Below are 144,179 nucleotides of genomic sequence, written 5' to 3'. Positions count from 1 at the left end.
TTTGTTCCTTTTTCTGAAGTTTTGTTTTTGTCTGTTTTCTTTCAAAACCTGGCATATATGGAAATGTTTTGTATGACTGCTCATGTATAGCTTATACAGGATTGCTTGAGTTCTTCAAGGGGGGAAGGGAGGGAGGAGGAGAATTTGGAACACAAAGTTTTTTTAAAAACTTGATGTCAAAATTTGTATTTACATGTAATTTGGGAAAAATAAAGTTCTAAATGAAAAATAAAACTGGACAAATGGAAAAAAAGGTAGAAAAATTCACTGAAGAAAATAATTTCTTAAAAATTAGAATTGGCAATTGGAAGCTAATGACTCCATGAGACTTCAAGGAAAAATACAACAAAACAAAAAGAAGAAAAAAAAAGAAACTCTGAAACTTCTCACTAGAAAAAGAACTGACCTGGGAAAAGAATCCAGGAGAAATCATTTAAAAATTATTGGACAAAAAAAATCGTTGGACTACGTGAAAGCCACCATCAACAAAAGAAGTTGGACAACCTCTTTCAAGAAATTATCAAGGAAAACTGCCCTGACAGAACCAGAGGGCAAAACTGAATTTAAAAGAATCTAGCAATCACCATCTGAAAGAAATATTCAAAGGAAAATTCCCAGAAATATCATAACCAAATTCCAGAGCTCCCAGGTCAAGGAGAAAATAATATAAGCCACCAGAAAGAAATAGACAAATATCACAGAACCACAATCAGGACTACACAGGATTTAGCAGCTTCTACATTAAAGAACCAAAGGGCTGTGACTATGACATTCTGGAAGGCAAAAGAGTTAGGAATACAACCAAGAATCACCTACCCTGAAAAACTGAGTATCATCCTTTGGGGGTAGGGGATGGGGAGAATGGACATTTAACAAAATATAGTATCACTCTTTGCAGATGATATGATGATATACTTAGATAATCCTAGAGAATCAACCAAAAAATAGCTGAAATAATGAATAACTTTAGCAAACCTGCAGGATACAAAATAAACCCACATAAATCATCAGCTTTGCTATAAATTAACAACATTCAGGAGAAAGAAATAGAAAGAGAAATTCAATTTAAAATAATTGAAGATAACATAAAGTACTTGGGAGTCTACCTACCAAGACAAACCCAGAAACTATATGAACATAATTACAAAACACATTTCATACAGATAAAGTCAGATCTAGAAAATTGGAAAAATATTTTCCTTGGGTAGGCCAAGCCAACAACAACAAAAAAAGACAATTCTACCAAAATTAATCTATTTATTCATCACCATATAATCGAACTACCAAAACCCTATTCTACAGAGTCAGAAAAAATGAAAATAAAATTCATCTGGAAGAACAAAAGATCAAGAATGTCACAGGAATCAATGAAAAAAGTGAAGGGGGGCGGCTAGGTGGCACAGTGGATAAAGCACCAGCCCTGGATTCAGGAGGACCTGAGTTCAAATCCGGCCTCAGACACTTGACACTTACTAGCTGTGTGACCCTGAGCAAGTCAATTGTCCTGCAAAAAAAAAAAAGTGAAGGAAGGTAGCCAAGTTGTAACAGATCTCAAACTATATTGTTAAAGCAGCAATTATTGGTACAGAAGAGTTCCAGGGAACTCATGATAGAAGAGGATCTCCAAATCCAGGGGGGAAAAAAAAAAAGAAGTATAGATGCTGAGTGAACCATACTATTTCTTTTGTTTTTGGTACTGATGTTTTTCTATTTTGAGGTTTTTCATTATTGCTCCGATTTTTCTTTTATAACATGACTAATGCAGAAATATGTTTAATGTTATTATGTATATATATAAAACCTCTACAGATTACCTGCTGTCTAGGGGAGGGGGGACAGAGGGGAGGGAGGGAGAAAAGTCTGAAATTGGAAAGCTTGTAAAAACAAAAGTTGAGAACTATCTTTACATGTAATGGGAAAAAAATAAAATACTTTATTAATAAAAAAGCAGCAATTATCAAAATAATTTGGTACTGCTAAAAATAGAGTTCTGAATCAATGGAATAGGTTAGATACATGAGACATCATAGTAAATGACCATAGTAATCTTGTGTTTGATTAACCAAAATATCTAAGATTTTGGAACAAAAACTCTCTATTTGACAAAAATTGATAAGAAAACTAGAAAACAGCATGGAAGAAACTAGTTATACCCTCAAAACCATACACCAAAGGAAAAATGGATATATGATTTGTACATAAAGGTTGATGCCATCAGCAAATTAGGAGATCATGGAATAGTTTACCTATCAGATCTATGGAGAAGGGAAGAATTTAAGACCAAACAAGATATAGAGCATTATGAAATGTAAAACAGATCATTTTGATTACGTAGTATTAAAAAGTTTTTATACAAACAAAACCAATGCAACAAAAATTAGAAGAAAAGCAGAAAACTGGGGGGAATTTCACAGCAGGTATCTAACAAAGGTCTGATTTCTCAAATACATAGAGAATTGAGCCAAATTTGTAAGAATACAAATCATTCCCCCATTTATAAATGGTCAAAGGATATGAACAGGCAATGTTTGAACAAAGTCATCCCTAGTCATATAAAAATGCTCTAAATGTCTATGGATTAGAGAAATGCAAATTAAAACAAATATGAGATACCACCTCTCACCAATCAAATTGGCTAATATGACAAAAAAGGAAAATGATAAATGATAAATGTTGTAGGAAAACTGGGACACTAATGCATTCTTAGTGGACTTGTGAATGATCTGACCATTCTGAAGAGCAATTTGGAACTATGCCCAAAGGGCTATAAAACTGTTCCTACCCTCTCTTCCAGCAATACCACTGCTAAGTCTATACTCCAAAAATGGAAAATGACCTATTTGTATAAAAACATTTATAGCAGCATTTTTTGTGGTAGCTAAGAATTGGAAATCAAGGGGATGCACATCAATAGGGAAATGGCTTAACAAGTTATGGCATATGATTGTCAAGGAATATTATGGTGCTATAAGAAATGACAAGCAGGATGATTTCAGAAAAACACAAAAAGACATACACTACCTGATAAAATGTGAAACAAGGAGAACCACGAGAACACTGTACATAGTAACAGCAATATAGTGTGCTGAAGAATTGTGAATGACTTGGCTATCTACAATTTTGAGGCTTTCCATCCCACTTCAAAGATCATCATTCTTCATTTGAAAAAACTAAAGCCAAGTAAGATTTTAGCTGTTTAGCCTTCTCAGCCACCCTTATTCATAGTCCTCACCAAGCTCTTCCTTGACTCATCACTTGCTTGCCTCCAAATCACGTCTGTTTGGTTGTGTTTTGTTTATATATATATATATATATATATATATACACACACATAAATAGTATTGCTGAACCTTTAATTACATAAAAAGATAGTTTTCAACAAATATTTTTTCTGAAATTTTGGCTTTCAAATGTTCTCCTTCCTTCCCTCCCCTTTCTTCAACAAGATAGCAAGAAATCTAAAAGAGATTATACACGTTAAACACATTTCCACATTAGTCATGTTGTGAAAGAAACAGCAAAAGAAAAAAAAACACGAAAAAACCAATCACAAAGTGAAAATACCATGCTTCAATATGCATTCAGACTCCATCTGTTCTTTCTCTGGATGTGAGTAGCATTTGCCATCATGAATCCTTTGGAACGGTCTTAGATCACTGTACTGTTAAGAAGAGCTAAATCTATCATAATTGATCATCACACAATGTTAGTGTTACTATGTACAATGTTCTCCTGGTTCTGCTCACTTCATTCAGCATGACTTCATGTGTCTTTCCAGGCTTTTCTGAGATCCACCTTGCTTATCATTTCTTGTAAACAATAGTATTCCATTCCATTCATATACCACAACTTTTTCAGCCATTCCGCAATTGATGGCATTCCCTCAGTTTCCAATTCTTTGCCATCACAAAAAGAGCAGCGATAAATATTTTTGTACATGTAGGTTATTTCCCCTTTTTTATTATCCCTTTGGGATACAGACCTAGTAGTGGTACTGTTGGATCACAGGGGGTGTACAGTTTTACTGCCCTTTGGGCACAGTTCCAAATTGTTCTCCAGAATGGCTAAATCAGTTCACAACTCCACCAACGATGTAGTGATATTCCAATTTTCCCACATCTTCTCCAACCTTTTTCATTTTCCAATTTTGTCATATTAGCCAATCTGATAGGTGGTAAAGGTAACACAGAGTTGTTTTAATTTGTGTTTCTCTAATCAATAGTCATTTAGAACACTTTTTCATGACTATAGCTTCAATTTCTTCATCTGAGAACTGCCTGTTCATATTCTTTGACCAATTAGCCATTTGAGAATGACATGTATTCTTATCTATTTGACTCAGATCTCCATATATTTGGGAAATGAGTCCTTTATCTGGAACACTTGCTATAAAAATTATTTCCCAGATTTCTGCTTTAATTCTAAGCTTGGTTGTGTTGATTTTGTTGGTGCAAAAATTTTTTGATTTAATGTATTCAAAATCATCCATTTTACATTTTGTAATGATCTCTAGCTCTTGTTTGGGCATTAATCCTTCCCTTCTCCATACATCTGATAGGCAAACTATTTCTTGCTCTTCTAATTTGCGTACGGTACCATCCTTTATGTCTAAATTATCGACCCATTTTGACCTTATCTTGCTATATGGTAGGAGATAACAGTAGATTTTGTCAAAGAGAGAAGCTAGAGTCTTTGAGTTGATCAAACAATAGATTACTATAGTCACTGACTATTGTGTCTTATATAACTAATCTATGCCACTGTTCTGTTACTCTATTTTTTAGCCAGTAACAAATAGTTGTGAAGACTGCCACTTTATAATATAGTTTTAGATCAGCAAGGCCACCTTCCTTTGTATTTTTCTCATTAATTCCTTTGATATTTTGAACTTTTATCCTTCCAGAGAATTTCATTATTTTTTCCAGTTCTATAAAACAATTTCTTTGGTACTTTGGTTGGTATGGTACTGAATAAGTCAATTAATTTAGGCAGAGTTGTCATTTTTATTATATTAGCTCAGCCTACCCAAGAACAACTGATATTTTTCCAATTCTTTAGCTTTTACTTTATTTGTATAAAAAGTGTTTTGTAATTCTGTTCTGATAATTCATGAGTTTGTCTTGGCAGGTAGACTTTCAATTATTTTATACCATCTACAGTTACTTTAAATAGAATTTCTCTGTCTCTTGCTGCTGGGCATTTTTCTTCATATATATTGTGGCTGATGATTTATGTGGGTTTATTTTATACCCTGCTACTTTGCTAAATGTCTTAATTATTTCAAGTAGTTTTATAGTTGATTCTCAAGGATTCTCTAAGTATACCATCATATCATCTGTAAGGAGCAATAGCTTTGTTCCTTGAATAACTATTCTAATTCCTCTAATTTTTCTTCTTTTCTTGCTAAAGCTAATATTTCTAATATAATAACGAATAACCATGATAATGGACATCCTTGTTTCACCCCTGATCCGATTGGGGTAATGTTTGCTGACAGTTTTAGACAGACACTACTTATCATTTTAAGGAAAGCTCCATTCATTCCCATTTTCTCTAGTGTTTTTAATAAGGGTGCTCTATTTCATAAAAAGTTTTTCTGCAAATAATGAGAAAATCCTATTTCTCTACATTTTCTTGTTAATATGATTAATTGTGCTAATAATTTTCCCAATATTGAACCTGCTCTGAATTCCTTTTATAAAAACAACCCAGTTTAGTGTATGATCTTTGTGATACATTGTTGGAATCTCTGGCTAATATTTTCTCTAAAATTTTTGTCTTAATATTCATTAGAGAAATTGGTTTTGTTATTTTCTTTCCCTGTTTATGCTATCCCTGGATTTTGTTACCAAAACCTACTTTGTGTCAAAGAAAAAAATTGGTTGGATACCTTTATCCATTTTTTTTTTTTCAAATCATTCATAGGGTATTGGAATCAAATGTCCTTTAAAAGTTTAGTAGTGGGGGCAGCTAGGTGGCACAGTGGACAAGGCACCAGCCCTGGATTCAGAAGGACCTGAGTTCAAATCTGGCCTCAGGAACTTGACACTTACTAGCTGTGTGACCCTGGGCAAGTCACTTAACCCTCATTGCCCTGCCCCCCCACCCCTCCCCCCACAAAAAAAGAATCAACTAAATAACAAGTTGAAACAATAAAGTTTACCAAAGTTGTAGGATATAAAATAGACCCACATAAATTATTTACTATTTCTATATATTACCAAAAAACCTAGCATCAAGAAACAGAATGAGAAATTCTATTTAAAATGCCTGCAGACACCATAAAATACTGGGGAGTCTCTCTGCCCAGACATACCCAGGAACTAGATGAATATAATTTAAAAAGACTTCTCACAAAAACAAGGGCAGATGTAAACAACTAGAGAAATATTTAGTGCTCAAGGGTAAGCAGACAACTCTACCTAAATTAACTTATTCAGTGCCACACCAATCAAATTACCAATTAATTTTTTTCTGTACACCTAGGAAAAATAATAAAATTTATCAGGAAGAACAAGAGGCTAACAATATCAAGGGAATAATTTGTTTTAAAATGCAGAAAGGCGGGGCACCTAGGTGGCACAGTGGATATGGCACTGGCCCTGGATTCAGGAGGACTTGAGTTCAAATCCAGCCTCAGACACTTGACACTTAACCCTCACTGCCCACCAAAAAAGACCTAGATAGGTAAATAGATGGATAGATAAAAATCAAAATCAAAATGCAGAAAGGCAATCTAACAGTATCAGATTTTAAACTATATTAAAAAGCAATAATCATCAAAACGATCTGCTGAGGGCAAAGGAATACAGTAGTTGATTAGTGGAGTAGTTTAGGTAGAAAAGATCCAGAAATAAATGACCATAATAATCTAGTGGTTCAAAAATCCAAGGATCCAAGCTTTAGGGGGAAGAACTCACTATTTGATAAACAGCTGGGAAAACTGCAAAGAAGTCTGCAAAAACTAGGCATACACCAACATCTGACAAGGTAAACCGAGACAAGGTCAAAATGGGTACATGAATTAAACATGAATGATGATATCATGAGCAAAGTAGGAAGAATTTACTTGTCATGTCTATGGATAAGGGAAGACCCTGTGACCAAACAAAAGACTAGGAAAATCACAGGATAATATGCATAATTTTGATTACATGAAGTTTAAGTTTTGCAAAAACAAAACCAATGCAACAAAATAAAAAGGCAAGGAGGAAAATAGAAAAAGGTTTTACAACAAAATTCTCTAATGAAGGCCTCAAGTCTCAAATATATGGGAAACTCAGCCAAATTTATAAAGCCATTCCCCAATTTAAAATAAAATAGCTCAAAGGATATGAAAAAGCACTTTTCAAAAGAAAAAATTAAAACTATCAATTGTCCAATAAAAATACTCTAAAGCACTAAGAGAAGTGCAAATTACAACTGAAACACACCATTTCATAATACTCAGATTAGCTAAAAGGGGGTGTCAGAAACACCTGGAAAATCTTGTATGAACTGAGGCAAAGAAAACTGAGCAGAACCAGGAGAACATTCTGTACAGTGACAGCAATACTGTAACAGTGATCAGCTGTGAAAGACTCAACCACTCTGATCCAGACAAAGATCCATGAAAATTCCAAAGGATTCATGATGAAAAATGAAGAGAACTGAGGAACTCTTCCTGCAGATTAAAGCATTTTTTCCCCTTTGCAACATGGCTAATATGGAAATGTTTTGCATGACTTCCCATGCATAATGTGGACCCTATTGCTTGCATTCTCAGTGGGTGGTGGAGGGGCTGGAGGGAGGGAAAGAATTTAGAACCCCAAATTGTTAAATGTCTTAAAAATCAAAGTAAAGATAAGGTAATTTCTTTGTAAAGGGAGGATAAATAGGTGACTTCTGTATTATCTTTTAACCCTAAATAGATGATTCTGTGATACCCACAGTTTCTAGGGTCGTCTACCACAAAGAAATGTATCCAATGGTCTTTAAAGTGACAGATATCTCAGGAAAGCAGCAGTTCCCACTCACCTTTCCAGGCATGGTTGTCAGGAGCACAGGAGCCATTCCCTTGCGCAGTGAAAGCACCTACTGGGGAAGAGCAGAGGCCACAAGAGGCCAAGGTTCTGCAGAGGAAAGGAGAATCATGAGAAGCCCAGCTCAAGCTCTCTGGGTCCCCTACTCAGAGGCTAGAAATTCTTACTTCTCCACTGGGAGGGGGGCGGGGCGGGCCTGGGGCGGGGGGCCGGGACAGAGGGGTGAAGGAGCAGCAGGAAACACTCCTTTCTCTGCTGGAGGTTCGTGGTCTTTGGGAGACCATCCCCTTAGAGAGAAACCAGGAGGACAGACAGACAGAGGGCCCTGATGGCTCGGCCAGCAGAGGAGGCTTCCTGGAAGAAGTGGTACCCAGGAGGCGATCTGCAGCGAGAGGAGGATGCTGCGAGGGAGGGACAAGGCGACAGGGAAGTCTGGGCACCGACACAGAGGTGACACTTTCAGGAAAGGGAGCGCCCGGGTCACCAGCAGCATCACAGGAGGCTTCCCGGAGGAGGTGACAGCCAGGAGGATGCGGGGAGGAGGAGAAGCCCTAGTGAAAGCGGGGCCAGGACCAGACATGGAGCAGGAATGGAAGGACTGAGACCTGACTGGGCTCTGGAGTCCAGGGCTGTCTGAGGCCGGACAGGAATCCAGCTTTGCCTCCACAGCCCGCCGGCCCGCCCCCAGCCCTGGACCGCCCTCGGGCTGTGGGGTGCCCCTCAAGGGCTTCCTTCCTTCTCTGGGGGACGCTCCCCCGTTCTTTCCGTGCTGCCCAATGAGACCCCGATGCTCCGACCCCGCCGCACCCCGGCAGTCAGCCTCCAGGTGCGCAGGCACCACTGTTGGATCCCACTGACTCTACTCCCACGGAAGATGAAAGCACCACGAATAACCATTGAAAAGACTGAAAGAAGGCAGGCGGAAGTGATGTAAAGGCCAGGCCATACTCTGGAAAAAGCTCCCGAGGTGAACAAGGCCTTGTGGGAATCGTGGTCCCGAGGCTTCTGCTTCTGCTGCGCATGCTATAAAGTTGGCCCCGCCCGCTCCTGGAATGCAGGCATACCCCGCCCCTCCCAGCCTTGTCTGGCTCAGTAAGCAAACTCTGCCCTGAGCTTGGCATAACAACAATCCTTTGTCCTCACCCTCTGGATGAACTCTTTTGCAGTGAAATTGCAGAATTGGTGGGCCCTGAGATCAGGTACCATGTCACTAGGAAAACTTGCCTCATTGTTGTTCTTATCCCCCACTACTGCTATTACATCTCACTGCTTTATTCTTTATTGAGCCACAACTATATGCATCAAGGATTATATAAGATTGAAAAGTTTTTGCACAAACAAAAGCAATGCAAGAAAAATTACAAGGAAATCAGAAAATTGGGAAAGAATTTTTCCAACAAGTACCTTTGATAAAGGCCCCAGTTCTCAAATATATAGAAAACGGAGTCATTTCTAAAAACATAAGTCATTCCCCAATTGATAAATGGCCATAGACAGGTAGTTTTCTGACAAAGAAATCAAAGCCATATATAGTTATATGAAAAAATTCTCTAAATCAATATAGATCAGAGAAATGCAAATTAAAACAATTCTGAGGTACCACCTCACACCTATCAGGGTGGCAAAGATAAGAAAAAAAGGAAAATGTTATACGTTGGAAGGAATGTGGGAAAACTGGGACACTAATGCACTGATGGTAGAGTTCTGAACTGATCCAGCCATTCTGGAGAGCAAATAGGAACTATGCCAAAAGGGCTATAAAACCACGCATACCTTTTGATCCAGCAATACCACTGTTAGGTCTATATCCCAAAGAAATTTTTTAAAAAGGGAAAAGGACCTATTTGTACAAAAATATTTATAGCAGCTCTTTTTTGCAATGGTTAAGAATTGGAAATCAGGGGCAGCTAGATGGTGCAGTGGCAAAGCACCGGCCCTGGATTCAGGAGTACCTGAGTTCAAATCCAGCCTCAGACACTTGACACTTACTAGCTGTGTGACCCTGGGCAAGTCACTTAACTCTCACTGCCCTGCAAAACAAACAAACAAACAAAAAAGAATTGGAAATCAAAGGAATGCCCATCAATTGGGGGATGGCTAAACACACTATGTGATATGATTGTACTGAAATATTATTGTGCTAAAAGAAATAACAAGCTGGATGATTTCAGAAAAATGTGGAAAAATTTATATGAATTGATATATAGTAAAGTAAACAGAACCACGAGAATGTTGTACACAGTAACAACAATATTGTTTGATGAAAAACCGTGGAGGACTTAGTTATTCTCAGGAATGCAATGATCTACAATAATCCCAAAGGACTAATGATGAAGCATACTATGTGCCTCCAAAGAAAGTACTGATATTGATTGATACAGACAGAAGCATGTTATTTTTCATTTTCCATCTTTCATTTTTTCTTTTATTTGAATATTCTTATACAAAAAAACTGCTCTGGAAATGTTTTATATAATTGCATATGCATAAACTATATTTGATTGCTCACTGTCTCAGGGAGGAGGAAAGGAATGGAAGGAGAGAAAATTTGGAACTCAAAACTTTAAATAAAAATGTTCTTGAAATTTTAAAAACCAAATAGAGGGGGCAGCTAGATGGCACAGTGGATAAAGCACCAGCCCTGGATTCAGGAGGGCCTGAGCTCAAATCTGGCCTCAGACACTTGACACTAGCTGTGTGACCCTGGGCAAGTCACTTAACCCTCATTACCTTGCCAAAAAAAAAACCCCAACAACCACAATAAATAGAATTGAATGCAAAAAAAAAAAAAAGGCTTAGCCTCTTTCTCTTAGGTATCCTCACTCCTAGAGTAGACCCTGGCACACATGTTTAGTTTTCTTCCTCTAACATAATAAAGAAGTCTTTTTGCCTGTAGCCTCTTGTTTCAAGTTTCATGAATATTACCTTTATATTGTAAGAATTGATTGTGATTTGGGGGACCCCATCTTTGGCTAAAATTGGAAAGCCTCAGGTGCACCCCACCTCCCTCCACCCAGCTGGGGTATGCATGGGAAATTTGAGGCCTGGCTCCCTCCTCCAAGTGAGGTGTGGAAATTTATTTTGATTTGGGGACCCTACCTTTGGGCTGAGATTAGAAAACCTTAGGCCCTCAGGGTCTCTTCTGTGTGGGAGGTGCTGGTGCCCCTCCCCCTCCACTTCAGCTGAGCCAAAAAGCCCCGGGGGTTGTACAAGAGGCAAGGTCAGACAGCTGGGGGGAAAAAGCCCCCAGCTCCCTCCACCCTGAGCAGATCTATCTAAGAGATCCCGGTCGTGTCCAGGCCAGGCTCTGTGTAGCCTATGCTGAGGCATCCCCCCAGCCCAGCTGCAGCCCTGGCTGGTGAATTAGCTTGGTCTGTGTAGACACAAAAAGTCCCGAGATTTGAGGGGACAGAAGAAAGATATATCTAGACCTGGGAGTTAGACAGAAAGGGGGACTGACAAGATTAGAAGAACAGAGAGGAGGACTGACAAGATTTTTTTTTTTGCGGGGGGCAATGGGGGTTAAGTGACTTGCCCAGGGTCACACAGCCAGTAAGTGTCAAGTGTCTGAGTAGGATTTGAACTCAGGTCCTCCTGAATCCAGGGCCGGTGCTTTATCCACTGCGCCACCTAGCTGCCCCCCAACTGACAAGATTTTAAGGGAATGGAGGACGCAGGAGAAGGCCAAAGGACTAGAGCAAGAGGCAGATGTACAGAGTTTGGGAGAGGCCAGAAGATTAAGAGAACAGGACACTGGAGCACTAGGAGAATGGAAGGAGAGGTCAGTGAGAGAGAAGCACAGGGGTTCAGCTGTGGCAGTAAGGAGAGGAAAGTGAGAAGCAGTGGGATTTACAAAGTGAAAGGGGCTCGGAGTCAGAAAGTAGCTGAGCGGGGAAAGTGGCACATACCCTAAGGCAAGAGGCGGCAACAGCCCTTATGGTATTAAAAGGTTACAGGCCCCCAGTCAGGTTGTACATTTTATTTCCCTGTATTCATAATTTTAAATTGTATCTCATAAATAAACTCTTCTTTGATTATTTAGTTAAGAGGCTTCTTAATCTTTTGCTTATCAATTTGGGGAGTGGAGCAGTGTGGTGGAACTTTATAAATGGCCCACATTAAATTAATAGCAGTCAGATAGCCAGATAGTCCACAGTCCCAGGTTAAGCACCCCAGTCAGATTAGTTCCCCCAAATTAGGCCAATAAGTTAAAATATTTCTACATTCATATGGCACCCCAGATGGGACTTATGGCCCAATTATAATTTTTCTAAATGTATAATTTTTCATATAATCATAATTTTTTATAAGTCCTATTATATAATTTTCCAGACTAGATTAGCTAATAATTAATTTTTTTACAGAGGGTATGCAAGAAAACCCCATGCCCTGGCCAGCCTTGGGCACCACCCCTAGGGGTGCCATTAAATTAGCTTGGGGTATGTGGTTGGTCAGCCCTGGTTTCCTGTGAGAGAAGGGTTTTTTTATTCTGGGGGTAGAGAAGATGGGGGAAGAGAGAAGGAGGAGGAGGAGAAGGAGGAGGAAGAGAAGAAGGAGAGAGCAAGAGCGAGAGGGAGAGAGAGTTCACAGCAGCAGGAGAGAAAGTTAAACAGGGATGCACAGGGGGATAGATAGAGTTAAACACGAAGCAGCTGAGACTGGTGGGCAACTTTAAAGGTTGTATTTCCTGCTTGTCTTTGTCCTTATTTCTAAATTTGTTCCCATCAATAAAATACTGGGGTTTTTGTTGTTTTGTTTTTTGAAAAGAGGCTTTTTAATCTCATTTCTTATCAGTCTGGTAGAAACAATTGGGGAAGGCACAGTGTAGAAGAGAGGAGGCTTGGGACCTAGAAGTCCCCCGTTGTTTTTGAGTCCCAATATTGCAGCTAGCCTCCCAATTAACTCTTCCCATATTAAATTTGGCCCTTATAGATTGGGGGCCCATACAGGGATTAATGAACCTGGGGGATATTAAAAAAAAAAACTTAAAATATTTAAGATATATTTTAGTTGGAAAGATAGTGTTCAGTTGGTGGGAGTGAGCAGAGGAGGTGTGGTGGGAATGCTTGTGACCCATTTAAGAGACAATGAACTCTTTTGGCTAAAGGAACAAGATAAATCAGGGGGTACACAAAAAGCCCTGGCCATACTTCCTCCCCTCCTACTGAAGCATGGATAGCCAATATCTTTTAAGCTTGAGGAGATCAAAGGACTAGAAAGTGAAGTGATTCTGTTCCATCACCCATTAAGGACACCACCTACCCCTGAGTCTGAATGTTCTTCCATGATGTGACAGAGGAACATCCTATGTCATGAGCCATAGAAATAATCTCAGCAGCTGAAGTTCAGCTTTTCCTCCAAAGGCCACCCTGCTTTGCATGCTCCCTTTGCCCACCTCTGTCCTGTTTCTGGTGCTCAAAGCCCATATTAATCAGCTTGTCTCTCCCAACCCCAAGAATCTGTACTGGGGAAGCATGAAGAGGGAGTCAGCAGCTCAGCTCCTCTGCCTCCTACTATGGCTCCCAAGTAAGGAAGGAGAACACACAGTGGTCATGGGATCACAAACATGATTTTATTCTCATTTTTATATCATCCAAATTCACATCATTCAAGCTCACAAATGAGCTTTGTTCTCATTTTTGTTAAATTTATTAAATTAAGTGTTCTCCTTTGCGTGTACAATATTTAGAGCCAAGTAGTTATCAGTGCCACTGTTTTTTCTTGAAAGCCAATGAGTTTGGGTAACATTTATTTTCTTTCTCATTTTTGATGCCAGGAGAGAGATTATGGTGACTCAGTGTCATCTTCTTGTCTCTGTCTCCAGGGAAAGAATCACTGTATCCCACAGGGCCAGTCAGGGAGTAAGAACCTAGCTACTTAAGTGGGTAGGGTACCAACAGAATCCAGGAAGGGCCCCCAGGCAGCAGCAGCCTGGCCTCTGGCTTCCAGGCCAGGTTCTGTGGTCATGGTCTGGGACAGATTTCTCCCTCAATCAGCAGGGTGGACGCTGGTTACTACTGTCAGCAGTGTGGTCTATACCCTCCCACAGTGCTCCATCATTGTACATAGACCTTCCCAGGCAGTTTCAGCTCAGGGGTGCAGCTGCTTCCTCTTGGGTCCCCAGGAAAAGGAGTCACTGCTGCCTGTTCTGCACTGAGTTTAGCTGGTGGCCCCTCATAACACTAATGCATTGTTGGTGGACATGTGAACTAGTCCAACCATTCTAGAGAATAATTAGGAACTATGTCCAAAGGGCTACACAAATGTGCACACCCTTTGACTCAGCAACACCACTACCAGGTCTGATCCCAGAGACATCCAAGAAAAGGGAAAAGGATCTATTTGTGCAAAAATACTTACAGCATCTACTTCCTCCAGGATCTGCCAGGGAAGAGAAGCCACTGTTCTGAGTTCTGTCCTGAGCTCTGATAGAAGCCCCTCATCCCACCATGCCATAGAAAGCTCATTTATTGGGATAATCTCATCATCCCATAAAATCTCATCAGTTTTAGGACTCCCCTGAATAACTACCCCAAACTCTCTGATTGGAGGGTAGAGCCCTGAACTCCAATTCTCTATTTAAGAAGACAGCCTGACTCAGACAGTGCTTCATTTCTCAGCTGGGGGTACTACTTTGGGAATTCCCTGACTTGAGTTCTCCACCATGTCCCTGAATAGGGTAGCCTTCCCCATGGACTCCTGCTTTTTAGCTTCTTTTTGTTTTGTCTTCTATTAGATTGGAGAACAATGAGGTGGTGCACTGGATAGAGCACTGCCTTAGAGCCAGGAAGACCTGAGTTCAAATCCAGCCTCAGATATTAACTGTGGGACCCTGGGCAAAACACTTAAGCTTGTTTACTTCAGTTTCCCAATTTGTAAAATGAGCTGGAGAAGGAAGTGGAAAACCACTCCAGTATCTCTGCCAAAAAAAAAAAGAACCCAAATGGGACAGAAAGTCCCAGACACAACTAAAAAATGGCAAATGAGTAAACAACAATATTAGACTGAAAACTCTTTGAAGTCAGGGACTGTCTTCTTCATTTTTTTCTTGATTTCAGTGTCCACCATCCTATCAGAGTCCATTGTGTTAAGATAATGGAATTTGGGAGACGCCCAGGGGTCTGACTTGATTGACTTAGCAGTGTTTGAATTGGGTGTGAATTTAGAGCTACTGGGTGCCCATTTAGAGGTGATTAGATCTTGAATTTGAATTTGGCCAGCCCTGAGAAGGAGTGTTCTCAGAAGCTGTGGACTGCTGCATCAGCAGGAGACTGCTCTCAGCCAATCAACTTGAAGAGCCTCCCATTTCTGGGAGGAGGACACGAAGTGGGAAGCACTTGCTGGAGGAGGGCTTCTCTCTTTTTGGTTGAGGCACTGGCTTGGTGGCAGGACTTCATGTGGGTGGTTAGGAAGGCTAGGATTTCCATGCTGGAAATTCTGAATTCTGGCTCTGGATTCTGGGTATGGTATTTGTTCCCAATCTTTCTCTCTCTTTACTACCTTGTATCTTTTGATAAACCCTTAAAAGCCTAAATTCTTGGTGAATTTATCAGTGATTTTAGCCAGTTTCCTCCAAAACTGGGGGAACAGATTAGAACCCACATTTAGATTTTTTAAACAACACACCATCCTCCCTTGCAATTCATACTTCACATTCTACAACTAAGGTAGTGCAGAGAAGTAAAATTGTAATGTGGGGAATTCAGGGAATTTGGGATTTGCAAATATTGAGAATTTACTTGAAATACTCTAACCTGCACGTCCATAGTAACATTGGAGGAGGTGAGCATTAGTTGGTTTTCCGAAGAATGACAATGGCTGAACCAAAGATGGTGTCCCAGACAAGCAAGGGTCCACACGGCATCACAGATAACAGCCACAGGCTAATTCTGTATGATCCGAAAGATGGTAAAATAGTCACTTTTGGCAAATGTCCTCAATCCCAAGACTGGAAAATTTGTGCTAATTACAAGGAAATTGTAGATGATCACAAAATCTAAACAGAGGAATCTGCTAGGGGAGGTACATCCTATGAATTTGTAACAATTGGAGTGATGCCACCTGCTGGAGAGTTACTATAGGAAAGCTCCACCATGAGAAGGCATCTGAGGGCAAGCCATGTGGCTTTTCCTTGGCGTCAGGAAGTGATGTTTGCTCATGGGTACTGTCTATCAAAGCTACCAGCCAATTAGCTTGGAGCTGTGTGTGCGTGTGGATGGGATGTTCCCAGTTTCACGGGAGGCTTGTGGGATGAAGAAGGGGCGAGGCTTGACCAGTATCATGCTCCAGACTGTACTCTTTTAAAGATTTCCTGTGTCCAGAGTTCTTCCAGCTCAACAGGACTCCAGGATGAAATATAATGCCTAATGGAAGGCCTACTCCATTCTTTCCACAAGGTGATCAGAAATGGAGACTGGGGGACAGAGCCAAGATGGCGGAGGAAAGATATTAAACACACATAGCTCCTGACACAATTGCCCCGAAAACAGCAATAAAACAACCCCATGGAGCAACAAAACCCACAAAAAGACAGGATGAGATTATTTTCCAGCCAAAGACAGTTTAGAGGGGGCCACGCTGGGCTGTGAGAAGAGTCCAATGCCACGATTGTGGAAACACAGTTCCCAGGAAGGCTGAGCCAGAGAAATATATCCCTGAGTCTCCAAATCAGCTGCAGCACGAGCGTCTTCTGGAACTAAGCTTATGGTCGGATGACAGGGCTAAATGGCTGGTGGGGACGGGGACGGGGAGGGGTGGGGGGTGGGGGGGGAATACAGGGGTGTCTGCAGGACCTAAGGAGGATTTCAGCTACCTCACCCCAGCAGGGAACCAGGAAGAAATTGTGAGGCCAAGAGAATGGCCATTGGCAAGAGCTGAGGTTGGATTCTCTTGGTTTAATTCCTCCTCCTCCTCCCCCATAGCACCAGATGGCCAGGCTATGCCATCTCATTCCATGCCTGACTTCTATTCCCCCTCCTATATGCCTGATGCCATGGACATCTCAATCCCATGCGTCTCATTAAGCCTGACTCACTTTCCCCTCCACATACTGCATTGGTTGTCTGCAGAACCACAAAGTTTGGCACCACTCATTTCTCTTCTCTGTTCTTTTATAGTAACTCCGTAATTATCTCAGGTGTCATGATAAACATGATGTTGAATTTGGCCTTGGCATCTATTAACAGTTATATTAGATTCTTTACTTTTTTCATAATAGCATGAAGTTAATTAGACACGTGATGGCAAAAAAGTGATGAAATTAAGATATAAATCCTTTTCTTAATGAATATCACAATTGTCTTAGTCATGTATTAAAGAAGGTTATACTAGTATAACTGATGCAGTCTTTTGCAAGTAACTTAAGGAGACATCACTTTTGTTAAGTGAAATTAATCTGACAACTTTTATATTACACCTTCTCAATTTATTCTCCAGAGGGGGGAATGTAATATTAAATTTTAGAAAATGTTTCCATTTTTGTTTTGATTATATCTGTTTCATATGTAACAACTGGACAATACATAAAAGATTCTGAATTTCTTTAGACATATGTTTTTGAGAACTCTCATGGTTTGATTTGGTTATTGGCAAAGCTATTTAAAGTTGTGTTAAGATTGACTTTGTAGGAAATCTTCCAGCAGCATGGAGAACCAGGCAATCCCCAGTGTTCTGCCAATACCTGATTCCAAATTCCATCCACACCTGACAGACTTTACAACCACACCTGAGACCATACCCAGAATCCAGAGCCAGAATTCAGAGCTATACACAGATGACATCCCAAGAACCATCTGAGATAAGACTTTCAAAGACTTAAATTGACATTTTCCTGTTTTCCTTTTCCCATTGCATACACTATTTGTAATATCCACCTCCTAAAGGGGACTGAACGCTTTAGTTTTTGTCAATGCATCTCCTTCTGTTCATTTCACTTTGCATCAGTTCATGTATATTTTAAGTCTTTCCAGCTTTTTCTGAGACCATTCTGCTTATCATTTCTTATAGCACAATAGTATTCCATCACAATCATGTACAATTTGTTTAGCCATTCCCCAAATGGTGGGCATCCCCTCATTTCCAATTCTTTGCTACCACTAAAAGCACTGCTATAATTTTTTTTTTTTACATACAGGTCCTTTCTCTTTTTGTTTCTTATTTCTTTGGAACACAGACCTAGTAGTAGTATTACTTGGTCAAAGGGTATGCAGGAATACAATCAGAAATCTTGGGCTTTTTCTCTCTTCTGCAAAAAGACCCAAGTGTCATTATTCAATAATCTGGTCCATGTCATGGGTAATTTCAATTTTTTTTCAGCATTCAAAAAATATTTTGACCTTCTTTTTAAAATGCTGAGTTCCAAATTCTCTCATTCCATTTCCTCCCACTCCACTGAGAAAGCAAGCAATATATCAATTATATATCTGAAATCATGCAAAACAAAGTTCTCTCTTAGTCATGCTGCAAAAAAGAAAAACAAACACAATGAAAAATTATACTTCATTTTACAATGAGTTCATCAATTCTCTTTCTGGAGGTGGAAAGCAGTTTTCATCATGAGTCCTTTGGAATTGTCTTAGAACATTATCTTTATCAGAGTAGTAAAGTCATTCACAGTTGATCAACATCTAGGCTCTCCTCACTTCCCTCTACATCCATTCATGTAGGTCTTCCCAGGTTTTTCTGACCGATTATCCCCCCTCATGATTTCTTATGTTGTTCAGTAATTCAGTTGTGTGTCACTGGCCATGGCACCACTATGTGGTTTTCTTGGGAAAGACACTGGCCTGGTTTACTCATTTCCTTTTTCAGTGGATTGAGGCAAACAGAGGTTAAGTGATTTGCTGAGGGACACACAGCTAATAAGTGACTGAAGCCAGATTTGAACTTAGATCTTCCTAACTCCACACTCAGTGAACTATCCTGCGAGGCATCTAATGTTTCTTATAGTGTAACAATATTCCATCAGAATCATATGTCACAATTTGTTTAGCCACTCCCCTTTTGATGTATATACCCTCAACTTTTAATTAATTCTTTTCCATCACAAGAAGAGCTTCTATAAAGATTTGTGTACATATAGGTCCTTTTCCTTTTTCTTTGAGCTCTTTGGGATACAGAGCTAGTAGGGGTATTACTGGATCAAAGAAGAGGCATGGTTTTATAGCTCTTTGGGCATAGTTTCAAATTGTTCTCTGGAATAGTTGAACAAGTTATAAACTGCACTAGTGTCTCTATTTTTTTTATATCTCCTCCATTAAATTATGAGGTGGGATCTCAGAATTATTTTCATTTGTATTCTTCTAATCAATAGTGATTTAGAGCATTTTTATATGACAATTGATACCTTTAATTTCTTCTTCTGAAAACTTCCTGTTCACATCCCTTGACCACAATGAGAATCTCAACCATCTTTTCATATGTGTCACTAATTAGATAATATGGAAAGCTAAGTTGCACAGTGGATAGAGTGCCAGCCCTGGAGTCAAGAAGAAATGACTTCAAATCCAGCCTCAGACATTTATTAGCTGTGTAACTGGGTCAAATCATTTAACCCTGCTTAACTCAGTTCCACATCTGGGAAATGAACTAAAGAAGGAAATGGCAAACCACCCCAGCATCACTGCCAAGAAAATACCAAAAGGGGGTCACAAAGAGTTGGCCACAGTGAAAAATGAATAAACAATAGCAAACTAGACAAGACATTTGACTACCTTAAGATAGTCATGGTTATTCATACCATTTACCTGCACTTAACTGAATTTCTTCATTTGACATTGAAAGCACTGGGCAGAAGTCATATTCCATCAACCTCTGCCACAGACCCTTGCAATGCTTTAATTAATGAGATTCCAAATCTTTATGGCTCACAGTGGCTATCCTGATGAATTTGAGCAGAAGTAGCACCAAGAAAATCAGGAACATAGCTCAGATCTTATCTCCTCAAGCACAGTCAACAGTTATGTAGCACACATCAGGCTCACCTGATTCCCAAGAGGTAATTTATGTCTTGCATGTCATATGTCCAGGGATCAATGTTAATGCTAAAGCTTTCCCAATACCACCAGCCACTTAGTGTCCTCTACCTAGCCAGCATAACCTCTTGTTCCCTGAAAGCCCATGGAAGGATAACATTAACCTTTGTCCCCTTAGCGTTCTCTGCAGAAATAAGGGGTAAACTCTTTCTCCCATTGTGGCTAAATAAGGACTCTCTGAACTTCATCTAGGGACTCAGAATCATAGTCTACTTGGCTAGGGGATCTTCCCACACTCCTACATTCATAATCTCTCTAGTGTGAATTCTCTGATGGAAATAAGGCAGAGTCCTCAGGTTAAAGGCCTTCCATCATGCATTACACTCGTAAGATTTCTCTCCAGAATAAATGCTCTGATACTGAGTTAAATTCTACATTCAAGCAAAAGGCCATCCTTCATACAGTACACTCATAAGGTTTCCCTCCAGTATGAATTCTTTGATGTCGGATAAGTTCTGAGTTGTAGGGAAAAGCCTTCCCACACTCCTTACATTCATAAAGAATCTCTCCATTATGAATTCTCTGATGGATATAAAGGTGTGTCCTCTGTCTAAAGAACTTCCCACATTCACTACATTCATAAGGTTTCTCTCCAGTATGAATTCTCTCGTGTACAGTAAGTTGTGTCCTACTCCTGAAGGCCTTCACACATACAGTACATTTATATGGTTTCTCTCCAGTGTGAATTCTCTGGTGTTGAATAAGATCTGAGTGGTAGGGGAAAGCTTTTCCACACTCCTTACACTCATAAAGAATGTCCCTGGTATGAAGTCTCTGATGCATATATAGGTGTGTCCTCTGTCTAAAGAACTTCCCACATTCACTACATTCGTAAGGTTTTTCTCCAGTATGAATTCTCTGATGGACAGTAAGTTGTGTCTTACTCCTAAAAGCCTTTGCACATACAGTACAATCAAAAGGTTTCTCTACAGTATGAATTCCTTGATGTCGAATAAGATCTGATTTATAAAGGAAAGCCTTCCCACACTCCTTACATTGATAAAGAATGTCCCCAGTATGAATTCTCTGGTGCAGGTTAAGATGCACCTTCCTCTTGAAGGCCTTTCCACATTCACTACATTCATAAGGTTTTTCTCCAGTATGAATTCTTTCATGTTTAATAAGATGTGAGTTTCTATGGAAGGCCTTTCCACATTCCTTACATTCATAAAGAATCTCTACAGGATGAATTCTCTGATGCACAGTAAGTTGCATCTTACTCCTGAAGGCCTTCCCACATTCACTACATTCATAAAGTTTCTCGGCAATATGAATTCGCTGATGTTTGATAAGATCTGACTTGCAGAGGAAAGTCTTTCCACACTCCTTACATTCATAAAGAATCTCTCCAGGATGAATTCTCTGGTGCACAGTAAGTTGTGTCTTCCTCCTGAAGGCCTTTCCACATTCACTACATTCGTAAGGAATCTCACCAGTATGAATTCTCTGATGGACAGAAAGGTGTGTTCTCTGTCTAAAGGCTTTCCCACATTCACTACATTCATAAGGTTTCTCTCCAGTATGAATTCTCTGATGCACAGCAAGATTTGCATTCATGCTAAAGGCCTTACCACATACAGAACATTCATAAGGTTTCTCTCCAGTATGCATTCTTTGATGTCGAATAAGTTCCGAGTTGCAGTGGCAAGCCTTTCCACACTCCTTACAATCATAGAAAATCTCTCCAGTATGAATTCTTTGATGCACACTAAACTGTGTCTTACTCCTGAAGGCCTTTCCACATTCACTACATTCATAAGGTTTTTCTCCAGGAAATTCTTTAATGTCTGAAAAGAAAAATAGACAGCTGATTAATCCTGCTTTTTTCCCCTTTCCCAAGGTTCCTAGGTGCTTAAAGCTTTTAAGTCTATTAACTTGCCTTCTCACTTGAAAAGCCTACCCTCATTTGTCTTTCATTAAAGATCACAACTTTCCAGCCTCAGACACTTGACACTTAACTAGCTGTGTGACCTTAGACAAGTCACTTAACCCCAACTGCCTCACCAAACAAAAAAAACAAAGATCACAACTTATGTAATATAAAAGTATAATAATTCAAAGTTAACACAGATAAATGAATTAACTTAGGATGACTTAGGAGGGATGAGTAATTTCTTACACTACTGTAAATGGATCACATTTGAATGGAATAAGGAAATGAAAGACTATCCATAAAAAGTAGATGACTTTGAGAACTTACAAACACATCCTTACAATCTGGAGGGACAACAGGAAGTAAAACACAAGACAGAAAGAAAAGAGAGGATTGATAAGTTAAGAGTTAGGAGCAAAAGTAAAAAGAGACATGAAATAAACAGAATAAACAAGAAATATGAGGAAAGGCAGGGGGGAATATCAGACAACTTTTGCCATAAATTTCCTCTAAAAATCCATCATATCTACTTTGTAAGGAATTGATTCAAATTTGTAAGATATGATCCAATTCCAAAAAGGTAAGTGATCAAGACATATAAGTATTTTTCACAAGATTTGGGGGGGGGGGGGAGGAGGGGCAGGGCAATGAGAGTTAAGTGACTTGCCCAGGGGCACACAGCTAATAAGTATCAAGTGTCTGAGTCCGGATTTGAACTCAGGTCCTCCTGAATCCAGGGCCAGTGCTTTATCCACCATGCTACCTAGCTGCCCCAAGAAAAATTAATAACCACCTGAAACATTAATCAAACTCTGGTACTCAAAGAAGTAAAAATGAAAACTATTTGGAGATATCACCAAATAGCCATCAGATCAGCAAAAATACCTTAAAAAGGAGGCAGCTAGATGGCACAGTGGTTAAAGTACCGGCCCTGGATTCAGGAGTACCTGAGTTCAAATCCGGCTTCAGACACTTGACACTTACTAGCTGTGCGACCCTGGGCAAGTCACTTAACCCCCATTGCCTGCAAAAACAAAATAAACAAATAAATAAACCTTTAAAAATAATCAATTTTGGCAGTTATGTTGAAATTCCAATTCCTTAGATCCATTTTTACTTTTGGTAAGTATTTTGTAATTGTGTTCATATAGTTTCTGGGTGTGTCTTGACAGGCAGACTAAAGTATTTTATAGCAACTATGGTTATTTTCAATGAAATGTACCTTTCTATCTTATCCTTTTGGGTTTTGTTATTCAGCTGCTGCCACCAGTTTGTGTTTGTGTGTGTGTGTGTGTGTGTGTGTGTGTGTGTGTGTGTGTGTGTGTGTGTGGAAAGCAACATAGCAGTTTAAGCAAGAGCTACAAAACTGTTCATATCCTTTGATCCAACGCTCTCACTATTAGGTCTACCTCTTCAAAATGGTATTGAAAGGGGCAGCTAGGTGGCACAGTGGATAGAGCACCAGCCCTGGAGTCAGGAGTACCTGGGTTCAAATCCGGCCTCAGACACTTAACACTTACTAGCTGTGTGACCCTGGGCAAGTCACTTAACCCCAACTGCCTCACTAAAAACAAAAACAAAAAACAAAACAAAACAAAACAAAAATGTTATTGAAAGCAAACAAAGATCCCTCTGAGAATATATTCACAGCAGCTTCTTGTCAAATAGGAAAATACTGAAAAATTATAGGTCCAAAGATGGAATTATAGCTAAACGACTCCTGTGATATGAACATATTATTGTGCAAACACAACTTCAAAGAATAAAAAAGGGATGACATTTAAAATGATAGACTGAAGAAAGGGAAATTAGGTTATGATTAAATATTTTTTAAAGTAACAGCAGCAAAGCAACATTAATCATAAAAACAACACAGAACAAAATATCTAAAGGGAATTCAGAAATAAAAAGGGCATATTGTTAATATTTTAAGTAATGTGCTTATTTTAAAGGGGAGAATGAATTCATGCAAGTGAGGCAGGAGAATATCTGCTTAAGAATAAGACAATCTTCAATGAAGAGAAACAACTGTCCTGTACTGGGGCAAGAACTTTCTTTGAGAGTTGAGATGCATATGAGTAAAGACATGCACACACACACAAAAAACCTTATTTAATTAAAAAAATGAAGTTGTAAAAATCTCAGCTCTTCTCAACAGACCTGAAAAACTTTAGTAACATCATCTTGTCCCACATTTTACAAGAGCTTTGAAGCTAAAATGACCAACAGAGTTGTAATTTACAATGGCCCATCTGCTTGATTTCTACACAGTCACCTGGACAGCTGCTTCTTGGAATATCTGGCTCTGGCATCCAAGAGGCTTCCTTTTTTTCCAATCGGCAGATCACACCTGGTTTGGAAACTGCAAATCCTGTTCATTGAAAATGAAAAAGTATTAGGGAAAGTCATCTCAAAACTCATCATAAAACAGACATGAAATACTCTTTCCAACTGGTAGTAGAAAGGTGGGGGAATAAGGGTACAGAAAATGTTACGGACCTGGGGTATCTCAGAAGTTTTCTGGGGGAAATCAAGGAACCTTCTCCTTGAGAAGCTAAACCAAAGGACAGACACACCTATAGAGATAGGCCCATTGGGTGTGACTCCTGCCTTTGTGGCATAAGGGGGACTCAGATAGCTTGAGAGATGGGAGACGCCTCTTGCCCAACTTCCCCCAGCCACTACTAGTGGGGGAAGATCCTCCCCCAATAAGGGAACTTTCCGCAGTCAGATGATCACCCCATCAGACCACCATGGATTCTCTATAAAAGTATTTGGCCGTCTCCTGCTCAAGGAGATAGGTATCTCAGAGAGCCATGCCTCTGTGCCAAGCCTTTTTCCCATGAGAAGTCCAAGCACTTCTCTCTTGGTTTCCTTTCCCTAGCGCCTAAATAAAATATTATTTTATTCTAATTGGATTTGTGTGCAAGAAGTTGTCATTCTTTAAAGAAAAATTCCTAAGAAACCCCAACACCTCCAATCCCAACCCCACACCATTTCCCCCATAACACAATTATCTTATACCATCAAGGGCACTGTTCATGTCAGCTGATTTTGTCTGAAAATTTAAAAAATTTTTTTCAACCAGGTAGAGCCCAGGGAGCTGACTGGAGAAGTAGGCTTTTTTCTTTTAGTTTTTGTTTTTTAGTGGGAGAATGGGGGAGAGGGGGTCGAAGAGAACTGACATTTTAAAAAGAATCCATAAAACTTAATAAAAGAATTCCAAACTAAATCAAGCTCCTTTAGCTAAAATGGAGGCATGCTAGGAAGACCCCAAGGGTACTATAAAGGACCACTGAAGGATAGTCTACATTATGGGGAAAATACAGTCCATTTGACTCACTCCTTATTTAGTCAATGGGAAATAATATTTACACTAGGACTGAATAGAAAATCTTGGATTTGAAAGAATAGAGAGGGGAAGATATATTCTCAAGAATAACAAATGAAGTAGTCTAATTTACAGGCACACTAAGCAAAGACCTTTTCCATGAACCAGGTAGCACAAGTACTCTGTCTCTTAGGTACAAAAGGATTAGGAATATTTTCCTTTTGCATGCCAAAGAATAACTTAAAATCATGAAAGTCTCCAGAGTATATATCATGACACCAAAAGGGTGGCTGTTCTTACCTAAAGAGACCAAGTTCCTATAGTTCTCCAGCATCACTTCTCTGTACAGGGTTTTCTGAGATAGGTTCAAATGTGCCCACTCCTCCTGGGTGAATTCCACAGCCACATCCTGAAATGTCACTGATTCCTGAAACACCAAAAATATTTACATTTACTCAAATATAGCTCTGTTATGAAGTCTGAATATACACTCCTTGCCAGCAGGAATTCAGTAGGCCACTGAATTCATTTGCTCCTATATATCTGTGTGTACCTAATCTATTCCACTAGTTGATTATTCACTCTATTTCACATTCAGCACCAAACTGTTCTGATAATGATAGCTTTGAAGTTCTTGATCACTTCTTCCTCCAAATGACTTTTATTTTTTCTTCTAACTAATAAAGCAATTCTTTGGTATTTTGATATGTTTGGCACCGAATAAGTAAATTAAGGCAGCATTATAATTTTATTATACTAGCTCAGCCTAGCAATAAGCAATTAATATTTTTCCAATTCCTTAGATCTGTCTTTACTTTTGTTAAGTGTTTTGTAATTGTGTTCATATAGTTTCTGGGTGTGTCTTGACAGGGAGACTCAAGTATTTTATGGTTATTCTCAATGGAATGTACCTTTCCATCTTATCCCTTTGGGTTTTGTTATATCGTGTGTTTTATATATATATATAAGCATACATGCATGTTTGTGTGTATATGTGTGTGGAATAAATATGTATGAAATATATATTCATACAAATATAAAAATATCAGCATATATACATATATGTGCATTATGTATATGTATACACATATATACACACACATATACATATATGCTGTTAATTTATGTGGTTTATTTTGTATCCTGAAACTTAGAACTTAGGCTAAAGTTAATTGTTTTAACTAGGTTTTTAATTGGAATTCTCAAAGTATACCATCTCAAAATATGTCATCTGCAAAACATGATAGTTTTGGTTTTGTTTTCTTATTGCCTATGCTTATGCCTTCAATTTCTTTTTCATTTCTTATTGTCATAGCTAACATTTCTAGTACAATATGGAATGTTCATTGTGATAATGGACACCCTTACTTTACCCTTCATTTTAAAAGAAAGGCTTGGGGGCAGCTAGGTGGCACGATGGATAAAGCACTGGCCTTGGATTCAGGAGGATCTGAGTTCAAATCCGATCTCAGACACTTGACACTAGCTGTATGACCCTGGGCAAGTCACTTAACCCTCATTGCCCCACAAAAAAATTTTAAAGACTTACATTTTATTCCCATTACAATGTTTGTTCTTGGTTTTAGATTATTACTGTTGTTTAGTCATTCAATCCTGTCCAACTCTTCATGGCCCCATGGACCATAGCATACCAGGGCCTTCTAGCCTCCACTATCTTTCAGTCTGTCCAAGTTAATGTCTCTTGTTTCCATGACATCTATCCATCTTATTCTCTGTCATCCCCTTTTCCTTTTGCCTTCAATATTTCCCAACATCAGAGACTTCTCAAATGAATTCCATCTTCACATTATATGACAAAAGTACTTAAGCTTCAGTTTCAGTATCTGGCCTTCCAGTGAAGATCCTAAATTAATTTTTTTAACTATTGATTGATTTGATCTCCTTACTGTCCAAGGGACTCTCAAAAGTTTTCTCTAGCACCACAATTGGAAAACATCAGTTCTGCCGTGATCAGCTTCTCTTATGGTCCAACACTCACAGCTACACATTGTTACTGGAAAAACCATAGCTTTGACTGTATGGACCTTTGTTGTCAAGGTGATGTCTATGTTTTTTAGTATGCCATCAAGATTTGCCATCGCTTTACTTTTTTTTTTTTTTGGTGGGGCAATGATAGTTAAATGACTTTCCCAGGGTCACACAGCTAGTAAGTGTCAAATGTCTGAGGCAGGACTTGAACTCAGGTCCTCCTGAATCCAAGGCCAGTGCTTTATCCACTACATCACCTAGCTGCCCCCATCACTTTACTTTCTTTCTTTTTTTTTTTTTTTAGCGAGGCAATTGGGGTTAAGTGACTTGCCCAGGGTCACACAGCTAATAAGTGTTAAGTGTCTGAGGCCGGATTTGAACTCAGGTCCTCCTGACTCCAGGGCCAGTGCTTCACTTTACTTTCAAGGAGTGTCTTTTAATTTCCTGACTAAAGTCACCACCTGCAGTACTCTTTTAGCCCAAGAATATAAAACCTCGCCTTGCTTCTATTTCTTCTCCCTTTATTTTCTAGGAAGGAATGAGACCAGTTGCCATGATCTTGGTCACTCTTCTCTTGAGGCAATCAGGATTAAGTGATTTGCACAGCTAGGAAGTATCTGAATACAAATTTGAACTCAGGTCCTCCTGACTCCAAGTGCAGTGCTCTATCCACTTTGCCACCTAGCTGACCCTGATCTTAATTTTTGTCATGTCAAGCTTCAAGCCACCTTTTCCATTCTCCTCTTTTATCCTCCTCAAGAGACTTCCTAATTCCTCTCCACTTTCTACTAGCAGAGTGGAATTGTCTGCCTATCTGAGATTGTTGATATCTCTCCTGGCAACCTTAATTCCAGCTTTCAATTTATCCAGTCTGGCATTTTGCATGATGGATTATGAATATAAGTTAAATAAATAAGGAAACAGTATACACTCTTGTCATACTCCTTTTCCCATCTTAAACCATGTTCTAAGTCTTGCTTCTTGGCTCACATACAGATTCCTTCAGGAGATAAGATGATCTGGTCCTCCCTTCTCTTTGAGGACTTGCTACATTTTGTTGTGATGCTCACAAATGCTTTAATGTAGTCACTGAAGCAGAAGTTTATGTTTTTCTCAAAATCCCTTGCTTTCTCAATAATCCAGCAAATGTTGGCAATTTGGTCTCTAGTTCCTCTTCAAAAATCTGCCTGCTCGGGGGCAGCTAGGTGGTGCAGTGGATAGAGCATCGGCCCTGGATTCAGGACCTGAGTTCAAATCTGGCCTCAAACACTTAACACTTACTAGCTGTGTGACCCTGGACAAGTCACTTAACCCTAATTGCCTCACCAAAAAATTAAAAAAATATATATATATAACTCACATAACAAATACTCTTTTTCAACAACTCAAATGTGACTCTACATATGAACATCACCAGATGGTCAATATCAAATATGGCTGATTACATATACTTCAACCAAAGGTGGAGAAACTCTATGCTATAAATTAAGACAAAACCTAGAGCTGACTGTGGCTCGGATCATGAGTTTCTCATTGCAAAATTCAGACCTAGATAGTGAAAACCATCAGATTATAAAGGTATGGCTTAAATAACTTCTTTTCTTAATATGAAGTAGATCTGAGCTGCCCAACAGGGCTGGTGGCCCCTTTGAGAGGACTGGTGGGATGGCAGAGCATTGCCCCAGGAGAATCCATGAGACTTGACCAACTTGGGAGAAAGTGGGAAAGTAAAAATTCACAAGAGATGGTAATAAGGAAGGCTGAAGACCAGCTGTGATTTTCAACATGCCCTGTGGATGTTAGATCAGCTGATTCCATGGAATAAGGTCCTTCAAAGGAAGTCAGCCCATGATAGAAAGACAGGAGACTCCCAAAATGAAATTATAAGGACATAAAGGAAAACAACTTGCTTGAGGAAGAAAACCAAAAGTTGTCTGATGGATGCACAAACAACTTGTTAACTAGTGGTTAATTTGCAGGCAAGACTGGACAGGTCCCATCTTTTGATTTCTCCTGGAGCTGCAGACATAACTCAATGAGGAAGAGTAAATGCTCCAAGGACATCTTTTACAAGCTTCAATAGGAAACAGAGGGGCTCCCAGGGGACACTCCCAAACTACTGCCTCTTTATTAAGACCCACTGGAGCTGAAGAACTCCCAAGTCTCTGATGTGACTTCTCCAAGTCCTCTGACTTCTCTGGTATCCCAAGGTACAGATGTGCAAGAGGGAAATAACTCAGCTTCCACCAAAACCTGCTCCTGATTGGAACTACATTTGAAGTAGAAGCAAGAAACATTTACAACTGTCGTTTGGAGGATATGGCAATTTCCAGAAACCACATTGGACATATGAGATTTCAGTCTTCAAAAGGAAACAAAAGGGGGTAGCTAGGTGGCGTAGTGGATAGAGCACCAGCCCTGAATTCAGGAGGACCTGAGTTGAAATCTGGCCTCAGACACTTAACAATTACTAGCTGTGTGACCCTGGGCAAGTCACTTAACCCCAACTGCCTCGCCCAAAAAAAAAAAAAAAAGGAAACAAAACAAAAACAAACAAAACCCCATGAAAGTCCTCTTTCTTCTTCTGGGGAGTAGAGGAGAAAGAACCCTTAAACATGAGGCTCATGTGTCCCCTTTCTCCTTCCCCAGAAAGGTCCAATCATCCACAGCAAACACTTGCTTAAAATTTTATAAAATCAAGACTTTTCTGCAGCCAAAACCCCTTATAGAGGTGTAGATTAGGGGCAGCTAGGTGGCGCAGTGGATAGAGCAACAGCCCTGGAGTCAGGAGGACCTGAGTTCAAATCCGGCCTCAGACACTTAACACTTACAAGATGTGTGACCCTAGGCAAGTCACTTAACCCCAATTGCCCCCCCCCCACGCACACACACACAAAAGTGTAGATAACAAATAAGCATCATGTAAAAGTAATGTCAGTTTACCAAATGGGATGAAAAAAAATCAGAGGGAGATTTATGATGCTCATGTTAATGGGATACTTAAGACTTCACTTGCCAAGCTCTCTGAGGAACAAGGCATCCCTTGGCCCAAAGCCCTTCCACTAGCCCTTTTAGACCTCAGATCTAGACCATATGGCTCCCAAAAACTCAGTCCTTGTGAGACAGTAACAGGGCACCCCATGCCACTGTACCCTTAAGTGGGAAGCACAGCAGCCAAGGGGTACCACTACAATACTGTACTGGGTTAGCTCAAAAGGTCTCAGAAACTCACCAGCTTTTCTCAGTCTTCTTTAGGAATTCCAATCTGGACTCAGTCCCTGATCCAGCCTGGTGCCTGGGTTTACTGGAAAATGCCACCTCTGAAAACACTCCTTGGAGCCACGGCAGAAGGGCCCCTCTGAAGTCCTGCTAACTGCTCCCATGGTAGCCAAGCTGGGGGTGGAGTCCAGCATCCACTTTCTCATCTTCAGAGGACAGTCCCACCTACCTGGATTGTGGAACCCACTAGTGACCTGACCTTGAAAATTAAATGAGGTCTGGAGCAGCTAGGTGGCGCAGTGGATAGAGCACCGGCCCTGGAGTCAGGAGGACCTGAGTTCAAATCCGGCCTCAGACGTTTAACACTTACTAGCTGTGTGACCCTGGGCAAGTCACTTAACCCCAATTGCCTCACTAAAAAAAAAAAAAAATTAAATGAGGTCTGAAGCAGCTGACATCTGAGGGGGACAGCTGCTCCCAAGAAGCCCAGGCCAAGCAGCAGATGACAGCAGACGCAGAGCACTAACCCAAGATCCTGGCAGTGCGCTGAGATGTGCACTTATTCCCTCTATAGACTAAGTGTCTTCCTTCTTTCTTGTCACTTTCCTCACTGTGTCTTTCAGCAATCAGGATATCCGCGCGCCAGTGGTTTCTGGCCTTTTATATTCTCTCATTTATTTGCTGTTCTTATCTCAAACATGTTTGGTCATACGGTTAGTCTGGACTCCTCCCCCTTAGTCAACAGGTACAGGTCCCCACTGCTCCATCCACTAAAGAGTCCCACACAACAGTTCTCTAAGGTACTCAACTTAACCAACCGTTGGGCTTGCTATTCACAGTACCGACCTCTGCAGGCCCTCACACTGCCTTAGAAGCCTGGATCATGACTCCCATAGCAGGGGCCTACTTCATTATTCCCCTGAAGTGGGGGTGGGTGGGAGGGGCAGCAAAACGCCTTCTCCAACCAGGGGTAAGAGCACAACAGCCCCTCCCCCTGCAACTATGCATAGGGACATAAAAGATCATGATCCTGTATTAACAAGCCCAACTGCAGAATTTAGGGTCCCTAGCTCAGCAGATCCTTACCTGAGAGGCCCATTACATTCTGGAGTCTCCTTAGAAACTCAAGCCCCAATTTGCTTCATGCACCAGTGGAGACATGTGCCCTGACCTTGGCTCATTAAACCCCACACAATGTAATTCCACTTTAATTTTGAACTCTGTGGATTGCTCCCCTAGAGAGCTCACTGTGTGCCTTTGGTCAATTCTTGAGGCTCTGGTTACATTTACATGAGACAGGGAGCAGCTGGGTGACTCAGTGGATAAAGCACTGGCCCTGGATTCAGGAGGACCTGAATTCAAAAACGGCCTCAAACACTTGACACTAGCTGTGTGACCCTGGGCAAGTCACTTAACCCTCACTGCCCTGCCAAAAAAAAAGAAACACAAGACAGTGGGGTCTTACAATACCACTGATAATCCCTGAAGCAGATGGGAAGCTAAGACCTGTCCCAATAGGTCGGGCATCAGACCTTTGCCCAGAATCAAAGCAATTTTCACAGCATCCATTCCATTCCAGGGGTAGTGTGGGATTCACAGAATGAGCTCTTATTCCACAATACTAGCACAGATTACACCTGCCTTCAGCCTCTATAATCCCCAAGTCTCATTCACTGTCTTGGAATCACCATCTGACACCCACACTTTCCCAGCTGAATTACTCTCCCCCACTAGACTATTCTTCCTGTGGGGCTCTACTCTATACTGCAGACTCCCTCCTTTCTGGGAAGGTCTCTGCGCCCTTGTTAATATCCTGCCTAAGCCACCCCTATTTCCAGGGAATCACTCCATAGAGGTAACCCTTGGGTTAAAACTGCCCCTTCATGGACAGCAGAGGTTTGCTTTCCTGCCTGTAATAGCCCTGCTGGCTAACATCCTATCACTAACACTGCCGCCACTTTGGGCACATTGTACCCATCTATCAAGAACCTCTAAGTGGATCTGGCCACTGGCCTGGAGAACACCGGAAGGCTTATCACCAGCCTCCAAATGCAAGTTGATTCCTTTGCTCTCATGGTATTGCAAAACCACAGGGTGCTGGACACCCTGACTGCTGCATGTGCAGGGCACATGCCTACAACGTTGTTTAGATGTCAATCAATCCTCCCTTACAGAGGAGGATTCAGTGCCCTAAGCAAACAAGCAGAGGATTTATGGGGTAGAGGTCAAGATACCCTGTCAAGCTTCTCTTCTCTATCTCCCATCTCTGACTTCCTCCAGGCTGCCAGAAGGCCTTGGTAATGCCCTCCGCTCCATCCTCTTTGGTCTAATGTCACTTCTCCTTATCTGTCTGGTCATCTACCTTGGCACCCACTGCCTTGTAGCCTTGTTCTTTTCCCTCCTGTACCAACTCATGTTAATCATTCCCCGGCCTTTGACTGGAAGGAGGAAATGTCAGTGAGAATGAAGATGTTCATGTTAATGGATATGATATGTGTAATGATTTTACTTGTCACTTGTATTTGTTGGAGTTGCCATATTTTCCAGGAGACTTGACTCCAAGGCTGAGATGATCCGTTCTCCTCTGACATGCTTATATTCCCCCATGCTTGTAACTGCCAAGTGAACCAAGTCAGATGCCTTGTTCTTGTTCCTGTTACCCTACCCTGGTCGTGTACCCCACTGAGCAACCAAACGACTCAACAGTCTGAACGACCTACTCAACAACTCTAACCACCTAGAGAGTGATCATACAACACTCATCAATCCCGGAGACTGCTTACACAGCACCCAGGAAATTCTAGTTTTCAGGCTTGAAAACCCAGTACCTGCCATGAGTGAACAAGCCTCCCTTCTCTTTAGGAAAGTGGATTTCACTTGCAAACTGTTTTCCTCACCTAGACATTAAATCATTGTTTGATTCCTGACTCACCAGTCTTTGGGGTATTCTGTGCAGCTCTGGCCATACGCAGTGAGAGGCAGGTTCTAGTCTAATGGACGAAGAGAAGAAGGAAGTGAAGTGGGAATCAATTCACTCAGCTCCCCAAAGCAGCAGAACATTGACATCCAGTCCTAACAAACTACACCTTAAGTGGGTCGATACCTTACACGAGGCTCCAACTACTCGGTATCATATTCAGTTTGGGTTAGCAGTGCCTTTTGTGAGAAAATAACGGGGTTCTAGGGGACCCAGAGAGCCTTGCCTGACCTTTCTAACGGCCAGCCCAGAGTCAGGAGAATTTCAAAGGAAATGCAGTTGGACCTTGGGCTGTGAATAGAGGCAACAGAGGTTAAAACCACACCTCCCTGAAAGCCTTTCCCTCTGCGGGTCTGTCCTCTGGACTCTGACCTCAGCTCCAGACCACCCTCAAGTCCAGTAATCCAATCGATCTGAAGGAGGCTAGCCAATTAGTTTGGAGCAGGGTGTAAGGGCCACCTCTCCTCCAGACTGCAGGGAGCTTACGCTCTCTCACATGCTCTCTTGGCCTGGGACTCTGAAGGAAGCCAATGCACTTTGACTCTCCCCTTCTGAACTTTCTGAGCCACGTGCCCCCTCTTTACTAATATTTAATATGCTTTAATAAATGCTTAATGCCCCAAACTGGTGCTACAGCCTCTAATTTCTAAGTAACAATATATCAGAAATCCCAGCTAAGTGCCCTAATACTTGGGACAGAGACAGGCACCTCCATATAATTTCAAAAGACACACTTTCATCTGTTATTACTTCTCCAAACAGCCCCAAAGTTCCTCCTCCCTCTACCCACTCCAGCTTCCAACTCCCCTTTGGCCCCTCCTTCTATCTGAGAAAACTATAACTACTATTAGTCTCCGTATTAATAAGAGACCATAGATTCCCCATTCTCCTTTCACTCTTCATTTGGTAGGGAACAAGAATTTAAAACAAATTCAGAAACAACTGGTAAATGACTACTTATACGCTGCAGTAAGAGTCTATACAGATTCCATATTTAATAATGGCTACTTGGGAGGGCCAACCCAATCTCTTGCTTTCTCTTCCTCTGACCATTCCCAGAATGCTTGCTACTGATGATCAAATCCATTCTGCCTTCCCACCAATTATACTTTCTCCTTCATAACTCCCTCTTGTATGGGTAGAGAGCCTGGTCCGTGCTAACAGGGGATAGAAAGGAATTGTAAATGCCCAAAGCTGGTCTATCACTGCCATTACTTTGAACTTATTCTTCCTATTTATCTGTACTTATTTTCTTTATGTTTATTTTGTATGTAATGGTGGTAAACACATTCCATCTCAGGAAGTTTGGACAGCCTCTAAACCCTAATTATAGAATTTTTTATTTTAAATTTTACTTTTAGGGGCAGCTAGGTGGTGCAGTGGATAAAGCGCCGGCCCTGGATTCAAGAAGACCCAAGTTCAAAGCCGGCCTCAGACACGTAACACTTACTAGCTGTGTGACCCTGGGCAAGTCACTTAAATTTTACTTTTATTTTGGCAATTATTTTTCCTTCATCACTGAACAAAAAGGACTAGTAAAGTAACCCTTTTGTATCATATCACAACATCCAACAAAATAAACTTTCACATTGGTCACACCAGAAGTTTAAGTCCCTTTCTGTATTTAAGTCCGTCACCTCTGCAGAAAGAGATGAGCACCGGACTTACCTTCAGTCTCCTTGAATCGCCATTTACCTAGAACAATAATTTACAAGGGAGTTGTTCATCTCTGAGTGCAGGTAACCTCAACACAGGCCAAGATCAAAAGAGACAGAGGCAGTCTTTCTCCTTCCCTACAATGAACAAACTTCTATTCTTAAATCATAGGTCAGACCATATCATTTTGTTCCAGGGATTCAGTAGCTTTCTTACTGACTCTAGGATAAATTACTAACTCCTTTGCTAAAGCCCACTAGAGTGTGACTCAAGCCTATGTTTACAAGCTGATTACATATTGCTTGTCCTGCAAGAGGTGGGAAGATGCCTCAAAACCATTGAAGAGGGGCTGAAAGATAGCAGATCCAAAAACTGAGCCTATTGGGACACTCGTGATTGAGAAGATAGGAGTGCTGGAAAAACGGGTTTGTAAGTAGTGATTTGTAATCATTGCCAACTTTTCTTTCTTTGGGGGGGGGGGGGCAATGAGGGTTGAGTGATTTGCCCAGGGTCACACAGCTAGTAAGTGTCAAGTGTCTAAGGCTGAATTTGAACTCAGGTCCTCCTGAATCCAGAGCTGGTGCTTTATCCACTGTGCCACCTAGATGCCCCTACACTGCCGACTTTTTGAGAGGGAAAAGACCAGGTGACTCTCTTCCAGGATTGGTCAAGTAGCTGCAGAGCCAGCTTCTGTTAGTGTGCATTACTGTATCACAACACCTTCCATTGACCTGGAGCCCAAGCTTCGACCTCCACAAATTAATCCCCTTTGGACTTTATATCCATCTGACTAGAACTGGCAAAGAGATCACTGGGGATCAGGGAGACAGACATAAATCTTAGTCTTACTGAGAGGAAATGTGGCTTCAGAAAGACCCAAGGTTAGGAGTTCAATAATCCGCTCCATGTTGTAGGTAATTCCAAACTTATTTTGAACATTCTTTCTAATACTTTGAGTTCCAAAATTCTTGCCCTAGGCCCCCCTCCCCCAGCAAGGCAAGAAACAGATCAATTATACACATTGAAATCATACATAAAATTTTCAATACTAATGATGTGGTAAAAAAACACTAAGAAAAACAGAAAAAGTGAAAAACATTATACTAAAATTTACATTGAGTTCAGCAGTCTGCTCTCTGGAGGTGGACAGTATGTTTCATCGTGACTCTTTTGGAATTATCATGAGCAGAGTAGCTAAGTCTTTGAAAATTGATCCTCACTACAATACTGCTATTACTATGTACAGTGACCTCCTGGACACTTCCTTCTATAGCGATCCATATAGGTTTCATAGGTTTTTCTGAAACCATCCCCTTCATTAGATTGTTGTTATTGTTGTTGTTGTTTAGTGGTTCAATCACTGCCTGACTCTTCATGACCCCATTATGGGGGTTTTCTTGGCAAAGATAATGGAGTGTTTTTTGGCATTTCCCTCTCCAGTAAATTAAGGCAAAAAGAGCATAAGTGACCTGCCCAGAGTCTCAGAGATAAGTGTCTGAGGCCAGATTTGAACTCAGGTTTACTGACTCTAGGCACAGTGTTCTTTCTATATACTTAGCTATCTAGTTACCATCTATCATTTCTTTTTTTTTTAATTTATTTTTAAAGCTACTTTTCTTTTTTTCTTTTTTATTTGTGAGGTTATTGGGGTTAAGTGACTTGCCTAGGGTCACACAGCCAGTAAGTGTTAAGTGTCTGAGGCAGGATTTGAACTCAGGTCCTCCTGACTCCAGGGCCGGTGCTCTATCCACTGCGCTACCTAGCTGCGCCCCCATCTATCATTTCTTAGAGAAAACAGTTTTCCATTACAACCACAAACCACAATTTATCCAGGCATTCCCCAAATGATGAGCATCCCATCAATTTCCAATACTTTGCTACCACAAAAGAGGTGCATTTTTCTTTTATCTCTTTAGCAGACAGAACAAGTAGTGCTTTAGGTGGGTAAGAGGGAATGCACAGTTTTATAGCCCTTTATGAACAGTTCCAAATTATTCACCAGAATGTTTGGAGCAGTTGTGAACTATTCATTAGTGTCCTTATTTTTCCATATCCCCTCAAGAATCAGTCTTCTTCCTTATTTAAGACAGTAGCCAATCTGATAGGTGTAAGGTATATCAAATAGGTATATCAGAGTTGTTATCATTTGCATTTCTCTAGTCAACAGTGATTTAGAGCATTTTTTTTTTTGATATGACAATACTTGGCTTTGATTCCGTCTTCTGAATATTCCCTGTTCATATCTTTTGATCACAAGAATCGCATTCTTCTATTCATTTGTCACAAATTGGATGGTAAGACCTGTGACTACCTTAAAAGAGCAATACTCTGGACAGGGGAAGAATTTAGGACAAAAGAAGATATAGAAAGCACTACAAATGTAAAATAGATAATTTTGATTATATAAAATTAAAAAGTTTTTGCAAAAACAAAACTAATGTAACCAAAATAATAAGGAAAGCAGAAAACTGGCAAAGAATTTTTACAAGTACCACTCATAAAGGCCTCATTTCTCAAACATATAAAGAACTGAGACAAATTAATAAAAATATTAGTCATTCACCAATTGGTAAATGGTCAACAAATATAAAGTTTTCAATGAAATTGAAGTTATCTATAGTCATATGAAAAAATGCTCTAAATCACTATTGATCAGAAAAATGCAAATTAAAACAACTCTGAGGTAACACCTCACACCTATCAGAGTGACAAATATAACAAAAAAGGCAGGGAGGTGGAGCCAAGATGGCAGGCGGAGAGGAATCAGCAAGCTACCTGAGCTCTCCTTCTGTTCCCTCAAAAAGAACACTGAATCAAGCCTCTGGACGGATTCTGAAACTACAGAACCTGCAAAGAGACAGATAGACACAGTCTTCCAACTAGAGATAATTTAAAAGACTTCAGGAAAAGGTCGGTCTGATTCGAGCAAAAGGGAGGCGCAGGGCAGCAGCCCAGCGCCAAGGGGGTTGGGGCAAGTCAGCAAGAAGCTGCGGGCCACAGCCGAACAACTGAGGCCCCTGGAACCTGGCTCAAAAATCTGGTGGCCTAGGACAGTGGAAAAACCTACCTGTACCAGCCGAGAGGGCAAGTTGCCAGCTGTAGGGCCACGAACAGGACAGGCGCGACTAGGACAACTGATCTAGCACGCTCAGACAGGAAGTGCAGGGGGGTGAACTGCACACACTATAAAGGCCTCAGAGTAAAAAGCCGGTCACACAGCACCTATACCCCTGCACAAGAAGCCCAAAACAGGGACCCTGGTGCCCCCAGAGCAGACCTCAACTTAAAAAATAAATAAATAAGCTGCAATAATGAGTAAGAAGCAAAAAAGAGCCCTCTCCATTGAGAGCTTCTGTATCAATAGGGAAGAAGCCAACACAAACTCAGATGAGGACAATACCCTCAAATTGCCTACATGTGAAGCCTCATGAGGGAAGGTGAATTGATCTCAAGAACAAAAAGCCTTCCTGGAAGAGCTCAAAAAGGACTTTAAAAATCAATTGAGGGGCAGCTAGGTGGCACAGTGGATAGAGCACCGGCCCTGGAGTCAAGAGTACCTGGGTTCAAATCCGACCTCAGACACTTAACACTTACTAGCTGTGTGACCCTGGGCAAGTCACTTAACCCCAAATGCCTCGCTAAAAAAAAAAAAAAATCAATTGAGAGAGGTAGAAGAAAAAATGGGGAGAGAAATGAAAGCAAAACAAAAAAGGCAAATGCTGGATGTTGGAGGGGATGTGAGAAAACTGGGACACTAATCCACTGTTGGTGGAGTTGTGAACTGATCCAACCATTCTGAAGAAGAATTTGTAACTATGCCCAAAAGGGTATAAAACTGTGTATACCCTTAATCCAGCAATACCACTGCTGGGGTTATAACGCAAAGACATCCCAAAAAAGAGAAAAAGACCTATTTGTACAAAAATATTTATAGCAGCTCTTTTTGTGGTGGCTAAGAATCAGAAATCAAAGGAATGCCCATCAATTGGGGAATGGCTAAATAAGCTGTGGTATATGACTATAATGGAACATTATTGGGTTATAAGAAATAACAAGGAGGATGATTTCAAAAAGGCCTGGAAAAACTTTTATGAACTGATGTATAATGAAGCAAGCAGAACCAGGGGAACGTTGTGCACACTGACAGCAATATTGTTCAGCCAAGAACTATGAATGACTTAACTACTCTAAGCAATATAATGATCTAAGACAATCCTAAAGGACTAATGATGAAACATCCTATTTACCTTCAAAGAAAGAACTGATATTGATTGAACACAGACTGAAGCATGCTATTTTTCACTTTATTTCTTTCATGTTTGTCTTTTATTCAAGTTTTCTTGTGCAAAATGACTAATATGGTAATGTTTTACATGACTGCACATATATAATCTTTATCTGATTGCCTACTGCCTCAGGAAGAGGGATGGGGAGAGAGGGAAAGAGGGACAGAATTAAGAACTCAAAACCTTAAATCATATGGCATCAAGATCTGCCACAGGCTCTTGCTATACTTTTTAAAAAATCGTAACTCCAAATGAATATGAGCAGAAGCAGCACCAGCAACTTTAGGAATACAGCTCAGATTATGATACATTCCTCAAGCACAGTCAACAAGATGAATAAGAAAGATGAATTTACTCTACTGTAAATGGTTGACATTGGAATGGAATAAGGAAATGGAATACTTTCCATAAAAACTAGATGACTTTGAGAGTTTGCAAAAGTAGCCTTAGGGCAGCAGTTAGGTGGCACAGCAGATAGAGTGCTGAACCAAGAGTCAGGAAAATGCATCTTTCTCAAATCAAGTCAGGATTCAGACACTTAGCTGTGTGACCCTGGGCAGGTCATTTTATCATGTTTACCACAGTTTCTTCACTTGTAAAGTGACTTGGAGAAGGAAAATGGCAAACCACTCAATATTTCTGTCAAGAAAACCCCAAATTAAGTCATGTAGAGCTGGATACGACTCAAAAATGACTCAAAAACAACAAAATATAGCCTTACTTGTCTGTGGCATTAGAGAGTACCACCGACCTCTTTTACTAAATGATTAATTACCTAGAAAAAAATATCCTTACTATTTAAGGTGGAAATGGGAAGAAAAAATACTGAGCAGAAAGAAAAAGGAGAATTGATGAGTTTAGCATGAGGAGAGATAGAAAGAGACATGGAGTAAACAGAAGAAGAAAAAATATAAAGAAAAGGATCACATCAGACAATTGTTCCTATAAACTTCTGCTAAAAATCCAATATATCTACTGTGTAAGGAATTGATTAAATTTGTAAGAGTAAGATCCAATTACAAAAAGGTAAATGATGAAGATATACAGGTGTTCTTCACAAGATATATTATTAATAATTATGTAAAATGATACTGAAACTCTGGAAATCAAAGACGCAAAATTCATAACAATTTGGTGGTACCATCAAATAGTTATCAGAGTAGAAAAGATACTTAAAAATAACAAATTTTGGAAGTTATGCTTAAATAGGTATTTATTAAGCTGCTGTAGCCATTTTTCTGAAAAGCAACAAAGCAATTTAAACTGTAACTACAAAGCTGCATAACCTTAGAATCTCAAAATGTTACCGAAAGCAAACATTTCTCAAAAATATTCACCATAGCTTTTGGTGAAATAGCAAAATACTCAAAACCTATAAGTCCAATGATGGGGTTATGGCCAAATAAATGCTGTTATAAGAACATGTTACTGTGCCTTTATGAACATAAAGAAAAACAGGATGACATATAACATGACAGACTGACAGAAGGGGAATTAAGTCAGGATTAAATATTTTACAAAGTAGCACCAAAGAAACATAAGCATCAAGCAATAGAAAAGAAAGTATCAGAAAAAGCCAAAAGGCCACATCGTTAATATTTTAAATGATGATAAATATGTTAAGAGGGCAACTGAGGCAGGAGAATGCCTGCTTAAGATAATTTTCAATGAAGAGAACTGAAATACCTACCCCACAATGAGGCAACCACTTTCTTTGAAAGTGGAGCTACATGTGAGTAAAGAGATGCATGAAAAAGTAACTTCTTGCGTTTGAAAATGACACTTTAAAGTTTCAGCTCCCCTCAACAGGCCTGAGCTTTCATAAGACCACTTTGTTCAACATGTTAAAAGAGCTTTGACCTAAAATGACCCACAGAGCAATATTTTCCAATGAACCATTTCCTTGGTTTTTATGTAGTCACCTGGACAGCTGCTTTGTGGAATATCTGCCTCTGGCATCGAAGATGCTTCCTTTCTTTCCAACTTGTAGATCACATCTGGTTTGGAAACTGCAAATCCTGTTTGTTGAAAATGAAAAAGTGCTAGGGACAGTCACCTCAGAATTGAATCATAGAACAGAAAGATGAAATATTCCTCTCAACTCTTAGTAGAACGGTAGAAGGATATGGACACAAAATTTATCTTATATCTTCCAAGGTACCATGTTAGCTGATTTTGTCTGTGATTATTTTTTTTTTTCAACCAAGGAGTGCTCAATGGTCTAGATGGAAGGAGAGGTAGGGTTTTGTCTTGGGCTGTTTTTTTGTTTGTTTGTTTGTTTTGTTTTGTTTTTGCGGGGCAATGGGGGTTAAGTGACTTGCCCAGGGTCACACAGCTAGTAAGTGTCAAGTGTCTGAGGCCGCATTTGAACTCAGGTACTCCTGAATACAGGGCCGGTGCTTTATCCACTGCGCCACCTAGCTGCCCCATTGGGCTGTTTTTTATGTAGTGGGAATGGAAGTAGAGCCTGCATTTTTTAAAAAAAGAATACATAAAACTTAATCATAAGAATTCAAAACTAGTTCAAGCTCTCTTTGGAAAAAAAAAATCAGGCATGCTAGGAAGATGCGAGGGGCAGTACAAAGGACCAATGAAGACTATTCCATAATGTGGGAATGGGTTACAGGGTAGGACTTAGGAAAAATAGTTCATTTGACTCACTCTCTGCTTAGACAATGGGAATACTTCAAATATGATGATACCTCCACTAGGATTAAACAGAAAATCTTGTGTTTGAAGCAAAAGAAGGGGAAGATACATTCTCAAGGATAACAACAAATCAAGCATTCAGGCATACTAGGCAAAGACCTTTTTCCTGGAATCAGGTAGCACAAGTACTGTGTCTCCTGGATACAGGAATATCTTAAGTTAAGATCTTGAAAGTCAACATTCCATACATCAAGACCACAAAGGGCTAGTAGCTCTTCTTACCCAAAGAGAACAAGTTCCTATAGTTCTCCAGCATCACGTCCCTGCACAACTTTTTCTGAGATAGGTTCAAATGTAACCAGTCCTCCCAGGTGAATTCCACAGCCACATCCTGGAATGTCACTGATTCCTGAAACACCAAAAATATTTGTGCTTACCCAGGTAGAGCTCTGACTGTCATGAAGTTCGAATGTCAACTCCTAGTCACCAGAAATTGTTTCAGTCACTTCTCTGTAAGTCAGTGCAGTGATTGGTGTCTAAGAGGCACTTCAGAATTCCTCTCTTGGGAGCCTGGAAACTCCTTGAGGGCAGTGGCTTTTGCTTTTTGTTGTATCCTCAGCACTTAGCAGAGTAGATATTTAATAAAGTGCTGACTTTTGTTAGTGGATTCAATGATATCAATTTTAAGTGTCTTTTTGTCTATGTGGTTTTTTACGATACTTTTGCTCAATGCTCCTGGAACCATAAGGGCCAAGGTGAGCACAGGGGCCTACCATCTCCCCTTTCCAAGGCTGTGGAACAATGTTTTACAGCTGAAGAGGATGTTAAAGGGCCATTTTTCCCAATTCCTAGATTTACAACTGAAAGATACTTTGAAGTCCAACTTTCTCATTTTACAAATTATGGAAGTGAGAACCAGAGAGGGAAAATAACTTGCTGAAGGTCAAAAGGGAATAAATTGCAGACCTGCACTTTGAACCTGGGTTTTCTGAACTCCAAATCCAAAGAGATTTTCACTGTACCACACTGCCATATCCTTTCTCTATAGCCTAAACAAGGCCACAGGTGAGTTTATACACAAAAACATTTATAAGAACACTCTTTAGGGGCAGCAAAGAACTGGAAACAAGCTGAATTCTCACCAATGAAGAATGACTAAAAAAAATAACATATAGATACAATTGATTTAAATATTATAGTTTGAAATGACGACTCTGATGAATTCCAAAAAGCACTGAAAATGTGAATTAACTAATGCAGGGTGAAATAAGCAGAGCCAACAGAACATTATACAGAAAAACTACAAAGTAGTAAATGAAAAAAATGTTGCTGTTTCCAACAGCAGAGATGATAGACACCACTAGAGAAGAGAATGTTGTATGAATTATCAGGAAGAGTCACTATAGTTAGTATTTTTGTGTAACTGTGAGTTTTTTTGCTATAAAGGAAAGTGAGGGGAAAAAAACTTTTTCCAGAAATGACTGAGGTGAAATGGCAAAAAGCACTATAGAAGAAACATAAAATAGCCTTTTCTAATTGCTCACTAAGCAACTCATTTAAAAATGCATTCTAGGAATGTGTCAGAATTTGAAGTCACTGGCCTAAGCTTTGCAGAATCCACCCTCTCTTTTTTGAAACTTGGCACAAGTTCCATTTTCCAGTTCTGTGGCACCAAACCCATTCTCCAAGATCTTTCAGGGATACCTGATAATGAAAAGCAATCAAACACATGGTAAACTTCTTTCAGAAGAACTCCTCTTACTTTGGGTATCCATGTATTGTGGACAACTTTTGGAGTCACAATCCTACTTCAAAGAGAAAACTAAAGCCAAGGAAGATTTTACTTGTTCATCCCTTCTTATCGTCCTATCCAACCGAAACATGATCCTTACTATTCTTTGATCTCTTGCTTGCCTCCAAAATAGTTTTTAAAAGATCTTTATTGTAACATTTACCGCCAGAATCGGATCTTTTGGGACTCTGTTGTCTCCACTGCTTTTTCACAATGTTCTATTTCTTTTTATTCACCTTCAGTTAATGGTACTTAAATCCATTTTCATTATAATGAAAAATTGTGCTTCAAGTCAATCAACTATTAACAATGACAGCTGATCTTTTTGTGGTGGCTAAGAATCAAAGGAATGCCCATCAATTGGGGAATGGCTAAACAAGCTGTGGTATATGATTGTAATAGAATATTATTGTGCTATAAGAAATGACAAGCAGGATGATTTCAGAAAGGCCTGGAGGGGCAGCTAGATGGCGCAGTGGATAGAGCAACGGCCCTGGAGTCAGGAGTACCTGAGTTCAAATCCAGCCTCAGACACTTAACACTTACTAGCTGTGTGACCCTGGGCAAGTCACTTAACCCCAATTGCCTCACTAAAAAAAAAAGAAAAAAAGAAAGGCCTGGAAAGACTAGTATGAACTGATTGATCTGTAGTGAAGTGAGCACAACCAGAAGAACATTGTGCACAGAGACAGCAATATTTTTTGATGAAGAACTGTGAATGACTTAAGTATTCTCAGCAATACAATGATCCAAGACAATCCCAAAGGACTAATGATGAAGCGGACTATCCACCACCTAAGAAAGAACGGATATTAATTGAACACATACTGAAGCATGCTATTTTTCACTTTCATTTTTTCTCTTATTTGTTTTCTTATACAAAATGACTAATATGGTAATGTTTTTTATAACTGTACATGTATTACCTACAACTGATTGGTTACAACCTCAGGGAGGGGTGATAGGAGAGAGGGGAGGAAGGATAGAATTTGGACTACAAAACTTTAAATAAAAATGTTGGTTATTAAAAAAAACAATTACAGCAGAGACTCAATTACAAGCCTTCTGACTCTCAGTCTGCTGTTCTTTTCTTTATACTTTGCTGCCTCTTACTCTTTAATTTAATTCACTTTAAAGTAGTAATTCTCTAAAAAGCATATTTGAATTAAGCACTTGAGTATTAAACCCCTAGTATACATTAGATAAAAAGGTAGTACCTAACAGGGTACTAGGAGGGAGGACCACTCACAGCTAAAGGGAATCTACTCGTCCGTCCACCTTGAGTCCCAAGGAGAGGCACCTTTAAAAAAAATTATTTTCTAGCACTCCTCCTTCCCCCAATCCACTGGGAAAAAGTGATGAGCAAAATCCTTATAACAAGTATCTATATGCAAGCAAAACAAATTCCCACATTGGCCACATATGTCTCAAACTACACCCCACAAGTTGATTCCATCATTGTCAAAAGTTGGGTAACATGTCTCATCATAAATTCTCTTGAAAAATGGCAGGTTGGGGCAGCTAGGTGGCGCAGTGGATAGAGCAAGGGCCCTGGAGTCAGGAGGACCTGAGTTCAAATCTGGCCTCAGACACTTAACACTTACTAGCTGTGTGACCCTAGGCAAGTCACTTAACCCCAACTGCCTCACCAAAAAAAAAAAAGAAAGAAAGAAAGAAGGAAAAGAAAAATGGTAGGTCACTGTGATCAGAGTTCTTAAATCTTTCAAATTTCTCTTTTTCCATTCTATAATATTTTCCCCTATTACATAAAAAACAACTTTATTCATTTTTTAAAAAATTTTAAGTTCTAAGTTCCCTTCCCACCCTGCCTCATCAGTTCTTTCTCCAAAGGTGGATAGCATTCTTTCACCATAAATCTGGACGATTGTATTTCTGAGAATAGCTAAGTCATTCACATTTCACCATCATACAATATCACTATTACTATGTACAATGTTCTACTGGTTCAGTTCATTTCACTGTGCATCATTTCATGTAAGTCTTTCCCAGGTTTTGCTGAGAACATCCTGCTCATCATTTCTTATTGCACAATAGTATTCCATTGCAATCATATATTATAACTTGTTCAACTATTTCCCACTTGATGGGCATTCCCCCAATTTGCAATTCTTTGTTACCACAAAAAGATCTGCTATAAATATTTGTGTACACTTAGTTCCTTTTCATTTTTGTTATTCTCTTTGGGAGACAGACCTAATAGTGGTATTGCTAGTTCAAAAGATATGCAAAGTTTTATACCCCTGTGTTATTTAAATTATTAGGGGGCTAGGCTAGGTTTTCTAAAATATTGCTATTTAAAAATGAATGACTATTACACCCGTTTAGGCAGCATTTAACGTTAATTAACATTGATGTGGGATGAAATTAAAGTGATCAAATTGATCATGAGGCATCCCAAAGGAATTACAAGACTCAGTGACTCAGTTTCCCAAGTTTTATTGCAATACTGTGAGTGACCACAGGGAGAGCACCATGGAGGTATCTCAAATAGGGAGAAGAAAGATGATTATATTTATAGCAAAAAAGAAATTAATTATCTCCTCATTATCATAATCTCCACCTTGGGGAGGCACAGGGGAGGGTTTATCCTAATATGGAGTTCCTGGGGTCCTAAGCCAACCCCTGATGCAGGTACCTTTTTCCTTGGAGGTGTGTTTTGGGGGTTTACGTGTCAAAAGGTGAACCTATGGCCTTTTCTGCACATGTTCATAAAAACATGCTTAAACTTGTCAATCTCAGAGGCTCTCTGTGCTTATGGTATCTCTTTACTTAAGATCTGGTTTCTAGGTGTCCTGTCATCTAGGAATATGAATGGCTATTAATGGTCAACAGTCCCTAGTTACTGTCTCTGTTGATAGTAAGGGTTGATAAGGACTGGACCCTCTTGGTTACTGTAAAAACACAAACCTAAGTATCTCTGTTAACCCTTTGAGGTACTATTGATAGCTACTATTGATAGGTTATCTATTAACCCTTTTAGCCTTCTCCATCACTATTAAAATTAAAGTACTGGCCAAGTGGCATTTAACCCAAGCAGAAAAATCCCCAGAGACATTTTGTCTCTATATTACCTATACCAGCCTAAGAGGAGAGCACTCACCAACAGGGCAGCTCAGGGAGCCTAGAGTGCAAGCCAAGAATGGCACTGGCCTGGTGGTCAGGCTTCTTCCTCTTCTGATAGAGGCAGTTCCTTACACTCTGATAGAAGCTAATTGGCTAGCATCATTCAATTCCATTGGTTGATGGATGGTCCATATTAAAATTAGCTCCCCCTAAGAGGCAACAGAATTCAGATAGGTGTGGCTTAATGCCCTCAGTTCTCATACCCCTTGGGGCAGTTTTAAAGTGCACTCCAAAATGGTTGAATCAGTTCAAGACTCTACCAACAATGCATTAGTGTCTCACTTTTCCCACATCCTCTCCAACATTTGTTACTTTCATTTTGTCATGAGTACTCTATCCTAATCCTATTCCTTTTCACCTTCCTTTTATACACTGTCTTTCCTCATTAGCTTGTAAACTACTTCAGCACAGAGACTGTCTTTTTCTTATTGTGTCGCTACCACTTAGTATAGTACCCTGCACACAACAGGAGATTAATAAATGTTTATTGACTACTGATTGAGTTGCATGTGAAGTTAATATTTGTTTTTTCTTTTTTTATTGGTAAGTAATAGTAATACATTGACGGTAGAGCTGTGAATTAGCAGAGCCACTATAGGAAGTGATTTGAAATAATGACAAAAAACCACTCAACAGTGTATTCTTAAGCCTAGCCATAGCCCTATTAGAACTATGACAACACCACAAAAATTACCAACTATGATTCCAAAAAAGTGGAATCTGAGAGAAAACTAATAACAAATGTGTAAGTTTGGTTTTCTTGGGGCTTACTGGATATTAAGTATTGAGGCTTGCTTTCTTTACAGGAGGTGAGGGAAGGTGGTAGCATTTAAGAGGAAGGGAGCTAGAGATAGTATTGTCAGAAAGAAAACAAGGCTTATTAATGCATTTTTAAATTGCACAGAAGAGAACAAAAGGAAGTTCAAAAGGGAAACAGGACAGCTCTGAAAGTCACATGCTGAATTTCTATATACATGTTTTGAGTTTTGTGGTTTTTTTTAAAAGCTATACACAAGATTTTGGATCTTATATAAAATCCTCTTTTTCTGTTCTTTGTATATGGAAGTAGATTTTTTCCCAAGAAGTTTGTTAAACTCTCAGAACACAAAAGAAATTTTAAAAAATATAAACCTAAGAAGTTCATCCCTCTGCCCATGACCCCCCCCCCCAAAAGGACAGAGTAGCTCTCTAATTACAAATAAATCCCATGAAAATAAAAATGGTTCCAGTATAAGAACTTTGAGAATAGCTGGAAGAAAGTAATTTTCCACTTGGCTCTATTTCTGCCAGACCTTTTCCTCCCTGCCTCAGCTATCATCTCAACTTAGAACTCTCATTCTTTAAGAATTTCTTGGGGGCAGCTAGGTGGCACAGTGGATAAAGCACCGGCCCTGGATTCAGGAGTACCTGAGTTCAAATCCAGCCTCAGACACTTGACACTTACTAGCTGTGTGACCCTGGGCAAGTCACTTAACCCCAATTGCCTCACTAAAAAAAAAAAAAAGAATTTCTTACCCTATAACAACTCTCTGACACGCTGGCCTCCTTCTCCAATTGTTAAATTCCTTTTGGGGACTCCACTTTGGGAAAGGCTCAAGCCAGCCTTGATTCATTTCCCTCCCAGCTTGGCTTTTGACTTTCCAAGAGCAGCTAGGTAGCAGAGTAGATAGAGCACTGGCCCTGAAGTTGAGAGAACCTGAACTCAAATCCAGCCTCAGATACTTACTATCTGTGTGACCCTGGGTAAGTCACTTAACCTCAATTGCTTTAAATATCAGGAGCTATCTCCAGTCTTCCTGATATATATCTTGCCACTGGACCTAGATGGCTCTGGAGAAGAGAGTGAGGTTGATGACTCTGCACAACTCTCCCACACTTAACTCCCAATTCACTGCAAGTCATGACATCACTCCAATATCATGGTTCTCTCTCAGAATGCAGGACAAACAACTTTCCCAACTCATCATTCCCCTGTAAGAGTACCTTCCTCTCCCCTCACCTAGAATTTTTTCAGATCCCTTTTATACGCTGTCTTCCCCCTTGAAACTATAAGCTCCTTGAGGGGAGGAACTGTATTTCTGTTTGCTTATATCTGCTTGCTTATATGAATGTAGCACAGTGCCTGGCACATGCTAAATGCTTAATAAATATTTTCTTGCAGCCTGCTTGAAAGAAATGAAGCAAGAGATTTAAAAATTAAACTAGAACTGTTGAGGAGGAAAAAAAAATGTAAGGATAAAAAACTTAGAGTAGAAAGCATAAAGACTTACTGAAACAGTCTCCTTGAAAAACAGAATGGAGCAAACAGAACTCAATTATTCTATGAGACAACAGGACAAGTCAAAAGACTGAAAAAAGTCAAGGGAAAACAAGCCCAAGAGAAATACCATCAGAAATACTAGACTGTCTAAGAAACATAACTAAACAAAAAACCAGGACACTATATTAAAAATTATAAAACTTCCCAGATATATTAAAACCAGAAATCAAATAAAGAAGAAAGACTCTCCCTCTGTACTCATGAAATAAAAACCAAAAATTAAAAACCCACAGGAATATCAGCAAAAATTCAGAGTTTCAGGCCAGCTAGGTAGCTCAATGGATAAAGAACTGACCTTGGAGTCAGGAAGCCCTGAATTCAAATTCAGCCTCAGATAATTACTAACTGTATGACCCTGGCCAACTGCCTCTAAAAGCAAAAAAATAAGATAAAAGTAAATCCATAGCTTCCTAGGCAAAGAAAAATATAATTCAGCAATTAGCCTGAACGAAAGAGTTCAAACTACAAAGAAACTATTGTCTGTATCCCACAAGCTTCTGTTCCTATCTTACAACTGTTATAAGGAAAAAAAATCTAAGCAGATGATATTAGAAATGGTTCAAGATGGGGGCAGCTAGGTGGTACAGTGGATAAAGCACTGGCCCTGAATTCAGGAGGACCTGAGTTCAAATCCAGCCTCAGACATTTGACACTTACTAGCTTTGTGACCCTGGGCAAGTCACTTAACCCTCATTGCCCTGCCCCCCCCCAAAAAAAAACTAATTCTAATCCCATATTGAAAAAAATGTCAATCTTTAACAGAAGAGGACTTTCCAGAATTTATGATGAAAAGACCAGACCTAAAAGGAATACATGAAATGCAAAAACAAGAGAGAAGTGCAAGCGAGAAAGTCAAATACATTTAAGCCACTGAAAGAGGCTAAATGATGATAAAGTTCTTACATCGAAATAGTGGAGGAAAAGAAAGAAGTACCTCTTCAGAATCCCACTGACTTCAAGGATGAAAGACAGAGCAATGAAAGAAGTCATAAGATTTAAGATGGTCTACTGTTATAGTTGCTGTTTTCAGATTTATCTGTTTTAAATGAGGAAAGAAAAGAAAGGGAAAAGAAAGGGATGAAATGAGAAAGAAGGGGGAGGAAACAACTATTTCTGAGAATTCCCAGAAGGGCATATTATAAACATGAAGGAGAGGAAGGAAAAGAGCAACTCATTAACTTCATTCTTATCTGAAGAGCATAAAAGACAGACTTTATAAATGCAAAATAATGAGAGGGTTCAATAAAATTTTGTATCCATCAGTTGGATCCAAAAAAGCAGGAGTTGCAATCAAAGCAAAAATAAACATTAACAATGGAAACAAAGAAAGCATATTATACTGAAAGGAACCAATGATGAAAAACCAATATTAATATTAAATGTTTATGTTCCAAATATCTTAATAAATAAAAAAATGAGCATATGATAACTGACCATGTCAGTAACAAAAACAATGTAAATGAAATGTTTATATCAATAGCCACTGCTATTAAAAACCCTGAAGAACATAAAAAGAAATAGAGCTTTTTTATAAACAGTATCAATGAAAAAGCAAAAGCAAACTTTATCAGTAATGGGGACAAACAAGCCTTCCCATAAAGATCAAGGCTGACACAATGGTGGTCATTGTCAAAACTTTTATTCAATATTGTAATAGAACAGCTAACTATAGAAATGATAATACAAGTAAAAGAAATTCTATGAAAAAGAAAAAAAATCCTATCTTACTTTGCAGATGCCATGACGCTACACTTAAGGGAACCCTAGTAATCAACTAAAAAACTAGTTGAAACAATAAAAAACTTTAGGAAAGTGGCAGGATATAAGAGAAACCCACATAAACCATCAGCATTTCTATATATTACCAACAAAACCTAACAATTCCATTGAAAATAAAGATAGTGGGGACAGCTAGGTGGCGCAGTGGATAGAGCACGGGTCCTGGATCCAGGAGGACCTGAGTTCAAATCCGGCCTCAGACACTTAACACTTACTAGCTGCGTGACCCTGAGCAAGTCACTTGACCCCAATTTCCTCACCGAAAAAAGAAAAAAAGAAAATTAATAAAATAAAATAAAGACAGTAACTATAAAATAGATGGGAGGTCTACCTGGCCAGACTAACCAAGGAACTATATGGGTATAATTACAAAACACTTTTCATAAAAATAAAGACAGATCTAAACAACTGGAGAAGTATTAATTGCTCCTGAGTAAGCTGAGCCAGTATAATAAAAATAATAACTCTACCTAAATTAATATGTTTATTCATTGTCATATCAAACTACCACAGATATTTTTATAGAGTTAGGAAAAAAAATAAACAGGATAAACCTATAACGATAGGAATGATGCCACCTGCTGGAGACTTACTGTACAAAAAGCTCAGCCATGAGGTGAAGGTCTCTGAGGGCAGACCATGTTTTTTCTTTGGCATCAGGAAGTGATGATTGCTTGTGGGAGGAGGAAGCGGGAGCCTGGCGCTCTGACTCACTCTCTTCTCCTGTGGACTCTGGCTGAGAGCAGAGGTAGAAATGTGCTCTCTCTTTAATAGACAGATGAATGTAGGCCTTTCTCTCTCTCTTTACCAAATTCTTATTCTCCTTAATAAATGCTTAAAATTAAAAGCCTAACTCTTGTTAAAGCTTATAATTTATTGGCGACCACTCGTTAGATATTTTAGACAGAATAGCTAGAATTTTAGCCTTTTAACAAACCAAAGGTCAAGAATATGAAGGGAATCAAAGAAAAACAAATGAAAGAAAGGAACCTACCATAACAGATTTCAAATTATATTAAAAGGAATAATTATCAAAACGATCAGGAAAGGGTTAAGAAATTTAAGGGCTGATCGATGGAATATATTATATACACAATACACAGATATCATAAGCAGAATAATCTAGCATTTGATAAACCCAAAGATCCAAGCTTTTCAAGTAAGAAATCCTCATTTCACAAAAACTGCTGGGAAAACTGCAAAGCAGTCTGGCAAATATAAGGTACAGACCAACATGTCATATCATGTACCAAGTTAAGGTCAAAATGAGTACGTGATTTAGAAATACAAGGTGGTATCATAAGTAAATTACAGGAGCGTGGAAAAATCTGCCTGTTAGAGTTTTGGAAAAGAGAAGCATTTATGATGAAATAAGAGACAGAAAGGATCACACAAGGTACCTTGCATAATTTTGATTGTAAGAAATTTAGAAGTCTTTTTTTTTAAGCAAAATCAATGCAGCCAAAAAAAAAGGCAATGAGGAGAATGAAAAGTTTGCACAGCAAAGTTTCTCTGATAAAGGATTCATGTTTCAAATATGGAGGAAACAGCTTAAATATGTAAAAAATAAGATCCATTTACCAGTTGAAAAGTAGGCAAAAGATATAAACAGGCAGTTTTCAGAAGTTAAAGCCACCAACAATCCCATGGAAAAATACTCTACATCACTAATAATTTGAGAAATGCAAATTAAAGCAACTCAGAGCTACCACTTCACACCTATCAGATTGGCTAACATGACAGAAAAGGAAAAAGATAAATGCTGGAAGGGATGGGGAAAAATAGGGATACTAATGCACCATCGGTGGAGTTGTTCCAACCACTCTGGGAAAACAATTTGGAACCAGGACCAAAAGGCTGTAAAACACTGCATGCCCTTTGATCTAGCAACATCAAAGAAAAAGGGAAAGGACCCAAATGCACAAGACTATTTCCACCACCTTTCTTTGTGCTGGCAAAGAATTAGAAATTGAGTTCAGGTGAGGGAATCATTCCAAGATGGCAGGGAGAACTCCTAAGACTTTGGATCACTGCAGGAACTCATCCCTCCTGAAAGAGAGAGCAAAACTTGAGGGAATTCAGAGGATTAGAAGAACAAATGGTTGATGATGGAAATGTACTGAAGCACACTGGTGCCATCTTGTGGCTCAATTCTGGAGGTGGCTTAGTTTCTATTCAATTTTTGGTCTAGCTAGTCCAATTGCTGTCTTGTGAGAAAACGTTATTCAACTGTGGGAACTGGAAAATTTTATGGCACTGTTTGGCCCTATCTCTTCATGGCTGGGAAAATGGACAGCCTCTCCCTGCTGTTTAGAGCTCCTTCCACAAGCACTTGGTCAGATCCAAAGACTGATGTAAGGAGATCTCAAGGAATTCCTATATCTTACCTGAAAACTGGCTCCATAATGATCAATCAGGTATTGTTTCCATGTTGCTTTAACTGTTCACAAACACTTGGGGGAGTGGGACCTCTCTATTCCCGATTTCAGGGCAGTGCACCTTTCACTCTCCTCTTCCCACTAGGAAAGTCCCTAATCTTTTATCCAATTAGATATCAGATTACCTAAGGCTACAATGTTTCCTTTTAATTAGTTGACCTTATTTGATTGTTTTTAAAAATCTGTCTCCCACCAAATAGAGTCACAAAGAGTCAGACAAGACTGAAAAAAAAAACACATGACTGAAAAATACATTGTATTTACATACTTGAAGGTTTGCAAAGTGCTTAACAAACATCATTTCATTTTATCCCCAGATAGCCTTGGGAGGCATGATTATGTTGTGTTATGTTGTATTTCATCTAGTCTGTTAAATTAGTTATTGACCCCTCTGGTACTTCAACAAGTTTTTTTATATATGGGTCTTGGAAACCCTAGGCCTTAAGGAACCACATCAACAAAGTGTCCCTTTTATGGAAACTATGGAAGGTATACCTCTTCTATTTAAAAAAAAAAAAAGTCTGTCTCCCCTTGTAGGTCCAGCCAGGCCTTAAGTGAGGAGGTCTGGCCCTGGTTTCTTGAACAACTAACTGTTACACATGGCTTCATAAATTACTATGCTCAGGAAATCTAACCTTTGTTTCTTCAGTCATTTCATCTCTCACCCACCACAGATACCCATCAGCTGGGAAATGGCTGGATAGAGTGTGGGACATGAGTGTGAGGGAATACTACTGTGTACAAAGAAATGACAAGGGGGATAGTTTCAGTTCTGTGAACTGAGGCCAAGTGAAGTGAGCAGAATCAGGAGGACATTGTAGCCAAGAAGGCAATATGATAACAATGATCAACTGTGAAAGACTTGGTTGTTGGGATCAATACAATGATACACAAAAATCTCAAAGAACACATGATGAAAAATGAGGAGAGAAATGAACTCTGAAGGCACATAAGGAATTTTTTTCACTTTCTTTTATTTTAATGCTTTCCCCCCCCCCCCTCCAACATGGCTAATGTGGAACCGTTCTGCATAACTCCACACGCACACTGTTTATCTCGTGGCTTGCTGTGTCACAGGGTGGGTAAGGGTCTGGAGGGAGGGAAAGAATCTGGAACCCAAAATGTAAAAAGGAATATAAAAAAGAAAAAGGAATGTGACTTGGGGGCTGGGAGGGGGGGTTCTCCCTTATCTTTTAGCTCTCAATAGATGCTTCTCTGATGCCCAAATGTCCAGGGTCATGGTATATGAGGAAGAAACTATCCCACGGTCTCTGGGCACTCACCTTGCAGGGACGATCTGTCGGGGGGAAAGACTCCATGTTCTCTTCCTCGGGGCTCCCACCTCCTGGGGCAGGGCAGAGTCCACGAGAGGGAGGGGTTCTGGGGAAGAAAGGAGAACCATGAAGATGGCAGTGCCCGCTATTCCACAAGGAGGAGGGGCTGGCACCGGAGGATGGGGGCGGGAAAGGAGGAGAAGCAAACGGTCACTTCTCTTCTGGAGGGGCGCGGTCCGGAGGAGACAGAACGGAAGGACGGACAAAGGGAGGAGACTGCCCGGCTTCCCGGAGGAAGCGCGGGGTGCCGGCGGGGGGCACGAGGCCAGGCCGAAGGCTGGGCACGGAGACAAAGGGGTACAGCAGCATCAGCAGCATCGGGGGAGGCCCCGAGGAGGATGCTGGGAAGAGCTGGTGCCCGAGGCAAGGCGGCCCGAGGACCCGACACACAGGGCCCGGGGTCCGCAAGGTCGGGCCGGGGATGGGGGTCCCGTGGCAAGACCGAGTCTCCGGAGGGATACGAACCGGACCCCACCCCCCGCCCCTGCCCCTCCCTCCCCATCCCCCGCGGACACCTCCCCTCCTGCCCCACCCGCGCATCACTGTGAGCCCGGGCGTAGCTTCCCTCGCCCTCCGGCGGAAGCCCCTCGCCGTCTCCCCAACCTGCCCCTGGTGCTCCGGGGTCCCCCCGCACCTGGCTGCTGGCTAGGCCCGGCCCCGCTTTTGGTTGCCGCTCGGCCCCTCGCAAGTCGTCTGAGGACAGAGAAGGAGAAACGGGCAGCAAGAAGCACGCCACAGGATGGAACGGAAGTGACGTGCCAAGGAGGCTCGCCTCCTCCAACCTGGGCCTTGGAAAAAGCCCCTGGGACGGGCAAGGCCTTCTGGGAATCGTAGTCTGGAGACGGCGGCATCTTCTGCAGGTGCCCGATGCTGTGCAGAACCTCCCTGACGGCTCCGCCCCTCGAAGCACATCCTTACTGGGAGCCCCGCCCCCTCGTCTCCCCTGACCCGGCCCATCTATCTGCTGGCCACGGAGGACTAGGAATGCGAAAGAAGACACACACACAAAAAGCATGAAAATAAAGGACGCTTCCATATGCGTTTAGAGCTCATCACCTCTCTCTTGGCGGAGGTTGAGGCGGGCGGGGGGGGGGGGGGGGGGGGAGCCGAGATAACGTTTCTCATCATGGGGCGTTTGAAATGTGCTTCATTCGTTATGTCGTCAAATTATTTTCATATAGAAATTACATATATTCCCAAAGAGATAAAAACACAAAGGAAAAAGACTTCAATGTACAAAAAATCATTACAGCTGCTCTTTTAGTAGTGGCAAAGAATCGCACGTTGAGGGACTGTCCATCCCCTGAAGAATGGCTAACCTGGGAGTTTTCTATTGCATGTGGTGCACCACTAGTCGGCCATAAGAAATGACGAACCAGATGTCCTCAGAAAAAGCTGGAGAGACTTAGCCGAGCTGATGCAAAAGGAAATGAGCAGAAGGAAAAGAACATCGTACGCAGGAACACCAATCCTTGTGTGATGATCTGCTGTGAATAACTTAGCTATTCTCTGCCTCAAAGACCATACTGAAAGACTTGTGAGGAAAGGTGCTGTCTATCTCCAGAGAAAGAACCGGTGGAGCCTGAATGAGGATCGATGATGCTTTTTCTTTACTTTCTCTTTTTTTCTTGGGGGTTTTTGTCTGTGTTTTCTTTCACAAATTGAATTACATGGAAATGTGTTTTACATGACTGCATATGTATAACCTGTGACAAAGTGCTTCCCTTCTCAATGAGGGGATGGGGAGAGAGGGAGAGAATTTAGAAAATTCTGAAAAACAGAAAAGAATGTCAAACTTGTTTTTACATGTAATTAGGAGACAATAAAATATTAAATTAAAAAATATTATATTTAAAAAGAAATTTCATACATTAACACATATATTACACAGGGTTGAACCCAGCCTCAGACACTCACTAGATATGTGACCCTGGGCAAGTCATTTAATCATGTTTCCCTTCCTTCCCTTTAGGTAAAATGAGATGAAGGAAAAGACAAACAAGTCTTCCTGGTGCCATTGATTGAAAAAAACAAGTCAGCAAAGGAGGGAACAGTTTTTTTTGGGGAAAGCTAATGAGTTAAATTAAAAACATGCTAAATTTGAGCTGCTCTCAGGAAAAACAAGCAGAAGCACCAGAAATCATTTGGAAATGCAGTTATAGTACTTAGTAAAGAGAAGGACTGAAGACAGAGATTGGAGAATTATCTCTTCGTGTTCAGCTAGAGTAATTAGAATGAATTAAATCTGAAAAGAGCAATTTGCATTACTTTAAAGGAAAGAAAAAGGCTGAGGTGTTGGGGAATGCCTCCCAAAAGAAAACTTCACTATAAAAGAATTTATTTTTCCCCATTTATATGTAAAAAAATTTTTAACATTCTTTTTCCTCCCAAATTTTGAGTTACAAATTCTTTTCCTTCCTTCCTCCCCTCAACAACCACAATGAGGAGACAAGCAACTTGACAGAAATTATACATTTATATAATTATACATGTGTAGTCATGCAAAACATATTTCCCATAAGGCATGCTATAAAAGAAAACAAGAAAAATAAAGAAAATAAAGAAAAAGTATGCTTCAATCCCCATTCAGACTAAAAAAGTTCTTTCTCTGGAAATGGACAGTACTTTTCATCTTAAGTCCTTCAGAACTGTCTTGTATTTTTGAGAACAAAAAAATTATTCGCAGTAGATCATCATACAAGATTTCTGTTCCTGGGTACGATGTTCATCTTCTGTTCCTTTCAATTTGTATGAATTCATTTAAGTCTTTCCAGGTTTTTCTGAAACCATCCTGCTCATCACTTCTTTTAGCACAATTCTTCTATCACAATCATATTCAAAAACTTGTTCAGCCATTCCCTAATTGATGGACATCCCCTCAATTTCAAATTCTTTTCCACCACTAAAAGGGCTGCTATAAATATTTTTGTACATTAAGTCCTTTTATTTTTTATTTTTATCTCTTGGGGATATAGTCATAGTAGTTGTATTGTTTGGTCAAAGGGTATGTGCAGTGTAATAGCCCTTTGGGCATAGTTCCAAATTACTCTCCAGAATGCTATGTGTTGGACCATAAGAGATGCTGATCACTACAGAACTGATGTGTTCCAACTGAGGTGCTAGAGAAAACTTTTGAGAGTCCCTTGGACAGTAAGGAGATCAAATCAGGATATTCACTGGAAGGCCAGATACTGAAACTGAAGCTTAAGTGCTTTTGCCATATAATGTGATTATGGGATTCATTTGAGAAGTCCCTAATGTTGGGTAATACTGAAGGCAAAACGAAAAGGGTATGGCAGAGAATGACATGGATAGTGTTAATATGAATATATGGATCACCTGGGTGTGATGGAGGTACCTTCTAATCCAAAAGGAGTTTTATGAAACCCTGGATTAATAGGAGCAAAATGTCCTTCAACTGAACTCCAAACTTAACCCCTGATGATTGGTAATTAATTGGGGTTGTTTCGAGCTTAAAAATAATATATAGGGGGCAGTTAGTCGGCTCAGTGGATAAAGCACTGGCCCTGGTTTCAGGAGTTCTTGAGTTCAAATCCAGCCTCAGACACTTGACACTAGCTCTGTGACCCTGGGCAAGTCACTTAACCCTCATTACCCTGCCAAAAAGAAAAAAAAAGAAAAGAAAAAAGAATATATAAATTCCTAAGGTTTTAAGGTATTATGTGTTTCTAAAATTTTCTTGTAGTGTATAATTTGCTAAAACAATTGTATCAGCTATAATGAAAAAGCAATTTCTACCAGGGTAGACAAAGTGGAAGGTTGTTATTGCAATATTGAATTGTTTTGATCTGAATTTATTGGTATTAAGCAATAGTTAAATTAGTATAAGACATATTAGTGATCATTGGTAACTTATGAACTGTCTTATATCACCTTAATAGGAAATAGGAGACTACCTACCTATGATTGATATTTGAAATTAGAACATGTGTAGGAACACATCTAGAGTAGTTGGGTCATCTCAAAGATTTAAAGGAATTCTGAGGGCAGTACCCTCTGTGGTTGAGTGGGACACCTTCTAGTCTGTTCCCAGTATGCAATTTGGGATTGTTTACACTCATTTCAAGCATTGCTTATTATTGAACATCTCAAGGCAGATTCATCTGTGTAGTATTAACTCAGGGAAGAAAAGCATCAATTTAACATGGGTACAAGCATAGTTAATGCATGTTACAGAGGGTATGTGATCCTTGAGAAGTGAGTTCACTTTTAGTACTGATTATTGGAACTTGCTATTTAAGACATGGGATTATTCTGAGTCTGACTCCAGTTATGACCATCAAGGAATGTTAAGTCATATGACCCATGATGCCAGCAACCCTATGGGGTTTCTACATGTATGCACTACAGGTGGAGTTTTCTTGGGAAAGGCTGGGAGACCAACTGTTTGGCAAAGGCTGAGGTAGGCGTTTCCTGACTCAGTTTCCCCAAATATTAAACTCCCCCACCTGGCTGATTTTAAGCCTAGCACATTAAATTCTGCCTGGAGTTAACATGGAGTATTATTCCCTGAGAGCCTTGACTCTCTTCTTTTATGGCAAATTCCTATAATCATGTCACTTTGATGTAGGAGGCAAAAAAGGGTTAATAGAAAAACCTAAGGGGGCAGCTAGGTGGCTCAGTGGATAAAGCACTGGCCCTGGATTCAGGAGGACCTGAGTTCAAATCCGGCCTCAGACACTTGACCCTAGCTGTGTGACCCTGGGCAAGTTACTGAACCCTCATTGCCCCGCAAAAACAAAATAAAAATGATTCCTGAGTACTTTAAAAATAAATAAAATTTTTTAAAAGTTAAAAAAAAAATAGAAAAACCTAAGACCCAAGCTCTAATACAGATATTAGTTCTAAAAGGGAGTTAGATCCCAGTTAATGGATAACTTATGTTAGGCTCTCATACCCATAGTGATCAACATCCATTCCAGAATGGGTCAGGTCAAAATAACAATAAAGGAAAAAGACAACCTATAGAAATTCTAATGAAAAATGGAGATGTTTTGAAACTAGCCTTGGGAATCAGAGAGACATGCGCAGAAAAGGCCAAATTTGTCCCAGATTCACCTTATGACATGTAAACCCCCAAAACACACCTACACTGAAAAAGGTACCCGCCTCAGGGATTGGCGTAGGACACCCAGGAACTCCAAATTAGGATAAGCCTTCCTTTGTAACACCCCTAGGTGGAGAATAGTATAATGAGAAGGACAGGCCCTCCCATGTACCTCCCCAAGGAGGAGATTATTATAATGAGACTGATAATCAAATTATCCATACTATAAATATAACTGTCTTTCCTTTCCTTATTTGAGAGATACCTTTCCAATATTCTGGTTCTCTCCCTGTGGTCACCACCCACAGTATTGCAGTAAAACCTAGGAAACTGAGTCACTGAGTCTTGTAATTCTTTTGGGACGACTCACAATCAATTGGACCCCAAATTCCAGCCCACATCAACTTGATCAGCATGAACACAATACTGGCTGTTCATCCCTAGGTTAATACTATAATATCTGGGTGAGATGCAGGTATAAGACTCAAGCTATCTGATCTGGAAATTCTAGTCCCTTTCAGAATCTAAACAACTAACGCGCCTAGACATCTAGCTTTGCCATCTGTCTGTTACTGGTTAAGCATTTAAAACTGAATCAGAAATATCTCAAGCTTGTTTGAAGAAAAGAGTTTTATGCAACCAGTTTTCTTAGAAAGGCTAACATGGAAATTTTGTTACACTTATGGAGAGATCAACTTTAAGTTTATTACATAATGTAGAAATAACACCTGTCTGTGAAGCATGTCCCATAATACAAACATGGTTTATTATGGACAATTTATTTGACATGCACTGTTTTGAAATTAATTGCTTAAGTGTCATCCTAAGTCCTTTACTACAATTGAAGTTAACTTGTTAACTTTTATGTAAGTTCATTTGTAGTCATCTTCTTACAAAAATAATAATAAATAAATATTCTGTAACCTAAGTTTATGTGAGGATTAGATCTTAAACAATTGAGTAAGAATTTTTGGAGAAAAATTAAGGTCAAGTGGATATAAATGTAATTGAGAAAGATTTAAGAGTTCTGCTTTCTGGGGCAGCTAGGTGGCACAGTGGATAGAGCACCAGCCCTGGATTCAGGAGGACCTGAGTTCAAGTCCAGCCTCAGACACTTAACACTTATTACACTTACTAGCTGTGTGATCCTGGGCAAGTCACTTAACCCTAATTGCCTCACTAAAAAAAAAAGAGTTCTGCTTTCTAAAGTATTATGAAATATTTAGTCTGTATGTCTTATGTGTATCTCTTTGGCACGATATTAACAATGTTTGTGTCAGATACAATGTTAGATAAAGCTGTGAACAGTATGGGGCATTCGTGACATCTCTCACTGGACCTCACATCTCCTTGCACTCTCTAGACCAGGCCTTCCCCACTTCCCCCTTTCCCTGGCTGTGTGATTTCTTTGACCCCGCTCAGCTCGAAGAAGTTACAGAAGAAGAGATCATTGCCCTCTTTCCCTTAGCTAAAAAATGGGGAACATAGTAGCAGCCTGGTTGGCCTGAGTCCAGTTAGGGATGCTCTGGCCCTGAGCGGGGACACTCTGACCATGGAGAAATGCGGTTGATCAGTGTGAGGGAAAAATCCATCCTCTTCTCAATAATTCTCAGGAACTCAGCAGCGAGGTGACAAGGGCTTTATTTTCTTCTCATGAGAAGAAGGCACCCTAGTGTGCAGCTAGTGGGTGCCCAGAAAGGGGACTCGCAGGCCCTGTTTTGTACCCTAGTTCCTAAGGAGAATGGACCTTCCCCTTTTTCATCACTGGTCGGGGTTACAATCTATGAGCAAAAACTAGCTAATCAGAAGGCAGTATTCCCACCCCTCTTCCTTGTATGGGCATAACTCAGGAGTGGACCTTATACTTCCTTATATAGACAGAACTCTGGAGAGGACCTAATTGAGGCCAGGGCTCCTTGAACCATGTGACCTTGCTAACCTGAGGGGGAGGAGGGGATCTGAGACCTTTGTCCTACAAACAGGTCAGGGGAGTATGACTGACTGTTATATCCACATTGAGAGGAGACAACTACCCATTTCTCACACATGTCATTCTCTGCCATACCCTTTTCGTTTTGCCTTCAGTATTACCCAACATTAGGGACTTCTCAAATGAATCCCATAATCACATTATATGGCAAAAGCACTTAAGCTTCAGTTTCAGTATCTGGCCTTCCAGTGAATATCCTGATTTGATCTCCTTACTGTCCAAGGGACTCTCAAAAGTTTTCTCTAGCACCTCAGTTGGAACACATCAGTTCTGTAGTGATCAGCATCTCTTATGGTCCAACACATAGCATTCTGGAGAGTAATTTGGAACTATGCCCAAAGGGCTATTACACTGCACATACCCTTTGACCAAACAATACAACTACTATGACTATATCCCCAAGAGATAAAAATAAAAAATAAAAGGACTTAATGTACAAAAATATTTATAGCAGCCCTTTTAGTGGTGGAAAAGAATTTGAAATTGAGGGGATGTCCATCAATTAGGGAATGGCTGAACAAGTTTTTGAATATGATTGTGATAGAAGAATTGTGCTAAAAGAAGTGATGAGCAGGATGGTTTCAGAAAAACCTGGAAAGACTTAAATGAATTCATACAAATTGAAAGGAACAGAAGATGAACATCGTACCCAGGAACAGAAATCTTGTATGATGATCTACTGCGAATAATTTTTTTGTTCTCAAAAATACAAGACAGTTCTGAAGGACTTAAGATGAAAAGTACTGTCCATTTCCAGAGAAAGAACTTTTTTAGTCTGAATGGGGATTGAAGCATACTTTTTCTTTATTTTCTTTATTTTTCTTGTTTTCTTTTATAGCATGCCTTATGGGAAATATGTTTTGCATGACTACACATGTATAATTATATAAATGTATAATTTCTGTCAAGTTGCTTGTCTCCTCATTGTGGTTGTTGAGGGGAGGAAGGAAGGAAAAGAATTTGTAACTCAAAATTTGGGAGGAAAAAGAATGTTAAAAAATTTTTTACATATAAATGGGGAAAAATAAATTCTTTTATAGTGAAGTTTTCTTTTGGGAGGCATTCCCCAACACCTCAGCCTTTTTCTTTCCTTTAAAGTAATGCAAATTGCTCTTTTCAGATTTAATTCATTCTAATTACTCTAGCTGAACACGAAGAGATAATTCTCCAATCTCTGTCTTCAGTCCTTCTCTTTACTAAGTACTATAACTGCATTTCCAAATGATTTCTGGTGCTTCTGCTTGTTTTTCCTGAGAGCAGCTCAAATTTAGCATGTTTTTAATTTAACTCATTAGCTTTCCCCAAAAAAAACTGTTCCCTCCTTTGCTGACTTGTTTTTTTCAATCAATGGCACCAGGAAGACTTGTTTGTCTTTTCCTTCATCTCATTTTACCTAAAGGGAAGGAAGGGAAACATGATTAAATGACTTGCCCAGGGTCACATATCTAGTGAGTGTCTGAGGCTGGGTTCAACCCTGTGTAATATATGTGTTAATGTATGAAATTTCTTTTTAAATATAATATTTTTTAATTTAATATTTTATTGTCTCCTAATTACATGTAAAAACAAGTTTGACATTCTTTTCTGTTTTTCAGAATTTTCTAAATTCTCTCCCTCTCTCCCCATCCCCTCATTGAGAAGGGAAGCACTTTGTCACAGGTTATACATATGCAGTCATGTAAAACACATTTCCATGTAATTCAATTTGTGAAAGAAAACACAGACAAAAACCCCCAAGAAAAAAAGAGAAAGTAAAGAAAAAGCATCATCGATCCTCATTCAGGCTCCACCGGTTCTTTCTCTGGAGATAGACAGCACCTTTCCTCACAAGTCTTTCAGTATGGTCTTTGAGGCAGAGAATAGCTAAGTTATTCACAGCAGATCATCACACAAGGATTGGTGTTCCTGCGTACGATGTTCTTTTCCTTCTGCTCATTTCCTTTTGCATCAGCTCGGCTAAGTCTCTCCAGCTTTTTCTGAGGACATCTGGTTCGTCATTTCTTATGGCCGACTAGTGGTGCACCACATGCAATAGAAAACTCCCAGGTTAGCCATTCTTCAGGGGATGGACAGTCCCTCAACGTGCGATTCTTTGCCACTACTAAAAGAGCAGCTGTAATGATTTTTTGTACATTGAAGTCTTTTTCCTTTGTGTTTTTATCTCTTTGGGAATATATGTAATTTCTATATGAAAATAATTTGACGACATAACGAATGAAGCACATTTCAAACGCCCCATGATGAGAAACGTTATCTCGGCTCCCCCCCCCCCCCCCCCCCCCCCCCCCCCCCCGCCCGCCTCAACCTCCGCCAAGAGAGAGGTGATGAGCTCTAAACGCATATGGAAGCGTCCTTTATTTTCATGCTTTTTGTGTGTGTGTCTTCTTTCGCATTCCTAGTCCTCCGTGGCCAGCAGATAGATGGGCCGGGTCAGGGGAGACGAGGGGGCGGGGCTCCCAGTAAGGATGTGCTTCGAGGGGCGGAGCCGTCAGGGAGGTTCTGCACAGCATCGGGCACCTGCAGAAGATGCCGCCGTCTCCAGACTACGATTCCCAGAAGGCCTTGCCCGTCCCAGGGGCTTTTTCCAAGGCCCAGGTTGGAGGAGGCGAGCCTCCTTGGCACGTCACTTCCGTTCCATCCTGTGGCGTGCTTCTTGCTGCCCGTTTCTCCTTCTCTGTCCTCAGACGACTTGCGAGGGGCCGAGCGGCAACCAAAAGCGGGGCCGGGCCTAGCCAGCAGCCAGGTGCGGGGGGACCCCGGAGCACCAGGGGCAGGTTGGGGAGACGGCGAGGGGCTTCCGCCGGAGGGCGAGGGAAGCTACGCCCGGGCTCACAGTGATGCGCGGGTGGGGCAGGAGGGGAGGTGTCCGCGGGGGATGGGGAGGGAGGGGCAGGGGCGGGGGGTGGGGTCCGGTTCGTATCCCTCCGGAGACTCGGTCTTGCCACGGGACCCCCATCCCCGGCCCGACCTTGCGGACCCCGGGCCCTGTGTGTCGGGTCCTCGGGCCGCCTTGCCTCGGGCACCAGCTCTTCCCAGCATCCTCCTCGGGGCCTCCCCCGATGCTGCTGATGCTGCTGTACCCCTTTGTCTCCGTGCCCAGCCTTCGGCCTGGCCTCGTGCCCCCCGCCGGCACCCCGCGCTTCCTCCGGGAAGCCGGGCAGTCTCCTCCCTTTGTCCGTCCTTCCGTTCTGTCTCCTCCGGACCGCGCCCCTCCAGAAGAGAAGTGACCGTTTGCTTCTCCTCCTTTCCCGCCCCCATCCTCCGGTGCCAGCCCCTCCTCCTTGTGGAATAGCGGGCACTGCCATCTTCATGGTTCTCCTTTCTTCCCCAGAACCCCTCCCTCTCGTGGACTCTGCCCTGCCCCAGGAGGTGGGAGCCCCGAGGAAGAGAACATGGAGTCTTTCCCCCCGACAGATCGTCCCTGCAAGGTGAGTGCCCAGAGACCGTGGGATAGTTTCTTCCTCATATACCATGACCCTGGACATTTGGGCATCAGAGAAGCATCTATTGAGAGCTAAAAGATAAGGGAGAACCCCCCCTCCCAGCCCCCAAGTCACATTCCTTTTTCTTTTTTATATTCCTTTTTACATTTTGGGTTCCAGATTCTTTCCCTCCCTCCAGACCCTTACCCACCCTGTGACACAGCAAGCCACGAGATAAACAGTGTGCGTGTGGAGTTATGCAGAACGGTTCCACATTAGCCATGTTGGAGGGGGGGGGGGGGAAAGCATTAAAATAAAAGAAAGTGAAAAAAATTCCTTATGTGCCTTCAGAGTTCATTTCTCTCCTCATTTTTCATCATGTGTTCTTTGAGATTTTTGTGTATCATTGTATTGATCCCAACAACCAAGTCTTTCACAGTTGATCATTGTTATCATATTGCCTTCTTGGCTACAATGTCCTCCTGATTCTGCTCACTTCACTTGGCCTCAGTTCACAGAACTGAAACTATCCCCCTTGTCATTTCTTTGTACACAGTAGTATTCCCTCACACTCATGTCCCACACTCTATCCAGCCATTTCCCAGCTGATGGGTATCTGTGGTGGGTGAGAGATGAAATGACTGAAGAAACAAAGGTTAGATTTCCTGAGCATAGTAATTTATGAAGCCATGTGTAACAGTTAGTTGTTCAAGAAACCAGGGCCAGACCTCCTCACTTAAGGCCTGGCTGGACCTACAAGGGGAGACAGACTTTTTTTTTTTTTAAATAGAAGAGGTATACCTTCCATAGTTTCCATAAAAGGGACACTTTGTTGATGTGGTTCCTTAAGGCCTAGGGTTTCCAAGACCCATATATAAAAAAACTTGTTGAAGTACCAGAGGGGTCAATAACTAATTTAACAGACTAGATGAAATACAACATAACACAACATAATCATGCCTCCCAAGGCTATCTGGGGATAAAATGAAATGATGTTTGTTAAGCACTTTGCAAACCTTCAAGTATGTAAATACAATGTATTTTTCAGTCATGTGGTTTTTTTTTTCAGTCTTGTCTGACTCTTTGTGACTCTATTTGGTGGGAGACAGATTTTTAAAAACAATCAAATAAGGTCAACTAATTAAAAGGAAACATTGTAGCCTTAGGTAATCTGATATCTAATTGGATAAAAGATTAGGGACTTTCCTAGTGGGAAGAGGAGAGTGAAAGGTGCACTGCCCTGAAATCGGGAATAGAGAGGTCCCACTCCCCCAAGTGTTTGTGAACAGTTAAAGCAACATGGAAACAATACCTGATTGATCATTATGGAGCCAGTTTTCAGGTAAGATATAGGAATTCCTTGAGATCTCCTTACATCAGTCTTTGGATCTGACCAAGTGCTTGTGGAAGGAGCTCTAAACAGCAGGGAGAGGCTGTCCATTTTCCCAGCCATGAAGAGATAGGGCCAAACAGTGCCATAAAATTTTCCAGTTCCCACAGTTGAATAACGTTTTCTCACAAGACAGCAATTGGACTAGCTAGACCAAAAATTGAATAGAAACTAAGCCACCTCCAGAATTGAGCCACAAGATGGCACCAGTGTGCTTCAGTACATTTCCACCATCAACCATTTGTTCTTCTAATCCTCTGAATTCCCTCAAGTTTTGCTCTCTCTTTCAGGAGGGATGAGTTCCTGCAGTGATCCAAAGTCTTAGGAGTTCTCCCTGCCATCTTGGAATGATTCCCTCACCTGAACTCAATTTCTAATTCTTTGCCAGCACAAAGAAAGGTGGTGGAAATAGTCTTGTGCATTTGGGTCCTTTCCCTTTTTCTTTGATGTTGCTAGATCAAAGGGCATGCAGTGTTTTACAGCCTTTTGGTCCTGGTTCCAAATTGTTTTCCCAGAGTGGTTGGAACAACTCCACCGATGGTGCATTAGTATCCCTATTTTTCCCCATCCCTTCCAGCATTTATCTTTTTCCTTTTCTGTCATGTTAGCCAATCTGATAGGTGTGAAGTGGTAGCTCTGAGTTGCTTTAATTTGCATTTCTCAAATTATTAGTGATGTAGAGTATTTTTCCATGGGATTGTTGGTGGCTTTAACTTCTGAAAACTGCCTGTTTATATCTTTTGCCTACTTTTCAACTGGTAAATGGATCTTATTTTTTACATATTTAAGCTGTTTCCTCCATATTTGAAACATGAATCCTTTATCAGAGAAACTTTGCTGTGCAAACTTTTCATTCTCCTCATTGCCTTTTTTTTGGCTGCATTGATTTTGCTTAAAAAAAAAGACTTCTAAATTTCTTACAATCAAAATTATGCAAGGTACCTTGTGTGATCCTTTCTGTCTCTTATTTCATCATAAATGCTTCTCTTTTCCAAAACTCTAACAGGCAGATTTTTCCACGCTCCTGTAATTTACTTATGATACCACCTTGTATTTCTAAATCACGTACTCATTTTGACCTTAACTTGGTACATGATATGACATGTTGGTCTGTACCTTATATTTGCCAGACTGCTTTGCAGTTTTCCCAGCAGTTTTTGTGAAATGAGGATTTCTTACTTGAAAAGCTTGGATCTTTGGGTTTATCAAATGCTAGATTATTCTGCTTATGATATCTGTGTATTGTGTATATAATATATTCCATCGATCAGCCCTTAAATTTCTTAACCCTTTCCTGATCGTTTTGATAATTATTCCTTTTAATATAATTTGAAATCTGTTATGGTAGGTCCCTTTCTTTCATTTGTTTTTCTTTGATTCCCTTCATATTCTTGACCTTTGGTTTATCCTGTTTATTTATTTTTTTCTAACTCTATAAAAAAAATCTGTGGTAGTTTGATTGATATGACACTGAATAAACATATCAATTTAGGTAGAGTTATTATTTTTATTATACTGGCTCAGCTCACTCAGGAGCAATTAATACTTCTCCAGTTTAGATCTGTCTTTATTTTTATATAAAGTGTTTTGTAATTATACCCATATAGTTCCTTGGTTAGTCTGGCTAGGTAGACCTCCCATCTATTTTATACTTACTGTCTTTATTTTAAATGGAATTGTTAGGTTTTGTTGGTAATATATAGAAATGCTGATGGTTTATGTGGGTTTCTCTTATATCCTGCAACTTTCCTAAAGTTCTTTATTATTTCAACTAGTTTTTTAGTTGATTACTAGGGTTCCCTTAAATATAGCATCATGCCATCTGCAAAATATGGTAGGGTGTTGGTTTTTTCTCATTCCTAGACTTTCTTTTACTTGTATTATCATTATAGTTAACCTTTGTAGCACAATATCGAATAAAAATGTTGACAGTGGTCATCCTTACTTCACCCCTTATCTTTTTGGGAACGATTCTATGTTTTTCACACTACAGATAATGCTTGCTCTTGGTTTTTGATACGTACTACATATTTAAAGAAAAGTTCCATTTATTCCTGTGTTTTCCAATATTTTTAATAGCAATGGCTGTTTTATTTTGTTGAAAACTTTTTCTTTGGCCGCTGACATAAATGTGATTTAAGGTATTTTTGTTACTGACATATTATGATATTCTCCTTTATGAATTTATATGGCAAGGCACTTGAAACAAACATTTAGTATTGATAATGATTTGTCATCAGTTATTCCTTTCAGCATAATATGATTTCCTTGTTTATATTGTGAATGTTTATTTTAAACTATGCCTAAAGGAGTATAAAAGTATGCATACCCTTTGATCTAGCAATACCACCACTAGGTCTGTATTCCAAAGAGATAAAAAGAAAATGAAATGGACCTTTATGTACAAAAATATTTATTATACCTCTTTTTCTGGTGGCAAAGAATTGAAAATTCTGGGGATGCCTATTAATAGGGGAATAGCTGAAAAAATTGTCATATACGATTGTAATGGAATACTGTTTTTGCTGGGAAAGACTTACATGACCTGATGTAAAGCGAAATGAGCAAAACCAGGAAAATATCACTCTCAGGAACAATAACATTATGCAGTGATTGACTGTGAATGACTTTGCTTTTTTCAGCAATATACTGGTCCCATACAATTCCAAGTCTTTTGGTGAAAAAATGCTATCTACCTTTGAGAAAGAACTGATGAGGAGCCAGGGTAGGAAGGGAATTTACAATTCAGAATTTTAAAAATAAAGTTATTTTCATGTGTACTGGAAAAAAATATTCAAGTGTTTAAAAAAGACATTTAAAGATTTAAGAACTCTGATGAAAGTTATCAAACATTTTTTAAGAGGATTTATGATGAAACATGACACTCAGCTTTTAACAGTGATGTAATTGCCTTATAGCATTCAGATTGAGACAGACATTTTGGACGTGGGCAATGTGAGATTTTAATTTGTCTCCAATGAGAGGGGGAGAAGTGGGAATACTAGAAAATAGATTTTATTAAGGGTGGCCCTTCTTCCTGGGACTCAAGGAGGTAGGATGAGGAGAATCCCTTTTGATATGAGTGGTCCTTTCTCCTAGTACCCTGATAGGTCATACCTTTTTATTTAACGTATACTAGGATTTTTAGACTCACATATTTGATTCAAATCTGCTTTTTGGGGAAGTGCTACATTAAAGTAAAATGAATTAAAAAGTAAGAGGCAGCAAAGTGTGAAGAAAAGAACACCAGACTATGTCTCAGAAGGTTTATAATTGAGAGTCAGCTGTAATTGTTAGTAGCTTATTGACGTGAAGCATAACTATTCATGATAATAAAAAGGCTCGATGTACCATTAACTGGAGATAAATAAAAAAGAAATAGAACATTGTAAAAAGAAAAAAAAACAATGGAGAGATAACAAAGCCCCCAAAGATCTGATTCTAGTGATAGATGTTATAAAAAAGATTTTTAAACAGCTAGTTTGAAGGCAAGCAAGAGATCAAAGAATAGTGAGGACCATATTTAGGTTGGATGGGATGATAAGAAGAGATGCCTGAGAGAAGGCCAAACAAGTAAACTCTTGCTTGACTTTAGTTTTCTCTTTGAAAAATGAAGATCTTTAATATGAAAAAAAGAAAAATAATAAATGTTAGAGAAGCTGTGGAAAAATTGGAACCCTAATGCATTGTTGGTGGAGCTGTGAACTGATCCAACCATTCTGGAGAGGAATTTGGAACTATGCCCAAAGGGCTATAAAGCTGTGCATACCCTTTCACTCAGGAATAGCACTATTAAGTCTTTTTCCCAAAGAGATCATGGAAGGGGGGAAAGGACCCACATATACAAAAAATTTATAGCTGCTCTTTTTGTGGTGGCAAGGAATTGGAAATTGAGGGGTTGCCCATCAGTTGGGGAATGACTGAACAAGTTGTGGTATATGAATATAATTGAATACTATAGTGCTGTAAGAAAAGATGAACAGATGGGGCAGCTAGGTGGCACAGTGGATAGAGCACCGGTCCTGGAGTCAGGAGGACCTGAGTTCAAATTCAGCCTCAGACACTTGACACTTACAAGCTGTGTGATCTTGTGCAAGTCACTTAACCCCAATTGCCTCACTAAAAAAAAAAAAAGAAAGAAAAAAATAAAAAGAAAAGATGAACAGGAGGATTTCAGAGAAACCTGGAAGGACTTACGTGAACTGATGCTGAGTGAGGTGAGCATAACCAGGAGAACATTGTACACAGTATAAACAACATTATGTGTTGATCAACTGTGATAGATTGGACTCTTCTCAGCAATACAATGGTCCAAGATAGTTCCAAAGGACTCATAATGGAAAATGCTCTCCAAATCCAAAAGAAAAAAAAAGAACTGTAGAATCTAGATGTAGATAATACCATACTATTTCTACTTTTTTTCTTTTTCTTTTTTGAGGTTTTTACCTTTTGCTCTGATTCTTCTTTCACAGCATGACTAATGCAGAAATATGTTTAATGTTTTTGTACATATATAGCCTATATCAGATTGCTTGCTGTCTTGGAGAGGGGGGGAGGGAAGGAAGAGAGGGAGAAAAATTTGAAACTAGAAATCTTATAAAAACAAATGTTGAAAACTATCTCTACATGTACCTAGAAAATAATAAAATACTTTTATGGTTTAAAAAAAAAAAGAAAAATGAAGATCTTTTAAGTAGGATTGAGGCTCCAAAAGTTGTCAACAAGAAGTAGATACCCAAAGAAGAGACAGACAGGATCGTCTTTCTGAAAGAAGTTTACCATGTGTTTGATTGCTTGGCCATTATCAGGTATCCCTGAAAGATCTTGGAGAATGGGGTTGGTGCCCCAGAACTGGAAAATGGGACTGGAAAAAAAAGAGGATGGATTTTGCAAAGCTTAGGCCTGTGCCCTTTTTTTTTTTTTTTTTGTGGGGCAATAAGGGTTAAGGGACTTGCCCAGGGTCACACAGCTAATAAGTAGCAAGTATCTGAGGCTGGATTTTGAACTCAGGTCCTCCTGGGGTTTTTTCTTTTTTTTTTTTTCCTAGAATATATTGTTAATTGAGTTGGTTAGTGAGAAGTTAGAAATTTTTTTTTCTATAATGCTTTTTGCTATTTCACCTCAGTCATTTCTGGAAAAAGTATTCTTTCCCTCACCTTCCTTTATAGCAAAGAAATACAGTAACACAAAAATACCAATTATAGTGACTCTACCTGATAATTCATATAACATTCCTCTCATTAATGGTCTTCATCATCTCTGCTGTTGGCTCAGCAAGATTTTTTCCAATTACTTAGAGTTCAGCATCTTTTTCTTGTTAAAAGATATATTTTGGGGGGCAGCTTATTGGCACAGTGGACAAAGCACTGGCCCTGGATTCAGGAGGACCTGAGTTCAAATCTGAATTCAGACACTTGACACTTACTAGCTGTGTGACCATGGGTAAGTCACTTAACCCTCATTGCCCTGCCCCACCCCCCAAAAAAAGCTATATTTTTGTAGTCTTTGTGTATAATGTTCTGTTGGCCCTGCTTATTTCATACTGCATCAGTTATCACGTTTCCAATTACAACACATTTCTAATGCTTTTTCTAATTCTTCATTTGTCATTTCAAACTGTATAATTAATATTTTGTATCCATATGCCATTTTTTTCTAGTCATTCTTATTGGTGAGAATTCAGCTTGTTTCCAGTTCTTTGCTGCCCCTAAAAGTATTCTTATGAGTGTTTTGTGGAGAAACTCACCTGTGACCTTGTTCAGGTTATAGAGAGAGGGTATGACATTATCGTACACTAAAAATATCTCTAGCATTGGACTTCAGAAAATCTGGGTTCAGATTGCAAGTCTGCAATTTATTCCCTCTTGACCTTTTGCAAGTTATTTTCTCTCTCTGGATCTTACTTCCCTAATTTTTAATTATTTTTATTTATTTATTTATTTTTGTGGGTCAGTGAGAGTTAAGTGACTTGCCCAGGGTCACACAGCTAGTAAGTGTCAAAGTGTCTGAGGTCACATTCGAACTCAGGTCCTCTTGAATCCAGGGCCAGTGCTTTATCCACTGGGCTACACCCCCCCTCCCCCAGCCCCTCACTTCCCTAATTTAAAAAATGAAATAGTTGGACTCTAAATTAGTTTCCTTCAGTTGTAAATATTTGAATTGAAAAATAATGGTCCTTAAATATTCTTTTCAGCTGTAAAACATTTTCCCACAGTGTTGGTTATAGAAGATGGTCGTCTCCTATGCTCACTTTTACTCTTGTGATTCCAGGAGCATTGAGCACAATCATGTTCACATATTGGTTTTTTTTTTTAATTAAATTTGATGTCATTGAATCCATTAACAAAAATAAACATTAAGCATTAAGTGTGCTGAGTGCTGAGGATACAAAGAAAAGCAAAAACTGGCCACTGCCCTCAAGAAGCTTTCAGTCTAATGAGAAAAGAATTCTGAAGTACCTGTTATATACTAATCACTTTCCAGGATTACAGAGAAGTAATTGAAATAATTCCTATTGAAAAAGAGTTTAGGGAAAGAAAAAAAACAAGAGAAGAAAAAAGGGGCAGCTAGGTGGCGCAGTGGATAAAGCACTAGCCCTGGATTCAGGAGTACCTGAGTTCAAATCCGGCCTCAGACACTTGACACTTACTAGCTGTGTGACCCTGGGCAAGTCACTTAACCCTCATTGCCCTGAAAAGGGAAAAAAAAAAAGAGAAGAAAAAGAGTTTAGGGGCAGTTAGGTGGTGCAGTGGATAAAGCACCGGCCCTGGATTTGGCAGGACCTGAGTTCAAATCTGGCCTCAGAGACTTGACACTTACTAGCTGTGTGACCCTAGGCAAGTCACTTAACCCCAATTGCCTCACAAAAAAAAAAAAGAGAGAGAGAGAAAGAGTTTATATGCACAAATATTTTTGGTGTTTCAGGAAACAGTGACATTCCAGGATGTGGCTGTGGAATTCACCTGGGAGGAGTGGTTATATTTGAACCTATCTCAGAAAAAGTTGTACAGGGATGTGATGCTGGAGAACTATAGGAACTTGTTCTCTTTGGGTAAGAAGAGCTACTAGCCCTTTGTGGTCTTGATGTATGTGGTGTTGAGTTTCAAATTTTTGACAGTTTTTCTCTGACATATAAAAGGAAGATATTCCTTGTCCTTGTCATGTCAACACAGTACTTGTGCTACCTAATTCCAGGAAAAGGTCTTTGCTTAGTATGCCTGGAAACCGAATTCTTGATTTTAGTTGTTATCTTTGAGAATATATCTTCCACTTTCTTGCTTCAAATCCAAAATTTTCTGTTTAATCCTGGTAGAGGTTTCATCATATATGAAGTATTCTCATTATCAAAGCAGGGAGTGTGTCATTGAATAATTTTTCCTAAGTCCTACACTGTAACCCATTCTCACATTATAGAATGTTCTTCATAGGTCTTTATACTATCCTTGGAGCCTCCCTGGCATGCGTACTTTTTTCCAAAGAGAGTTTGAACTAGTTTTGAATTCTTTAATTAAGTTTTATGAATGCTTTTTTAAAAAATGTAAGTTCTCATTCCCTCCCTACTACATAAAAAACAAAACAAAATAAACCCACTGTAACTCTTCGTCTGTGTAGGCCATTTAGGTTGAAAAAATAATCACAGACAAAATCTGCTATCATGGTGCCTTGGATGATATAAATTTTGTGCCCGTATCCTCCTACCTTTCTACTAAGAGTTGAGAGGAGTATTTCATCTTTCTGTTCTATGATTCAATTCTAAGATGATTGTCCCTAACACTTTTTCATTTTCAATGAACAGGATTTGCAATTTCCAAACCAGATGTGATCTACCAGTTGGAAAGAAAGGAAGCATCTTGGATGCCAGAGGCAGATATTCCACAAAGCAGCTGTCCAGGTGACTACTTAAAAACTAAAGAAATGGTTTATTGGAAATTACTGCTCTGTTGGTCATTTTAGGTCAAAGCTCTTTTAACATGTTGAACAAGGTGGTCTTATCAAAAATTCTCAGGTCTGTTGAGGGGAGCTGAGACTTTAAAATGTCATTTTCAAACGCAAGAAGTTACTTTTTCATGCATCTCTTTACTCACATGTAGCTCCACTTTCAAAGAAAGTGGTTGCCTCATTGTGGGGTAGGTATTTCAGTTCTCTTCATTGAAAATTATCTTTTTTTTTGTTTTGTTGAAAATGATCTTATCTTAAACAGGCATTCTCCTGCCTCAGTTGCTTGAATTCATTCTCCCTCTTAAAATAAACACATTTAAAATGCTAACAATGAGGGGCAGCTAGGTGGCAGTGGATAGAGCACTGGCCCTGGAGTCAGGAGGACCTGAGTTCAAATCCGGCCTCAGACACTTAACACTTACTAGCTGTGTGACCCTGGGCAAGTCACTTAACCCCAATTGCCTCACCAAAAAAATATAATAATAATAATAATAATAATAATAATATATCTTGTGAAGAATATCTATATGTCCTCATCATTTACCTTTTTGTAATTGGATCTTACTCTTACAAATTTAATCAGTTCCTTACAAAGTACACATTGGATTTTTAGCAGAAATTTATAGCAAAAATTATCTGATATGATCCTTTTTCTTTATATTTTTTCTTCTATTTACTCCATGTCTCTTTCTATCTCTCCTCATGCTAAGCTCATCAATTCTCCTTTTTTTTTTTTCTGTTCAGTGTTTTCCCTTCGTATTTCTACTTTAAATGGTAAGGATATATTTTATTGTTGTTCAGCCATTTTTCAGTCATGCCCAAATGACTTAATTTGAGGTTTTCTTGGCAGAGATATTGGAATGGTTTGCCTTTTCCTTCTCTAAGTCACTTTACAGGTTAGGAAATTGAAGCAAACATGGTAAAATGACCTGCCTGGCTAGAGTCACCCAGCTAGTGTCTGAGTCCTGATTTGATCTCAGAAAGAAGAATTTTCCTGACTCTTCTTGACTCAGCAGTCTTTCCACTGTGCCTAAGGCTACTTTTGTAAACTCTCAAAGTCATCTAGGTGTTTTTGTTTGTTTGTTTGTTTGTTTTGTTTTGTGAGGCAATTGGGGTTAAGTGACTTGTCCAGGGTCACACAGCTAGTAAGTGTTAAGTGTCTGCCAGATTTGAACTCAGGTCCTCCTGACTCCAAGTCTGGTGCGCTCTATCCACTGTACCACCTAGCTGCCCCCAAGTCATCTAGTTTTCATTTCCTTATTCCACTCCAATGTCAGCCATTTACAGTAGAGTAAATTCATCTTTCTGGGTAATTTCATTCTAAGTTAGTTCATTCTTAGATGTTAATTTTGAGTCATCATATTGTTACATAAGATCAACTGTGATCCTTAGCAAAAGAGTAGTGAGATTAGTCTTCTCAAGTGGGAAGGCAAGAGAAAGGCTCTAAAACCTTTTGAGCAAGTAGGAGCCTTGGGAAATGGAAGAAAAGGCAGGGTTAATCAGCTCTTTATTCTTCCTTTCAGGGAGCAAAGAATTTACTGGAGAGAAATCTTATGAATGTAGTGAATGTGGGAAGACCTTCAGGAATAAGACACAACTTACTGTGCATCAGAATATTCATGCTGGAAACATTCTTTATGATTGTAAAGAGTGTGGGAAGGCTTTCCTCTACAAGTCAGCACTTACTCTACACCAGAGAAGCCATACTGGAGAGAAACCTCATGAATATAGTGAGTGTGGGAAGGCACAACTTACAGGGCATCAGAGAATTCATACTGGAGAGAAACCTTATGAATGTCAGGAATGTGGGAAACTTTTCCCTCGAAAGTCAGATCTTATTAGCCATCAACTAAATCATAGTGGAGAGAAACCTTATGAATGTAGTGAGTGTGGGAAGGCCTTCAGGAGAAAGTCACACCTTACTGTGCATCAGAGAGTTCATACTGGAGAGAAACCTTATGAATGTAGTGAGTGTGGGAAGGCTTTCAGGATTAAGGCACAATTTACTTTGCACCAGAGTAGTCATACTGGAAATACTCTTTATGAATGTAAACCGTGTGGGAAGTCTTTCATCTGCAACTCAGAATTTATTCTCCATCAGAGAATTCATACTGGAGAGAAGCCTTATGAATGTAGTGAATGTCAGAAGACATTCAGGAGTAAAGCACAACTTACTGTGCATCAGAGAATTCATAGTAAAGGCAGTCTTTATGAATGCCAGGAATGTGGGAAGGCTTTCCCTCGCAAGTCAGATCTTATCGGCCATCAAGTAAATCACACTGGAGAGAAACCTTATAAATGTGTATGTGGGAAGTCTTTCAATAGGAAGTCAAATCTTACAGTTCATCAGAGAATTCATACTGGAGAGACACCTTATAAATGTAGTGAATGTGGGCTGGCCTTCAGGGTTAAGAGACAGCTTACTGTGCATCAGAAAATACATACTAGACAGAATCTTCATGATTACAAGGGGGGTGGGAAGGCTTTCCATCACAAGTCAGATCTTAGAAAACATCAAAATAGGGTAGAGAAACCTTATGAATGTAATGTATGTGGGAAGGCCTTCAAGATGAAATCACATCTTACTTTGCATCAGAGAGTTCATACTGGAGAGAAACCTTATAAATGTAGTGAATGTGGGGTGGTATTCAGGCGTAGGACACAGCTTACTGTGCACCAGAGAATTCATACCGGAGAGAATCTTTATAAATGTAAGGAGTGTGGGAAGACTTTCTTCTACAACTCAGTATTTATTCTACATCAAAGAATTCATACTGGAGAGAAACCTTATGAATGTAATGAGTGTGGGAAAGCCTTCAGGAGTAAGACACAACTTACTGTGCATCAGAGAGTTCATCCTGGAAAAATTCTTTATGAATGTAAAGAGTGTGGAAAGGCTTGCCACTACCATTCAGAACTTATTCACCATCAAAGAATTCATACTGGAGCTAAACCTTATACATGCAGCGAATGTGGAAAGGCCTTTAAGAATAAGAGAATTCTTACTGTACATAAGAGCATTCATACTGGAGAGAAACCTTATGAATGTAGTGAATGTAGGAAGACATTCAGGTGTAAGACACAACTTACTTTTCATCAGAGCATTCATACTGGAGAGAAACCTTATGAATGTAGTGACTGTGGGCAGGCCTTTAGGAGTAAGACACAGCTTACTGTGCATCAGAGAATTCATACTGGGGAGAAACCCTTTGAATGTAATGAATGTGGGAAAGCTTTCAGAAGTAAGGCACATTTTACTGTTCATCAGAGAATTCATACTGGAAAGAAACCTTATGAATGTAGTGAATGTGGGAAGGCCTTCACTAGAAAGCCACAACTTACTGTGCACCAGAGGCTTCACACTGGAGAGAAACCTTATGAATGTTCTAAATGTAAGAAGTCATTCAGGAGTAAGATACAACTTACTTTTCATGAGAGTATTCATACTGGAGAGAAACCTTTTGAATGTAGTGAATGTAAGAAGGCCTTCAGAAGTAAGGCACAGCTTACTGTACATCAGAGAATTCATACTGGAGAGAGACCTTATGTATGTAGTAAATGTGGAAAGGCCTTCAGGAGTAAGGCATATCTTAATGTGCATTGGCGAATTCATACTAGATAAATTCTTTATGAATGTAAGGAATGTGGGAAGACTTACCACTTCACTTAAGGACTTGACATCAAATAATCCGTGCTTGTGTTTTTTGAAATTGACTGCTATTGTTATTGACACCAGTTTTTGATAAGTATATTATTATTTATTAATATTATATCAGTAAAGGATTGACCTTATGTCTCTCTTAACTTCTCTTGGTCTTGGGCCTTGTGGTAGAGAAAGCAGGGAGAGAGTTTCAGCATGCCAGTTAGCACGATTAGGAAAAAAGACCCATGCTGTCTCCCAGAGATAGCACATGGTCTCAAGGAGAGCTGAGATCAGCCCCAGAAGACCCTGTAAAGACCCATGCTGTCCTAAAAAGACCATAAAGCCTAAAATACCTCTAATCCCATCTTCCCAGGGTTTTTATGCTCTTGATAGAGGCAGGTCATACATGGATCAAAGCTAATTGATTAGCATGATTCAATTCCATTGGTTGACACATTATGTACACATTATGTATTGGTATGACACAATGTACATTGAGTACATTAAAATGAACTCTACAGATGACATCAGAGAAAAGAATGCCAAACACCCTCACTCAAGTTTTTTGTTTTGGTTTGGTTTTTTGCGGTGCAATGAGGGTTAAGTGACTTGCCCAAGGTCACACAGCTAGTAAGTGTCAAGTGTCTGAGGCCAGACTTGAACTCCAGTTCTCCTGACTCCAGGGCCGATGCTCTATCCACTGCACTACCTAGCTGCCCCATCACTCAAGTTTTTTAAGGCAAAGTCCATTATCTAGGTATGGTTTAATCTCATCAGTCCTTTGCTAGACAAAGAATCTATCTCAGTTCCTTTTATTCCCCTGGGTTTGTCCTAGATGAGATTTGATAGTTTCTCAAGGAACTTTCTGGAGTTGGGGTTAGGGGAGAGAAAGGGCTGAGAAAATGATCTCTGAGGGGCAGCTAGGTGGTACAGTGGATAGAGCACCAGCCCTGGAGTCAGGAGGACCTGAGTTCAAATCCGGCTCCAGACACTTGACACTTAGTAGCTGTGTGACCCTGGGCAAGTCATGTAACCCCAATTGCCTCAAAAAAATTTTTTTTTTAATTTTTGAAAGTGATCTCTGAGTCCCCCAAGAAATCCATTATTAATAATTGTTTTCTCATGTACTAGAGAGGAATATTAGGAATGGAATATATGTTGGAAAGCCTTTGGGACAAAGTCTAATCTTACTGTGCATCAAAGAATTCATAATGGAGAGAAATTTTATGAATGTAGTGAATGTGGCAAATTTTTTAGACAGAAGACACAACTTTATGTCCACCAGAGAATTCATATTTGAAAGACGACTTGTGAATGTAAAGAGTAGGAAGACCATCTCAACTTAGATTTTATCGAACATCAGAAAATTCATACTGGTGACAATCCTTATGAATATGGAAAGGCCTTCAGAAGTAGGCCACAACTTACTGTACATGAGAGCATTTATACTGGATAGAAACCTTATTAATGTAGTGAATATGTGAAGACCTTCAAGAGTAAGACACAATTTACTGTTCATTAAATGTTCATGATGGGGAAATTCTTTATGAATACAAGGAGTGTGGGAAGGCCTTCCCCTACAACTCAGAACTTATTGGACATCACAGAATTCATACTGTAGAGAATGTTATGAATGTACTGTATATGGGCAGGCCTTCCTCCTGACTTTAGACCTTACTCATCATTCGAGCATGGATACTGGAAAGAGACCTTATGAATGTAGTGAATGTGAAAGACCTTCAGACTAAAGACACAATTCAACATCAAAAAATCTATTCTGGGGGCAGCTAGGTGCCATAGTAGATAAAGCACCAGCCCTGGATTCAGGAGGACCTGAGTTCAAATCTAGCCTCAGACATTTGACACTAGCTGTGTGACCCTGGGCAAGTCACTTAACCCTCATTGCCCTGGGGGAAAAAAATCTATTCTGGAGAGAAGCCTTATGAGTTATGTAATATGTGTGGAAAGGCATTTTGACTAATGACACTACTCTGATATCCATCAGAGAATTTATACTCTGTAGAATCTTTATGAATGTAAGTAGTGTGGGAGGATCCCATAGCTGTCTAGGCTATGATTCTGAGTTCTTCTATGAAGTTCTAAGAGTCCCTATTTAGCCCCCCTTGAAAAGAGATATCCTTTTCTTCTCCAGAGCCCTCTAAATTGAGAAATATTACTTTTATCCTTCCATGGGCCTTCTCTTATGGAGAGGATATGGTGGTTGAGCCAAAGGATACTGAGTGGGTGATTGTATTGGAAAAACCTTGGTATTAACTTTGAACCCTGGCCAGATGGCATGCAAGAAGCATATGGATGACCTCTTAGCCATCAAATGAACCTTATGTGTGATAAATACTTGTTGACTGTACTTGAGGAATGTATCATAATCTGGTCTGTGTTCCTGATGTTGCTGGTGCTGCTGCTGCTCATATTCATCAGGTTAGCCACTGAACCATAAAGATTTGGATCACATTAATTTTTTTTTTAAGTGAGGCAACGGGGGTTAAGTGCCTTGCCCAGGGTCACACAGCTAGTAAGTGTCAAGCGTCTGAGGCCGGATTTGAACTCAGGTACTCCTGATTCCAGGGCCGGTGCTCTATCCACTGCGCCACCTAGCTGTCCCCCACATTAATTTTTAAAAGCATAGTGGGGCAGCTAGGTGGCACAGTGGATAGAGCACCGGCCCTGGAATCAGGAGTACCTGAGTTCAAATCCGGCCTCAGACGCTTGACACTTACTAGCTGTGTGACCCTGGGCAAGGCACTTAACCCCCGTTGCCCCGCAAAAAAAAAATTTAAAAATTTAAAAATAAATAAATAAATAAAAATTAATGTTATCAGGGCAGCTCTGGCCTCAGACGCTTGACACTTAATAGCTGTGTGACCCTGGGCAAGTCACTTAACCCCAATTGCCTCACCAAAAAAAAAAAAGCATAGCAAGGGCCTATGGCAGATGTTGATATTATATGATTTTTGTCCAATCTTCTGAATGTCAAAATGGAGAAATTCAGTGAAGTGCCAGTAAACAGTAGGAGTAACTATTTTCTTTTAAGGTAGCCACAGGACTTATCTAATTAGTGACATGAACAGAAGAATGAGGTTCTTAATTGTGGTCAAAGGATATGAACAGGGAGTTTTCAGAAGAAGAAATCAAAGACAGTAATCATCATATTAAAAAATGCTCTAAATCAGTATGGATTAGAGAAATGCAAATGACAGTAACTCTGAGATACCACCTCATACCTATCAGATTGGCTAATGTGATAGATAAGGAGGATGACCAATTCTGGAGGGCATATGAAAAAATAAGGACACAAATGTAGAATTCACAACTGTTCCAGCCATCCTGGTGAATAATTCTCAGAACTCTGCACAAAGGACTATAAAACTGCATGCCCTTTTACCTGGATATAGCACTACTACTTCTGTTTGCCAGAGAGATCAAAGAAAAAGGAAAAGTACCCATATGTACAAAAATATTTATAATAGTTCTTTTTGTGACAGCAAAGTATTGGAAGTTGAGGGGATGTGCCTCATTTTGGGAATGGCTAGATAAGTTGTGGTTTATGGTTGGTGATTGAATACTATTTTCTGTAAAAAATGATAGATGATACTTAGATATCTTAGTCGATAGAGCACTCTTCCTGGAGTCAGTAAAACCTGAGTTCAAAATATGGCCTCAGGCAATTATTTCTTGGGGACTCTGGGCAAGTCATTTAAGGTCTTTTTGTCTTAATCTACTGGAGAAGGAAATGCCCAAACTACTCCATTATCTTTGCCAAGAAAACTCCCATAATGGTGTCATGAAGAGTTGATCAATGATTGAACCACTAAGCAACAACTACAACCTAATGAGGTCGGTGGTTTCAGAAAAACCTATGAAGAGGGGGCAGCTAGGTGGCACAGTAGATAAAGCACCAGCCCTGGATTCAGGAGGACCTGAGTTCAAATCCAGTCTCAAACACTTGACACTTTACTAGTGTGACTCTGGGCAAGTTACTTAACCCTCATTGCCCTGCAAAAACAAAGAAAAACCTATGAAGACCTACATGGATTGATATGGAGTGAAGTGAGCATAACCTGGATGTCATTGTACACAGTATTGTAATGATGATCAACTGTCAGAAACTTAACTACTAAGATCAAGATTCCAAATGACTCATGATGAAACATTCTTTACACCTCTAGAGAGCAAACTGATGAACTCAATGTAAATTGAAATGTAATTTTTTTTTGTTTTCTAAGTTTCTCTTACTGTTTATGCTACGTGGTTATCATTGACATTTTTTGTAAGATTTCACATGTATAAGTGATATATTTTTTGCCTTATTAGTGGGGGAGCAATGGGGAAGAGAATTTTAGAACTCAAAATTTATAAAGAATGTTCAAAAGAAGTAATTTTGTATTTAAATGATTTTTTGAAATGAAATCACCTATATCATAGACCATCTTACTGAGCTCCTAAAGTTGGGTCTTTATTCAACAGAGAGGAAAGGCCTAAGATTTTTGCCTGCCTCTCTGATCCACAATAATCTATTTGCTAATTCTAGTCCAATGGGAGTCAATTTGTGAAGGCCCAAGCTTGGATTCTAGGACAGTGTAGGGTTTGGTGAGTGACTAATGCACACAGCCAGAAGTTGTTTAAGCTACTTGGCCAGTCTTGGAAGAGTCACCCAGACTTTTCTCTCTCAAAGAGTTGTCAATGATCTACAAATCACAACTTACAAACCCATTGTTCCAGCACTCCCATCTCAACAGCAAGTGTGCCAACAGGCTTAGTTTCTGGAGCTCTCTTCCAGCCCCTCTTCAGTGGTTTTGAGGCCTCTTCTCACCTCCTGCAAAATGAGTAATATGTATTTGGCTTGTAAAGACAATCTTGACTAACATGCTGGTGGGCTTTAACAAAGTTAATGATTTATCCTAGAGTCAGTAAGAAAGCTACTGAATCCTTGGAACAGAATGGTATGATCTGATGTATGATTTAGGAATACCAATTTGTTAAATGTATAGAGAATGGGCAGGTAGATGGCGCAGTGGATAAAAACACTGGCCCTGGATTCAGGAGGACCTGAATTCAAATCCAGCCTCAGACACTGACACTAGCTGTGTGACCCTGGGCAAGTCATTTAACCCTCATTGCCCCCCCCCCAAAAAAAAACTACACACATAAATGTATAGAGAATGTTGGAAAGGAAGATAAGTATGGTACTCATCTCTTTCTGCAGAGGTGATGGATTTAAAATACAGAATGACACAAACTTTTGGGTGTAACTAATGTGGAAGTTTATTTTGTTGAATGATATGTATATGATACAAAGGTTGTACTTTTCTTGTCTCTTGTTCAGTGATGGAGAAGGAAAAATAATTGCTAAAAATAACAGTAAAATTTTAAATTGAAAAATTCCATAATTAGGGTTTAGACCATGTCTGAACTCCTGAGACAGTGTGTTGACCACCATTACATACAGAATAAGTATAAAGAAAATAAGTACAAATAAATAGGAAGAATAAATTCAAAGCAGTGACAGTGGTGGATCAGATAAAGGAGAGGCTTTGAGCATTTACAGTTCCCATCGCCTGCTACCCCAGACCAGGTTCTCCACCCACATAAAAGGGTGTTGTAGAAGAGGAACTAAACTTGGTGGGAAATTTATGAAAAATGCAATCTATCTACAGAGAAGAACTGATGGTATCTGAATACAGATTGAAACTTTTTTTTGTTCCTCGCTAAAGTGTTTTTGTCTGTCATCTTTCACAACCTGACTAATGTGGAAGTGTTTTGCATGACTACACATGTATAACTTACATTGAATTGCTTTGAGTTCTTGGGGGGGTGGGGAGGGAGGGAGGAAGAGAATTTGGAACAAAGTTTTTAAAAATCGATGCTAAAATTTGTTTCTACGTGTAATTTGGGAAAAATAAAATTCTTATGAAGCTAAAAAAATAAATAAAATTTAAAAATTAATTGATTGATTGATTTAAAAAACAAACAAAAAAATTTGATGGGAGGGCAGAATGGACTTGAGCATCAGCAGCAAGCATCCCTGAAGTAGTCAGGGGAAGAGAAAGCAAGAGATTGAATATCCCCCACCACCAACACCCCGCCCCACCCCAAGTAGCCATTATTAAATATGTAATCTGTGTAGACTCTTACTGCAGAGTATAAGCAGTCATTTATCAAGTGTTCCTGAAGCTGTTTTAAATTCTTGTCCCCAACCAAATTGGGGGTTGAGAGGGGAATGGGGAATCCCTTATGAATAAGGAGACTAATAGCAAACAGTTTTCCTAGGTAAGAGGGGCCAAAGGATGGTGGGAGTTGGAAGCTGTAGTGGGTAAAAGGAGTAGGAACTTTGGAGCTTTTTGGAGGACTGATAGCAAATGAACAGCATTGCTTCCCCAAACTGAATATAATCCAGAGTAGTTGGAGCCTTGTGCAAGTTATTGACCCATTTAAGGCATAGTCTCTTAGGACTAGATATTGATTGATATTCTGCTGCTTTGGGGAGCTAAGTGAATTTATTCCCACTTCACTTCTTCCCTTCATCCTGCTTGATGAACTATTATTTTACATTACGTTAAATTGCTGTCTGCAGTTTTGTGATAGGTTTTGGCTGCAGGAAAAAAAAAAAAGCTAATTTTATCAAATTCTAAGCAAGCATTTGCTGTTGATGATTGGACCTCTCTGGGGAAGGAGAAAGGGGAAAATTTGGACACAACCCTAGATTTCGCCAGGAGCCTTATGTTTAAGGGTTTTTTCTCCCCCTTCTCCCACCCCTAGAAACAGAGAAGGAAGGAGGGGGGGTTGTTAGTTTTGTTTTATTTCTTTTTAAACACTGAAACCTCTTATGTCCAATGTGGTTTCTGGAAATTGCCATATCCTCCAAACGACAGTTGTAAATGTTTCTTGCTTCTACTTCAAATGTAGTTCCAATCAGGAGCAGGTTTTGGTGGAAGCTGAGTTCTTTCCTTCCTGCACATCTGTACTTTTAGGTACCAGAGAAGTCAGAGTATTTGGAATATTCACATCAGAGACTTGGGAGTTCTGAAGCTCCAATGGGTCTTAATAAAGGGGCAGTATGTGAGTGTCCCTTGGGAGCCCCTCTGTTTCCTATCGAAGCTTGTAAAAGATGTCCTTGGAGCATTTACTCTTCCTCACTGGGTTATGTCTGCAGCTCCAGGAGAAATCAAAAGATGGAACCTGTCCAGTCTTGCCCATAAATTAACCATTGGTTAACAAGTTGTCTGTGCATCTATCAGACTTCTGGTTTTCTTTCTCAAAAAAAATTGTTTTCTTTGGTGTCCTTATAATTTCATTTTAGGAGTCTGCTGTTTTGTGGGCTGACTTCCTCTGAAGGGTCTTATTCCATGGAATCAGCTGATCTCCCAACATTCACAACATGTCAAAAACAAAAACTGGTATTCCGTCCTCTTGCATTACCATGTCTTGTGTGAAGTTTTACTTTCTCACTTTCCCCCAAGTTGGCCAATTCTTGAGGCTTCTCCTGGGCAACCCTCTCCCATCCCTCTAGCCTCTCCAAAGGGCCACCAGCCCCTTTGGGCCCCTCAGATCTACTGGGACAGCTGGGGTTGTAACAATCTCCTCAGACTCCCCACAATCCATCCTCCCCGTAGCTGCCACAATGCCTATTGCATGGCTCTGACCAAGTCATTTGGCTACCGATGAAGATGCAGGGGTTCCCGCTGCCTCTCTCCTTCACTTGGCAATGGAAGCCTCCACATTGACTTCTCCATCATCTACTTTTTTTTACATTCTATGTCATCACACTCTTGGCATGCTGTCAGGCTGGCCTTTGGGACCTTCAGCAAATGGGACATTCCTCACCCTTGGTGTGTAACTAGCTGTTCTGTTCAGGGTTGTTGAGGAAGGGGCGGGGTCAAAGGTTTCATTCCGGTCCAGGAGGAACCAAGGCTCCAGACTATGATTCTCAAGAGGTGTTGCTTCCCCGTGGTTCATTTTCCAAGTTCAAGGGCGTGAGGATGGGCAGTCCCTTGGACATCACTTCTGCCCCACCCTCAACCCTCTTTCACGTTTGGGGTTGTTTGCTTCCCCTTCTGTATCCATGGACCTGAAATGGAGTGAGCTGCAACCGAAATGCAGGCCAGGCCTAGCTGAAGGTGGGCTTGGGGGAGGGGGGCAGGGTTGCTGCCAGGCAGGAGCAGTGGAACCTGGTTGGAATTGTGGTCCATAAGAGGGTAAAAGAAGCACTCCAGGGGCTTCCAGTGTTCTGGGGACTATGCAAGTGGAGAGAAGCAGGCCAGAAGTTGGCATGGCATAAGCAAACGCCATAGGAGAGGATTTTTTGTGGTTTCCAACTCTTCATGATCACATTTGGGGTTTTCTTGGCAAAGATAGTGGAGTGGTTTGCCATTTCCTTCAGCTCACTTTACAGATGAGGAAACTGAGGCAAATAGGGATAAGTGACTTGCCCAGGGTCACACAGCTAGCAAGTGTTCAGATTCTGTCTCAGGAAGATGAGTCTTCCTGACTTTAGGCTCTGCATGCTCTCCACTGGCTACTTAGCTGCTGGAGTCAGAGCCACCTTGGGGCTTCCTGTGAGGTCCAGACCCTCTAACTTTCAGTCCTTCCCCCTGTGCAATGAGTCTTAGGGAATGAACTGGTGCATATCTATTCCTCCAGAACTCTTCCTGAGTACCACCTCCTCCAGGAAGCCTTCCCTGATGCTAGTGGTGATCAGTGCTCTCCCCCTCCTGAAAGTATCATCTGTCTGTTCTCCTGTCTCTTAAGATCTGTTGTCCTGGGGCAACTAGGTGGCACAGTGGCTAGAGCCCCGGCCCTGGAGTCAGGAGTACCTGAGTTCAAATCCGGCCTCAGACACTTAACACTTACTAGCTTTGTGACCCTGGGCAAGTCACTTAACCCCAATTGCCTCACTTAAAAAAAAAAAAAAAGATCTGTTGTCCTGAAGACAATGACCTCACCATGCCCTGATCTCTACCCCAGTGGAGAAATGGGAATTTCTAGTCTCTGATTAGGGGAGACATACAGCATGACCCAGGCTTCTCCTTTCCTCCCCAACTTTCTCTCCTGTTGACCCTTTTCTTCCCCAGTAAGTGAGAGGGCAAAGGAAGAGGAAATGGCTCCTGTAGTTCTGACAGTCAGGACCTGCAAGTGCCAACTGCTTCCTTCCTGAAATACCATCTCAGTCTAAAGACCACGGCATACATTGTTCTCATATGCTATAACCCTAGAAATAGTCACCATCAAAGAATCATATTTAGAGCTAAAAGATACTATAGAAATCTTCTACCTAACCTCTACAAAACAATTAGATTTGCTTCTTTTTTGTTTGTTTTTGTTTTTGTGGGGCAAGGGGGGTTAAGTGACTTGCCCAGGGTCACACAGCTAGTAAGTGTCAAGTGTCTGAGGCCAGATTTGAACTCAGGTACTCCTGAATCCAGGGCCAGTGCTTTATCCACTGAGCCACCTAGCTGCCCCCTGCTTCTTTTTTTAAACAATCATTTTAACATTATGAGTTTCAATTTTTTTTCTTCCAACCAGCTCCTTCCCCACACATGAAGTGAAGCAATATGATATTCATTATGCATATGAAGTCATGCAAAAGATTTACAAATTAGCCCTGTTAAAAAACAAAAAATATGCTTAAATTTGCCTTCAGAACTTATGAATTCTTTCTTCAGTTTCTTGTGGAAATTTCATGGATCATTGCATTGATCAGAGTAGCTATGTTCACAGTCGATCAATGTTATAATATTGTAGTTACTGTGTATAGAATTCTCCTAGTTTTGCTCACTTCACCTTGTCTCAGTTCATAGAAGTCTTCCCAGGTTTTTTCTGAACATGTCCCCTTCATCATATCTTAGTGCACAATCATATTCCATCAGAATCACATGTCATATCTTATTTAGCTGTTCCATAGGTGATGGAAATCCACTCAATTTTTAATCCTTTGTCATTAAAAAACAAAAGAGAAACAAACAAAAAAACCCCACCAAAAACCTGGGGTAAATATTTTTTGTACATTTAAGTTTTTTTCATCTCTTTGGCATACAGACATAATAGTGGTATTGTGAGGTCAAAGAGTATGCATAGTTTTATAACTTTTGGGGCTATAGTTCCAAATTGTTCTATGGAACGATTGAAGCTTCATCACAACACCAAAAATGCATTAGTGCCCTTTTTCCACATTCTTTATAGTATTTATCATTTTTCCTTTCTGTCATGGTAGCAAATCTGATAGGTGTTTGGTATTTTAATTTGCATTTATTTATTAGTGATTTAGAGCATATTTTTCATATCCCTCTTGATAGCTTTGATTTCTCATTCTGAAAAGTGCCTCTTCATATCCTTTGACCATTTTTCAATGGAGAAAATAATTTTATTTTTTATAAATTTAGCTCAGTTCCCTATATATTTACAAAACATGACCTTTATCAAGGAAACTTGCTGTAAAATTTTGTTTTCCTGTGTTAGAGCCAAATTTAGTATGGGGAGAGTTAATTGGGTGGCTTGCCATAATATTGGGTTCAGAAAATAACGAGAGACCTCTAGGTCCAGAGTTTCCCCTTCTCCAAACTACCTCTTTTTCAGTTATGTCTCCCAGACTGATAAGAAAGGAGATTAACAGCCTCTTTTCCACAAACAAATCAGGTTTTATTAATGGGAACAACATTTACAACACAAGTGGAGTTAATAAAGCCAGGGACAATGAGAAAGGGGAGAGAGAAAAGGAAAAATATGACTCTCTTCCCAGATGGTTAGAATTTAAATCTCTAGGGTAAAAAGGCCCCCAGGTACTTCAATTAAGCTCTACTTCCTCAGCTACTCAGAACAGTTTGGGTCTGGCAAAAACTAACTCAAACCCTAAACTTGTTTCTAGCTCAGCTGACCTAACGAGCCAGACTCACTTCAATAACATAAACTCAGCACCACCTGGAATCTGTAGTTCTAAGGAGAATCGGCTTTGCAGTGTCTCCTGGTTAGGTCCAAAGATCAAACACCACCAGCTCCCCCCTCTCTCTCTCTCTACCTTCCTTCCCTGTCTCTCTCTGAGTACTCTCTTCCCCTTCCTGCCTCTCTCAAGGGAAGGGTGGTTCTATAGCCATGCTTAGTCTCCAATTGGTTTAACATACTGCCTGGGCTGTCCCCCTTATAATTTGGCCAGGCCCATGTGGGTGTGGGGGAACTCCTAGGTGGGGGTTAAGTACTTTGACTCAATAAATGTTCTTTGTGTTGTTTGTTCTATTATTTCTTTCTTTCTTTTTTTTTTTTTGGGCGGGGCAATGGGGGTCAAGTGACTTGCCCAGGGTCACACAGCCAGTAAGTGTCAAGTGTCTGAGGCCAGATCTGAACTCAGATACTCCTGACTCCAGGGCGGGTGCTCTATCCACTGCACCACCTAGCCGCCCCCTGAACTGTATTTTCTAAGTCTCACTCTGTAACCCATTTTCCCATAATATAGATTGTTCTTCAGGGGTCCTTTGTACTACCTTTGGGGTATGCCTACATTTTATCTAAAGGAGCTTGATCTAGTTTGGAATTATTTTATTAAGTTTTATGGATTCTTTTTAATGTCAGTTCTCTTCTACCCTTCCACTCTCTCACCAAAAAAAAATAAAAAAGACAAAACCAAGAAAAACAAACAAACAAAAAACCCTGTCTCTCCTTCCAGCCAGCCCATTAAACCCTTCCTAATGGAAAAAATAAAAATAAAAACTTTTCATACATAGATAGTGCCCTTGATGGTATAAGATACATTCTGCACCCTTATTCCCCCACCTTTCTACTAAGAGTTGGAAGAAGTACTTCATGTCTGGTTCTGAGATTCCTTTTCCATTTTCAACAAACAGTATTTGCAGTTTCCAAATCCCTGTTGACCACGGGTCAGTCACTTCACCTTGGTCCCCACATCTATAAAATGGGGACTACACCAGCACTTGCTGCCCAGCTTGTCGGGAGGACCACAGGAGAAAATCCCTGTAAAGCACTGGGCACACACGCGTCCGTGTCCTCCATTGTCCAGGCCAGATGACCTGCATCCTCCAAGCACAGCTAGACACTCCCCAGAGCAGAGAAAACAGAAGCCCAGAAGGGATGGAGAGGCTCTGCCTTCCGGGCCTGGTCACTTCTCCTGCCACCGACCCCCAAACAGGGACCTGTTCTGGTCCTCAGCCTTTTCCCAACAGAGCTTCCAGCCAAGGCCAACCTCCTGGGGTCCTTCGGCCCGGCTGTTGTCCGGCGCCTCCTTGACCTCTCCTGCCTTCCCTGTGCCCACTCGTGTCCTGCTCCTCTGGCCTGCCCCACCTCCATCTCCTCCACGTGTCTCTGGCAGCCCTGGGGAGGGGAGCTAGCGCCCCGGGCATCCTCCCCGGCACCTGCGGGTTTTCTTCCTGGGACCCAGGGCTTCCCTTGGCGTCCTCCTCCTCCTTGGCGTGGGGAAGGTCCCTGCATACAGAAAGCGCCTAATAAGAGCTGGAGGACTGCTGCTGACTGTCTGCGGGTGGGAGAGGGCGGGGACGGATTAGGTTTAGAGGAGTGCCAGGGCCCCTCCCGTTCTGGGGCCCCAAGACTCGTGGCCGCTTGTGGGTATAGGGGCTGTGAAGACCAGGCAGGAGGGAAAGGGAAGAGCAGGGGGCGGGGCTCCAAGCCAGAGAGGCCCCGGGAGGGGCGGGGCTCCAAGGCTGGGAGATCCTGGAGAGGCTGGACTCCAAGCCAGGAAGGGCCGGGAGGGGCGGGGCAGGACTGCATTCCAGGTATGGGAGGGGCCGAGCATCAGACATGCGCAGAAAATGCCTCAGCCTTCAGACCACAATTCCCATAAGGCTGTGCTCGCTTGAGAGGCATTTTCCAAGCCCATAGGAGTGAGGTTGACAAAGTCCCATCATGTCACTTCCGCCCCTCCCTCGCTCCGCCTCTTCATTGATTGGTGGTGGTTGCTTTCCATTTTCTATCCAGAGCAGAACTATGAGGTGAGGAGCCAGATCCAGGAAGAGCACGGGGGTGGGGGACTGTTTGGAGAGTATACAGAGAATCTGAGGAGCGTCCGAGGGCGGGCTAAGCATAACCTTGGCCTATGGGCAAAGGGGGTTGCCCTGGGCGGGGCGTAGGCTGAGTCTGGAGTTCGAGCCGGATTCAAATCTAGTCCCAGACCCTTCCTAGGCTTGTGATCCCTGGTAAGTCCTAACATGATACACTTAGGCTTCATTCCTTCTCCTTGTGCAGAGTCAAAGGACATGGGAACTTACTGTGTATATCTGGTCCTTAGTCCAGACTTCCTCATCTCCTCCTCCCAGTATCTTCCCCTTCCTCCAGGAAGTCTTCTCTGATTCTCCTGCTGATGCGTGCTCTCCCCATCCTGAAAGTATCACGTGTGTCTGCTCTCCTGTTTTGTCCCTAAAGATCTGTTATCCTGAAGACAGGGTCCCCTCCAGAGGAGAAATGACTTTTTTCTTGTGGTCCTTTCACATCCAACATCACTCCCTCCTCCCTGATCTCCACCCCAGTGGAGAAGTGGGAATTTAGAGCCTCTGATTAGGGGGAATGCACAGCATGACCCCCGCTCTCATGGTTCTTCTTTCCTCCCCAGCTCTGTTTCCTGTCGCCTCTTCCCCAGTAGGTGGGAGCCCGAGGAAGAGAAAATGACTCCTGAACTCCTGACAGTCAGGACCCAAAAGGTGAGTGCAGATTGCTTCCTTCCTGAAATTCTTAGTCCAAAAACCATGCGATACATTTCTTTTTCATATGCTACAGCCATAGAAATGATAACCCATCAGAGAATCATAAACTTAAAGCTAAAAGATACTACAGAGATCTTCTATTTATCTTCCCCCAACAAAAAATTTAAATTTTAAAAAATATTTATTTTGAAATTTTGAGTTAAAAGTCCTTTCCCTTCCTCCATACCTTCTCCCACCCATTGAGAAGGCAAGCATTGGGTAATCTATTATGCACGTGAAGTCAAACGAAACATATTCATATTAGCCATGTTGGAAAAAAATTTTAGTATGTCATTTCCTTGTTACTATCATGAAATTGTTGATTCTGATATGGTGGGAAATTGGGTACGGGTTGGGGTAGGAGTTGGGGTTCTTAGGAATTCCTCTTTAAAGAATTACACCCTCTTGCACACAAAACGTAGTCAGAATAAGGTGATAGTTTATTTAGGAGCAAGGGAAGGGAAGGGTGGGGGATGGGAAACCTTGAAAGAAATCCTTAGACTTTTCATGGGGAGATTTGGCATAAAGCACATGGCTCAGAGGTACCAAATCTCCCCAACAGGAGACCGGAAGGTACTTTTTAGAGGACTGATGGGGGTGGACCATCTGCCCGTGAAAAGTTCCTTTAGTGAGAGAGGACCATCCCCCACTGGTGGTAGCTGGGGGAATTGGGTGAGCAGTGGAGGACCATCCCCCACTGGTAGTGACTAAAGGAATTGGGTGAGGGGTGGCTACAGATCCCTCTTCAGAACACAAAGGCGGAAGCCACACCCAAATTTATCTCCCCAGGGTAAGGGAGACCAGAATGAAGGGTAGGAATCCCAAGCTAGCTCAGTCCGATTTGGTTCCACTTATCTCTCTAGGTTATCTGTCCTCTGGTTTAGTTTCTCAAGGAGAAGATTCCTCAGTGTGCCCCAGAGAAATTCTGGGGTGCTCTGCACCCCATGACATTTCTATTATTTGTTCTTTGAGGAAAAGATAAATTGCCCAGGTTAGCAGAAGAGGAAACAGAATACTTAAGTGATACTATCTTAGAAAAGGAAATTGAAAAGCCATAAAACTCACTAAAAAAAAACAACAAAAAAACCCCCAAAACCAGGACCAGCTGGATTTTCAAGTGAATTCTACTGAAGTTTTAAAGAACAATTAATTCCAATACTATATAAAGTATTTGAAAAAAATGAGTAAAGAAGATTAGCCCTAACAAATTACTTCTGTGACTCAAATGCAGTTTTGGTCATTAAACCAGGGAGAGCAAAAACAGAGAAAGAAAGCAACAAGCCTATTTCCATAATGAATACTGAGGCAAAAATTTTAAAAGAAATATTAGTATGACATTACAGCAATATAGCATCAAGATAATATATTACAATCATGCTGTATTTTTAAACTAGGAATGCAGAGAAACTCTAAGTATTACTAATGATGTTAGTAACAAAAACAATAAAAATCATGTCTCTATCAATGAATGCAGGAAAAATTTTTTTGACAAAATACAACACTGATTCCTATTTTGTAAAAATTTATCCATTTCGCTTGGATTTTCACTTTTATTGGCACATTTTTGGGCAAAATAGCTCCCAATAATTGCTTTAATTTCATCTTAATTGGTGATAGTCATCCTTTTCATTTTCAATAATTGTAAGTTGATTTTCTTTCTTTAAAAAAATCAAATTAACCATTAGTTTATCTATTTTATTGGTTTAACATTAAACCAGCTCTTAATTTTATTTATTAGTTAAATGGCTTTTCTACTTTCAATTTTGTTAACCTTGCTTTTGATTTTTTGGATTTCTGTTTTGATGTTTAATTGGAGATTTTTCATTCATTTTTATTTATTTATTTATTTTTACGGGGCAATGGGGTTAAGTAACTTGCCCAGGGTCACATAGCTAGTAAGTGTCAAGTGTCTGAGACCGGATTTGAACTCAGGAACTCCTAAATCCAGGGCCGGTGCTTTATCCACTGCGCCACCTAGCTGCCCCTCATTCATTTTTCTTCTTTTTTTCTTTTTAAAATTACATGCCCAATTTATTGACTTATTCTTTCTCCCTTTTATTGCTTTAAGAATTTAGAGATATAACTTTTTCTGTAAATGTTACTTTGGCTGCATCTCACAAATTTTAGTATGTTATTTCATTGTTGTTAGTATCTTTCATGAAATTACTGATTGTTTCTTTGACCCCCACATTCTTTTTTTTCTTTCTTTTTTTTTTAGTGAGGTAATTAGGGTTAAGTGACTTGCCCAGGGTCACACAGCTAGTAAGTGTTAAGTGTCTGAGGCCAAATTTGAACTCAGATACTCCTGACTCCAGGGCCGGTGCTCTATCCACTGCACCACCTAGCTGCCCCTGACTCCCACATTCTTTAGGATTAGTTTTCAATTATGTTTTAATCTATGCTGTAAAGGCCCTTTATTGAATGTGATTTTCTTTGCATTATGATCTGAAAAGGATGCATTTAATATTTCTGCTCTTCTGTATTTGCCCAAATATATGGTGATTTTTGTGAAGGTGCCATGTACAGCTGAAAAAAAGGCATTTCCTTTCTGTTTCCATTCACTTTTATCCAGAGGTCTATTATAGCTAACTTTTCTAGAATTCTATTCCCCTCAATTTCTTTCTTATTTGTTTTGTGTTTAGATTTATCTAGTTCTGAGAAGGGAAAGTTGAGGTCTCCCACTAGTATAGTTTTACTTTTTATTTTCTCCTGTAACTCACTTAACTTTTCCTTTTAAAAAAATTGAATGCTGTGTCATTTGGTGCATATATATCTGATATTGATATTACTTCATTGTTTATGGTACCTTTTAGCAAGATGTAGTTTCCCTGATTGTCTCTTTTAATTACATTTATTTTTGTTTTTTCTTTGTTTGAGATCATGATTACAACCCCTGCCTTATTTATTTCAGCTAAAGTGTAATAGACATAACAGATTCTGCTCAAGCCTCTTATTTTAAATGTGTATATCTTTCTATTTCAGGTATGTTTCTTGTAAACAACATATTGTTCAGTTCTGTTTTTTTTTTTTTTTAGTGAGACAATTGGGGTTAAGTGACTTGCCCAGGGTCACACAGCTAGTAAGTGTTAAGTGTCTGAGGCCGGATTTGAACTCAGGTACTCCTGACTCCAGGGCCGGTGCTCTATCCACTGCGCCACCTAACTGCCCTTGCTCTTCTTTTTAACTCTCTCTGTGGCTCTTTTAGGAATTCTTGTTAAGCTTGTCCCAAGATTCAGGATTTTCCTCTACTCTTTTCACAGCTAGGTCTGTAATTCTCTATGTTTTTGGTGCTTCCAAAGTAGTATGATCTGCAGTGGGGTGTGATCAGTGTTCTCTTAGTTAGGATTCTGGTCCTTACCTAGGAAGGGGCCCTACTCCCTTTGAAGAAATTAAATTGATTCCGTATCACTTTATAATTGATTCTATTCTGTAATTGATACTACTCTGTATTACTGCCCCATTTTGTATGATTGATCAAGACACATTTCTTTGTCTCTTTGCCTAGGAGCTAAGTTTAGAAGTTCAGTTCTCCTGATAATCACTGCTCTCCTTGTTTCAAGGAAATCTATTATTATTTTTTCCCTTTAATAGTATTTTATTTTTTCCAACTACATGTAAAGATAGTTTTCTACATTCATTTTTGCAAGATTTTGAATTCCAAATTGTTCTCCCTTCCCTCCCCCCTTCCCCAAGACAGCAAGCAGTCTGATATAGGTTATATGTGTATAATCATGTTAAACATATTTCCATATTAGTCATGTTGTGAAAGAAGAATCAGAAGAAAAGGGAAAAACTATAAGAAAGAAAAAAAACAATAAAGTGAAAATAGTATGCTTCAATCTGCATTCAGACTTCATAGTTCCTTTTCTGGATGTGGAGAGCATTTTCTATCATGAGCTTTTGAAATTGCTTTGAATCCTTGTATTGCTAAGAAGAGCTAAGTCTATCCCAGTCGATTATCACACAATGTTGCTGTTACTGTATACAATGTTCTCCTGGTTCTGCTCACTTCATTCAGCATCAGTTCATATAAGTCTTTGCAGGTTTTTCTGAAATTTGCCTGCTCATCATTTCTTATAGTACAATAGTATTCCATCACATTCATATACCACAGCTTGTTCAGCTATTCCTCAATTGATGGGCATCCCCTCAATTTCCAATTCCTTGCTACCACAAAAAGATTAGCTATAAATATTTTTGTATATGTGCGTCCTTTCCCCTTTTTATTACCTCTTTATGATACAGACCTAGTAGTGGTATTGCTGGGTTAAAGGGTATATACGGTTCCATGGCTCTTTGGGTATAATTCCAAATTGTTCTTCAGAATGGTTGGATTAGTTCATGACTCTAACAGAGCATTAATGTCCCAGTTTTTCCACATATACATTCATCATTTTCCTTTTTGGTCATATTAACTAATCTGATAGGTATGAGGTGGTACCTCAGAGTTGTTTTAATTTTCATTTCTTTAATCAATAGTAGAAATCTATTATTCTTGAGGGACATGGGTACATAGCAGGGAATCTGGCCTACTATCTTTAATCTTGCAGGTAGATTCAAACAATGAACATTTCTTAGTCCCAGAAATCTAGCTTTCACTCTGAGTTAGTCCTATAGCTACCTGTAGGAGATATATTGTCTGTCCTTGCCTGTTCTTGTACAGTTAAGGAAAGTCCTATCTCCCTCCTAGGAGCCAGGGAGTCTCTTTTCCCTGTGAAATGAATGAAAAACCCAAGAGACAGAGTTTCTGGATAATTGATAATCAATTTATTAATTAGTCTTTTATTGCTGATAAGCAATAAATTGATGGCTAGTGGTTTCAATAAGCAAAGACAAAACCTTGAAGATCATTGAATGCTTAAATATCTTTGGAAAGGGGGGGTGCCCCTGACAGGTAAAAACCAGCTTTTCTTGGTGAACAGTTAGTGAGGGGGTTGACTTTCCAATGAGGAAGTCTTAGCTCCTCCTGCTGAGAACTTGACTTTTTCATGGGACTCAGCTGCCTCCAGCAATCTGGACAAAAGAATCCATCTGTACCCAGACTGACCTGGTTGTTTTTCTCCTTCATGAGCTGGTTTTCCTTAAGCTCTAATGGAGGGGAACAAGGGCATAAGCTTAATGTTTTAGGGTTAGGATTCATCTATATTAGATCTGTTTAGACTCTAAAGAGAAGTAAAGTCTTTTATTTGGGTGGGGTCCTGCCCAAGATTGATGATGTTCCTATTGGATTTGGGCAGTCTCGTCTGTCAGCAATGTGCTTTGGAGACTGATTGACTGGCCTACTGAGGCTGGTCCCTGAATGAGGAAATAAAGAGAAAAAGGCTTAATCCTAATTTAATAATTGGTTATTAATATAATAGAAAAATAATTTCCCTTACCTGGTTCACTATCAATGGCTTCAGCATGCAGTGGATCCCATAAATCAATTATTCTTCTATGACAGAGAGGGGTGGTTGCTAGCCCCATGTAAGTGTTAACCTGCTCTTCTTAATGTAACCAAGTACATCGCCCTCACCCCCGTGATGTTGCCAACCCTATAACTAATTGTATTATTTTCCTCACCTAGCCAGTTCTTTTTTTTTATTCTATGCTTTATGTGATGTTTAAAATCTAAATTGTGGTCGCCTTAAATCAGAAGCTTCATCACCAGTCTTTAGGCATTAAACATTTATTAAAGCATAGAGGTATTCACAAGGAGTTAAGAAAAAGAAGTCCTACCTAGCCTAGAGTTCCAGCCTGGTTGGGTTCTTCCTGAAGTCCTCCTCCACGAGTCTGCTTTAATCAGGAACTCACTAGCAAGCTGTTTGTGGAAGCTTTTTTATAGATCTGGAACAGAGGCGGTCCTTACACACTGCTTCAAAGTGATTGGTTGGCATCATCCAAATCCATTGGCTTTGAAGGTGTTCTCAAGTTGAGTTCACAGTCTAGTTTCTGAGAACAATACCTTCTTAAGGGCTAGCCAGGGGTGAATACAATCCAATTAACTTGAAGTAGGCTTCATCAGCAGCCAATCACTCTCACTTGATTCAATCAGTATAGATTAATCTCCAGGTGGGTCTTTGAGTATCTGCTAAATCCCATTATTTCATCACATTCCCCCCTTTGTTTCTTCTAGGAACAGGTGTTCCTAGATGAAACATTTAAAAAGGAGCTGTGGGGGCAGCTAGGTGGCTCAGTGGATAGAGCACCGGCCCTGGAGTCAGGAGTACCTGAGTTCAAATCCGGCCTCAGACACTTAACACTTACTAGCTGTGTGACCCTGGGCAAGTCACTTAACCCCCATTGCCTCACTAAAAAAAAAAAAAAAAAAAAGGAGCGGTGCCTCCTCCTCTTGGTCACTGACCCCACTAAAGTAGCCGTTTGATTCACTTTATTAATTGGCTTGTGCCCTGCTAATAAACTTATATAGCTTTAAATTCTGTGCCTCAGTTTCCCTTTATTAAATTCTATTATGACATCTTGGGATTGCAAGCACCAGTGCTCTTCTCGCTCTTCCTTGGAGTTGTGACCGGGAAGGAGGGCCCCTGCTTTTTCTCCACCCTGGAATTATGACCAGGGCCCCAGTTTCCTTGTTCCCCAGGGGCTTGTCTCCGTTCTGCAGCTATGATCCCAAAATTGAGTGATGCAGCGTGGAGTTGCCAAGTGGCCTCCAGCCCCCACTCCCAAACCCAGTACTTGTAGAGCAGATCCATGTAATCTCTTTCTGATTGTCTGGTCACCTGGCTGTCTCTGGATGAAGAGAACTCACTGAACAGCTACTGCTGCTGCCTCTGTCAACACCTCCAGGGTCCAAAGCTGCTGTTTCTGCCATGTCCACTGTGAGCCAGCCCCCACCTTTATCACACAGTTCTTTCTGACCCCCTAAATTGTCTTGGAATAGAAAACTGTCACATCCTGACCTTTGGTTGGTTGTACCATGGCTGAATTTGATTTGTTGCACTATTTTAAAGTTTTTAGGAGGTGAATATTAGGAAAGTTTGCCATTTTAGCTCCATCTCACACTTCTTATGGTTTGTATTTGTAATACTGTATGTATGCACACTGTTTCCACCAGGATGTAGACTTCTTTTTTTTTTTTTTAAGTGAGGCAATTGGGGTTAAGTGACTTGCCCAGGGTCACAGAGCTAGTAAGTGTTAAGTGTCTGAGGCCGGATTTGAACCCAGGTACTCCTGACTCCAGGGCCGGTGCTCTATCCACTGCACCACCTAGCTGCCCCGGGGATGTAGACTTCTAATGGGTAGGGAGTATTTTATTTTCCTTTATGACCCCAGAGCTTAGCCCAGCACATGTTAGACACACACACACATACATATAATTTATTCTCTCCCCCCAATTACATGTTAAAACAATTTTTAACATTTTTAAAAAAAAGTTTTGAGTTCCAAATAATATCTCTCCTTCCCTGAGATGGTAAGTTATCAGATATAGGTTATGCATATGCAGTCATGTAAAACAGTTCCATGTTAGTCATTTTGTGGAAGACTCAAACAAAAGAAAAAGAATGAAAAAAAGTGAAAAATAGCATACTTCAGTCTGTGTTCAATCAATATCAGTTCTTTCTCTGGAGGCTATTAGTATGCTTCTTCATTAGTCCTTTGGGATTGTCTTGGATCATTGTATTGCTGAGAATAGCTAAGTGATTCACAGTTCTTTCTCATACAATATTGCTATTACTGTGTACAATGTTCTCCTGGTTCTGTTCACATTACTTTGCATCAGTTCATGTAAGTCTTTCCAGGTTTTCCTGAAATCATCATGCTTGACATTTCTCATAGCACACAAATATTGCATTACAATTAATAAAACAGCTTGTTTAGCCATTCCCCAATTGATGGGCATCCCTTTGATTTCTCATTCTTAGCCACCACAAAAAGAGCTGTTATAAATATTTTTGTACAAAAAGGGCCTCTCCCCCCTCCTTTTTTGGGTGTTTTGGGGATATAGACCTAGAAGTGGTATTGTGGGGTCAAAGGTTATGCACAGTTTTATAGCTCTTTGGGCATAGTTCCAAATTGTTCTCCAGAATGGTTGGATCAGACCATAACTCCATCAACAATGCAGTAGTGTTTCAGTTTTTCCACATCTCCTCCTACATCCATCATTTTCCTTTTATGTCATATAAGCCAGTCTGATAGGTGTGAGGTGGTACCTCAGAGTTGTTTTAATTTGCATTGAATCAATAGTAATTCAGAGCATTTTTTATATGACTATAGATAGTTTTGATTTCTTTGTCTGAAAACTGCCTGTTCATATCCTTGGACCATTTGTCAGTTGGGAGATGACTTATATTTTTATAGATTTGACTAAATTCTCTATATATTTGAGAAATGAGGCCTTTATCAGTGATACTTGTTGCAAATTTTTTTTCAGTTTTCTGATTTCCATATAATTTTAGTTGCATTGGTTTTGTTTATTCAAAAACTTTTTAATTTTATATAACCAAAATTACCTATTTTATATTTAGTAATGTTCTCATATTTTTTAATCCTAAATTCTTCCCTTATCATAGATATTATAGATAAACTATTCCATACCCTCCTAATTTGCTTATGGTATCACCCTGTATGTGTAAATCATGTACCTATTTTGACCTCTTGGTATAAGGCATGACATTCTTTATATGGAATGCTTTGTGTGTTTTTAGTGCCTTCTTCACCGAAGTTTTACATATTCATGTGTTCACTCATTCAAGGTTAAGGTATAATCAGTGTTAATCTTGCTTTTGTGATTGAGTGATGCAGGAGAACTGGAGTAATAGCATCAAATATTTATATTCTGATTTAAGATTTAAAAACATTTTCCTTCAAAAAACTTATAGATGTTAACATATCCATTTTACAGATAAGAAAACTGACATTTGGGGGAGGAAGCAACTTTGCATGGATCATATTGAGTGTGTTAGAGCCAGGTATCCAAAGGGTTGATAAGTAACTTGAGCCTGCTCTCTATTTCTTGCCTTTTACTCCAAGACAAACGGTGGAATTGGCATGTCAGTACTACAGGGAAGTCAAGATTAAATTTCCATGAGAGAGGGCGGCTAGATGGCACAGTGGATAAAGCACTGGCCCTGGATTCAGGAGGACCTGAGTTCAAATCTGGCCTCAGACACTTGACACTTACTAGCTGTGTGACCCTGGGCAAGTCACTTAACTCCCATTGCCCTGCAAAACAAACAAACAAACAAAAAAAAACAACAAAAAAGAAACTACTATAGAATGAATGAGTGGGGGCAGCTAGGTGGCACAGTGAATAGAGCACTGGCCTTGGATTCAGGAGGACCTGAGTTCAAAATCCGGCCTCAGACACATAACACTTACTAGCTGTGTGACCCATGGCAAGTCACTTAACCCCAATTGCCTCACCAAAAAAAAAAAAATTTCCATGAGAATCCTTAGAGGCCTTAAGCATTCAGAGAAGGAAAAATGTATAAAATATTGTAGTGATCTTTAATTTTTTCCTTTGTGTCACTTGGTTCTCCTTTGGCTGGTTTCAGTATTAATTTGTGGGAAGAATCAAACATCACTCATGATTTTGTGGTTAAAATCTTTCAGTCTTTATTCTGAGTACACACAGTTTCAGAGAGAAGCATCAGTTGATTCACAGAGCTCTCTTTATCATTTCATTGGGATTGATTACCAAAAATTATGTCTGGTATTTATAGTGTAAAATGAAGAAAACCAAGTGCAGTTAGCTAGGTTTTTTTGTTCGTTTTTGTTTTCTTAGATATATGTATTGTTATGGGGGAAATTGGTGGGAATTTTGGGGTAGGGGTTTTTAGGAATTTATCTTTAAAGAATTATACCCTCTTGCACACAATTAGAGGAAAATAATAGTTTATTTAGGTGCTAGGGAAAGGAAACCAAGAGAGAAGTGCTTGGACTTCTCATGGGGAGAAGGCATGGCACAAAGGTGTGGCTCTCTGAGATACCTATCTCCTTGAGCAGGAGACAGCCAAATACTTTTATAGAGAATCCATGGTGGTCTGATGAGGTGATCATCTGACTGTGGAAAGTGCCCTCATTGGGGGAGGGTTGTCCCCACTGGTAGTGGCTGGGGGAAGTTGGGCGAGAGGCGGCTCCCATCTCTTAAGCCATCTCAGTCACCCTCATGCCACAAAGGCAGCAGCTACACCTAATCTTATCACCCTGAAGTGTGGGGGAGACTGGAATGAAGGGTGGTGGTCCTTGAGCTAATTCAGTCCAGATCAGGTGCCTCTTATCTCTTTAGGTGTGTCTGTCCTTTAGTTTAGCTTCTCAAGGAGAAGGTTCCTTGAATTCCCCCAGAAAACATCTAAGGTACCCCAGGTCCATAACATGTATATATGTGTGCATACTGTTAATATGAGTGTATGGATCAGGCAGATAAAAACTATATTTAATTTTCAACAATACATGTGTATATATGTGTGTGTGTGTATATATATATATATATATACACACATACACATATATTCTATATGATGCTATGGTATTATAAAATAAAAACAAAAAAAAAAGGAGTTATTAAATATTGAAACCACTTTGTGACTTTTGGCCCACCCAATAATTCTTTGCTATCCCAAGGAGTACTTTTATGAATGTTTTTGTGTATAAGCTCAATTTTAGTCTTGGTCTTGTTACACAGAAAGGGTATAGCAGCATGGTACAGTGAGAATAGCTCTGAATTTAGAGTCTAGAAGACCTGGGGCCAAAGTACAGATCCACCATTTATTCCCTTTTTGATCTTAAGGAAGTTACTTTCCCTCTCTGGGGCTCACTTCTCTAACTTGTAAAATGAAAAAGTTGGACTCTAAAGTCTCAATTTTTTGAAAGGGAAAGTTCAGCACAATCAGAGATGACTCTTATTTTTTTTAATTTTTTGTGGGGCAATGAGGGTTAAGTGATTTGCCCAGGGTCACACAGCTAGTACCTGTTGAGTGTCTGAGGCCAGATTTGAACTCAGGTCCTCCTGAACCCAGGGGCCGGTGCTTTTATCCACTGCGCACCACCTAGCTGCCCCCTCTAAAGTCTCAATGCTGAATAAATGAACTGGACAATAATGGTTCTTTAACAAATTTTTCAGTTGTAAATGTGTTTTTTTCCCCACATACTATTGCATACAAGAGATGTTAGCCCCTTGACTCCATGCTCACATTTCCTCTTATTGCTCTAGGAGTACTGAACATTTATATTCATTTCATAACACCATAGTGATTTAATTGAAGAGATCAGCCTGATTGGTCAAATGAACTGGGTGTATTTAACCTGGAAGAGAAGACTTAGGGCCACACGATAACTATCTTCAACAATTTCATTTTCATTATTTTATTTCAGCAAGTCGAAATGGAATTAGGCATGCTACTGCTTGAGGTCAGGAGTAAGATCCATGGGTGCACATTTAAAATTGATGTCATTGGATCTATTAACAACAGTAAGCATTTATTAAGCACCTACTAAGTACCAGGCACTAGGTTAAGTGCTGAGGATACAAAGGAAGACAAAAATAGTCCCTGCTCTCTAGGAATTTAGGGATTAATGCTATGCACCAGGCACTGTACTGGCTTACAAATAAAAAAAATAAAACAATCCCTACAGGCAAAGATTTATATTTTGTGAGGAAATGGGAAATGGTCTCCTCTCAATAAAAATATAATAGTCACCATTCAAATTACACTCCTCTGGACCTGTTTGAGGAAAAAGTTCTTCTCCCCCCCCCCCCCCCCAACAAAATTATATGGTTCAGGGAAGCCCTGAGCTGGTCTCAATTAGGTCCTTTTCTGAGCTATGTATGTCCATATAAGGGACGATTGAAGAATTGTTCCTGTATCACCTCCCCCATTGGCTAAGAACCCAAAGAATAACTATGGAAATTAGGGTTAGGAATACTGCATTCTGGTTAGCTAGTTTTTACATGTAGATTGTAACCCTTGAGTAGTTGGGTCAGTGATCAAAAAGGGAAGTAAGAGGGGCAGCTAGGTGGCACAGTGGATAGAGTACCAGCCCTGGAGTCAGGAGGACCTGAGTTCAAATCTGGCCTCAGACACTTAACACTTACTAGCTGTGTGACCCTGGGCAAGTCACTTAACCCCAATTGCCTCACTAAAAAAAAAAAAAAAAAGGGAAGTAAGTGTCCATTCGAGTTAGAGACTAGGGTTTAAAACGGTGTCTGCGAGCCCCCATTCTTTGCACCCACCAGCTGCACACTGGGTTGCCCATTCTCAAGAGAATGACAATAAATGAGCCTTTGACACATCACCGCCACTGAGTTCCAGAGAATTATTGAGCAGGAGTCGTTTTTCTTACACATTTGAACTTCATAACAGAGCTATACCTGGGTAAACACAAATACTTTTGGTGTTTCAGGAATTGGTGACATTCCAGGATGTGGCTGTGGAATTCAACTGGGAGGAGTGGTTATATTTGAACCTATCTCAGAAAAAGTTGTACAGGGATGTGATGCTGGAGAACTATAGGAACCTTGTCTCTTTGGGTAAGAACACCTGTTCCTGCAGACTCTTGATATATATTAAGACAGCTTTCAAGATTTTAACAGTAATTCTTTGCATACAAAAGGAAGATATTCCTAATCCCTATGTAGCCAAGAGGCAGAATACTTATACTACTTATGCTTACTATGCCTGGAAACTGACTTCTGGGATTTGTTGTTATCCTTGAGAATGTGTCTTCCCCTCTCTGTTGCTTCAAATCCAAGGTTTTTCTATTTAATCCCAGTGTAGGTTTCATCATACACAAAATGTTTTCATTGTCTGAGTATGGAGTGAGTCAAATCAACTGTTTTTCCTTGGTCCTACTCTCTAACCCATTCACTCATAATACCTAATATCCTTCAGTGGTCCTTTGTACAATCCTTGGGGTGTTCCTAGCAGGCATACTTTTTTTTTCCTCAAAAAGAAATTGGGGGGGGGCGGCTAGGTGGCACAGTGGATAAGCACTGGCCCTGGAGTCAGGAGGACCTGAGTTCAAATCTGGCCTCAGACTCTTGACACTTACTATCTGTGTGACCCTGGGCAAGTCACTTAACCCTCATTGCCCCACCAAAACAAAACAAAAAAACCCAAAACAACAAAAAAAACCCAAAAAAGAGAAATTGAACAATGTTTGAATTCTTTTAGAAGTTTTATGAATGCATCTCCCCCCCAAATAAACAAACAAAAACCCCTACTTTTCCCTCCAATCTGCCTATTGAGCCCTCCATGGTTGGGGGGAGCGGATCTCTGACATAATGAGCTAACATTGCCAGTGCCCCTGTTGGTAAAAGTTCTGCACCCTTATTTCCAACCTGTTATGGAAAGCATCGGGAGGAATATTTATTCTCTCTGTTCTTTAGAATTCTGAGATGACTGTCCCTAGCACTTTTTCATTTTTAATAAACAGGATTTGCCATTTCCAAGCCAGATGTCATTTGCCAGTTGGAAAGAAAAGAAGCATCTTGGATGCCAGAGGCAGATATCCCAGGAAGCAGCTGTTCAGGTGACTACATCAAAACTAAGCCAATGGGTCATTGTAAAATCCAGCTCTGTTGGTCATTTTAGGTCAGTCTTATAAAATGTTGAACAAGTTGGTCTTTTTAAAGTTTTCAGGCCTGTTGAGAGGAGCTAAATCTTTAAAGCTTAATTTTTTAACTCAAAGAAGTTACATTTTTTGCACCTCTTTACTCACATGTACCTCCACTCTCAAAAATAGTTGTTGCCTCAGTATAAGGTAGATAGATATTTATTTCTCTTCTTTTCATTGAAGTTCATCTTAAGGAGGCATTCTCCTGTCTCACTTCCATCAATTGATCCTCCCTTTCTAAAAAAGTACATTATTTAAAATATTAACAATATGCCCTTTTGCTTCTGAATCTCTTTCTGATATTTTCTTTTTTGTTGTTTTTATGATTGTTTCTTTGCTGCTATTACGTTATAAAATATGTAATTTTAACTTAATTTCTCTTTCTTCAATCTATCATGTAATATTGATGTAGGAGGCAAAAAAGGGTTAATAGAAAAACCTAAGACCCAAGCTCTAATACAGATATTACCTCCAAAAGGGAGTTAGATCCCAGTTAATGGATAACTTATGTTAGGTTCTCTTACCCATAGTGATCAACGTCCATAACGGATCAGAACGGGTCAGGTCAAAATAACAATAAAGGAAAAAGACAACCTATAGAAATTCTAATGAAAAATGATTCTATTTTGAAACTAGCCACGGGAATCAGAAAGAGACATGCGCAGAAAAGGCCAAATTTGTCCCCAGATTCACCTTATGACATGTAAACCCCCAAAACACACCTCCACTGAAAAAGGTACCCACCTCAGGGGTTGGCTTTGGACCCTAGGAACTCCAAATTAGGATAAGCCCTCCCTTGTAACACCCCTAGGTGGAGAATAGTATAATGAGTAGGACAGGCCCTCCCCTGTACTTCCCCAAGGTGGAGATTATTATAATGAGACTGATAATCAATTTATCTATACTATAAATATAACTGTCTTTTCTTTCACTATTTGAGAGATACCTTTCCAATATTCTGGTTCTCTTCCTGTGGTCACTCACAGTATTGCAATAAAATTTGGTAAACTGAGTCACTGAGTCTTGTAATTCTCTTGGGACGACTCACAATCAATTTTACCCCAAATTCTAGCCCACATCATTTGGTGCCCCATGTGACTTCAAGTCCCAGACTCAGTGGGGTGAGATCTCATTAAAGTAAGTTTGGGATCTGCCTTAACTCCTGCACCCAGGTTTTTGGCTCATTTGGGAGTCCGGCCGGCGGGCACACCAAAGCGAGCTGGGGTATTTCTCATTGATCCGGGATCAAGTGATTTACCCTGAGGGATTTCTTTTTTTCCTGAAAAGGGAAGAAATGAATTGCCCTGTTGGCAAGTCCCAGTGGTCTGGGGGATGCCCTGGATTGGATTCTTTGCTGTTCTAATGGACACCCATGAGGACGCAGGTGTGGTGTCGGTAACCTCTGGGAGGTTATAGATGGGTCAGGAAATTTTGACAAATTGAGAGAAGGGAGTAAGGAGAAAATTGAATGTAGCCAAAAAGAAACAAACAACTTTAAGAGAAAGGAGAATTAAGGGACAAATTGGAACAAGTCTGATAGCACTGACCTGAAAAAGTGCTGAGTCTTGTAATTCTTTTGGGATGACTCACAATCAATTTGACCCCAAATTCCAGCCCACATCATTATGTCATCCTCTTCTTATGCTTTGGAATCAGGTTTGTAAAGGCACAATCATTTTCATATGACAGGACTTGTTTATCCCTAACCTTATCATTTGACCTATAGGTTTTCTAACATTTTGCCGTTTCACAAAAAGATGTTAGTATTTTCAAGAGAGATCTTTGTTTGCTTTTTGTTATGGGAATGCAGTGGGACCCCAAGAAGCCTAAAGATCCCAACCCCCCCAAGGAATCCTTGAACTCTCCCAGCAGAGAGACAGCTCTGCCTCCCACCTTAGGAATGGGTATTGAGGAACATGACCCTGGTACACTGATGTGCAAGATATGTATGGGGGCAGCTAGGTGGCGCAGTGGATAGAGCACTGGCCCTGGAGTCAGGAGGACCTGAGTTCAAATCCGGCCTCAGACACTTAACACTTACTGGCTGTGTGATCCTGGGCAAGTCACTTAACCCCAATTGACTCACTAAAAAAACAAACAAACAAGATATGTATGAGTGCTGCACATCTTACTGATGCACCATTATTCCCAAACCCCCTCCCTATCTCCCTCCCTTTTGTCTGGTAAAAATACAAAAGACCAGTCTTCTCTTACTCCAGGGGGACAGTCACCAAGGTGACAACGAGCCTCCAATTTTTTGGGTGAGCTAGCCCCCTGATACAGGTCATAAGTCTCCCCCAAAACAATTTTTTTTTCAGTCACAAAGTGCTATTTATTCATAGTTCAAGTGCTCTGGGGCTGCGGCTTGGCCTTCACAGAGGGCAAGGGAGCTTGGGCTAACAAGGCTATGTACACACTGGGTCATGCAGGGAATGCTGATCACGGAGCGGGGGGGGGCCCTCTGCTGATGGAGAAAGAGCATTGCCACTACAGAGGCTTCAGGCGGGGAGAGGGCCAGTTGTCCCCTCTGGGTGGCCGCTGCACCCCACTAATCATCATCATCATCCTCTGGGACAAAAATCTTGCACTCTTCCAAGAGGGCAGCAAAATTCTTGCTGATGGGTGTCCCCAGGCCACTCCCTGCCTTCCATGTGACCGTCCCAGGCCCATGAGCCCTGCTCCAAGCGGCTGCCACCACCAGTCCCAGAGCTCGCTCCCAGCGACATCTTGTCCCCAGCCTTGCAGATGGACTGACCCAAGACAGCTAGTGCCTGGAGGAAGAACCCCCAAACACTTTCAATAACATTTTGAGGATGGAGACCTAATAGTGGGATAATTGGGTCAAAGGGTTTGAAGAGTCTCTAGCTGAAATAATATGTTAATTTTCAGGAAAATGGTAGCAGAAACTTAATTATCTATTTCAGCCCAAATTGGTTATCCTTTTAAAATATTTTTGCTAATCAGATGACTATTAGATATTTACAAATCGTTTTCAGTTTTACTTCTTTGATTACTAGAGTTTGAGTAATATTTGAGATAATTAATATCTCATAAAAATAACTTTCTTGTTGCTTTTTTTTTTTTTTTGCGGGGCAATGGGGGTTAAGTGACTTGCCCAGGGTCACACAGCTAGTAAGTATCAAGTGTCTGAGGCCGGATTTGAACTCAGGTCCTCCTAAATCCAGGGCCAGTGCTTTATCCACTGCGCCACCTAGCTGCCCCCTCTTGTTGCTTTTAAAATTTTAATCAATTCCTTATAAAATAGATATGTTAACTTTTTAGAGGAAATTTATGACAGTTGTCTGATATGACTCCCTTTCATCATACTTCTTTACTCTGTTTATTTCCTATCCCTCTCCTTCCTCCTTAATCTAAACTCATCAATTCTCCTTTTTCTTTCTGTTCTTCTGTCTTTTCCTTTCCTATATTCATCTAGGATAGTAAGGATAAATTTGTAAGTTTTCAAAATCTTATACTTTTCATAGATGGTCTTTCCTTTCCTTTCCTTATCCCATTCAAATGTAAACCATTTGCAGTAGAATGAAGGCTTATAAATCCATCCAGATAATTTCATTTTAAGTCAGTTTATTTCCATATGTTACCTTTGAGTCATCACACTTTCAAATAAGATAAACTGTTGTAGGGCCCAAATTCCAATTGGGGAGTGTTAGCTAGGCGGCTCGCCACAATATTGGGGCAAGGAAGGAGACTAACAGCCTCCCTCAAGGACAGAACAGGGTTTATTAACAAGAACGAATTTAAAAACACAAGCAAGATCAGTAGAATTAAGGGAAAGGGAAAAAAAAGAATGAGGGAAGGGAAACAATACAACCTGAATCACACCGCCGCCCAGGGCTCAGCAGAACACACAGCCACATCCTGCCTTTTCCCAGCTCCACACCAGAATGGCAAAACTCCCTTCTCCTTCCCAGCCGACCCCAAGCTGTCCACACACAACCCCAAGCTAATTGGCTGGCAGCCCTGACTGACGGTCACATGACTGCCCTCACTGGGCTTCCAGTCATTATAATTTTGCCAGGCCCACATAGGCATCAGTGACTAGTGATGATGTGAGCGGCCAGTACCATAATGACGGCTACAACCAGTGGGTGGAGCACCTTGCATTGCTGGCCAGGTTTTTTTTAATTCTAGCCAAAAGATGGGGTCATAAAAACCTCAAATCACAATTAATTATTTATACTGTGACCCTTAGTGAAAGACCAGTCAGACAAGCCTTCCCAAGTGGGAAGGCAAGAGAATAGCCCTAAGTGTGGGCAACTAAGACCTTTGGGAAAGGAAAGAAAAGGCCAAGTTAATCAGTTCTTTTTTGTTTTTTTCAGAGAGCAAAGAATTTACTGGAGAAAAACCTTATGAATGTAGTGAATATGGGAAGTTCTTTTGGAGCAAGCGACATCTTGCTGTGCATAAAAGAATTCATACTGGAGAGTTTTTTTATGAATGTAAAGAGTGTGGGAAGGCTTTCCACTGGAACTCAGAACTTATTCGACATCAAAGAATTCATACTGGAGAGAAACCTTATGAATGTAATATATGTGGGAAGGCCTTCAATAAGAAGGCAAATCTTACTCGACATCAGAGCATTCATACTGGAGAGAAACCTTTTGAATGTAGTGAATGTGGGAAGGCCTTTAGGCAGAAGACAGAACTTTATGTCCATCAGAGAATTCATACTCATGAATGTAAGGAATACAGGAAGGCTTTCTTTTGCAACTCAGAACTTTTTGAACATCAGAGTAGAGAGAAACGTTATGAATGTAATGAATGTTGGAAGGCTTTCAGGAGTAAGACACAATTTACATTTCATCAGAGAATTCACATTGGAGAGATTACTTATGAATGTAAGGAGATTGATTGCAACTCAGATTTTATTCAGCCTCCAATAACTCATACTAGAGAGAAAGCCTATAAATGTAGTGATTGCGGGAAGGCCTTCAGGAGGAAGACACAACTTAATGTGCATCAGAGAATTCATGCTGGGGAGAAACCTTATACATGTAGTGAATGTGGGAAGGCCTTCAGGCTGAAGGCACATCATACTCGACATGAAAGAATTCATACTGGTAAGGGACCTTATGAATGTAGTGAATGTCAGAAGGCCTTCAGGAGTAAGATACAACTTACTGTGCATCAGAGAATTCATCCTTTAAGGGGTCTTTATGAATGTAAAGAATGTAGGAAAGCCTTTTATCACAACTCAGATCTTATTAAACATCAGAGAATTCATACTGGAGAAAAATCCTATGAATGCAGTGACTGTAGAAAGGCCTTCAGGAGGAGGGCACATCTTACCATGCATCAGAGAATTCATACTGGAGACATTGTTTATGAATGTAAGGAGTGTGGGAAGGCTTTCCTCTACAACTCAGCATTTATTGTACATCAAAGAATTCATACTGGAGAGAAACCTTATGCATGTAATGAATGTGCAGAGGCATTCAGGAGTAAGACGCTACTTACTGTGCATCAGAGAATTCACACTGGCAAGGGTCTTTATACATGTAAGGAGTGTGGGAAGACTTTCCCCTATAACTCAGAACTTATTCGTCATCAAAGAATACATACTGGAGAGAAACCTTATAAATGTAGTTTATGTGGGAAGGTCTTTAGAAGGAAGCAACATCTTACTGTGCATCAGAGAATTCATACTGGAGAGAAACCTTATGAATGTAGTGAATGTCAGAAGGCCTTCAGGAGTAAGAAACAACTTACTGTGCATCAGAGAATTCATCCTTTAAGGGGTCTTTATGAATGTAAAGAATGTAGGAAAGCCTTTTATCACAACTCAGATCTTATTAAACATCAGAGAATTCATACTGGAGAAAAATCCTATGAATGCAGTGACTGTAGAAAGGCCTTCAGGAGGAGGGCACATCTTACCATGCATCAGAGAATTCATACTGGAGATATTGTTTATGAATGTAAGGAGTGTGGGAAGGCTTTCCTCTACAACTCAGCATTTATTGTACATCAAAGAATTCATACTGGAGAGAAACCTTACGCATGTAATGAATGTGCAGAGGCATTCAGGAGTAAGACACTACTTACTGTGCATCAGAGAATTCACACTGGCAAGGGTCTTTATACATGTAAGGAGTGTGGGAAGACTTTCCCCTATAACTCAGAACTTATTCGTCATCAAAGAATACATACTGGAGAGAAACCTTATAAATGTAGTTTATGTGGGAAGGTCTTTAGAAGGAAGCAACATCTTACTGTGCATCAGAGAATTCATACTGGAGAGAAACCTTATGAATGTAGTGAATGTCAGAAGGCCTTCAGGAGTAAGAAACAACTTACTGTGCATCAGAGAATTCATCCTTTAAGGGGTCTTTATGAATGTAAAGAATGTAGGAAAGCCTTTTATCACAACTCAGATCTTATTAAACATCAGAGAATTCATACTGGAGAGAACCCTTATGAATGTAATGAATGTGGGAAGGCCTTCAAGAGGAAAACACTACTTACTGTGCATCGGAGAATTCATACTGGAGAGATTCCTTATGAATGTAAGGAGTGTGGGAAAGCTTTCCCCTACAACTCTGACCTTATTCGACATCAAAGAATTCATACTGGAGAGAAACCTTATGAATGCAGTGTATGTGGGAAGGCCTTCTGCCGTACTGTAAATCTTACTCAACATCAGAGCATTCATACTGGAGAGAAACCCTATGAATGTGATAAATGTGGGAAGCCCTTTAGACTGAGGTTTCAACTTATTCAACATCAAAGAATTCATACACAAAAGAAGCCCTAAGAGTGTAATGCATATGGGAAGATATTTAGACTGAAGGTATGACTTTATGCCTATCAGAGAATTCATCCTGAAGAGATTCCTCATAAATGTAAGGAGTGTGGACTGACTTATCACAACTCAGATCTTATTAAAAATTATTGAATTCATACTGGAGAGAAACCTTATGAATCTAGTGAATATGGGTAAGCCTTCTGGAGGAAGGCACAATTCTCTGTGCATCAGAAGACTCATTCTGGAGAGAAACATTTTGACTGTAGTGAATGTTTAGAGACCTTCAGGAGTTAGAACCTACTGTACATCAGAAATTCACACCAGAGACATTCTTTATGAATCTGAGAAGTGTGGGAAGGTTTTCCTCTGCAACTCAGCTTTTATTCTACATCAAAGAATTCATATGGAGGGGTGGCTAGGTGGCGCAGTGGATAAAGCACTGGCCCTGGATTCAGGAGTTCCTGAGTTCAAATCCGGCCTCAGACACTTGACACTTACTGGCTGTGTGACCCTGGGCAAGTCACTTAACCCCATTGCCCCATAAAAAAAAAAAGAATTCATATGGAGAGAAACCTTATGAATGTAGTGAATGTTGGAAGGCCTTTAGGAAGTAGATACAACTTAGATTCCATTGGGGAATTCATAATGGAAAAATTCTTTATGTATGTGAGGAGTGTGTGAAGGCCTTTCAAAACAACTTGCATCTTATTCAACTTCAAAGAATTCATACTGGAGAGAAACCTTATGAATGTATTGTATGAGGGAAATCCTTCTGCCTGAATGTAGATCTTACTGAACATCATCTAATTCATTCTGGAGAGAGACTTTATGAATGTAATGAATGTAGAAAGGCCTTCAGACTGAGAACACAACTTTCTCAGCATCAAAGATTTCATTCTGGAGAGAAATCTTTTGAGTGTAATGCACGTAGCTTTGAAGACCTTTAAAATGAGGATACTACTTTATGTCCATCAGAGAATTCATAGTAGTGTGAGAATTGGAATGACACCCCCTGCTGGGAGAGATATTGCAGGGAAGCTCTGCCATGAAGAGAAAGCATGTGATTTAGAAACCATGTGACCTCAGCATTTGGAAGTTATATCTATAGAACCACCTGTGGGACCTGTCAATCAGAGCTACCAGCCAATTTGCTTGGAGCTGTGTGTGTGGACGGCCCTGTTTCTGGTTTCTCAGGAGGTTTCTGGGAGAAGCTGAGGAACGAGTGGGCCTTTTGGGTTGGAGACTTCGGCTTGGCGGCAGGAGAGGCATATTAGGGAGAGCAGGCAGATCTAAGTCTTTATCCATGTGTTTCTCTTTACTAAACCCTAATATACTTTAATAAATACTTAATGCCCAAAGATTGGTGCTATACATTTTCTAATTTAAGGCAACCATTCATTAGATTTTACACATCATAGCTAGAATTTTAGGCCCCTTACATTAAAGATTCCTCATGAATATAAGAAGTGTGGGAAGATCTCCCAGGTAACTACACTGTGATTCTGAGTCCCTAGATGCAGTTCAGAGAGTCTTTATTTAGCCCCCATGGGAAGAGGTAATCCATTCCTTCTGCAGAAGCTTCTAAAGGGGTAAAGATTTAGTGTTGTCCTCCTATTGGCCTTCAGGGAGGGAGAGGGAGAGGTTATTGTGGCTAAGGCAGAGGGTCCTGAGTGGGGAGTGGTATTGACAGAGCCTTGATATTAACTTTGATCTCTGGACAAATGGCATGCAATAAACTTATGGATGACCTCTTGTCATCTCATGAGCCTGGCGAGACAAAGAATTTTTGATTTTGCTTGTATCATGTTCTGAGCTGTGTTCTTGATGTTGCTTATGTTGCTTTTGTACATATTCATTAGGATAAGCACCTGTGAACCATGAATATTTATAATCTCATTAAATAAAAGAAAGCATCACTAGGGCCTATGCTGATATTCATGAGATATGATTTCTGCTCAGTGATATAAATATTAAAGTGAAGAAATTCAGTGAAGTGTAGTTAAATGGTGGGAGTAACTGGCTATCTTAAGGTAGCTAAAGTCATTGTCCTTTGATACCTGACACACATGAAAAGATGAATGAGATTCTCATTGTGGTCAAGGGATATGAACAGGGAGTGTACAGAAGAAAAAAAACCAAAGCTATCCTTAGGTATTTGAAAAAATGCTCAAAATCACTATTGATTAGAGATGCAAATTAATAAAATTCTGTACTACCACCTCAATATTATGTTGGCTAATAGGAGAGGAAAATGACATTCTCGATGGGATGTGAAAAATGTACAATTCAGAACTGGTTCAACCATTCTAGAGGATAGTTTATAACTATGTTCAAAGGGCTATAAGACTGCATACCCTTTGACCCAGCAATACCACCATATCCCAAAAAGGTCAAAGAAAAAAGGGGATATATATGTACAAAAATATTTATAAAAGCTCTTTTGTGGTGATAATAAGAATTGGATATTTAGGGGATGACTATCACTTGGCAAAAGGCTTGAACAAGTTGTATATGACTGTGATGGAATACCACTCTGCTTTAAGAAATGATGAGGGTATTGGTTTCAGAAAATCCTGGGAAGAACTAGATGAATAGATGAAGAGTGAAGTAAGCTGAACTAGGAAGTCATTATATACTGTTGCAAAAATTTCTAAGTCACAGTGTTTTAAAAAAAAAAGTCTCCAAGCCAAAAGGATATTGATTTATTGAGAGAAAGAGATCTTGTCTCACAACAAAGCTGGTCTCAGGTCTAGGACCTGTGATGTTTAAAATCTTAATTGTGGTCACCAAAATTTAAAAGGCTTCAGTACCAGTCTTTGGGCATTAAATATTTATTAGAGCATACAGATATTTACAAAGAGTTCAGAAGGTTATGAAAAAGAAGTCCTACCTAGCCTAGAGTTCCAGCCTGGTTGGGTTCTTCCTGAAGTCCTCCTCCACGAGCCTGCTTTAATCAGGAACACCCTTTTCCAGCCTGTTTTAATCAGCAATCCTCCCCAAGCTGTTTGTGGAAGCTTTTTTATACATCTGGACCCTCAAGCCTCAGGAAAGAGGGATATTTATACCCATATAGCCCCCAAGATTAAAACAGTGTAAATGCTATTAATTATTTCTGCAACAAGCAAATATATAGTCCTGTCCTCTCATCTATTGGTCCTCCATATAATCATTGCTAAGTCATGTGAGAATTGGAATGACACCCCCTGCGGGGAGGGACATTGTGAGCTCTGGCCTGAAAAGAAATCATGTGACTTAGCATCCAGAAGTGACCTTTCTGGGGTTTTGAAAGTCAGATTGGCATCAGGAAGTTGTGTCTACCACCTGTGGGTCTTATCTATCAAAGTTACCAGCCAATTAGCTGTTAAGAAAAGTCTAAAGGACACATTATGAAAAATGCTGTCCACCTCCAGAAAGAAAACTGATAAACAGTATGAATTGAAGAATCTTTTTTTTTTCATTTTTTAACTTTTTTGTGGAAATATAAAGCTGGGAAATATAAAAAATATATATCTTTCGTGATTTCACACATATAACTGAGAACATTACTTAACTTCTCAATGGATAGAGATAGCATTTAGAAGTCAAAATTTAAAAAGAATGTTAAAAATAAAATTTTTTGAATGATGAAAAAAATTGTAATCACCAGCAAGATTGACTAGATTATGATTGGATCTTTCTGCAGCATAGAGGAAAAGTCCAAGATTTCAGACTGCCTCACTCAACATCAATAATCTGCCTACTAAATCTAGCCAAGTGGTTGTAAAGTCCAGTGGGGCCAATTCATGTAGGTCCAAATGTGGGCTCTAATAGAAGGTTGGGTGGGTAACTAATGCAAACACTCATTCAAAATCATTCTAGGGTCTATGCATAGTTTTACATTCTTAATTTTTTTTTTAGTGAGGCAATTGGGGTTAAGTGACTTGCCCAGGGTCACACAGCTAGTAAGTGTCAAGTGTCGGAGGCTGAATTTGAACTCAGGTGTTCCTGAATCCAGGGCCAGTGCTCTATCCACTGTGCCACCTAGTTGCCCCTGACAGCTCCTGTTTTAATCTGCTCTTCCCCATCCCTGGAAGAAGTCCCATCCTCCTATCCTTCCCCTGGGCATTTAACTCTTCTGAAGTTGGAAAGGTTCTTAATGCCTTTCCAATCCAGATTCAGTTCGATCCCTCTAAACCTCTTCCTTGAATCTCACTCTATCCCCTTTCCAGAGGCAATTAGGAGCATTAAGGCTCCTTATTAAGGACTACATAACTTCTGGTCTTTTAGTTCCCTGCACTAGGTTCTGATCCTTCCCATTTGTGAGCTCATGTGACTGCTTGTCCAAAACCTGAGCAGTGAATGTTCCTGTGATTCCTAGAACATCTGTGGTCCCTAATGCTTATACTCTCCTGAATATAATTCCCCATGATTCCACTCTTTTCACCTTTGATTTCTCTAGTGCCTTTTTCAGTGGGTCCTTTGGTGTGAATTGCCAGTTTTTACTTTTTACTTTACCTTTACCTGGGAAGGCCTGCAGTACACTTGGACTGTTCTGCTTCTGAGAATCCCTCCTACTTTTCACAAATTTAAACGCAGACCTTGCTGACCTTAAGTTTCCTATAGGCTCCACCCTCTCCAGTATGTGGATGAGTTACTGCTTTGCTCCCTGGATCTCCAATTTTCAAAAATCGACTCTGTTTTTCTCACCTCTGTTCTGAAGGATTAGAGATCTCTCTACTATCCAAAACTGAGATAGAAAACCCAGATTATTCCTGGTACATTGATGGTTCCTGTCTCATGATGCTGGGTATGCTATCACCGCCACAGAAGAAAGAGGTCATTGTGCCCTTCCTTTGGCTCTTCAGCACAACAGGCTGAATTTGAAGCCCTGACTTGAGCTTGTGAATTAGCAAAAGGAAAACTAAGGAATATTTTTACAGGGATAGCAGGTATGTGTTGGGGATTTCCAGATGTTATGGAAATATAAGGGTTCCTGATGTCCTCTGGCAGTCCTACATATCTAGAGATTGCTTGACTCCCTTTTGTTGCTAGCAGCAGTGATTGTTAAAATGCCAGGACACTCCCATGAAGATTCTCCCCATGACTGGGTTAATGTCCTTGCTGACCTGCATGCCAAGGGGGCTGCTTAGAAAGCCCCACTCCCTATTAGTCTATCATCCATTACATCCCCTGGACCTGGCCCCAAGTTAATATTGACCCCAGCAGAGCTTGCTGTAGTCCAAAGGACCATGTCCAATCCCATCCAAGACAGGCTAAGACTAGAAGAGTGTAAAAAAAGGATAAACTCTGGGCTCTGGTATGGGTCAAATGGATGCCCAATTCTCCCTCTTTCCATTGACCTATGATAGAATACCTTCACTCTTTAAGTCACTGGAGTCCTGACAAACTGCTTAGTTTATGCTGCAAATATTGGTGGTAAAATTGAGATGAGCTGCATATGACATTTATATACAGTGAGATCTGCCTTAAATATAATGTAAGCAAGCCCATAAAACTTACCCCTAGTGTCATGGGGTGCAGAGCACCCCAGAAGTTCTCTGGGGCACATCAAGGAATCTTCTTGAGAAACTAAACCAGAGGACAGATACCCCTAGAGAGATAAGTGGAACCAAATCCGACTGAGCTAGCTTCAGATTCCCACCCTTCATTCTGGTCTCCCTTACCCCAGGGGAGATAAATTTGGGTGTGGCTGCGGCCTTTGTGTCCTGAAGAGAGATCCACAGCCACCCCTCACCCAATTCCTCTAATCACCACCAGTGGGGGATGGTCCTCCCTCACTAAAGGAACTTTCCACAGGCAGATGGTCCACCCCCATCAGCTCCCTATAAAAGTACTGTCATGGGGCGCAGAGCACCCCAGAATTTCTTTGGGGCACACCGAGGAATCTTCTCCTTGAGAAACTAAACCAGAGGACAGATAACGCCTAGAGGAACCAAATCGGACTGAGCTAGCTTGGGATTCCTACCCTTCATTCCGGTCTCCCTTACTCTGGAGAGATAAATTTGGGTGTGGCTTCGGCCTTTGTGTTCTGAAGAGGGATCCGTAGCCACCCCTCACCCAATTCCTTTAGTCACAACCAGTGGGGGATGGTCCTCCACTGCTCACCCAATTCCCCCAGCTACCACCAGTGGGGGATGGTCCACCTTCATTAAAGGAACTTTTCACGGGCAGATGGTCCACCCCCATCAGTCCTCTATAAAAGTACCTTCCGGTCTCCTGTTCGAGGAGATTTGGTACCTCTGAGCCATGTGCTTTATGCCAAATCTCCCCATGAAAAGTCTAAGGATTTCTTTCATGGTTTCCCTCCCCCCACCCTTCCCTTCCCTTGCTCCTAAATAAACTATCACCTTATTCTAACTACGTTTTGTGTGCAAGAGGGTGTAATTCTTTAAAGAGGAATTCCCAAGAACCCCAACCCGTACCCCATTTTCCCACTATATCAGTACCTGCCAGTCTCCTGCTCGAGGAGATTGATACCTCAAAGCCACATGCTGTGTGCCTATCTCCCCATGAGAAGTCCAAGGATTTCTTTCATGGTTTCCTTCCCCTGCCTTCCTTTGCCCCTAAATAAAGTACCACCTTATTCAGACTACTTTTGTGTGCAAGAGGGTGTAATTCTTTAAAGAGGAATTCCTAAGAACCCCAACCCCTAACCCAAATCTGTACCCCATTTCCCCCCACATCACTAGGAAATTCCTTTACACCTTTTGGCAAACACTCTCTTTCACCATTTGAAATCATCTCTGGGTGTCCTATGCCTCTTTTCTCCCTCAAGTGACTTCCTCTCCATTAAGACCTCCCTTCTGTCCTATTGTAAAGCACTCACCCAAACTCTTCATCACCTTAATCATCCTGTCTCTCAGTCATTTTCTAGAAGCTCAACCTTAGGGGCAGCTAGGTGGCACAGTGGTTAGAGCACCGGCCCTGGATTCAAGGAGGACCTGACTTCAAATCTGACCTCAGACACTTAACACTTACTAGCTATGTGACCCTGGGCAAGTCACTTAACCCTAATTGCCCAGCAAAAAAAAAAAAAAGAAGCTCAACCTTAATTCAGTCTAACCTACAGTTAGACTGGAGACTGTGTCTATTGGAAAAGGATCCCCTACGAAGCGCTGCTGACCAACCCCTTGGCTGAAAGAATTAACAGCTGGATTCCCTTATCACATCTGAAGAAGATTCTGACCCCTGAATGGATGGCCAGACCTGCACTTTGAGCCCAGGTTCATAGTCCTTCAAATCCAGAGCTTCGCCTGACCAGGAAAAAGAAGCAGACGATGTCAGTGTAGACTACTGTCCCAAGATGCCCGGACATGGCCTGAGAATCCTGTTTCATGCCCCAACACTATTTTGGGTCATCAACGAATTCCAGAATTCTTCTAGACGAAGAGGAGGGAATGAGAACTACAAAATTTACCCAGAACTGATTCCCCACCCAGTCCAAACTCTTGATGGACTTAGCAACTCATCCCCTCCCAGTGTTCCGCACCTCACTCCCAGGACTTTATGTTATTATGTAAAAAGGGTCCACCTACATTAAGGAGTTTCTATTCAGAGTCAGTAACGCCTAGACTTAATTTAGGAGCAGTTCTATTATTTCTTTTGTCAAAGGTTCATTTACGTTAATTAGCTATATGTCCCTCTGGAGCCATCTTTTGGTTCCCTTTTTGTTCTGTTACCCTATTAAAAACCCTGTCCTCTGTTCCCATCTTTGGGTATTCCTAGTTTCTGAGCTTTGCGATACCACTGATGTGGTCAGGAAATTTGGGGTCCAATTGATTGTGAGTCATCCCAAAAGAATTACAAGACTCAGTGACTCAGTTTACCAAGTTTTATTGCAGTGCTGTGAGTGATCACAGGGAGAATACCAGAAAAGTGGAAAGGTATCTCTCCAATAGTGAAAGAAAAGACAGCTATATTTATAGTATAGATAAATTGATTATCAGTCTCATTATAATAATCTCCACCTTGGGGAGGTACAGGGGAGGGCCTACTCTACTCATTATTCTATTCTCCACCTAGGGGTGTTACAAGGGAGGGTTTATCCTAATTTGGAGTTCCTGGGGGTCCTAAGCCAACCCCTGAGGCGGGTACCTTTTTCAGTGGAGGTGTGTTTTGGGGGTTTACATGTCATAAGGTGAATCTGAGGACAAATTTGGCCTTTTCTGCACGTCTCTGATTCCCATGGCTAGTTTCAAAATGATATGGGGGGAAATGGGGTTAGGGGTTGGGGTTCTTAGGAATTCCTCTTTAAAGAATTACACCCTCTTGCACACAAAAGTAGTTAGAATAAGGTGGTAGTTTATTTAGGGGCAAGGGAAGGGAAACCATGAAAGAAATCCTTGGACATCTAATGAGGAGATAGGCACAAAGCACGTGGCTCAAAGGTACCAATATCCATGAGCAGGAGAATGGCAGGTACTTTTATAGAGGACTGATGGGGGTGGACCATCTGCCTGTGGAAAGTTCCTTTAGTGAGGGAGGACCATCCCCCACTGGTGGTGATTAGAGGAATTGGGTGAGGGGTGGCTATGGATCTCTCTTCAGGACACAAAGGCCGCAGCCACACCCAAATTTATCTCCCCTGGGGTAAGGGAGACCAGAATGAAGGGTGGGAATCTGAAGCTAGCTCAGTCGGATTTGGTTCCACTTATCTCTCTAGGGGTATCTGTCCTCTGGTTTAGTTTCTCAAGGAGAAGATTCCTTGATGTGCCCCAGAGAACTTCTGGGGTGCTCTGTACCCCATGACAAAAATATAATCATTTTTCATTAGAATTTCTATAGGTTGTCTTTTTCCTTTATTGTTATTTTGACCTGACCTGTTCTGGTCTGTTATGGATGTTGATCACTATGGGTACTAGAACCTAACATAAGTTATCCATTAACTGAAGTCTGACTCCCTTTTAGAGCTAATATCTGAATTAAAGCTTGGGTCTTAGGTTTTTCTATTAACCCCTTTTTGCCTCCTACATCACCATGAGCTATATTTAGTTCCTCTGCCCCAATTAAAGACCTTATTTCTCCTATATTGATTATTTTCTTAATTTCCAGGTTAACAGAATCAACCGGGAAAGGACTCTTTTTTTGTTTTTCAAAGTAATATCTCAGAAGAGCAAGAGAAGAGAGATGCTTCTTTCCTTTTCCCTGAATTCTTCTTCTTGCCCTCTTTGCTGATGTGGTGGATTATATTTGTGGAACATGACTTCCGTTGAATCAGAAAATGTGTTGGAGTTGTTGAACTGGGGGGCAGCTAGATGGCGCAGTGAATAAAGCACCGGCCTGGATTCAGGAGGACCTGAGTTCAAATTTGACCTCAGACACTTGACACTTACTAGCTGGGTAAGTTCTGAACAAGTCACTTAACCACCATCCCCCCCCCCCTTGCCCCGCAAACATAAATAAATAGAGTTGCTGAACTGCTTTTTCTCTTTGTCACAAGGGATAATTCTTTGCATTGAGAAGAGGGAAGAATATATTGGGAAATTAGGCAATGTGAAAACCAACAGCAGTTAAAAATACAACCTAGAATAATATCGGAAAAATAAAATCAAGCTCATTGGGCTTGAAGTTTGCTGATTCTGTTCTGGTCCCTTTTTGGAAAATTTGGACCTTTCCCTTTCTCTTGTTTCTCTCCTGTTGACCATTATCTTGCACATATCACTGACAATGGCTCAGCAATGGTATCTGATAATAGCTTCAACACTAAGTGAGAAAACTGGGGCAGAAAGGTGATTCATCAGATAGAGTTCTGGGAGTGAAATTGGGAAGACCTGAGTTCTAATCCATCTTCAAGTACTTGCTGGCTGTGTGACTCTGGGTCGGTCACTTCAGTTATGTTATGGGGAAATGGGGTAGGGAGTTTGGGAAAAGGGTAGGGGTTTGGGGTAAGGGTCCAGGGTCCAGGTTGGGGTTCTTAGGAATTCCTCTTTAAAGAATTACACCCGGGCAGCTAGGTGGCGCAGTGGATAGAGCACTGGTGCTGGAGTCAGGAGTACCTGAGTTCAAATCCGGCCTCAGACACTTAACACTTACTAGCTGTGTGACCCTGGGCAAGTCACTTAACCCCAATTGACTCACTAAAAAAAAAAAAGAATCACACCCTTTTGCACACAAATTGGAATAGAATAAGTTAATAGTTTATTTTGGAGCTGGGGAAGGGAAACCAAGAGAGAAATCATTGGACTTCTCATGGGGAGAAGGCATGGCACAGATCGTGGCTCTGAGATACCAATCTCCTCGAGCAGGAGACAGATACTTTTATAGAGGTCCAGTGGTGGTCGGGTGAGGTGATTGTCTGACTTGGAAAGTTCCCCTATTGAGGGAGGACCATCCCCCCACTGGTGGTAGCTAGGGGAATTGAGTGAGGGGTGGCTGCTTCAGATCTCTCAAGCCTTTTCTCTCTCCTCCTCCCTCCACAAAGGCAGCAGCCACACCCAATCTTATCTTCCCAGGGGGGAGGGAGACTGGAATGAAGGGTGGTGGAGCTATCTCAGTACTGATCCGGTTCCACTTATCTCTTTAGGTGTGTCTGTCCTTTGGTTTAGTTTCTCAAGGAGAAGGTTCTTTGATGTACCCCAGAGGACTTCTGGGGTCCTAGGCCCTATAAGACTTTGGTCCCCACATCTATAAAATGGGGACTGCTGCCCAGGTTGTCAGGAGGACCACAGGAGAGGATCCCTGTAAAGCACTGGGTACACACAGGTTCATGTTCCCCTGTCATGGGAGGATTATGGGCCCTGGTTATCCCAACAGTTCTCTGGGGAGTTCAAGGAACTTTCTTCTTGAAACCTCAGGGTTTTTCCCTTGAAATCAAGTAGGCCTCTCCTTGAACTCAATCAAGGACATACACACACACCCAGCGGAGATAATCGGCACCAGATCGAACTGAGCATGCTCCAGGACCACCACCCTACATTCCAGTCCTCCACCTGGATGAGGTAATCCAGGACAAGACCACCTGGAACCACCCATCAGCAGAGTGCTTAGACTCATCAGGACAAAGTTGACACCCACCACCAGATTGCTCACAAGGGATTCCTCGGGAAGACCACCAGCCCCTCACCCAATAAGAGACTCTTACCCACCCCATCTAAACCCTATAAAATGGCACTCCACAAGCTAGTCAGGGAGGAAAGAGTTTTGTTCAGGCAAAATCTTTCTCCCGGCCGGTTTCTCTTGTACCCCAATAAACCTTTTCTTTTATTCATAATTAGGTCTTGTCCGACAGTGTAATTCTTTACAGAGGAATCCTAAGGACCCACATGCTTTCTCCTATCGGTTTCTCCCCCATATCACTCCATTGCCCGGGCCAGATGACCTGCATCCTCCAAGCACAGCCAGACACTCCCCAGAGAAGAGCAAACAGAAGCCCAGAAGGGATGGAGAGGCTCTGCCTTCTGGTACTGGTCACTTCTCCTGCCACCTACCCCCAACAGGGATCTACTCTGGTCCTGGGCCTTTCCCCAACACAGCTACCAGCCAAGGCCAATCTCCTGGAGTCCTTTGGGCCGGCTGTTGACCAGTGCCCCCTTGACCTCTCCTGCCTGCCCTGTGCCCACTTGTGTCGGGCTTCTTCAGGCCACCCAGCCTCCATCTCCTCCAGTCTCTCTGGCAGCCCTGGGGAGGGGAGTGAGCGCCCCAGGCATCTCTCCCCCGACCCCATCTGTGGGTTTTCTTCCTGGGACCCAGGGCTTCCCTTGGCGTCCTCCTCCTGGGCCTGGTTAGGTCCCTGTGATGTAGGAGGCAAAAAGGGGTTAATAGAAAAACCCAAGACCCAAGCTCTAATTCAGATATTAGCTCTAAAAGGGAGTCAGACCTCAGTTAATGGATAACTCATGTTAGGTTCTTGTACCCATAGTGATCAACATCCATAACGGACCAGAGCAGGTCAGGTCAAAATAACAATAAAGGAAAAAGACAACCTATAGAAATTCTAATGAAAAATGATTCTATTTTGAAACTAGCCACGGGAATCAGAAAGAGACATGCCCAGAAAAGGCCAAATTTGTCCCCAGATTCACTTTATGACATGTAAACCCCCAAAACACACTTCCACTGAAAAAGGTACCCGCCTCGGGGGTTGGCTTAGGACCCCAGGAATTCCAAATTAGGATAAACCTCTCCCTTGTAACAACCCTAGGTGGTTCTCCACCTATAATGAGTAGGACAGGCTCTCCCCTGTACCTCCCCAAGGTGGAGATTATTATAATGAGACTGATAATTTATCTATACTAGAAATATAACTGTCTTTTCTTTCATTATTCGAGAGAGATCTTTCCACTTTTCTGGTACTCTCCCTGTGATCACTCACAGCATTGCAATAAAACTTGGTAAACTGAGTTACTGAATCTTGTAATTCTTTTGGGACTGACTCACGATCAATTGGACCCCAAATTTCCTGCCCACATCACCTCCATACAGGAAGTGTATAATAAGAGCTGGCAGACTGCTGCTGAATGACTGCGGGAGGAAGCAGGGGGCCCGTGGGAGAGGGCGGGGACAAATTGGGTTTTGAGGAGCCCGAGGGGACCCCCCAGTTCTGGGGCCCCAAGACTCGTGACTGCCTGTCAGCATTGGGTCTATGAAGACCAGGCAGGAGGGAAGTGGACGAGCAGGGGGCGGGGCTCCAAGGCAGGCAGGGCCGGGTGGGGCGGGGCTCCAAGGCAGGCAGGGCCGGGAGGGGCGGGGCTCCAAGGCAGGCAGGGCCGGGAGGGGCGGGGCAGGACTGCATTCCAGGCGGGGGAGGGGATGAGCTCTAGGCATGCCCAGAAAGCGCCAAAGGCTCCAGACCACGATTCCCAGAAGGCCGTGCTCGCCTCAGGGCATTTTCGAAGCCCAAGGGCGGGAAGACTGGACTTCTCTCCTACCATGACACTTCCGCCCGGTTTTCTCTTCCTCTCTTTCATGATCGCCTGTGGGAGCTTCTCCTATTCTGCCCAAAGCTGACCCAGGACGGGGTAAGGAGGAGCCGAAGCGGGGCCAGGCCCAGCCAGAGGCCGGCTGTGGGGGTGCGGGGGTGGCTCGGGAGCCCCCAGAGATTGGGAGGACCTTGTGCAAGAGGCGAAGGAAGCCCTCGAGGGCTTTGCAGTGGTCTTGGGGGACCTGGGCATTGAGGGGGCATGGTGGGAGAACCACTACACATGGGGAGCCTGGTGGTGGATTCTAATTCTGCGGTTGAGTCTCCTCACGTGACCCCAGTCAGGTCCTGACCCTCCTGGGCCAGGAGTCTGAGGGAATGAGCTCCCCCTGTAGGTCCGGTCCTTGGTCCAGACTCCAGCCTTGCCTCTTCTCCCAGCCTCCTCCGGGAAGCCTTCCCTGATGCTGCTCCGCACTCTCTCCCCTCACCAAAGTGCCCTGTTTATCTGGAAGTCAGCGTCCGATTCCGAGGAGAAGGGGCCGTTTCCTGCGGGTCCCCCCACCGAGTGGAGAAGGGGGGGTATCCAACCTGACCCCGGCTCTCATGGCCCTCCTTTGCTCCCCAGGACCTGTTCCCCGTGGGAGGGAGCAAGAGGAGGAAGGGATGGCTCCGGTGCTTCTGGCCAGGCGCAGACAGGTGAGTTGGGGGGGGCGGGGCGGGACGTCCTAGCCGACCTTAGGTCTTAGCCCAGAGACCCTGGGGACGTCACTTCCTCTTGTGCTGCGAGGCTGGTGAGAGGCCTGGTTGCAGCCCAAAGACACCCCGAGACGCCCCCTGGTCCTCCCCCCCCCAAAAAAAACACCAGGGTCTCACGTTGACTTGTCTTTTAAATTCTGAGTTCCAGGTTCTTTTCCTCCTCTCAGGCCTACCCCCACCTGCTGGGAAGGCAAACCAGAGGATCCCCCATCTGACTGTGCAGTCACACAGAGTGTCTCCCCTTTAGCCCTGGACCCGAAAACAGGAGAGGAACAAAGACTATGCTCCAATCTGCTCCATTCTTTCTTCATTTCTCTGAGCCCTTGGGAGTTTATTCCTCAGGGGAGCGAAGTCTTTCAAAACCGATCAGTCTACAGTATTGCTGCTCCTGTGCCTGATCTTCTCCTGGTTTTGTTCCTTTTCACCTGTATTTTATTTTTAGTTTATGGAGTAAAACAAACACTTCCATAGCATAGTATAATGAAAAAGAAAACTGCATATGAAACTGGAACTCCATGAGGTACAACTTGTGATTTCTTTTAAGTATATAATAAAGTGATGTAAATTTCTTTTTTCTTTTTCTCTCCCCACTCCCCATGGCTACTATTACACGCAAATAGAGTGTGTATCTGTGTGTGTGTGTATACATACACATACATATATATATACATATATAGACATGTAAAATTATTCTAAGCATACTTTTTCAGTTCTTTCTTTGGATGCGGATAGCATGCATCATCCTTCATGCCCTTTATAGGTAATTTGTATATTTATAATAGACAAAATAACTTATTCACTCAGAGTCGTTCTTAAAAGGATTTTGTTGTTGCTCTATGCAATGTTCTCTTGGTTCTGCTTGTTTTGCTCTTGATTATATTGAGCAAGTCTTTCCATGTTTTTCTAAGATCATCAATCCCATCATTTCTTATAGCACAGTAGTATTCCATCACCATCACATACCACAAATTGTTTAGCCATTCCCCAATTGACTGGCGGCCCTGCAATTTCTAGTCCTTTTCCACCACAAAGAGACCTGCTACAAACATTTTAGAACATATAGGTTCTTTCCTTTTTCCCTAATCATCTTTGGAAATAGACCTAGTATTGGTATTTCTGGGTCAAATGGTATAGGCAGTTTAATAACTCTTTGGGCATAATTCCAGATTGCTTTCCAATCAGTTCATGATTCTACAAACAATGAATTAGTGTCCCAGTTTTTGATATCCCTCTCCAATATTTGTCACTTTTCCCTTCTGTCTTTTTAGCCAGTCTGGTAGGTGTAAAATTACATCTAAGGTAATTTTAATCTGCATTTCTGTAATCAATAATGATTTAGAGCATTTTTTATATACCTGTAAATTGTTTTGATTTCTTCATTTCCTTTGACCATTTATCAAGTTGGGCAGTGATTTAAATTCTTAGAGAGTTGACAACAATCTTTCTATATTTTAGGTGTGAGACTTTTATTTGACAAACTGTCTATAAAAATTTTCCCCCAATTTTCTGCTTTCATTCTAATCTTGGCTATATTTGTTTTATTTGTACAAAACTTTTAAAATTTAATGTAATTTAGATTATCCATTTTATACCTCGCTTTGTTCTTTATCTCTTGTTTATTTAGAAATTGTTCACCTATCCATAAGTCTGATAATATGTTCAACGTTTCTTTTCAGAAACTCAACAGTTCAGCATCTTTTTCATTTAAAAAAAAATTTTTTTTTAAGTTCTTGTGTATTATGTTCTATTGGCTCTGCATATTTTACACTATGGTAGTTAATAGTGCTTATGTTCCTCATATTTGTCATTTTTATCTATTCAATAGTCCAGTGTATTCATATGCCATTTTTTCTAGCTGTTCTTTGTTGGTGAGAATTCAGTTTGTTTCCAGTTCTGTGCTACCCCCAGAGAGTACTCTTATGAATGAATGTTTTTGTATAAAAACTCAGTTGTGACCTTTGTCTGGTTGTGGAGAAAGGGACTGGCAGCTGGTACAGTGAGAACAGCTCTGGATTTGAAGGACTGTGAACCTGGGCTCAAAGTGCAGGTCTGCCATTTACTCCTCTTTTGACCATAAGCAAGTTACTTACCCTTTCCAGGCCTTATTTCCCTAATTTGTAAAATGAGAGAGTTAGACTCTAAAGTCTCTTCCAGTTCTAAATATGGGAATTGGAAAGTAATGGTCCTATGATACCCCTTCCAGCCATAAAACACCATTCACACATTGTTACAGACAGGAGGTTGTGGTCTTCCATGCTCCCCTTTGCTCTGATGGCTCCAGGAGCATTGAACACAATCCTCTTCATTTCAGAGCACCACATTTGAAAAAGCAAGTGATTGGATGAAGAGATCAGGCTGATTGGTCCAAGGAACTGGACATGTGTAGCCTGGAAGAGAAGATTTGGGACCATATGATAGCCATCTTCAACTATTTCATTCTCATTGCTTTATTGCAGCAAGTAGGAGGGGCATCATTATCCATATCACTGTTTTAGTGCAGAGGGCTGAAGTAGGAGCCATGGGCATACAGTGTAAAAATCCCCCAAACAGCACGCATTTAAAATCAATGTCACTGGAAGCGCTGACAACAGGAAGCATTTATTAAACTCCTTTTCTTTACTGAATGTACTAACATTTTCTTTTTTGGGGGGGGTGAGGCAATTGGGGTTAAGTGACTTGCCCAGGGTCACATAGTAAGTGTCAAGTGTCTGAGCTAGATTTGAACTCAGGTCCTTCTGACTCCAGGGCCAGTGCTCTATCCACTGCGCCACCTAGCTGTCCCCATGTACTTCCATTTTCAAGCAAATTTACATTTGGGGCAGCTAGGTGGCGAAGTGGATAGAGCACCAGTCCTGGAGTCAGGAGGACCTGGGTTCAAATCCGGCCTCAGACACTTAAAACTTACTAGCTGTGTGATCCTGGGCAAATCACTTAACCCCAATTGCCTCACTAAAAAACACACACACACACACACACACACACATGCACACAATTTACATTTGAACTTCATAATAGAGCTCTACCTGGGTAAGCACAAATGTTTTTGGTGTTTCAGGAATCAGTGACATTCAAGGATGTGGCTGTAGAATTCACCCAGGAGGAGTGGGCACGCTTGAAACCATCTCAGAAAAAGTTGTACAGGGATGTGATGCTGGAGAACTATAGGAACTTGTTCTCTTTGGGTAAGAAGAGCTACTAGCCCTGTGGAGTCTTGATAAGTACTATGGAGATTTTTCAGGATTTTAACAGATTAGTCTTTGGCATACAAAAGGAAAATATTCCTAATCCTTATGTAGCCAAGATACAGATAATTTGTACTTCCTATTTCCAGGAAAAAGGTCTTTGCTTGGCATGCCTGGAAGTTGATTTCTTGATGTATAGTTTATTCTTGAGAATATTTCTTCCTCTGTTGCTTCAAATCCAAGACTTTCTTTTTAATTCCAGTGTAGGTTTCATCATACACAGTGTTCTGCTTGTCTAAGCAATGAGTGAGTCAAATGAACTATTTTTTCCTAGGTCATACTCAGTAATCTATTCTCCCCTAATATACAGTATCCTTCAGTAGTTCTTTGTACCTATCCTTGAAGTCTTCCTAGAATGCTGATTTTTTTTTTTCCCTGAAGAGGGCTTGAACTAGTTTTCAGTTCTTTCATTGTTTTATGGATGCTTTAAAAAAATATATATAATTTCTACCATCCCATATGAAAAAAGAGTGGAAAAGAAAACCCCACTTCTCCCTCTAGCGAGTCAATGGATCCCCTCCAGTTGAAAAAAAAGTCCCAGACACAATCAGCTAAGATCGTGCCCTTGATTGTGTAAGATTCATCCTGCACCCTCATTCTCTCGCCTTTCTCATTTATCTCTGTTCTGTGATGGAATTCTGCGATAACTCCCTGGCGTTTTTTCCTTTTCAATGAACAGGATTAGCAGTTTCCAAACCAGATGTTATCTCTCAGCTGGAAGCATCTTGGATACCAGAGCCAGATACTCCAAGAAGCAGCTGTCCAGGTGACTACATGAAAACGAAGCTGATGGGTCATTGTAAAATACTGATCTGTTGGCCCTTTTAGATCAAAGTTCTTGTAAGGTCTTGAACAAGCTTCTCAAGCCTGTTGAGAGGAGCTGAGATTTTAAAACTTCATTTTTTTTTTACTTAATAAGTTACTTTCTTATGTATTTATTTACTGAATGTACTTCCATTTTCTTTTTTTTCTTTTTCTTTTTTTTTGGGGGGGGGTGAGGCAATTGGGGTTAAGTGACTTGCCCAGGGTCACACAGTAAGTGTCAAGTGTCTGAGGCCTGATTTGAACTCAGGTCCTCCTGACTCCAGGGCTGGTGCTCTCTCCACTGTACCACCTAGCTACCCCCATGTACTTTCATTTTCAAAGAAAGTTGTTGCCTCAGTACAGGGTAGGTATTTTCTCTTCATTGAAGATTATCTTGTCTTAAGGAGGCATTTTCGTGCCTCACTTTAATGAATTCATTTTCCCTTTCAAAAATAAGCATATTACTTAAGATATTTAATATGTTAAGATATTCTTATTTTCTGAGTCCTCTTCTGATATTTTCTTCCATTTTGTCTTTCTGACTCTGTTGCTTTGCTGCTGTTACTTTTTAAAATACTTAATCCCAACCCAATTCCCCTTTTCTTTAGTCTATCATGTTATGTGTGATCGTCTAATTCTTTATGCTTTGAAATTATGTTTATAAAGTCACAATAATATGTTCATATGATAGGACTTGTTTAGCTATAACCCCATTATTGGACTTAGAGATTTTCAGTATTTTGTTATTTTACAAAAAGCTGTGTGAAAATTTTAGAGTGAGATCTTTGTTTGCTTTCAGTAACATTTTGAGGATGAAGACTCAGTAGTGGAACCACTGGGTTAAAGGATATGATCAGTTTTCTAGCTCTAGCTGAAATTGCTGTTTCAGAAAAGTGGTGGTATCCACAGCTTAATAAGTACCTATTTCAACATACCTGCCAGAATTTATTATTTTAAAGTATCTTTGCTAATCTGATGGCTTATTGATACTTCTGAATTGTTTTCATGTTTACTTTTTTGATTACTAGAGTTTGAATAATGTTTTAGGTAATTAAAATTTCTCCTGCCATAAATACCTGCACATCTTACTCTTCCAAATTTCAATCAATTTCTTACAAATTAGATCTGTTGGATTTTTAGGGGAAATTTATGGCAACAATTGCCATATTTTTTCCTCATATTTCTTCTTTGCTTTCTTTACTTCCTGTATATGTTTCTCCTCCTCACTCTAAACTCATCAGTTTTCCATTTTCTTTTTGTTAGCTCTTTTGCGTTACTATTTGCACTTCAGATGGTAAGCATACATTTGCCATTTCTCAAAGTCATATATTTTTTCTGAATATTCTTATTCCATTCAAATGCCAGCCAGTTATAGTAGGGTATGGGTTCATTGATCCCTTCAGGTAATTTCATCCTAAATCAAATCATTTGCATATTTAACTTTTGAAACTCATACTTTCACACTAGCTAAACTGATCCTTAGCGAAAGACTAGTGAGACTAGCCTTCTCAAATGAGAAGGCAAGAGAATAGCTCTAAAACCTTTGAGTAACTCAGAACCTTAGGAAAGAGGCATAAAGGCAGAGTTAATCAGCTCTTTATTCTTCCTTTCAGAGAGCAGAGAATATACTGGAGAGAAACCTCTTGAATGTAGTGAATATGGGATGGCTGTCAGAAGCAAGGAACATCTTGCTGTGCATCGGAAAGTTTATACTGGAGAGTTTATTTATGAATGTAAGGAGTGTGGGAAGGCTTTCCCCTGGAATTCAGTACTTATTCAACATCAAAGAAGTCATACTGGAGAGAAACCTTATAAATGCAGTATATGTGGGAAGGCCTTTAGTATGAAGGGAAATCTTACTCAACACCAAATAATTCATACTGGAGATAATCCTTATGAATGTAGTGAATGTGGGAAGTCCTTTAGTTCAAAGGCAAATCTTACTCGACATCAGATAATTCATACTGGAGATAATCCTTATGAATGCAATGAATGTGGGAAGTCCTTCAGGAGTAAAGCACACTTTACAGTGCATCAGAGAATTCATACTGGAGAGAAACCTTATGAATGTAGTGAATGTGGAAAGGCCTTCAGGAGGAAGGCACATCATACCAGGCATCAAAGAATTCATATTGGAAACATTCTTTATGAATGTAAGGATTGTGGGAAGGGTTTCCTCTACAATTCAGCATTTATTGTACATCAAAGAATTCATACTGGAGAGAAACCTTATGCATGTAATGAATGTGCAGAGGCATTCAGGAGTAAGACACTACTTAGTGTTCATCAGAGAATTCACACTGGAAAGAGTCTTTATACATGTAATGAGTGTGGGAAGACTTTCCCCTATAACTCAGTACTTATTCGTCATCAAAGAATACATACTGGAGAGAAACCTTATAAATGTAGTTTATGTGGAAAGGTCTTTAGAAGGAAGCAACATCTTACTGTGCATCAGAGAATTCATACTGGAGACATTCTTTATGAATGTAAGGAGTGTGGGAAGGCTTTCCTCTACAACTCAGCATTTATTGTACATCAAAGAATTCATACTGGAGAGAAACCTTATGCATGTAGTGAATGTGCAGAGGCATTCAGGAGTAAGACACAACTTAGTGTTCATCAGAGAATTCATACTGGAAAGAGTCTTTATACATGTAATGAGTGTGGGAAGACTTTCTCCTATAATTCAGAATTTATTCGTCATCAAAGAATACATACTGGAGAGAAACCTTATAAATGTAGTTTATGTGGAAAGGTCTTCAGAAGGAAGCAACATGTTACTGTGCATCAGAAAATTCATACTGGAGAGAAACCTTATGAATGTAGTGAATGTCAGAAGGCCTTCAAGTGGAAGGCACAACTTAATGTACATCAGAAATCTCATGCCTAGAGAATATCTGCATCAGAAAATTCATACTGGAGAGAAAGTCTATGAATGTGATGAATATGGGAAGCCCTTTAGACTGAGGATTCAACTTATTCAACATTAAAGAATTTATACACAAAAGAAGCCCTAAGTGTAATGCATATGGGAAGACATTTAGACTAAAGGTATGACTTTCTTTTTTTTCTTTCTTTTTCTTTTTTTTTTTTTGGTGAGGCAATTGGGGTTAAGTGACTTGCCCAGGGTCACACAGCTAGTAAGTGTAAATGTTCTGAGTCCAGATTTGAACTCAGGTACTCCTGACTCCAGGGCTGGTGCTCTATCCACTGCACCACCTAGCTGCCCCCAAAGGTATGACTTTATATCTATCAGAGAATTCATCCTAGAATGATTCCTCATAAATGTAAGGAGTGTGGACTGACTTATCACAACTCAGATCTTATTAAAAATTACTGAATTCATACTGGAAAGAAACCTTATGAATCTAGTGAATATGGGAAAGCCTTCTAGAGGAAGGCACAATTCTCTGTGCATCAGAAGACTCATTCTGGAGAGAAACATTTTGAATGTAGTGAATGCTTAGAGACCTTCAGGAGTTAGAACCTACTGTACATCAGAAATTCATACCAGAGACATTCTTTATGAATCTGAGTAGTGTGGGAAGGTTTTCCTCTGCAACTCAGCCTTTATTCTACATCAAAGAATTCATAATGGAGAGAAACTTTATGAATGTTGTGAATGTTGGAAGACTTTTTTAGGAAGTAGATACAATTTAGATTCCATTGGGGAAATATATATATTTTTTCAGGGCAGTGGGAGTTAAGTGACTTGCCCAGGGTCACACAGCTAGTAAGTGTCAAGTGTCTGAGGTCAGATTTGAATTCAGGTCTTCTTGAATCCAGGGGCGGTGCTTTATCCACTGTGCCACCTAGCTGCCCTGGGGAATTCTTTTTGTTTGTTTGTTTTTCTTTGTTTTTTTTGCAGGGCAGTGAGGTTTAAGTGACTTGCCCAGGGTCACACAGCTAGTAAGTGTCAATGTCTGAGGCCGGATTTGAACTCAGGTCCTCCTGAATCCAGGGCCTGTGATTTATCCACTGCTCCACCTAGCTGCCCCTGCCCTGGGGAATTCTTAAAGGAAAAATTCTTTATGAATGTGAGGAGTGTGTGAAGGTCTTCCAAAATAACTCAGATTTTATTCAACTTCAAATAATTCATACTTGAGAAAAATCTTATGAATGTATTATATGAATGAAGTCATTCTGCCTGAATGTAGATCTTACTGAATGTCATCTAATTCATACTGGAGAGAGACCTTATGAATGTGATGAATGTGGAAAGAACAGCCTTAAGACACAGCCTGCTCAGCATCAAAGAATTCATTCTGGAGAGAAATTTTTTGAGTGAAATGCATGTGGCTTTGAAGGCCTTTAGAATGAGGATACTACTTTATGTCCATCAGAGAATTCATAGTAGAGAGATTCCCTCATGAATGTAAGAAGTTTGGGAAGATCTCCCAGCTGACTAGACTGTGATTCTGAATCCCTAGATGTAGCCCCCATGGGCAGAGGTAATGCATTCCTTTTTTTTTTTTTTTTTTTTTTTTTTAGTGAGGCAATTGGGGTTAAGTGACTTGCCCAGGGTCACACAGCTAGTAAGTGTTATGTGTCTGAGGCCGGATTTGAACTCAGGTACTCCTGACTCCAGGGCCAGTGCTCTATCCTAATGCATTCCTTCTGCAGAAACTTCTAAAGGGGCAAAGATTTAGTGTTGTCCTCCTATTGGCCTTCAGGGAGGGAGAGGTTATTGTGGCAGAGCCAGAGGGTCCTGAGTGGGGAGTGGTGTTGACAGAGCCTTGATATTAACTTTGATCCCTGGACAAATGGCATGCAATAAGCTTATGGATGACCTCTTGTCATCTCATGAGCCTGGGGACATATAAAGAATTTTTTACTTTGTTTGTATCATGTTCTGAGCTGTGTTCCTGATGTTGCTCATGCTGCTTCTGTACATATTTCATCAGAGTAAGCACCTGTGAACCATGAATATTTGTAATCTCATTAAAGAAAGCATCACAAGGGCCTATGCTGATATTCTAGAGAACAGTTTGTAACTGTTCAAAGGGTTCTGAAACTGCATACCCTTTGTTTTGTTTGCAGGGCAGTGAGGGTTAAGTGACTTGTCCAGGGTCACATAGCTAGTAAGTGTCAAGTGTTTGAGGCTGGATTTGAACTCAGGTCCTCCTGAATCCAAGACCAGTGCTTTATCCACTGCGCCACCTAGCTGCTCCCAGACTGCATACCCTTTGACACATCAGTACCACTGCTAAGTCTGTATCCCAACAAGACCAAAGAAAAAAGGAAGGAGATGTATATGCACAAAAATATTTATAAAGACTTTTTTGGGTTGATAACTAATTGGAAATTGAGGGGATGACTATCAGTTGGCAAAAGCTGAACAAGTTGTTGTATATGATTTTGATGGAATACTATTCTTTTATAGGAAATGATGAGGGCATTGGTTTGAGAAAATCCTGGGAAGATCTAGATGAATAGAAGAAGAGGAAAGTAATCTGAACCATGGAATCATTATACCCAATAACAGCAGTATTTTAAAGATGTTCAAATTCTGTTTACCTCCAGAGAGAAAACTGACAAATTTAGTATAAATTGAAGAATCTTCATTCTTTTGCTTTTTTTTTTTTGATTTGGCTAATAAAGGGATCAATCTCATCTAATTTCTTTTTTCATATAATTCCATACATATAATTGATAACATTAATTAACTTCTCAATGGATGGAGGGAGACTGCATTTAGAAGTCAAAATTTAAAAAGAATGTTAAAAATAAAATTTTTGAATGATGAAAAAAAATTGTAATCATCCACAACATTGACTTAGATTACTGAACTCTAAGACTAGATTATGATTGAGTCTGCAGCATAGAGGAAAAGTCCAAGATTTCCAGCTGCCTCATTCACAAATCTAGCCAGATGTGGGGCCAATTCATGTAGGTCCAAATGTGGGCTCTAGGGTAATTGAAGGCTGGGTAGGTAACTAATGGAAACACTTATTCAAAATCATTCTAGGGCCTATGTAAAGTTTTACATTCTTAACCAAAAAAAATTCTGAAATGTAATTTTTTCCACCCATGTGAAACATATCATTGCCTCTATCTTTAGAACATGACACAGTGAAATTTTTCTACAGTAATCAAATATATGTAGATTTTAGTAGGGAAAAACCCTCATAATTATTTAGGCCAAATGAAGGGGGATAAAAGGAGTTAACTTATTTACAAGAATCACTTAATATCAAGGTTATCAAAGGTTTTTGGTTTGGTTTGGTTTTGGGGTTTTTTTTGCAGGGCAGTGAGTGTTAAGTGACTTGCCCAGGGTCACACAGCTAGTATCCAGTGCCTGAGGTCAGATTTGAACTCAGGTCCTCCTGAAAAAGCCAGTGCTTTATCCACTGCACCACCTAGCTTGCCCCCAGATTTTGTTTTTGTTTTTTTAATCCTTTAACATTAAAAAAACCCATCTCTGTATTCTTAGAAGGGAAAAATAAATTTCTCTGACCCATAGAAACAAAAAAACCCCAAGTCTATTAGTTAGGAGGTAAGCAAGCTTTTGTATTTTATAATTTCTACTTGTGTGATAATCATGCCTAGAATAGAATGTCAGAAATGTTCATAAAGAACACGAGTATATTTTTCTTTTCTCACTATCTTATAAATAAAAATCCATGTTAAAGTTATGAAGTTGTCATATAAAACACATTTAATATAATACCATAAATCTGACTACATTTTAAGTTGCATGGGTGTTTTTTGTCCTCAAGAAATTGGTATTGCCTCTTTTTTGTTTTTCAAAGTAATATCTCAGAAGAGCAAGAGAGAAGAGAGATACCCCTTTCCTTCTCTGAATTCTTCCTCTTGCCCTCTTTGCAGATGTGTTGGATTATATTCGTGGAACATGACTTTCACTGAGTCCAGAAAATGTTAGAATGGTTGAACTGCTTTTTTTCTTTGTCACAAGGGATAATTCTTTGCATTGGGAAGAGGGAAGAATGTATGTGGGAAATTAGGCAATGTGAAAAACACAACAGTTAAAAATACAACCTAGGGGCAGCTAGGTGGCGCAGTGGATAGAACACCGGCCCTGGAGTCAGGAGTACCTGAGTTCAAATCCGGTCTCAGACACTTAACACTTACTAGCTGTGTGACCCTGGGAAAGTCACTTAACCCCAATTGCCTCACTAAAAAAAAAAAAATACAACCTAGAGGGACTGCTAGGTGGTGCAGTGGATAAAGCAGGAGAACCTGATTTCAAATTTCACCTCAGGCATTTGACACTAGCTGTGTGACCCTGGGCAAGTCACTTAACCCTCATTGTCCTGCAAAAAACCAAAACAAAACAAAACCTAGAAAAATAAAAGCAAAAATAAAAACAAGCTCATTGGGCTTGAAGTTTTCTGATTCTGTTCTGGTCCCTTTTTGGAAAATTTGGACCTTTCCATATCTCTTGTTTCTCTCCTGTTTACCATCATCTTACAAATATCACTGACAATGGCTCTCGAATGGTATCTGATAATTGCTTCAACACTAAGTGAGAAAACAGGGGCAGAAAGGTGATTCACTGGATAGAGTTCTGGGAATGAAATTGGGAAGACCTGAGTTCAAATCCATTTTCAAGTACTTGTTGGCCGTGTGACCCTGGGTCAGTCACTTCACCTTGGTCCCCACATCTATAAAATGGGGACTATACCAGCACCTGCTGCCCGGATTGTTGGGAGGACCACAGGAGAGAATCCCTGTAAAGCACTGGGCACACACAGGTCCGTGTCCCCCATTGTCCAGGCCAGATGACCTGTATCCTCCAAGCACAGCCAGACACTCCCCAGAGCAGAGCAAAGAGAAGCCCAGAAGGGATGGGGAGGCTCTGCCTTCAAGTCCTGGTCTCCTGCCACCGTTCCCCATCAGAGCTTCCAGCCAAGACCAACCTCCTGGGGTCCTTTGGGCCGGCAGTTGTCCGGCGCCCCCCTCCCCATCCCAGCCCTCTCCTGCCTCCCCTGTGCCCATTCGTGTCCTGCTCCTCCAGCCCGCCTAGCCTCCATCTCCTCCACGTGTCTCTGGTAGCTCCGAGGAGGGTAGCAAGCGCCCCGGGAATCCCCCCACACATCCCCGCCCCCGACACCTGCGGATTTTCTTCCTGGCATCCAGGACTCCCTTGGCATCCCCCCGCCCTCCCCCCCTGGCCTGGGAAAGGTCCCTGTATGCAGGAAGTGTCTAATAAGAGCTGGTGGACTGCTGCTGACTGTCTGCGGGTGGGAGAAGGCGTGGAGGGATTAAATTTTGAGGAGTCCGAGGGCCCCCACCCCCCCACTTCTGAGGCCCCAAGACTAGTGACAGCCTGTCAGTATTGGGTCTATGAAGATCAGGCAAGAGGGAAGTGGAGGAACGGGGGGCGGGGCTCCAAGGAAGAAAGGGCCGGGAGGGGCGGGGCAAAAAGGTAGCTCAGGACTGCATTCCAGGAGGAGGAGGGGCCGAGGTCTAGGCATGCGCAGGAGTCGGCGAAGTCTCCAGACTACGATTCCCAGAAGGCCGTGTTCTCGCTCTCTTTCATGATTGCCTGTGAGAGCTTCTCCTATTCTGCCTGGAGCCGACCCAGGACGGGGTAAGGAGGAGCCGAAGCGGGGCCAGGCCCAGCCAGAGGCCGGCTGTGGGGGTGCGGGGGTGGCTCGGGAGCCCCCAGAGATTGGGAGGCCCTTGTGCAAGAGGCGAAGGAAGCCCTCGAGGGCTTTACAGTGGTCTTGGGGGACCCGTGCATTGAAGGAGGATGGTGGGAAAACCACTACACATGGGGAGCCTGGTGGTGGATTCTAATTCTGCGGTTGTGTCTCCTCACGTGACCCCAGTCAGGTCCTGACCCTCCTGGGCCAGGAGTCTGAGGGAATGAGCCCCTCTGTAGGTCCGGTCCTTGGTCCAGACTCCAGCCTTGCCTCTTCTCCCAGCCTCCTCCGGGAAGCCTTCCCTGATGCTGCTCCGCACTCTCTCCCCTCACCAAAGTGCCCTGTTTATCTGGAAGTCAGCGTCCGATTCCGAGGAGAAGGGGCCGTTTCCTGCGGGTCCCCCCATTGAGTAGAAAAGGGGGAGTGTCCAGCGTGACACAGGCTCTCACGGCCCCTTTTAAAGCTCAAAATAAGAGGGATTTTAAGGATTTTAAAGATCAAATAAGAGAGCTAGAGGGAAAATTGGGAAAAGAAATGAGAGGGACATAAGAACATAATGAAAACTGTCAGGAAAACTGTCAGCAGTTTGGTAAAGGAAGTACTAGAAAATACTGAGGAAAATAACCCATAAAAAACCAGACAGGGCCAAATTGGAAGGTGACACCAAAATCCATAGAAGAGAAAAAGTCTTAAAAAGAAGAATTGGCCAAATGGGAAGAAAGGCAGAAAAATTCCCTGAAAAAATATCTCTTTAAAAATTAGAAATGACCAGGGGCAGCTAAGTGGTGCAGTGGATAAAACACTGACCCTGCATTCAAGAGGACCTGAGTTCAAATTTGGCCTCAGACACTTGACACTAACTCTTCGACCCTAGGCAAGTCACTTAACTCTCATTGCCCTGCCCACTCCCCCATCCCCCCAAAATAGGGGCAGTGAGGTGGTGCAGTGGATAAAGCACTGGCCCTGGATTCAGGAGGAGCTTAGTTCAAATTTGGCCTCAGACACTTGACACTTAACTAGCTGTGTCAACTCATTGCCTTGCAAAACAAAAACAAAAAAGTAGCAATGACCACATCAAAAAGGAGGTAGAAAAGTTCAGTGAAGAGCCAAGGATAGTGGAGTGAAGCCAGTTTTTTTTTTTTTTTTGGTAAGTCCTCCCAACACATTCCTTCGAAAACAACTTTTTTTTTTACCTTTGAATAGAATTTTATTTTCCAAAATATATGTAAAAACAAATTTTAACATCAATTAAAAAAAAAATTGTTCCAACTTCTCTTCCTCCTCCATTCCCACCCCCCACCCACTAGAACTCAAGCATCTCAAAATAAGTTATACATGAGTAGTCAGGGAAAACATTCTCACATTAGCTAGGTTGTGAGAGAAAACAGTCAAAAAAACTCCCAAAACTTCAGACTGAGGAATTGTCAAAGAGAAAAAAAAATTTTTTTTTTAAAATGTGTTTCCAGGGGCAGCCAGGTGGCGCAGTGGACAGAGCACCCGCCCTGGAACCAGGAGCACCCAAGCCCAAATCCAGCCCCAGACACCCAACACCCACCAGCCACATGACCCCGGGCAAGCCACCCAACCCCAATTGCCTCACCAAAAAAGAAAAAAAAAAAAGAAAAATGTGTTTCCATCTATTTTCAGATACTATCACTTCTTTCTCTGTAGATGGGTTGCCATTTTCATAAGTCCTTCAGGGTTATATTGGACCATTGCCTTGCTGAAAATAACCACATGCTTCCCAGCAGATCATCTTACACTATTGCTGTTATTTTGTATACAGTGCATTTCACTCTGCTTCAGTTCATGTAGGTCTTTCCAGGTTTTTCTAATAGTATCCTGTTCATCATAACCTGAATAAAGTACCTTAAACTTTACAAAGAATTTTCTTCATATTAGCCCAGCAAAGTCATCATAACTATTTCCCTCCATACTATTCCCTTCCCATGATATTTACTCTATTTTCTATCTTCTTTTAAACTATTCCTCCTCAAAAGTATTTTACTTCTGACTGTTCCCTCTCCTACTTTGCACTCCCTTTTTTTTCACCTTTCCTTCCTTATCCTCTTCCCCTCATACTTTCCTTTAGGGTTAAATAGATTACTCCTCCCAACTGGGTGTGAATGTTACTCCCTCCATGAACCAACTCTGATGAGTTTAAGGTCTTTGAGCTAATTCTATGTTCCAAATTTTCTTCCTCCCTCTCTCCTCAACCCTCCCTATGAAATCAAGCAATTCAATATTTCATACTTGTGCTATTATGCAGAACATCTTTACCTTCCTCGTTTTTACTACTCTCTCCCCGAATCTGCCCTTCCCTCCTTCCCCCACCCCCTCTCCCTCCCCTCCCTCAGGGTGAAACAACTTTTTAAATGCACCAAACTGAAATCTGAGTCAGAAAATTTACTGTGACACAAACTTCCAACAGGAATTTAGGAAGTCTGAGAGGTATGTAGACAGGTGGGAACTGGCCAGAAGTATATTGCATAGGGTCTAAACTCAGCAGTCCTGAACTGTGTGGTGCCCAGGGAAAGTAGGGGTTCTGAATATTTCGTCAAAAATATATGGAATGGGGCAGCTAGATGGCGCAGTGGTTAAAGCACCGGCCCTGAATTCAGGAGTACTGAGTTCAAATCCGACCTCAGACACTTGACACTTACTAGCTGTGTGACCCTGGGCAAGTCACTTAACCCCCATTGCCTGCAAAATATATATATGGAGTTAGTTTCGTTGTTACATAATATGATCTTGTTTGAAAACTCTAATGAGAATTATGAGGATTTCATTGTTGGAGTTGTCACTTTAAATATTCTTATTAATCGCTGGGATGCATTGTTATTTTTGGAAGAACCTTTACACCAAATTGTTGATTAAGAGGGTTGTAACACCACTGCCCTGAAAGGAGGGATAATAATTTATGAGAAGGAGAACTCAATTTTGTGATGAGAATTCAATTTTTAGAAAATTCACTTTTTTAATAATTTTTTAGAATTCAACTTTAAATCCTGAGACCTTCACTTTTAACTTCTAGTGTACATATACAGAAATGTCTTGCTTCTGGACATATCAGGGTGTCATTTTATTTATGGATTTTCCTATTAGTTATTTGTTTGTTTTTCTTTTAGTGAGGCAATTGGGGTTAAGTGACTTGCCCAGGGTCACACAGCTAGCAAGTATTAAGTGTCTGAGGCCGGATTTGAACCCAGGTACTCCTGACTCCAGGGCCGGTGCTCTATCCACTGCGCCATCTAGCTGCCCCTTCCTATTAGTTATAATTCATTTTGTCATTAATGTGCTGCTTGGGAATTTTTCACTGTTACACTGCCTGGAGAAGAATTGTCTCAATTTCCAAAAACAGTCAGGCATTTTTCTAATATAGTATCCATTGATTCTGTAGAACTTATCACTTGTGCAAAAAGGGAACCTCATTATGAACTTCAGATTAGTTAACATAAACAAGAAACCTATTGTGATTCTAGAAGATTTCTAGATGTTACAACCCAGACTAGTGATTCCGGAGATATTGAGGGTTTAGATGGTAGTTCTGATGAGAACGTATATCAGCATCAGCATATGACACATGAGGTAAATGTAACAGGATTACTTCCAAGTACTCCCATACTAAAGAGATCTTCCATACATGTTTATTACAAAGATGGTCAATGGTATCTATAAGCTTAGGAGAATTTATCACATTTTGGCTCACTTGCCCTTTTTGTCTATACAGTATGTATTCTTTCTGTAAAAAACCTTAAGCTAAAATGGTCTTGTATAATTGATTGATTTTAGATCTTGTGATCTTGTGAGATAGGATCCCTCTCTCAATAAACTTATTTCCTACAGCTTAGAGACTTTGTTTTTTTTTTTCCTCTAACCCTGGGACTCAGAAATTTTTGCAACACTAAATAGAAAATGAAGCACTTAAGCACAAGATTCAGAAAAGCATATTAAGGTAAGGTAAGCGTGAATGAATTCATAAGGTTAAATATACTCCTTAGAACCCCTAAGACCTCTGTCATCCTTAAGTCAGGTAGGTGGAGTCGACTTAGAGGACATGTGCACAAATCTAGTATCTTGGTTTTAACTCAGCAGTAAAAAGGACATTGATGAAAGGAATGCCCTAGGAGAAGGGGGAAAAGAGAGGAAGAATGGGGAAATTACTTATAAAAGATGTGCAAGGGTGATTGTTTTACAACATAGGGGAAAGGGGGAAGGAGCAGGCAATACTTGACTCTCACTCTCATCTGAAGTGTTTCAGAAAGAAAAGGGATACACTTACACAGGTGCACAAGTTGGGTATAGAAATTCCTCTTGCCCAAGAAAGAAAGAGGCTGGGAAAGGGCTAAAAGAATGTAGGAGAGGGTGAGAAAAAGGAGGGTAGAGAAGAAAGGCATTAATTAACATCAAAACAGACTCTTTTTTTTTTTTGGTGGGGCAATGGGGGTTAAGTGACTTAAGTGCCCAGGGTCACACAGCTAGTAAGTGTCTGAGGCCGAATTTGAACTCAGGTACTCCTGAATCCAGGGCTGGTGCTTTATCCACTGCGCCACCTAGATGCCCACCAAAACAGACTCTTTTTTTTTTAACTTTTTTTTTTCTTTTTAGGGCAATGAGGGTTAAGTGACTTGCCCAGGGTCACATAACTAGTAAGTGTTAAGTGTCTGAGGCCAGATTTGAACTCAGGTACTCCTGACTCCAGGGCCGGTGCTTTATCCACTGCGCCACCTAGCTGCCCCCAAAATAGGCTCATAAAGAGAGGATAGGGTAAACATAAAAAGGAAAAATAGAAAAGGAGAATAGAGTAGAGCATAGTACCCAGTTAGCACACATCCCTCAATGTAAGTAAATGTATTCACTAGGAAGACAATATATTCGGTGGGAAAATTATTAATTATAGGGGTTTTGGGGCTCCCAAGCCAGCCCCCGCTCCTCTCCCGAGAGAGAGAGAGAGAGAGAGAGAGAGAGAGAGAGAGAGAGAGAGAGAGAGAGAGAGAGAGAGAGCATGAGCTCGAGCACGCATGTGCGTGCGCAGGTGAGCTTGCACGTGCCTGGCCTACCCTTTCTTAAGGATGAGCCAGAGTCAGGAAGTTACCTTCCTCAAAACCATACCTACATGAAAGCCTTGTTCCTGCCAGAGCATCTGTTCTCTGGGCTCTGACCTCAGCACTTCTGCATGGAACCAACCTCAAATCCAGTGAACCAATAGATTTGAATGATGCTAGCCAATTAGCTTTGAACAATGTATATGGATGGGCTCTGCTCCTGCCAGCAACAAGCTTACACAGACACCCCCACTCTCTTTTTGGCCCAGGAACTTGGTGAGAGCTGACACAGCCTACTACGGTTCCCCATTCTCTCTCTACCCCTAGATCCTAGCTAGGCTTTCATATCTTTCACAGCCATGTGCCCTCTCTTTACTAATATTTAATATGCTTTAATAAATGCTTAATGCCCCAACACTGGTGCAGTAGTCTCTAATTTCTTTTTTGTTTTTGTTTGTTTGTTTTTGTGGGGCAATGGGGGTTAAGTGACTTGCCCAGGGTCACACTGCTAGTAAGTGTCAAGTGTCTGAGGCTGGAT

At 40.7% G+C, this 144,179-nt stretch overlaps 5 protein-coding genes across 11 annotated transcripts in view; 3 read left to right on the top strand and 2 right to left on the bottom strand.

Annotated features, from left to right (window-relative positions):
- Positions 1-21,736, bottom strand: part of LOC122741073 (zinc finger protein 420-like) — a 29,921-nt gene extending 8,185 nt beyond the window's left edge. For 2 of the 3 annotated variants that reach the window (XM_043984149.1, XM_043984152.1), the window contains exons 1-2: positions 8,829-8,933; positions 8,017-8,111 (exon numbers count right to left, since the gene is read on the bottom strand). In XM_043984149.1, the coding sequence (XP_043840084.1) occupies positions 8,017-8,052 (36 nt within the window). In that variant the 5' untranslated portion in view covers positions 8,053-8,111; positions 8,829-8,933. Of the gene's footprint in view, positions 1-8,016; positions 8,112-8,828; positions 8,934-21,624 lie in introns of those variants that run through there. The other variant, XM_043984150.1, reaches the window with a different exon arrangement.
- Positions 18,532-55,758, bottom strand: LOC122741068 (zinc finger protein 420-like). 2 transcript variants are annotated; one of them, XM_043984137.1, is made up of 6 exons: positions 55,475-55,758; positions 54,790-54,886; positions 33,398-33,455; positions 25,558-25,684; positions 24,202-24,297; positions 18,532-21,840 (listed from the first exon to the last, which is right to left on the bottom strand). In XM_043984137.1, the coding sequence occupies exons 1-6, from the start codon at positions 55,689-55,691 to the stop codon at positions 20,450-20,452; spliced, it is 1,986 nt and encodes a 661-aa protein (XP_043840072.1). In that variant the 5' UTR covers positions 55,692-55,758; the 3' UTR covers positions 18,532-20,449. The 2 variants fall into 2 exon arrangements, with proteins under 2 accessions (XP_043840072.1, XP_043840073.1); XM_043984138.1 differs by lacking the exon at positions 33,398-33,455 and having other exon boundaries at positions 55,475-55,586.
- An 8,600-nt stretch (positions 55,759-64,358) lies between these two features.
- Positions 64,359-78,914, top strand: LOC122741062 (zinc finger protein 585B-like). The gene is made up of 5 exons (XM_043984126.1): positions 64,359-64,641; positions 65,230-65,326; positions 73,635-73,761; positions 74,506-74,601; positions 76,172-78,914. Exons 2-5 carry the CDS (start codon positions 65,291-65,293, stop codon positions 78,268-78,270), a joined length of 2,358 nt encoding a protein of 785 aa, XP_043840061.1. The 5' UTR covers positions 64,359-64,641; positions 65,230-65,290; the 3' UTR covers positions 78,271-78,914.
- A 12,284-nt stretch (positions 78,915-91,198) lies between these two features.
- On the top strand, positions 91,199-113,363 carry LOC122741055 (zinc finger protein 850-like). 2 transcript variants are annotated; one of them, XM_043984106.1, is made up of 5 exons: positions 91,199-91,259; positions 91,877-91,964; positions 104,349-104,475; positions 105,381-105,476; positions 109,901-113,363. In XM_043984106.1, exons 1-5 carry the CDS (start codon positions 91,255-91,257, stop codon positions 112,333-112,335), a joined length of 2,751 nt encoding a protein of 916 aa, XP_043840041.1. In that variant the 5' UTR covers positions 91,199-91,254; the 3' UTR covers positions 112,336-113,363. The 2 variants fall into 2 exon arrangements, with proteins under 2 accessions (XP_043840041.1, XP_043840042.1); XM_043984107.1 differs by lacking the exon at positions 91,199-91,259 and adding an exon at positions 91,300-91,463.
- Positions 113,364-125,127: 11,764 nt separating this feature from the next.
- LOC122741071 (zinc finger protein OZF-like) lies at positions 125,128-136,257 on the top strand. Of its 3 annotated transcripts, XM_043984148.1 has the most exons (6): positions 125,128-125,282; positions 125,808-125,878; positions 128,994-129,120; positions 129,860-129,946; positions 131,598-133,038; positions 135,371-136,257. In XM_043984148.1, exons 2-5 carry the CDS (start codon positions 125,846-125,848, stop codon positions 132,875-132,877), a joined length of 1,527 nt encoding a protein of 508 aa, XP_043840083.1. In that variant the 5' UTR covers positions 125,128-125,282; positions 125,808-125,845; the 3' UTR covers positions 132,878-133,038; positions 135,371-136,257. The 3 variants fall into 3 exon arrangements, with proteins under 3 accessions (XP_043840083.1, XP_043840081.1, XP_043840082.1); XM_043984147.1 differs by lacking the exon at positions 125,128-125,282 and having other exon boundaries at positions 125,642-125,878; XM_043984146.1 differs by lacking the exons at positions 125,128-125,282; positions 128,994-129,120 and having other exon boundaries at positions 125,428-125,878.
- Positions 136,258-144,179: the final 7,922 nt, after the last annotated feature.

The sequence above is a fragment of the Dromiciops gliroides genome, chromosome 2 (genome assembly GCF_019393635.1).
Source record: "Dromiciops gliroides isolate mDroGli1 chromosome 2, mDroGli1.pri, whole genome shotgun sequence".
Taxonomy (NCBI): Eukaryota; Metazoa; Chordata; class Mammalia; order Microbiotheria; family Microbiotheriidae; genus Dromiciops; species Dromiciops gliroides.
Note: the sequence above shows the minus strand (reverse complement) of the source record. Positions and strands in the feature narration are given on the sequence as shown.

Coding starts and splice junctions, on each gene's coding strand:
- LOC122741055 (XM_043984106.1), top strand. Junction 104,476..105,380: donor TAGGAACCTTGTCTCTTTGG/GTAAGAACACCT, acceptor TTTAATAAACAG/GATTTGCCATTTCCAAGCCA. Junction 105,477..109,900: donor CCCAGGAAGCAGCTGTTCAG/GTGACTACATCA, acceptor TGTTTTTTTCAG/AGAGCAAAGAATTTACTGGA.
- LOC122741062 (XM_043984126.1), top strand. CDS start 65,291: ATGGAGTCTTTCCCCCCGACAGATCGTCCCTGCAAG. Junction 73,762..74,505: donor TAGGAACTTGTTCTCTTTGG/GTAAGAAGAGCT, acceptor TTCAATGAACAG/GATTTGCAATTTCCAAACCA. Junction 74,602..76,171: donor TCCACAAAGCAGCTGTCCAG/GTGACTACTTAA, acceptor TCTTCCTTTCAG/GGAGCAAAGAATTTACTGGA.
- LOC122741068 (XM_043984137.1), bottom strand. CDS start 55,691: ATGCCGCCGTCTCCAGACTACGATTCCCAGAAGGCCTTGCCCGTCCCA. Junction 54,887..55,474: donor CGGGCCTAGCCAGCAGCCAG/GTGCGGGGGGAC, acceptor TTTCTTCCCCAG/AACCCCTCCCTCTCGTGGAC. Junction 33,456..54,789: donor CGACAGATCGTCCCTGCAAG/GTGAGTGCCCAG, acceptor TTCGTCCATTAG/ACTAGAACCTGCCTCTCACT.
- LOC122741071 (XM_043984146.1), top strand. CDS start 125,644: ATGCTGCTCCGCACTCTCTCCCCTCACCAAAGTGCCCTGTTTATCTGG. Junction 125,879..129,859: donor TTCTGGCCAGGCGCAGACAG/GTGAGTTGGGGG, acceptor TTCAATGAACAG/GATTAGCAGTTTCCAAACCA. Junction 129,947..131,597: donor TCCAAGAAGCAGCTGTCCAG/GTGACTACATGA, acceptor TCTTCCTTTCAG/AGAGCAGAGAATATACTGGA.